At 37.9% G+C, this 116,720-nt stretch overlaps 1 protein-coding gene across 1 annotated transcript; it reads left to right on the top strand.

The window, feature by feature from the left end:
• The first annotated feature begins 25,199 nt into the window (after nt 1-25,199).
• Nucleotides 25,200-116,372, top strand: TMEM131 (transmembrane protein 131). Its single transcript, XM_086880553.1, has 41 exons — nt 25,200-25,490; nt 44,044-44,105; nt 53,084-53,124; nt 59,618-59,686; nt 69,532-69,655; nt 70,561-70,677; nt 71,551-71,673; nt 72,301-72,381; nt 74,988-75,138; nt 75,267-75,323; nt 76,253-76,314; nt 81,395-81,503; nt 83,284-83,392; nt 84,128-84,281; nt 84,383-84,553; nt 84,829-84,939; nt 85,025-85,159; nt 85,574-85,678; nt 87,032-87,118; nt 90,103-90,255; nt 90,408-90,483; nt 90,588-90,705; nt 92,213-92,351; nt 92,443-92,552; nt 92,939-93,005; nt 93,936-94,087; nt 95,396-95,538; nt 96,599-96,785; nt 97,816-98,001; nt 99,968-100,126; nt 100,710-101,308; nt 104,389-104,564; nt 105,785-105,912; nt 107,444-107,568; nt 107,716-107,874; nt 108,547-108,721; nt 109,047-109,168; nt 109,275-109,371; nt 110,488-110,585; nt 111,831-111,994; nt 115,359-116,372. Exons 1-41 carry the CDS (start codon nt 25,325-25,327, stop codon nt 115,653-115,655), a joined length of 5,664 nt encoding a protein of 1,887 aa, XP_086736679.1. The 5' UTR covers nt 25,200-25,324; the 3' UTR covers nt 115,656-116,372.
• Nucleotides 116,373-116,720: the final 348 nt, after the last annotated feature.

Here is a 116,720-nt window from a genome sequence, read left to right as displayed (position 1 = left end):
GTTTCTACATTGCTCACAGACTTAAAATCCGGAGCCACTCATATTGCTTATTAGTTGAGCAAAATAATTGGAAGTGTTAGTGTAACTATTGTTTTATAGGGCCCCGGGCCATGGCATTACATGCTGGAGATTCAGTGGAGCCTCTTGTCCCATCTGAGTGGCTCAGAGCTTCCAAGCCAGCCTTTGGCTGGGCCAGGAAGTACCTTTCTTCATGAGCAGTCCCACAGGCTGCGATGGAGCCACTCAGAAGGACATCCATGCCACGTGAGTCACGATGCCAGAATGTGCCCCTCAGGTGCTAATTAAAGTCCACTTCACACACAGGAATATACTTCCAATTATCATAGTAGCCATGGAATGCATTGTGGGATGTGGAAAAGAGCAGAAGCTATTGCAGAGAAGAAGTAATTGAAGCGTTTAAATGACAAGGCCCTCGTGATTAGTCTGTTTTGTATGAATTATCACACAGTACCTCAGTTCCTGGTTTTAAAACAGATGCTCATGTGAAGATTTTTCCAGGACTTCCGAGTCCTGGCTTCTCAACAATCCAAAAATCTGAGGAAATCAGTCTTTTTTTAGTTTCTTTCTCTTCAGCTTTCCACGTCACTGCATCGTAAAGAGACAAAACTATTAGCTCTTCAAAGAACTTGAGGGAAAATTTGTTTATTACTTGTAATATGTCATTCAGAATGTTGTCTGGGGAAAAAAAAAATCTACTTCCATGGACAACCTCAAGTTTATTTTTTTGTTTTGAAATGACTTCTTATTTTGGAATTTCACTTGGAATAGAGATTCAAAGAGTCTGCCAATTCAAGCCTCTGTTGTGATTCAGCTGTTACTCATCTGTAAAATTAATAACTTTATGTCCTGTTTCTTAATTCTTCGAAGTTTATCATCAATTTATCATTACTCTTCTTCATCGTTTCTCAAATACTATCCAAAGCATTATTTAGGAGGGGAATAAGGAGGCAGCCTATCTGAATGGCTATGCTAAAGCCCAGGATATTTATTTATGGAGTATTACTAGAGCTGCTTTTATTTTCCTTTTTTATTCTACTTAATACTGTAACAAGACCTTCCACCACTTTGCACCTCAAACACATGTATCCCATATAAAAAATCCACTTCAATAAGAAGATCTGTGCCATCAAGTGGTCCCCAGTGTGCCCAGGACACTTGCAAGCAATAATCATATCAGACTCCATTTCTTGCAGGTATTTCATTGTGTTTCAAATGGACTTAAACTCTGTTTGTCTTGAAGTGATCTTGCAATGAATATTTTTACAGATCTGTGATTGCACACTGTGTCCACACTTTGTGGTCTGTGTCAGCAAAATAAAGGGTCTCAATGCCAAGGAAGGCCATAAAAGTGAGCACAAATACACTCTAAGATGTAGGTAATGAGCAACAAGGGTGTTGGCCCTTACAGTTCATATTCTTTTTGTGAAATCATTTGCTTTGACAAGTATTTAAATAAACATATGGTGACAGGTACACCCAACTGTTGAGTATCTTTCTTTTTCTGGTATTGTCACAATGTCACAGTGATAAGCATAAAAAACGCTCTTGCCTCCAAAAGCAAACAAAGATCTCTTTAGTAAGCTGCTACAGAAAGTCCTGCTCTCCTTCTTTTATCTTCTTGGTAAAGTACTCTCTCAGAGACTCCATCAGCCTTCCCCTTTCAGGTCTTTCCAGAGCAGTCTCAAAGAAACAGAACAAATCTCACTGCAGTAACAGCCCCTGTTCCACCTTTGGACACAAACTGAATAAGCAGCACCAAAATGTTGCTCAAAAGTATCTGGTTCTGAAAAATATTATCAGCATCCTGGAAACCAGAATCCAGGATGAGCCAGTTTTAGTTTTGATTTAACATGTTGAACTGAGGGGTCATAACTGATGGGTTGAATGAGGATCCATGAGCAAGATAAAAACTTATTTCATCCCCTCTGTGCTTGGATGTAGCAAGAAAAATAGAATATATTTTTCAATGCTCCAACAAAATCTTCTCTTTCAATTTATCTTGTCCTGTGATTTCTATCACTCTAAAGAAATTCATACTTGGAACACACAACTGTATCATCAGAACTTTTGGGGAAAGGAAGAGATTGATAAAATTAGTAAGAGATAAAAGAAATGCTTAGATGTTCACATCTGAGAATGAAAAACTATTACAAAAACACAATATATATTATCTATTCCTGAAAATCTGCACAGTTGATGACTCTGCTGAAAGACATGAGAAAATATAAGCGTGAGTGACCATCAGCATCCCCATGACACAGAATGTCAGTGAGAGGTATGTAAGAGTCTGCTTTGAGGCCCGGCATTGTGTTTGGAAGATCATTCCTGGTTTAATTTTCAGAGGGGAAGCTGGGACTACAGCCCATTTCATTATATTGTGCTGAGCAATTGTCTTCTTTTTATTCTTTACAGTGTCCTCTACCACAGGAGTTTCATGAATGGAAGGCTTCAGGAATTGCATTCATTTTTGAAACTGACTACTGAGGGCAGTGATAATGAGGGCTGATAGGAACAGCTGGAGAAAATGGCTAAGATGTAGCAATTTAATAGATTTTATATAAAAAAAAACATGGCACTTTAGAGCTCCAGCTCTTGGCAATTAGTGAAAGTGCGAGGTGATTATAGCTCTGTTACAGCGAGGTCTTCCTCTCTCAGTAGTCCCAGGTTACCATTCAGTGCTTTCACACACCTGCAGTACTGTGCCAATTACCATCCTTTGCTGGGAAATCCTTTCATTTGCATTGAATTAGGCCATTGCCCTGCTGCTTTTCCGACAAGCACAGGAAAACGCACAGATGCTTAGAAAAAGAGAGGAAGGACACTTCCTATTTCCTAAAGAAGCAGGTGAGTAAAACATCTGAAAAATGACACTAAGTGTAAAACAATTCTGCCCTTCTACTTCTGTTTTCTTATTGCCATTGATCAGAGCTGCTGCTCAAAAGAAAATCCTGCTCAATATAACCACAGAATGGAAGACAACAAAAAAGATACAGCTGCATATTAACAATGACAGGCTGAGCAAATTAAGCTGTAATTTTAAAGCACGGCATAGCCTCACAAAGGTGGTTTCCTCAAAAGAGTGGCTATGGTGGAGGTTGTTTGCATCCTCTGCCATGGGCTTGCAGAAGATACGTCTGCCTTGTCTTGAAGCCCTGGCTATTGGGGTGGTGTAAGAAACAGGAGCACAGGGCTCACAAATAACACTTAGCTTCTAATCTTGCCAAAGTGCTTTACAAACATGAGGCTAATCTTGTGGCAGCATGAGGAGGCAGGTGTTATCTTCTGCCCAAAATCAAATGACTTGGGCAGCTGCACACATGGAGTCACCAGAGTAGTCAGGGAGAGAATACAGAAAGGTTTTTTAAATCTTTCTCTATTGAAACCATCCCTAACTCCAGAACTAATTTCCTTCCTCAAAAACTGAAAGGCAAAATTCATCATGAATTTTTCACCAACCAGAGCATTAAGTGCAGTCCCTTCACTGAGGAACACCTAGCATTTGAGGATTATTTTACTTCTAGTCAGGGCTTGTTGCCTACTATGGCTTCAACCAGGCTTTCCATCTCACTCTGTGAAACTGGATTTATATTACTATGAAACTGGCAGTGGCACAAAGTACTTTTACAAATCAAAGAAAAAAAACCTTTTCCAGCTATTTTTTGCCAAACAGGGAGGAAACAACAGCAGCAAAATGTCTGCCTGTGTAATCAGCCTCAGTTGACTGGAGCTGGGTGCTCATATAATTGGTTTAAAATATTTAATTAATGTTTATAAGAACCTCTCACAGTTCTTGGTGCTCTGTGTTGCACTTGAGTTGCCCCTGGTAGACCAGACTCTAAAAGAACAGCACCATAACTCTTTCGGAGTGGGGAAGAGAGACCAATGTCAAAAAACCCTCTGTATCGGTTTCTTATGCTTTTATTTCAGCTCCTGTTTTACAGCCACCTCACTCAAACTGTTAAACAGCACCTGTTCAACAGTTTCTTACAGGCACCACAGCAGAAAAAGACTTTTACAAGTAGATGAGATGGCCTTAGGGGGCTTCCTCCATGCAGAAGAGGATGGCATTCCTGAATGGAGGGAAAGGAGATAATAAGGTATCATCATAGGTCATCATCACACAAAAAAGGGCTGAGAGAAGTGTAGCCTATTGACATCAAATCTTAATCCTCCTGACAGATTGGTAAGATACGAAAATTTGTTGATTTTCAGTTCATTTTAGAGTTGATGAGGCCTTCTTAACACAAGCTGTTGCACTTGCTTGAATTGATGAATTTCCCAGACCAGTAGCAGTAGCTGAAGCAGAAAATATCTCTTGGAAAAGTCTTTCACTTGTATTTTGAGGTTACTTGTGAAGGCAAAGCAGCTTCTGGCAACTTGTCCAGGTGCTATTTTCCTTCCCAGAGTAAAAGATGTATCAGAATGACACTGGGAAGCTTGTGCTCTTTTTTAAACTTATAACACTGTGTCCTCCTTCTTGCTTTTTACTTTAATGGCATTTTCAAAAACATTGCATTTCTCTCTGCATATTCTCAACCTGTGAAGACCTGTACACAAACTACACAACTGTCATATAAGACAGGCGTGCAGCTGAAGTCAGCAGTGATAATGTCAGGCTCTGCATACAGAGTCACATTTTTAAATTTTTGTTCTGTTGAGAGGGGAGGGGGTTTCCTGTGAGTGTAATGAAGTGGTGGTTGGCTGCTTGTTACAAATAATTTCTTATGCAATTTTTACCTAAGTTTGTACTTACAGTTCTCTTTTAGCTCTGAATGGAGAAAATAAAGTTAGCCACACAGGGAGAATAGCTCATTATTAAAAACAAATTATTTTTAGGAGTGTGTTCGTATGTGTGTTTGTGTATCTGTAATATCACAGGAGTATTTGTGTGTGTCATCTTCATATTAGAAAGCATGAAATCACTTTTTCCAGAGAAACAGACATGTGAAAATAATGTACCAATTGGTACCATTTGGCTCTTACCCATTTAAGCCATAATCTGTAGGAATCTGAGGGAACCTCCCTGTATCTATCTGTGTGCACTGGGCCAGGCTGTGGTTTCTGAGCAGCAGCTGCCAAGAACCTCAACTCTAATCCTGCTTCCCAACCACAGAACAGCAAAGTTTTTGTCCTATAGTACAGCAAGGAAATGCTTATCCCAAGTCCTCACTATGCAACTCAAGAAACAGTGGAAAACAATACTCTAAAATAATGTTTAATTTCATCATTGAATCTTTCTGATAAATGCAATGATGATTCATTCATTATTTACTCCAAAAGTGGATTAAAATATGCCCAGCACTGAAACAAAAATAAAGCTTTTAAACTAATATCCCTAATAAGCAATCGAGTAGTTTCTTTCAGGTCTGAAAATATATGTGTTGCAGACAAAAAAAACTTACTATCATTGTTAATTAGCTCAGTATACTTAACTGATGAGTTCTGCAGCATCTTTAGAATTTAAATTCTGTAACTGAAAGTCATAAATTGAATAAGAAACATATTTTAATTCTTAATGCCATTATACGTGTACTGTATTTTAAGCATGAGGGAACTTGAAATTCACAGTAGATGTATAATGAATAATCAGATCTGGAAGATACAATTTGTCATAGCCACAGAATTAACTTGGTAAAAACCAAGCCTGACAAGTTAATCAAATAAGTCTGAATATATTGGATAGTATATTTGCCAGCATTTATGTTGGACTTTTTTGCTTTACACCTTAAAAAATAAAAACAAGAAACAAATAAGAAAGTCTACAGCTTATGAAACTAAAAATCTTGACCAAAAATACTCCTTAAATATTTAATATACGGTGGATGTAAGTCATCATGCTTTTTACACAAAATATCCTTCTCAGAAAACTCAGCTGATACTTAAAAGAGTCTTTTCATAAATGGTTTGACCTTACAACCCTTTAACCTGATGAGTCATTCCAGATCATGCTAAGGCTTACTCATGAGGAAGAATGTAATTTTTGGATCCTTAGCATATGACCTCACAAAGTATGATGCAAACTACTACCACGAGTGAGAAAATTACGTGCAGTATCAGGGTGCTGGAATCTCTTGCTGAAAGAGATTGAGCTTTTGTTCTCCCTCCTGGGTAGCTTCTGTTCTCTACTGACTACCACCTATATCCACGTGAAAAACAGCTTGAGTGGATCAAATGCTTGCAAGATCCAGTCATAAATCTTCTGACTCCTAAATGGCCTAGTCTGGCGACAGGTTGAGTCTTCTCCAAATTGGTTGTGTATCTGCAATCCTTCATTAATGGCTTTTGGTTTTTTTTCAGAGGGTTGGCATTGCCAGGAACTGCCTTGCCAAACATGAAATCCTTGCCTTCACAAAGATCATGAAATGTGTCTCTCCTACACTCCCTCCACACAGGCAGACAGATACACAAGGATGCACCCACACACACCATCTACACATACACCTGTGATGTATGGGTGTATATGTATATACACATTAAAGATGGGTTGGTTTGCTTTCTCATTTTTTAGGCTTCAGGAAACCTTTAGTTTCAAATTCTTCCATGATAGCTGCTGACATCAACCTCTGATAGGAGGGGAAGGACAAGAAGGAGGAATTTCATAAAATTATATGACAGCTGGGATTCGGGATAAAACCTTGTCACTCATAAAGAGCATGTAAACATGGATGGTAACAGAACCAAGTTGACAGCACAAGTTAACAATGCTTACGTGATTTCCCATTTTGAACTTTTCAGTCTTGAGGTATATTTTTGTTGCTACAAAAGAACAGGTAATAAGAAACTTGGTATTTATGTCACATTAAGAAACTGTTATCCTTTAAGTATTATTGATCTTTCTGAGCAGTTAGAGGTTTCACCCTTGATGGTGGTTTGTTGAAATACACTAAAAGATATATTTTGTAGGAGTTGTTCCAAATCAATCTCCTGACACCAGAAAGCCATGTCTAGTGAACCATGTGTCTATAAAACCTCCCTGCAGCTGTTGCCTTTGCAGTGGACCCTGTCCAGATCCTCCCTCCCAGCATGGATAATGTAAATAGAAGATATATTGCAGCTTGGGGCACTCCATTCTATAGCTATTTTTTCAGCTGATATTGCAGCTTGGGATGTTCTATTCTGTGGATGCTATTTTTTCAGCTGAGAGTGAGGTCCAATTCCTGTTCATGGTCTCTCCCTGACTGCAGATGAGAGCTTTTCCTACTGTTTCAGAGGAGAGGCTACTGTGATGACCCACACCACAATCAGAACTTGACAGAAAATCAAGTTCTCTGGGCTTCTACAACTACAGTGGCTAGGGAGATGCGTGGTACTTTCTCTACTCATACATATGCTCTCAAGGCATAGTTTATCCCCATTCTTCTGCCACATCACAGCTACAGGCTGGATTAGTAAATAAAGCAAGCGTGGAGCGTGGAATGAGAGGTTAAACATCACACTGGAAAGTCAGCAGTTTTAGTCATCGGGTAAAATCTCCCGTGACGGCATTCCTTTCTGAAACCTGATCCTGGAGAGAACAGTTTACAGAGCTGAAGGGACGCCAGGCAATGATCTACAGCCCTGGCCTTCCTGAAATGTATTCCTCCCAAGCATCTGTAAGCTGTCAAGTCATCTGCGTAGTCCTCACATATGTGTAATACATCCTTGAGCCATGACTTTTCTCTTGTGGTTCCAAGCTATGTTTTCATGTGGCTCTGGGCACTTTAACTATGTGCAATATTGGGATACAGGTCCAAACAAAATAATTTTATATCAGCTTCCCTATTTTTAGAGGACAGCTTATGTTCTGCTTGGCTGAGTGATTTCCAAACAAAAATGTTTGGGAATGTCCCCCAACAAACTTCTTGTAAGCTGGAAGTCTAAATGCTACAGCTAAATTCAGGCAATCACATATGTGTGCAATCAGGACCTTACATATGAAGGATGTCTTCAGACTTTTCCAGGAAGTTAGGATCAGTCAGAAGAATTGCAGAATTTTTAAAAATTGAGTAGTCTTTCTGTTCAGGCCTGTTATTACATACAGTAATACTGTTGCTAGCTAAACATGGTTGGACTCAATGATCTTAGAGGTCTTTCCTAACAATAATGATTCTATGGTTCTCTATACCTTTAATGATTTGGGGGCTTTTCTTCCAGATTCTGGAACCAGCCATGAGGGAAGGAGGAAGAGAGAGAACTTCTCCTTGGAAACTTGGATATTTGGAATTTTTTTCAGCATTAATCTGATTCCCAAAGAAACTGTAGTATACATCATAGATCAACTAAATTAAATAAAGTAATTTTCATAACACATTCCAGTACTGACATATTCAGTATGTGGAGAGTTTAAGATGAATGTATCATGTTTAGGACTTTTAGCCAACCTCTGGAATTCACATTGCAATCACAAGTTGCCCAGATATTAAAGCAGCACTCCAAGACAGAAGGCAGCTCTTCTTCTTCTGTCTGGGATCTGCCTGAATGTATATAGAAAAGGCATGACTGTCTCCTTATTTCCTGGATAAGATTGGACAAAAATGTAATTACTTTTGTGATTTTATAGAAAATTTCAAAAGGTCTCTAAGGTAGTAATGCTTATAACAGCATCCTGAAATGCCAGCTGAAGGCATTGCTGCTAACAAGGAGTATCTGCAGCTCATGGTTCCTTCTTTTACAAATTGGTTACCAAACTAAATACTGAATCTGCTGTGGTTTCCCACAGATGTTGATCCTAGGCTCTATTTGTAAAGTACTCCTTTAATTACTGATATAATTATTTCCACCAATGAATGGGTTATGTTGTAGAAACCCATAAACTACATTATTGCCCTAGAGGTCATTATCCATGTCATCATCCATGTATCATAGGCACAAAAACACGTGCTCTTTACTGAAGAAGTCTTTAATGTCATTTCTGTACACTTTTCTCCAGAAATTCTCCTGTAACTTTTATGTGATGACTTTTTGTTGTTTTCACATGGAACCACCAACTGTCTCATCTGAGAACCAGCCCTTACAACCAGCATACTTCCTGCTCCACATTAATTCTTCTGTCTTCATCAGGCATTAGAGATGGCTTGTCAGAGGTGGGATTATTCTGCATTGCAATGATAATTAAGGGACTCTTCAGCACACAATGATACTTGATTTTTTAACCTGCTAAAACAGACAGTGAGAGGCCACCTTCCATTCAGGGTTGCTCTACACCTTGGTAAATATGGCACTCTGAAAAAAAAATCAGCTAAAGCTGATGAAAGCTGCAGGCAGTTTTCTAATGAAGAGTATATTTTTGGTTCGATTGGCATGCTGGCCTCCCAGGACAGATAACATATACTACCTAGTATTTATTTTAGGATATTCCCTCTCTCCTTCTGAGATTACTGAAAACTTGACATGTCTACAACATTCTCTATAGTCTTTGAAAATCAGTTACAGATGACAGGAAGGGATCTGGTGGCCTCTCATATTTGTCTTGAGTCTTTTCCAATTAAAGAATTCAGGCAGTGGGAAAACTTCAGCTGTATCTGTTTAGTCAAAAGAAGCCCATGACAAAAAGCTGTTCAGCAGTCAAGCATAAAAAGTAGTGGGACAATTGAATTACGGAAAATCAACAAAGACCAGCAGGAGCATAACTTCATGAACACCCAGAAAAAGTCAATCTTTGTGTTGTAGCTGGTATCCTTTGCTCCACTTCAAATAGTTGTATTTAAGTGATTTCTTCTAGAATTTTAAAAATATAAATGATTTTGTTCACCATGCCTGGATTCAGAGGAAAGGAACAGATTGCAGACTGAAACATGTATATATATCAATTCTTAGCAACATACAGCATTTAATTGCTTGTTGGTTTTATATAGTCTTTGCAGGAGTGTCTAGTAGCTGGAAGAAGGAGTAAGAGGAACTATCTATGACTACTCTTTTGATCAACTTAGAAAATAAATAATTTTATAGATGATACGTTTTTTCCTTGTATAACTCCTTGTGCTTCTCTTTTATCAGAGCCTTTGCTGTTAATAAAAATTTACAGTATGCTAGGTAAGTAGAAGGATTACCAGGTGTGATGGGACCAGAGGCTTCCAAAGGTCCTTCTCCTTCCTCTGCAAAAGGAAAGCACTGAAGTCATACCACAGGGATAGGAGGTGCAGCATCATAATCTCAGAGATACTGCAGATGGTTGCCAGATCTCAGATAGCTTTGGCAATGGGGATTCAGTAACTCTCACTATCAGAATTATGGAAAAAAGCCTAAAAATTGCCTTCCTTTAGCAAGAAGGAGACAGGCACAGAGACAGGACATGCATCCAGTATTTCTATTTATGAGCCCAGAAGGCCCTGCTTACTAAGCAAATTCCCCGTTAGGAGAAGAAAAAAAGCAGAGCCTTGTGCAAAGGGCCTTTTGAGCCACACAGACTGTTTAGAGTCATCTGATACACTGGGAGAAGGATAAAGAATTTAAATATCTGAAACCATCACAGTGAGGACTGTAAAAGAGAACAACTAAGTTATCAGGTGATGGCATGTGCTATAATTGCTAGGTCATATGGAAATAACATTCAGCAGCTGTTATTTTACCAGCATTAATAACTCTAGTTCTCCCATAGACATAAAGGAATAAAAAGTCTGTCTGCTGCCTACAAAATCTTAGATCACAAGCCATGGGCCTCAGACAAAACTTTTGCCCCAAATGTCTGCATTTTATTTTAGAGGTAGATATACAACATAAATTAAATGAACTAAAATATTCATTTGCCTGTTAACTATAATTTTCCTACACATCATTGTGCACCACAAAGTCTGAATAAATGTGGACTTATGTTCAGTGAGTCACAGAAAAAATAAAATAATGCTGTTTACCTTTACACATGAGTTGTAGTGCTATATGGAAGTCATTCTACAATAAAGAGCTGAGAAAGTTAAATGAGATTTTACTGCCACAATAACAAATTATTCTAGGCCTTTCTTTCCTGTGAAGAAGTAAAAAAGGACAGCAAAACCACCATTAAGTACAATTCTAATGTTAATCTTCATATTTTACTTAATCTACTTAATCTACTCAATCTTCTATTTTACTTAAGACAAAGACTTAAGAAAATATTTTATTGCAGAGGTATTGGTAACCCACCTGGATCAGTGCCTCAGATCACCCTACGGATCTTTGACCACACAGCAAACAAATTGGCAGTGGTATGAGTCAATATTCTTCCACTCTAATAAAGAGGACAAGGCAGTTTGGCAAACTGCCTTGGTTACTGTTTGTCTACCGAGAAAAGTGTATTAGCAGCAAGCCTGGTCACCTAAAAGCAGGACTCTGCATGATACTCACAGTTCAAGGGCCAGATTCAGGTTTAGAAGAGTCTTTTATGTCTCCCATCATTGCCCTGACTTGACTTAAGCCTTCCTCTGCAAAAACCTGAGCATGTCTTTTACTCAGCCATTACCTTTCTAGCAACTCAGTTGCCTCCAGGTTGCAATACCCAGTGCCTGCTCTCTCCTAGACGGGTGAGGGAATAAGTAGTTTAAAAATATTAGGCCGAACAGCAGTTCCTCCAAAAGATGGTGCAGTATTTTATTAATAACCCACTATGCACCTTTATGTTGTAATTGCTGCCTCTGAGCCGGAGGCAGTAAAGAAGGGCACTGCTGCTCTCCATGCTGGGCCTTTCCCTGGTAGCCCTTGTGTAATTTGGACTTACGCAGTGGGGTCAAAATAGGAAAACACTTCTAAAGAGAAATTTGTTGTCCTCGAGTAGGAGGGCTTTCCAGTCACTGAGCTGAAAGGAAAGGGAAAGCAGGACTCCATCTTGACAGTGTGTCAAAGCCAAAAGTGTTTGTCAAAAATTTTTCATGTCTAGGCTGTGCATCTTGCAAAACAAAGTCTTATAAATCTTTTCTTGATGTGCAGGAAGGAAAAACACAGAAATATGTCTCCTTGGATATTGTGACTAAACAGCAAACCAAAAAGCAGCAGAAGGGAAGCCTCCACAGGATGGAGGAAGGTACTTGCATTGAGGAAGCTTTGCTGGGGGTTTCCCTTTTCTCGTCAGAAGATAGGTTTAACAAGGCAGAACTTTGTGTATTGAATTTAGAGTGAGTAATACACAGAGACTGTGTGCCCAGTGGGAGACTATTAGAGACTTTTGTGTTAACATTTGCTTTGAAAATTGTTTGCACAAAGGCAACTCATAGTTTGTTAGCTGCAGAAGATAGCTCCATGGACATGCTAGCAATGGACTATAAACACTGAGACAGAACTTAGGGTGTTTTTTTAAAGGTATCAGCTGTGAATTCCCAGCCTCAGGGTGAGTTATTTAGACCAGATGCAGCATTTCAAGGAAACATTTCTAGTGAAGTGACTAAAGAGTTGGAGGAGGCCCAACTGCAATGCATTCACAGGCATCCCATGGGTCAGGTGAAAAAAGCTGTTTTAGGGGCCTCCTGGGCCAGACAGTATTTGTAGATGGTGCAGAGACAAAAACCCAAAGGAGGTGGAGTTGTCCATATAGAGGGAGGCCTCATCCAGGAAAATAGGAGCTGCAGAGATGTCAGCACCCAGCAACCAGAGCAACATGTGTGAAGAGCTGTCCAGACACCTGCTGCTCCAAGCAGAAATCAACAGCTGAAAATAATTGTGATTTGGTAGAAGTATGATCCATGGAAAATACATACAAGTCTGAATGGGAAGGAAATGTACTGCCTTAATAACACTGGGAGCTACTAATGACTGTCTGATCCAGAGTTCAAAAGAAATTAATCTCCCATCCACTTTGTGTTGGGTATGTAAACTCAGTGGATTATGTTTTGTGATCAGTATTTCTATTGCTCTTGTACTGAGAGCTGCCTTCATCTAGGGGCCCTGAAGGTGTTCTGAGATACTGAAGCAAATAATTGTGCTCTGGAGCAGAACCGAACCCCTCCACAGAAAGCTGGCAGGAAGAGATGTGGCTCCAGGGAGTTCTTTGGGCTTCAGGTGCTTCTAGAATGAGTATGGAGTGACAAAGATTAATTGCTCCTCGTGACAGCTCTAAACTAGGTCATTGTGTAACAGTATGCCTAAATGAGCCTGTTGGAGTATTTGAAACTACAGCTGTGCCATCAGGTTTTCTTCTTGTCAGGATGCTGCCTCATGTGGCATCAAAAGTTGAGCTCCAAATAAGAACAAAAATCTGGTTGACATTACCAGATTCTAAGGACAACAGCCAAACACTTCACAGCATGTCATGGCAAAAAATTGTGAAACACCCCACTTTGTCTAAGTATTAGGGAAATATTCACAGAGGACAAAGAATAGAAGCCATTGCTCTAATACAACCAACCCATTTACCTTAAATTTGCAATGATTTGAGTATGCAACTGGGTGTAGTAGCAAATGTTATACCACAATGTGCCTTTGGTTTGGCTTTTTTTTTTTCCTTATTATAGTGGCTACCTATGAGGTATTGGGTGGTGGAAAATGACCTGACCACATCCACATCATCTTGACCTTCCTATATTGGAACTATTAAAAAAAAACCCTACTCCGCCACTTGACTAACAATAGAGTCAAAGCTTTGCAATAACTATAAGAAATGTAATTCAAAATAGCAGCAAACTTTCCTGCAGTCAAGAGCCGAATTGGTTTTGACTGTGAGTCTGCATCATCTAGTTACACTGACATTGACAAATTAAGACAGAGCACAAACTACTGCGAGGTCTGCAGAGTACCTTTCATATTCATGCATATGCCACAGACATTTCAGAGGTTAAGAAATTATCTAATATAAGAGATGAAAACTGAACACATTCAGGAAAACCCACAGGAGGAAGATCCAGACCAAGCCAAAATGTCTCTCAAGCTGTTTTAGAAGATTAGAAGTTAAGAAGGCTTAACTCTCGAGGGATGCCATTGGTTTCTGCACTGAGACCTTGAAGAGACAAATTTCATAGGATGGATGGGCCTGGCTGATAGAACAAACACTTTGTCTCACCTATAATCTAGAATCAAGAATTAAGGGTATCCCCCCCAACTTGAGCAGGCATTCTCACACTAGAAGCCTGTGAGGACTGGTGAGCTTCCTTCAACCACGGAAATCACAACAGTGATCAAACTGATAATGCTTTCAAATTCTTGCTGAAAAAAATAGGGAAAGGTTGCAGAGAGCACCTGGCTGTGGTGCTGTATGGCTGTCTCTGTGGGAAATTACTATGTTTATATTATATCACACTTCTTATATTTGATGGGTGAGGAGAGGAAAATGGAAGTTGTGCTAGAGCTTTTACTCATAGTGCTTCTCTAAGTCTTAAACTTGTATGTGTGAATGATAAAATAACCTGGAAGAAGAAAACTTTACATAGATAAAACCATGCCTATAATGAGGTATTTGTCCTAAGATATTTGCTTTATTTCACATTTGATCCCAGCTCAGTGAGAGCACCAATAGAAATTTCACAGAACCCCACCCAGACTTTCTTCAAGAAAATCAGTTCCATAAACTATAGGACCTGTGTCTGCAGGGATTATACTTTTTGATCATATAACTGCACAGATCGAAAAGAAAAAAATTAAGTTCAGACTAAAAATTGACATTGCTGTATAAATAAAAAACAGCCATCACTTGTTCAGTGGGAGTAAGCAGAACATCTGGCTTCCAGTTTTGTAGCTGCCTGGCTGAACATTTTGGGAACACTGAGGAGCTACTGCTGCCTAGGAGGAAGGGAGTGCCCAGGATTAGTCACCAGAAGCCAGGTCTGAATCATTACATGGAGTCCTGATTCAGCAAGTTAAACATTGGTGTAAAACAGGAGATGGGTCCTCAGCATTCCTCACTGAAGCAGACAACCTGCTGGGAAAAGCAGGGGGACACCAGTGACATGACTGGAGATCCAGGAGAACCTAGGACTGAGATAGACCACCTGGCTCTTCAAGGGCTTGAAATCAGGCGTGAGATATTGGTGTGCTGGGGAGAGGATATCCTGTCTCTGGCGAGGTCAGCAACAACAAGAGGTGTATGGGGTGGCCCTGGGAGCCCACAGCCATGTTCAGAGTTTGCCTTCCTGTATTTATTTTTGCTCTCCCTGAGCAGACAATATGAAGGCTCACACTTAGCCCTCCTGCACCCGAGAGCAACTGCCCACAATTACGCAAAGCAAATGTGTGTTTGGAGAGTGCCACATCAGCAGTCCTCCTAGGGTGTGCGGAGGATTTGAGGCAGCTCTGTATGATGTTTACATAAGAGGATTTGATCTAGGCTTCCTAGTGTGATTCACAGGGCTCTGCCCTGCTGGAGTAGCTAAAAGTTAATTCCTCTTGCTTCTGTACTTGGCCCTGGTACTCTGCTTTTTACGGCAACTGCATTGGTAACAGCAATATTGCAGCAGTCATTATAGTCCAATTTTAACACAGATATTTTTAATAGGCTTTTTTTTCCTCCACATATTTTCCCAACTGTAGCTTTTGTGCTTACAAACTTGTATTTCAACAGAAAATCCTGCTTCCTTTATTTAGATGAAAACCAGAACACTAACATTTAGAAATACAAAGTTGCCAATGTTTAAACATCCTTCTTTAAATATGTAGGTTTGCAAAAATGAAACTGGTGCCTCTGTATTTTGAAGAGCTAAAAATGACACTGGTTTCAAAGATATGAAGCATGAAAAGAAATGAAAGGTTAAACTATAAATAACTCAGTTTTCACTTGTCCTCCAGAAACACAGCTTCCTACACATGTTGCCACTAAGGTACTAACTCATTTATCAATGCCCAGGTGTTTTCCTGTTTAAACAGAAGGCCAAGTAATTATTGACAGTTGTATCTGTAAAAGTGAATAAAACAGTACAGAGGTGATTCTGACACTAATGGAACCAGCCTTAATCTGCTACATGCAGACACAGAGATTTTTCATCAGGGTACTGTGTCTTCATTATCTTTGAGCAAAAGTTTACAGCCTGCTCAGTCATTAGCTCAATATGGTGAAATGTATGATCAAATAAGTGAAATGTAGTAAAAGGTGTGAGAATTTCATAGAACATCACAGTAGCACTAGGTCTTGTTGGTTTTTTATTAGAGATAATAGTTTCAAAAATACGCTTCCTCATACCTTTTCTTATGAATTTTTATGTTTTCTATTCAAAGCCTTGGTGTTCTCTCTTCCTGCTTTTCGATCAGTGTAACCATTCTGTATCTCAGTTTTCTGACTTTAAAAAGATCACAAGAACTCACAAACCACACAAGAATCTAACAAAGCTTCACCAACCAAAATTCTTAAGTGTTTTGCTTTCCCCATACTTTAGAAGCAATGTGCAGGTAAACTAGAAGGCATTAGAAATAACTATGTTTTGAGCAGAATTGAGAGTTTAATACCTGGAACTTCAGGACATGATCAGCTCTTATTGGGCTCAGGCTTGATTATGATACTGAATGATCTCTGTTTTCTACCTGTCAGGACTTCTGCTGTGCAACTTTTCCATGGAGGGTTATGGGTAAAATATAGGTTATCACAGCTAATTTATCTTGGTTTGCTCTTCTTCTTCTTGCAGACTCGTTTGTTTCATTTTTAAGCGTGGCGTGTCTTTCTGGATACTTCCAACACCAGCAGATGTTGCTTAAGCAAGAAGTTTGACTACCCAGATCCATCTGTCGTTGTTTGCCCAAACGGTTCTCTGGGGATGCTCCTCTTACGAGTATTTCCAGGAAAGCAGGCTGATGGCTGACTCCACAGTCCCCAGCCAGGAGGACCCCTTGGCTGCTTTTCATCTAGTTCCTTTCTTCTGACACATCCAGTTTTGGTGGGCTGCAAGGAAACAGGCCTCCTCTGGAAGAGCTACGGACTTTACTTGATACAGTCATGCAATCACACTGTGTCAAAGTACAATGAGAAGCAAAGGACTGTTAGCAAAAGAATATAATGTATGAGCTATGATTAAGACATTAACAGAACCATTATTTATTGCTCAATTTTCTATCATAGTAACCAAGATCAAAGGTTTGTCTTTTATTCCCCTAGGAAAATCTTATCTGGATCAAGTTGAGTCATACTATTCAGTTTTAGTGTGGAACTCTCTCTTACGTGGGTTTTTCATGAACTTGCAAATGTACTTTGTTCAGCTAAACCCTCCATGACAGTTTCCTCCCCATTTGCCACCTAAATAATTTACACACAAGTCTGGATTTTATTGCTTACTGTTTCTTTTGGAGCCACAAGAAACTCATTTGTCTTGAAAAGCTTAATTTCATTTCTAAGTAATTTTAAATATGTCAGTTTAGCACGGTTCTGGTTTTAATTTGTTTTTCCTTTGGTTTCAAAATATTGTCATTTTCACGTTTTACTTGAACGATCCAAAAGGACTATGTACTATGAAAGATGAAATTATATACTAAGAGTGTTGTCACAGGAAGAGTTTTTTTCTACTGCAGTGACTAGCAATTCACTCCATGTCTGTGTACAACTACTGCAGTAGCCATTGTGGGAACTGACTACTGCAACCGAGCAGAAGTGCCATGCAAGGTGGTGCATGCAGTTGCTTATACTCTGAGCCAGCTGGATGTTATCCAGTCTGGTCTGGGTATCAGGTAGCTGCACTAACCAAGAGCTCAGAGCTGTGTTGATAAGTCCTGCAGAGAGAACAGTTATGGTAAATGCACACACAGTGTCACGCTGTCACGGTTTCAGTTTTCATATCAGAGCTGGCCTGCAGCCTGGCAGCTCAAAGTATGAGAGCAGGCAAGCAGCTCTCCACACCCATCGGTACAGATATAATCCCTGAGGTATGCATAAGGTATTTTAATATTCCAGAGAGAACGTCAGTTCCAAAATGCTCTGTTTTCTCTGGGTTCTCAGTTCTCTCTGTGAGATGAAATTCCACCTCCACCCTGATGCATGCCCAGACGTCTATGCCTCAGTTTGGACAGGCAAGGCTGACAGCTCTTGTGTTGCTCGATGGGAAAGCAGCACCTGGAAGAAGAGCAGCAGGTTCTTATTAAAAACAAATTTCTTCCAAAAAAATAACTAGTTATGCAGGAGCCTCAAATTAGGCTTCCTTGGCACTCCAACCAACCGCAACTCCTCACTCAAGGCAGCCCTTAGTCTTTTGAATCTTTTTGTACTCTGTTGTATAACAAAAGACTGGGATGTATCACACTCAGCCATATTTCAGCTTATGCAGACTGGGATTTGATAGATGCTACATAAAATCTTGCAGGAAACTAAAACATGCTAGCCCTGTTAGGATGAGGTGGCACTGGGAACTTCAGCAAATTCCTGAAGTACTGGCTATATCCCATTTGCTCAGCTCCATACTGTTACTTAAGTGTCTTGCAGAAGCACTGTTAGTCCTGTCCTGCTCAGCTGGTGCCACTTCTCTCTTTTTCTGCCTTTCTTTTTTCTGTCCTGCTTGGTGTCTCCTCTGAAGGGTGAAAGGGAGACAACACCTATGAACTCTACACCTCATCTCCTCAGATCTCACTCCTTCCCCTGGAGCCTTATAGCACAAAAAGGACTGCACAGCACATTTTAAAAGAAAGTGAAGAGATCACAAACAAACATGGAGGCTGAGGGAATAGAGCCTTGAATGTTCATACTGGTACAGTCTGTACTGGAGCTAACCCTCACTCATAAGTATCTTTGTAGTGCTTCTTGGAAGCCTTTATTTCCCTGTGTGAGAGATGAGATAAGCATGAGAGACATGTTAAAGTGATGTCGACCAGTTCACATCAACAGAATATCATGGAAAATCTTTCCAAACAGACAAGGCTGTACCATGAGAGTTTACCCTAGCATTTGGTCTCATCTTTTTTGTTTTTTTTTTTTCTATTATAACATGCAGAAGTGAAAGAGATGCTTACCCACAGCAGCAGAGGGGAAGTCAAACAAGAGTGAAGGGCCATCATTTATACAATCCAACCCAGAAACAGAAATGAAAGAGACAACAGCAGAGCAAAAGAGAAGTGCCTATCTGAGAGCCTGTGTACAGATTGCCAGTACTAATGATAACCTAGGCTACCTGAAAGGACAGGAAAGTCCAGACATCCCCTTACTTATACTTCATATCATAGAGCATATGACTCAGTTAAGATGGAGAAAGTATTTGGTGTTGTCTAGAGGGCAATGAGAATGAGGTAATCATCAAACTCCTCAAGCTTCACAAGTGAGACTTTAAAAACACAGAGCAGAAGACACAACACATGAACAGAAAGCAGTAAAAGCCAGATTGAACCATTTTCAATTTTTAAGGCATTTAATCAAATTCTTCCATCAGAATTTCATCCTGCCTTATCCTGCAAGGTAATCTTTATGAGCAGACGTCTCTGACTTTGGTCTCCTTTGAGGATGAGGGGCCCAGGCAGCAATCGAAATCCACAGCATTTGATGTGTGCCCTCTTTGCACACTTCATCTATTGTTCTGTTCAGCTTGTAAATTGAAATCAACAGTACCTCATAAAAAATACCCTTCTATGATATAGGTTCCACAAGCATTGGCAGTTAATCTGGGACTGATAAACTCTGGCCAGGAATTTCAGTTGTAGGTGTCTGTGGCTGAGCTTCTGAATCTGCATGGAGACAACAGGAAAAATGATTGTGTTGGTGATTTCAAACTCTCCATGAAAATGAGTTTCACTTCAGTCTGAATATAAGCCAACATCTTTTCACCCAAGCACAGAAACCCTTTGGCACTGGCCCATCATTGCAATGCTGTTGGATGTCCTCATCAGAAAATATAGCACATAGCTGAGTGTATCACTATTTTAGTAGAATCCAGTTTTTCTGAAAGAACAGGTTTCCAGTGAAGTTTCAACACTCAGAAAAGCTTTAGGAATTTAAGGATGCAGTCCTGTGTATCTTTGGGCTGAACAAGATATTTGGTTTATCAGCATTCTGTTTAGGTCCATTTATTTTCTATTTCTTTCTCTGCTTTTCTATTGCATCAGTGGAATACTTCTGCAGTCACAGATGTTTTAGCACAAGATGTCTGCTGTTATGGAAGAAAGTTCAATACAAAGGATTTACCATAAAATTAGCATCTATCTAGCATGATTCTGTGGGTACATACCACACTATGGTACCATGTCAGCAGTCTTGGATTTCTACCAGACTATGATAGAGATGAGGACTGTATTAGAAAGTTCCAGATCTGCTGAATCAGTGTGGAGTATGGGTGGAATAAATATCACACATCTTGCTGTCACACCAAAACACCTATCCACTCCACCTGAAATTGTGCCAGGCTGCCAAACATTGGGAGAGGCAATAATACTGTGCTGACAGCAAATGGGGCTGTATTGCTGCACCCTTGGGGAATGAATCTGGAATATCTGGCTCATACTAGCAAGGCATCTAACAAACACACAGCCAAACAGGAGCAATCTCTTCACTGACAGTGCTTGTATGCACAAGGCTAACCTGGCGTTTAAGTCTTCTGCTATGTCAGGCATTGAGGCGGGATAGTGCCCTTTGTGCTCTATCTCCCAAATTCACTAGGATCCAGTGCACAGCACCGCGTGGGATAGGGCATGAGGACACTGCAAATGCATTAGGTCAAGTAACAGCTACTGTACTACAGCCACACAACATCCATTTCTAGACAGCCTCCTCCATTCCTTCACCTTTTTATGTATCAAACCTACATGCCAGACACAACTAATTAGGTCATCCCAGCCCACTCTGCCTGGTGCTAGGATCACTGCAGGAGAGAGGGACAATGACAGGGCATTTCAAAGACACTGACGTACCAGTAGGGAAACCTGAACTGGTGGTCAAATAAATGAGGCTAATGCTTATTTCATGCATCTTTCCAGGTGTGTATCCACAGCAACAGTTAACAACAGGGATACTACAGCTAGCACTATTGCCAGCAAAACACTGCATCTTTTATTTACTGTTCTTTTATTAGAGAGATGTGGCAAACTAAAATCAGAGTCACGTGTGCATCAGATTATGAGCCCAGTCAAAAGGTCATCATCTCTTTCTCCATGAAAGTAACTTCTGGATCATTACATTTAATGCTTGAAATGTAAAATTTTTAAAGAAAGTTTAAAGAAAGTGGATTTTAATTTAGGTGCATGATCATATGAGTGATTAAGCAAACAGAAAATTGAAGTAGAACAAGTACCACTCCCCCCAGTTTACCACTGTTTATCTAGAAAATAAAATCATTGAGTAAAAAGTAACAAGGGTTCACTGAAAATAAATCTTGTACAAAATCCTGACTATTAAAATCCCAATATATCATATGTCCTCAAGTCATGCACAAGTTTCACAATGCCACCAATGTTGGAAACAAAGTGTTGGAAACAAAGCCCTTCAATGACTTGAAGCTGGCACAGAAGATGAAGCAGTGGGGGAGTCCCGAGCCACTGCTCCTCAGTGCAGGGCTGCCTTCAGCACACAGGTCCAATACTGGCAAGTAAAAGACACACTGCAGATCCACTGGCTAGTAAACTCTGCTTTAGGGTGCTCAAAAACACAGCCAAGTGATGGAGAGCACTGAATTGATGCAAAGTCATTTTGGCAGCTCAAAAACATTTCCAGAAGGACAACTTTTCCCTAGCAGACTCAGTGGTGCTATGTGCATTGTTTCTCTGTCATCCATCATAACACTGAGGCAAATGAAGCAATTTGAGGAACAGCAACAAGCATTATCTGGAAGAGTGGTTTTATAGAGAAAGGTTAAAAGAGCTTAATGCATCCAGTTTTGTTAAAGCAGAGGTAGATGGAGGCATGTCTCCAGCCAGTAAATGCTTAAGTAATGCAAACCTTAAGAATGGAAAGGAAATACTTGGGCATATACATATGGGAACAAGTAGGAATAAATTAAAAGAGGCAGGGAAAGACTGACTATCAGAAAATCTTGTTGGCAATGAAGAGCAGAGCCTGTGCAAAATTTTCAGGGGAATTTTTAAAGTTATTTAAAAATAACTTGAAAAATACTAATAAACAAACTACTAGGAGTTGATTGGATTACACAAATTACACAACAGCCTCCTCTATCTCCATTTCTTCCTTTGCTTGGTTTATCTTTTACAGATTAACAATGTACAAGATTTGGTAAAAGCAAAAAGAAAGTAACCTAAGGCACATTCATGACAGAAATCTCAATGCTAACTTAAGAGAGTTCATGTGCTCCCAGATCCTGAGAAACTGATCCCACAAAAATTTATCATTTATTTGAGTGCAATATCACTTGGATTTGATCCATGTCCCACAGAAGAGGTAATTCCCTGCAGAAGAGACAAGGTGGTTCAAACAATGAATTACTGCTTTTGTAGTCTGTCAGACAGATAATCTCTAGTGAGTACCAGCAGTTGAACAGGTTACAGCTTCTAAGTAAGCAGACTGATATTCTCCCAGAAATTTCCGCTTCCATATCAAGGTGGCAGAAATCACACATCTGTATTTTAGCAAGTCTGGTTCCTTGACCAGGGGAAAAAAGAAAAAGAAAAAAGGCTATAGACTATAAACAAAGGTATCTTTCATGATAATTGAATGCCGGCACTTTGCTGTGCTTAGAAGTAACTGTTTAAGCTACCACAGCTCAGTAAATGTAGCAGTCTTCAGGTACACCAATTTTTCACTGAGGATGGACTGACCACCACACTCCTGGTGTTAACTTTGCTCTAGCAGTCATGCTAGCAAAGCTGGCAATGACTGCAGGAATCAGAGTACAGCTCTCTATTTCAAAGTCTTTCTAATGTGTTCTCCTCTAGAACAGGGCATTCCTACATCTGATGAGTCAGCTGTTGAACTTTAATGTCTAAGTATTTATGTAATTTCTGTTTATGAACACAAATACACTTCCATAAGAACTATATTCTATGTCTTGTCATAGTTTATTATAAGAAGCTTTTTCTCTGGTATAGAAATTGTTTTTTAAACTGTTCAACATGCTCAAGCAACACTGCAGTATCCAAATGTTGATAATTATATGCACTGCATGTATAAATGAAACAACTTGAAGAGTCTCAAATATGTATGAAATAATATAACCCAGATTAAAGCAGAAATAAATTAATGGAATGCTTTTCTGCTTTATCATTTACAGACATTGGGCCATATTGTATTGGTTTTTCCTGCACAGAAAACAGTGGGAGTTCTGGACAAAGATGAAAGGGAGAATATGTACTGTGAGCTGTTTGTTTTCTACTCATAATATCTTTTTCAAAAGACATTCTGTATTTAGAACAAATAAAAACTGCCCATCTTTTAATGCTGAAAGGTTGAAGATTCATAGATACTATTACAGTAGGACTCATGGTTCTTTACTCATTTATATCATGGCCTTTTTTTTTTTTTAATAGCACAGTTGGCATTTCCATTTTTACTCCAAGGCAGATTTTGCCATGCTTACATCTTAGTTTCATTAGAGTTCCCATTCATTTTAGTGGGTAGGATGCTCTACAGCATGAATTACGAGAAAGTCTGGCTGCTTGGTTGTGCAATACTGAATTCGAAATACGAGAAATAAAAAATAGCTGACTTTTTTTTCCCAGAAGAGTAATGTGTCTACAGCAGAAGCCCAGTTAGGAAGGTAAAATCAAAATCCTACAGGGTCCACTGTAATAAGAAAGCATCACTAACTGCTGTTTATCTTTCTGAGTTCTTAGGTTTGATTGTGCTCTTTGATGTACATACCTAACCCCCACAGAAGTCAACATGTGGGCTTCTGCTGACAGCAGCGATCAAGCTTTATATTTACAGTGGTTTGGGTGGTTCTGAGAAATATGAACAGAGACTCATGCTCATAAATCACTGATTTGTATATACCCATTTTCAATGCAGTAGTCAAAAGACTATGCAACTTTGAAAGATTAGTAATTACACAGAAGTCTTTGGTTCCTCCTCACATGTCTTCTGGAAACGATCATTATTGCTGGGAAAAGTTTCTAACATTCCATTTCTGCCTTGAAAATAAACCTAGCTGATGCTGTGGCCATCATTCAACAAAACGACCACATCCAGAGTTTCAAGGTGTCTTTAGGGAGTTCTAACAACGAACAGTGCATGTTACGACTGTGTAAGAGCCATAACAAACACTATTTTTAGTTAGGCTGTTAGTCCCTTAGAGACTCTGGCTCTATTACACTACCAAGATCTGTTATCCTGTTGTGACAGATGAAACTCAATGATGTGTTCAACCACTTCAAACCCAGTGTGACATGTTGATCAGGTGGTGAAATGAGCAGTAGAGACCAGCACGTGGATGCATACATGTTTTTATTCTAAAAAAGCTAAAGTAGTTCTTCAGTGAATAGACTGTACTACAGACTTTTGCTTTCAACACTTTATTCAAGATGACTTTGAGACTATCAGTCCTGAACAGTCGATAACCAGTTCACATCTCTTACTGGGAGCATTTCCACGTGGCACACCTGGTATCACAGTTTCTGTCAGCACTGGTTCCACGGACCCATTTCCCAGTGTAACCTCCACTTGACAGACACCAACCTCATATATTTAACAATGCGCCTTCTCCCCCCCTGCAAATTCATTCCAGGCGTTCCCAAAGGCCTTACGGCCACGCGTGTCACCCAAACAGGGGTAGGTAGGTACACGTCTTCCCTCAAGAGTGGCAGGCGCATGGTGTCACACCCCAGCTCCAGCACTGGGTCTCACCGCGACTAAGGCACGCAAAACCTCCCAGCGCTCCGCTTCTGCTGTGCCGACAGGACCGGCCCGGCGCAGCAGCTGAGGTAGAAGGGATTCCTTCAGGGTGAAGCTATCGATACCCCTGCCGCACAACACTCCGGGCCTCCAGCTGGGAAGACACGGGAAAAGGACAGGAACGCCGGAGAGAAACGCCCCCGTCTCTCCAGCGAGGCCGCGGGGCACCGCGCACAGGAGGAGCTGCCCGCCCGTCGCCATCTTGGACGTGCCTGGGAAAAGCCCCGACGGCAGGGAAACAACAGCGTCCCCCGGCCCGCCTGGAGACCGGGAGAAAAGAGCGCTAAAGACGCGGAATGACCCCACCGCGAACAGCCAGCGCTTACAGGAGGTCTAAAATCACGTTTAAAAAAAAAGAGATAAAAGAATTGAAAATAATAATAATTTAAAAAACAAAAAAAAAAACCAAAACAAACCAAAGCGACCTAGTGGGCACCCCTATGGCCAGAGCAGGCGGGCTGAGGAAAGGGGCGCCCTGCCCGCACTTAAAATGGCACCTGCTCTCCGCCCTCGCCCGGTGGGGGCGTGGCCTCGCCAGGGGGCGTGGCGGGCCCGTGACACGCGCGTCAGGAGCCGCAGCGCGCGCTCGCGGGGGTGTCCGCCCCGCCCCGCCCCGAGCTCCTCCGCGCGCGCGCCGCGGCCCGGCCGGAGGCAGACGCGGACACTCGGCGGACCCGCGGCGGCGGTGGCGGCAGCGCGATGACGGCGGCGCCCGGCTGCCCCCGCTGCTCCCCCCGCTGCCTCCGCTGCTCCCCCGGTAGCTGCCCCTTCACCCGCGCCGGCGGCTGGGTGGCCGCCTGGCGGGGCGCGGCGCTGCGCTTCGCGCTGGCGCTGCTCCTCCACACGGCCCGGGCCGAGAAGGAAGGTGAGACCCAGATTTCCCTTTCCTTCCTTGTCCTCCTTCCCCCCTCTCCTCCTATTCTTCCTCCGGCGGCGGTGGGGCCGTTGGCGGCCGCGGCCCGCGCCCGCTCCCCGGCGGCGGGGTGGGGGGGGCGGCTGGGCAGGCGCCCCGGGGTCGTCGCCGTCCCTTGTCCCGCATCCCGGCGGCTGTGCTGTCCCGGCGGCTGTGCTGTCCCGCCGGCTGTGCTGTCCCGCCGGCTCCCGCATCCCGCCGGCTGCCGCTGCCCGGGGCGTGCGGGAAGTCGCGGCGCTGCTTCCCCCGCCCCGCCACCGCGGCCGCCGGAGTGCGGGTGTGTGTGTGTCTGTGTCCCTGTGTGTCTGAGTGTGTGTCGCTGACGTTTCGCGGGGATTTCTCCTCCCTGACAGCTACGGGGATGGAGCTGGAGCTGCCCTTTAAATAGGGGAAAGGGAAATAAATAAATAAAGTACGAGCCTTTCTCGCGCTGAGCTGGTTTCCCTGCGGCAGGCTTCCAGCAGGAGACGAAGCCAAGCCAAACAGACTGGCGAAGCTGCATGAGAAAGGGCAGAAATGCACGCTTTTGTATGGATTAGATTTTACTCCTTCACCAAGTGACAGTGGGACACCCCTTTTCGTTCCCGAACTTTTGTCAGGTATTCGGAGCCTTTGCAGGGTCGATGGCGTTTTCTCCAAACTTTATAAAGTCACTGTCTGACTTTCCCTAACTTGTAGTGTCTGTGATCTTGGCATGAAGTCTTTTCATTGTGGTTTAGCAAGGAAAAAAAGCCCCGAGCGAAACACCTAAGCATAATCTGTAGCATTGCTGAGAACAGCTTTCAAGCATTTCCAAGGTGCAGACTCCTAGTCTACTTGAAAGCATGGCTGTGTGGCAGCATGAAAAAGCAGCAGGTAAATGTAATGTATTACTAAAGCAGGTGAAACAGATATACTTTGGCTGGGCAGGAGAATTTGCTTTTCAGGCAAGTTGGTGCACCGGAGGAGGGAGGAGATTGAGGTCTGGCAGGAAGAAACAGAGTAAGAATAAAAAAGAGTAAGAATAAAAAGAGTATGGAATAGGAGCTTAGGAAGGAGGGGCTAGTCGTATGCCTAGAGGTGCCATGAGAAGTTTCTATTTTTAACTCTGATTGTGATTGCATTCCTTCACAGGTAGTAAGGTATATGTGTTTATAAGCTTTGTCAGTGATGTCATATACTGGTGTGATGGAATTGATTCATACCCTAAAAGTTGTGACAGCTGAGGCCATGGTCTGGTTCAGTTAATTTTTGAAGAAGATGCTGGTTTTTTTCTATGTGGACTTTCTTGGCATTCCTAAATAAACAAAGGCAGTTTTAGGTTCATGGAGTTTGAACAGATACAATTGAAGCCCTTCAAGAAAATTTAATGGTTTGTAGTGATAATGTTTACTTCTGTTTATACGGTCTGTTACTTAAAACATCCCAGCAGCACATCAGTCATTTTCAAAAGGTAAATTTGTTTCTCTAATAGAACATGGATTTCTTTTAGTCTTCAGATTTCTAACATGTGCTTTCCTTGCCAAGTGTTCTGCTGCTTAGGGTAGTCTGTGAGTGGTACATCTAAGGTCGCCAATAAGTGTTTCTTTGGTGTTTGTTTGGTTTTTTTCCTCAGTTATTTAGCTTTTATGGACTCCTGAGCAGAATTCACTGGCAATCTGCATTTGTGAATCCCATGTTGGAAAGTGTTGTCTTGCAGTCTTCTGTTCGCTGAGTGCAATGACTGTTTAAACCCTGGATTTAAAAAAAGCAAAACAAAACATAAGCTAAACAATAATTTTAAAGCAAGACAAAAATTAAAGAGACTTGTGAGATCTAGTCCCACTGGTCTTATGTTACAGTATAAGTACAATCAGTGTGCAAGAGGTAGTGACTGAGCACAGGAGAGGAAAGACCACTTTAGACACTGGGCCTTTAGACCAAGTTGGGAGCTCAGAATGAAACAGTAGTTGAGAAGAAAGGAAGGGTTTTCAGGCTCTGTCCTTACGTGCCTTAGGTTTTACCAGGTTGTGTCAAGTTAAACGTAGTAAGGCACAGTTTAAAAATAATAGTCAGGAAGCAGGGAAGTAGCTAGGAATATCCTTTCCATCTTCCAAATGTGGGCATACATTTTTCACTACAGCTGCAGGAAGGAAGCTGTGGATAGGGATTAGGGCTGAGGTTGTGCATTGTTGCTCCTGAGCACTACTGAGTTGAAGGTGTCTGTGGTAAGACACAGTCCAGTACATACTCCAGTGGAATTGGTAGAGAAAAAAACTTGATAGAATCAAGTGCCAGGTGAATAGTGTGCGAAGAATAGATCAGAATATGACAAAAGAAAGTGAAAAACAAATGTGGAGGACACTCTTTTCTTCTTCCCTTGAATATATGTGAGGAGAAACTGGGGGAATGCTGGAGCTGATGGAGAAAAGATTATGCTGGCTGTATGTGGAGAAGGACCAGCAAGCAGTTCTTTATGGATGGAGCTGTCACAAGTAGAAAGAAGATTGATGCTGGAGTATTCTTGATAGACATGACTGTTTCTAGTACCCAATCTTAGTTAAGGAGTTTGAGGGGGGAAAAATGTAACATAAGGATCTTAGCCTAAAAGAAAGAAGTAAAACTGAAATGGTTTGCATGTTCTAGCTGTAAATCAAAGTCTTGAGGAACTGTGGCATTGCTGTACACACTCTCTGTGCTAGAGAGAGAAATAGAACTTGTGGAAATTATCTGGTGTCTGAAAAGATATCAGAGTAGAGAAAACTGTGGATGAACCAGCCAGAGAGCCTTAAACAACAATTTCAGACTAAACACTGATACGTGAGTTTTCTTCTTTTGTGCCTAGCTGGGTCCTCATGGGTGCCCATGTATTGCTGAGGAATGAGTAAGACTGAGAAGGTTGTAAAATTTTATGTTTGTTTTTTTTCACTTAGGAAATCTGTGAACCATTGCAAAAGAATGACATGGCAGGAAAAAATTTCAGTCTCAAAGAGCCTCTTGCTATTTAGGAGGGGCAAAAAATAACTTTAGAGTTTCTTTAGCAAATACGTATGATTTTCAGGATTTTTGTAAGGCTTATCCTTTCCTAGCGTAACTGGCACATTCTGTATTGCCACATAGATTGAGGACAGTTTATCAGTTTATATTGGTGTGCTTTTCGTTTGGTGTTTTGCGGTTTGTTTTGTTTTGGGTTTTTCTTTTTAGGGGGAGGAAAGGACAGACAACATACATAGAATAGCCTTCTCTGTTTTAGGTTGCTGGAAGCCATAATAATGTCATAACCCCATGATAAGTTAAGTGTTTTGAAGATAAATGTCTGACATGAGGATGCTTTTTACCTGAACTCTTTTGTGTTTGGTCCCTTATTTATATACATTTATATATTTTTAGAAAATCTTTACTTTATAGTCTTCACTTTAAACTCATTTTTTAAAAATCAAAATAAAATCAAATAAAAATCTTTTATTTGGCCAGCTGACTGAAAGCCTGTTGAGACTACTTTGATAGTTCTCTTGCCTACCCATCTGTTCACAAGAGAGGTGCAGGTAGAGCAAGGTTGATATTTAGGCTATGTTCAATTGCTGACTGTAATTTTTGAAGTTACATCTTAGTGCTGGATCTGGGAAAAAAAATCTGTTTAAACATCTACATTACGATACCAGATAGACCAGTGAAAATAGCACCTTTTTTTCCTAGTGCTTGATGTATTCTCTTCGAACTTCCTAGAAACTGAGTTCGTTACTGAGTGTAAGTGGGATATTGTCATCAGAGCAGTGCGCTGATATGTTGGAACTCTGATTTCATTTTTGTCATTATTTCTAATCTCAAACAAATAACTTTTCCTTTTTGTTTTTTACTGATATCTAGAACAGCAAACCAGGATGCTTCACAAGATTATCAAAAATAGATTAATATTGGATGATTGAAAGAAAGCTTATATGTTTATTATTATAAAAAGTCTCTTCTCATATACTGCCAGTTTGTCATATCCTGCTGTCAGAGCTAATCTACAGCATGCCAGCATTAAGTTTTATGTGGTGTTTTGACCCTGACTTAAATCAAAGTGTGATTCAGAAAGAAGGACCTCAATCAAACTGAAAACACTCCAGCAGTTGAAGTAGCACATCAGAATCATGAAGAGTGTGAGGAAAACACAGTGGATAAAAATTGACCATGCTATCTCACTGTGGTTTTGAAACTGAAGTGTGGGACAGCTGTTTAGGTTTGCTCTGTGTCTTTGCACTTGTGAATGAAAAATATTGACCACGTGTTGGATTGAATCGTTTCTTCCTTGTTTGTGAAATCTTTGGACTAAGAGGAAAAATTTTACTGCAGTGGACAGGAATTTGAGACCCCATGTTTTCCATGACTGTCAATGTGATCTCAGAGTGGGTGCTATTCTCTCCCTGCACCTCTTTCTCCCTCACTGGTGTTCAGTTATATAGCACATGGGAAGCAGACTGGGGTCCCCTCACCTGCAGAGGTTATTGAAGGACTGTGCACTCAGTTCAGGGCCTTGGATTGTCATCCCTTGAAGGAACTTGCTATGGATTTCTGGAGTGCCTAATATGATGAAATTCCACAGTGTATCAACGGAAGTTGATAGGCTTTGCATTATTTAAAGCTTTCAGTTGTGATTTTTTTGTGAATGATTGCAGTATGGATTGCTCTGAGTCATTTGGATGTATTTGTGCATGTTAAAATTTTCAGCTGTTTGCTTGGATGTTTGCTGTGAGTCACTTTATTTCAAAGCCTACCCCATTTTACACTGCTTAAAGTGATACACGTTATGCTTACACAGGGTGATTTACTGAGTCTGTAAGTTCAAAGAATCTTTTCAAGCAGTAAACTTGGTTGGGAGTTTGACAGTGAGTGGTGGATGCTGTGGTTCATGCATAACGAGCAGTAAAAGTTATGTGACTGAAGCACAGACTAGAACCAGTTTGGTTTGTTCCTGTGTTTGTGTGTTCAGCAAGAACAGAAGTCTGTAATGATCTCATTTATTTCTCTTGTTCATACCTTCTGTCCAGTGTAGCGCCCCTGACTTTGTCAGTCTACAGCATGAACTTAACTTGGATATAACAGGAGCTCAAGAAAGTGACTTTGTTTCTTTATTTATTCATTTATTTCCTCTAAAGGACAGCAGTTGAATTAAATTTCCACTCTTCATAGTAATAAGTGGAGGTACCTGGAACTGGATGGAGTAATACCCTGAGCAACGTCCTCTAACTAGATCTTCTCTGATCAGGTCGTGGGGTGGTGCCTCTGGGGGCACTTTAAGGCTGCATTATCCTGTGGTTCCAAAAGTTGTGCACAATTGGTCCTTACAATGAAAGCAACTGATCTGATCTGTTCACACTGTGGAAGTTAGCAAACTTGAGTTTGAACTCAAGTTTATAGTTATTTTAAAAATAATTCTTGTTTTTCAAAAAATTTGTGTTAGTATTTTAGCATTTTTGATTATTTATACCAAGACAGAGGATGCAGAATTGCTTCTTGCATAGGGAGAAACCAAAGGAACCAGTGACCATTAGGGCTAAATACTTCCAGTTTATCTTTCCAGTCATAAATACAAGCAAAGAATAAACTTGTATCAGATACAGATTTGATTGAGGCAGCTGTTAAAATTTTAATGGTATGCAGGACTGTTCTGTATTTCTGTTTTCTCAACTGTCCTTATGGAATTATTAGTGATTTACTGACTGCAGCAAAGATGTGATGCAGCATTTGCATTTAGCATTTTTGAAATATGGTTTTAACATTTTTTCATAAGCAGTGTTGGATAACTTTTGCTCTGGAATATTAAAGGGACTAAACCAGGATCATATCCCTCTCTTTTTGCAAACCTTGGATGTAATGGGGAAATAGCAAAGAGTTGAAGGATTGCCATGTAATTCCAATCTCTGAAAAGGAGGAAAAAAATGAGGTGTTTCACTAGTTTGAGATTTTCCTGGTACAATTACCAGATTAATCTTCTCACTAAGACTATTATAGATGCATTTTTAATACCTCTCCTCCTACTACCTGGCATAGCTAGCAGCCGAGAACCATCTGAGAACAGGAGTTTTGCTGTCCTTATCAAACTAGTTTTAGAGATGTCTGAGTGAAATTTAGTGGAAGGAACTGTACAAGAAATGAAACTACACACGTAACAGCTCCTTCTGTCTGTGTACTCTATGAAGCTACAAAATGTTATGTAATAGAACTGTTTGGCTGACTCTAATGAAATGTGCTTATTTTTTTTTAAGTTATTTTATAAATGAATCATCACCTGTTCTTCATAAAGCAGTTTGTTGTTCAGTTGAACACCTAGATCTATGTTGGACTGTATGGATTTGATATAATAGGACGTGCGTGGACTTTTTAAAGTTACTTAAACGAGAAAAATTCCAGACAACCCTTGGTTATAGGGTTAGTATTTTAAAGTTAAGTGAGGAAGCACAATTAGTATGATGTTAAACAGATTAAATCACCATTTGAGGGAGTGATGATAGGAGACAAACTTGTACACAAGCATGGTACTGATTTAAGTAGTTTGCAGCATTTCCTGGTAAGTGTCATAATATGTTAAATGAATTTAAAGACTTGTTGTTCTGAAGCTTGTAAATAAATATTAAAACATCTAGAAACACAGAAGAAGTCTAAGTGAATCAGTGAGTTACACCAAAGTACTGAACAAATATTTGCAAGTTGAATTTGTAGATAATGATAAAAACTATCCAGGCAACTAGATAAACTACAAGGTGTATGGTTTTAGTTTATTCCCTGCAGTGGTTCATGTTCTACCTCAGAGACTGACTACGAGGAGCTCTTCCTGACTCTATTCTGGGATCTGTCCTGCTTTGTATCTTTGTCACTGATCTGGAGTTGGAATGTATCTGTGCTCAAGGGCAAGTCTGCATTTTGGAGAGATCTAAGCAGGACAAGACAATGAACTGACAGGACCTTCATGAAATCCAAAAAGGACAAGTGGAAAGCCCTTTAGATAGGACAGAATAACCACCTGCAGGGAATACAACCTGGAAATGCTATACATGAGTCAGCAGTGTACCCTGGCAACATACAGGAGTGTAGCCACTGGGCTGAGCAAAGTGATTGTTCCTGTTTACTCAGCATTTAATAGACCACACCTAAAACCCTGTGTCCAGTTTTGTTCTCTGCCATCCCACAGGAAGTCTGCAAGGATGGTCAATATGTGCATGACTTAGGAATGGAGGCTGAGGGATCTTGTGACAGCATGCCAATATCAAAGTAGTTTATGGAGGAAAATGGAGCCAAACTCCTCACAGAGATGCATAGCTGGAGCCTATGACAGTAGTCATAAAGTGAAATGGAAAGTTTGTTTAGTGCCAGGAGATGTTGCTCTGTAATGATCTGAATAAGAGAGGCACTTGGACACTATAAAATAGCATTGAAAATTCTGTTTATTGAAGCTGCTAACCATATAAAGAGATAATAGTATAGATAATCTTGGATCTCTTTTGATGCTGGGAACCCTGAATTGTACAGCACCAAACACACCTTTGAAGAGTCCATGTGCAACACACTGTGCAGACCCCATCCACAGAAAGGTTACCCCCATGTTGCTCTGTTGCTGGATTTCCTTGCAAGAAGACAACTCTATTCATAATTTTTGCTGTCAGGCAGAAAGGATGCTCACATGGGAGCTTCCATCTGCACTTTCAGATAAAGCAAGGCCACTCTGGTGGCATAATCACTGGTGGTGCTGGCTGCAGCTTCTCTGTTTCAGAGGGCTGGCTGGGCTCCCCCTGCAGCCACGAAGTACGTGCAGCACGGGCCTGCTGGCCAGTCCAGACATGCAGCCCAGCACAGGTGTGGGTCTGCTCAGCTCCTGCATGGATCACTGACTCCCCCATCTGTCATGGGCTCCTGGTCAGGATGGCTATGATCTTCTGCCTTGACATAATGAGTATTTCACCGTGTGGATGGCCAGGAATTGAAACATACAGAGAGCTTGTGGAATCTCTGACTTTGGGGGTTTTCAAGGCCCAGCTAAACAGCAACATCATCCAAATTCAGCATTCACTGTACTTTGCAGAAGGTTGAGCTGGATGACAGTCTTAAGGTCCATTCCACCCTCAGTTTCCCTGTCTCAATATTTTTTATTTCCCCAGTGATCTTAAAACTTAGTTGGAGCTTGCAATAGTTTAGTTGCAGGTGATGGGAATATCTGTAAGACTGAAGTCTTTCAATGTAACTCTGTGGTGAAGTCACTGCTGTGGTAATAGTAATTTAGATATAATTTTGGTAGAAGCAGAGTTGTAGTTGTACCAGGAAGCTTCATGGGTTGCTGCATCACTAAAAGAGTGTGATCACAGATAAAAACAAGACCTTGTCAACCATTCCTTATTTCTGTAATTGTGGATCACATAGGCTTTGTCCCCGTGTTTTTGTTCTTTCTCTTGAAAAATTTGTTTCAAAAGGCATATTTGTGTCCCATCTTTCATGTGAAGCATGAAAGTTATTAGTTTTTGTCTTTGCCAGTTGCTGGCAATATAACAATACATTCAGTTGAGGTTTACATGTTAATATACAAGATGTATTAAAGTAATGCTTAACAATCTGTGCAGCTATTATGTCTGAGGAAATACTGAGAGATTTTGATAGTTAATGTTGCCAAGTTTTTGACAATTCCATTCTTGCGATGGAGGACATGGAGTACTTGGTCCTTACTAGAAACCATTTCCTCGTGTGTTTGCTTTGGTATTCTGAACCTGTGTGTAACTTCAATCTCTGGAGCCAGCAACAGGCAGTTTAGAGGTACCAGAAATTACCGTTATTTAGTGTGTACTAGGAAGTACTGGGGCTACTCTTGCCCTTTAAGTTGAGTCTCCTAAGTATAAGACGGTAAGGAAGGGGTGTGTGTGTGTAACTTTTATATTATGATACAGCTACTTTTATATCATCATATATCTTGTCAGTTGCCTTGTAGTATAGCTAAATGGCTGACCTGTATCTTCCAAAATACTGAAAAGATTAATAAATTCCTTGTTTTGGGAGAAACCTGATTGCATTTGATGCTGAAGGAGAGATGGTTGTCATTGACAGAGTCTGAATCTTCACAGGTGAAGTCACTCTGCCCATCAGAAGTACTACTGAAATATTATCTGATGGAGAAAAGACTGAAATGAACTTCCAGTTCATCAGGGAAAATTTGATCAGAGTTTCAGTGAGCGCTGGGACTTCTTCCTTTGATTAAATGAAATTTCTCTAGGGAAAAAGACTAGACTAAGGATCTCAGAGATTGAATAAAACATTTATTTATTTAGCATTATTTAATTAATTGTGCTTTAAAAATAGCTGTTTTTTGAAAAAAGCGCCTCTAATGTTGAATTTAGTAAAGGTGTGCCTGTTTGGGTTGAGACTGAGTACTAACCATATCAACGTAGACATGGGAGGTATTTTTGAGTGAAGGCTTGTCTTAGGGGGCAACTAAGTGATGAGTGATTGTTGCAATCTTCCAAGTAGAATTAGATGTCTCTCCACAACATATTCTGTCAGTAAGCCTAAGGGTTGGAATTACTGGGTGAACTCATGATCTATGTTGTACCAGTTGTCAACTTGGATCATCACAGCTGCTTGTAAAAGAGTCTGACCAGAAGAGATTGTTTATTTACTTCTGAGGGGTAACTGCTTCCAAGGTGTCATAGGTAGCTAAATTGCATTTCTGCAAGCCTTTCATTTCCCTATGCCTACTTGCACCTTTAAATTTTATTAAGGTTTTTGGAGTGTTCCCCCCAAACTGAAATTTGCCTGTTTTGTTTCTTTTTTTTTTTTCTCTGTATTATCTTCTTTCAAAACTTTCAGCTGTTCATCTCCACCCTTTTCTCCTCTGGTTTTATCAGACCTTGCAGCCAGCTTTTTCCTGCTGGTCTGTGTTCCCTCATGGCAAGTCAACAGACTGCTATGCTCAGCAATCAATAAGTAGTGTTACTGCCACATCATTAACACTATGGCTTTAACATTAAGCCTTTTCTACCTTTTCCTGGCCTTCAATTGTTGTATTTATAAGCTTTATATGGTAGCTGAACAAGCATTATCTTGTCACTCTTTTTTACTTGTCTTCAGGCTTAATAGCTGTTTCCAGTGGACACTTGAGTTAGCCAAGTGAGCATAGGAGGGGCAGAGATACTGTGCTCCTCCCTCCCAATGATACATCTCTCCAGTAACTTGGTATAAACCAAGTCGCAACTGTTGCACAGCAAAATCTAAATAATTGTGTTGTCCATGTATCCTTGTTCTAAAAATTCAGACGGTTCTACCCTACATGATAACCGATCAAGACAAAAAGGGAGGGAGGAGAGCAGAACTCTCACTTAGTAGACTACTGTTTCTGTGCCATAAGATGAGTGATAGAAAACATCCTCTGTAGTAGATAGCAAGGTAGGAGTGAGGATGTGAAACTGAGCAGTGTTTGCAGCTGTAGCTCTTAGCTGATTGCATTCACATTGCCAGGAAGACATCTAGATGTCAGGAGGTATCTGCCTGCCTCTGTCACCGTCCTGTTCTGTGGAGGGCTTTTTGGAAACTCTGAAAATTGCGCCTTCCTTCCTCTTTTCTATGGTGTGGAGAACAATGCTTGATCTCTGTTGGTGTTTATTAATGTCATTAATCATCCTGGATGTACCTTTTAGGTAGGTCTTTCCACTGTGTCAATGCAATCCATTTTTTTTATGTAAGTGGGGGTCTGTTCAGTGGTTCATTTCATAAGAGTATAAGTTTGGAAGAGTGATTTTAATGGTAATAAATGAAATGATTGTCATTTAATGCATTGTTCTCCTGAGGCTCCAGAAGCAATGAACCGACTGTTGTTTCTGGTGAGCTCCATACTGAATATTTCTATATGCTAAAAAGATTAGAATTCCATTAAGTGTATGTTATCTTTTCACACATCAGTTTTCAGTGCTACACAAGTAGTAAAGCTACCACAATGAAAAGTTTCTGTTCTAAAACTTGAGAAATTGAGGTAAATCCTTAAGAGTAGTTTGAAGGGACTCTTGTTTTTCGCCTCTCATTGCAGGAAAACTTGTTTCTGAGGGTAGTTCCAAATAATTTTGTCTGTACATGTTTAATAACTATACATGTATGGGAGTGTAATTTAATTTAACATATTGAAATTTTAAAATTGCTGTCATTTGAAAGAATAGAAAGCCACATTTTGTATGGCCCAAAGCAGAAAAAAATGGATACTATTGGCAGATGTTTGTTTTCTCTTTAGCTTCCTTTTAAATTTTTTACTTTCTTTAAAAGATTTCTGAGAAGTTTCCATGAGTGTAAGGAGTATTGTTCTCTTTGGCTTAAAAATAGCATGCATGAAAGTTTTTTCTTCTGATGAGAGAATTACTTCTCCTTTTTATTTAATTTTTTAAAAAATATATTTTAAAGTTTTCTCATTCATACCCCCCTATGAATGGAATTGAGTATTACTTCCTGAGAAGCATTTTGGAGTCAGGAAATAAATATCTTTGGAGGAACAAATGAAAATTTTGGAAAGTTAAAAACACCAACTTAAAGCATCTGGAAGCTTTCAAAGTAGTATTTTGGCAGTTTTTTCCAAGTGAAATTTTATAGCCTTTATTCCTACCACCTGAAATCCACCATTTTGGCCAATAGCAGATGATTTTTTAAACTCATTACAAAAAAAAACCCCAGAAAACTAGATGAAAATAATAATTTCTTTAGTTGAAGTGGATGGAAATGTACATTTCTGTAAGGCGGAAATACAGGCTGAATACAGAATAAGCATCTGAGAATAATGGTATATAAATAAAATACAGGGGTTTGCATGTGTCGATCTGAAATCACCTAATGTCATTTTGTTAGGAAAATAAATAAAAGCAGATTGTTAGGTGTGGCACTTGTTACTTTCAGTGAGCTTGTCTGTTTCTATGTAGGTTTGTTTAATTTTTTTGCAAGGATATATCTATTACAGAACACATCAGTGTTAAAAGAAACCTTTAAGCAGTTGCACCATCTTCTGAAGTGTGAAACAAATGTTGTGGGCCAGATGCACGAGCAGGGGCTTCAGGGTTTTGATGAAGATTCTGTCTTTTTGTTATTTAGCTTAATGTATTGCTTTTTCATTTCACATGATGATTAAAGTGCATTATCTAGGAATGGTTCTATTTCAAATTTAATATATAAACAGAAAATACAAATTCAGCTAGTTGGTTTTTTGAGGGATGGTCATTAGAGGTTTTAATAATGAAGAAAGAATAAATATGTTTCTGCATAAAAAGACTTTGAAGTGTGGCATTTGCACATGTGATCTTTACACATGTATTTTCTTTGTTGTGATGGCCCTTTCTGAGGTCTGTTGGAAAAAATTATTAGTTTCCTCTTTTTATGGACTACTGGAAAATAAACAAGCAAATTGCCTAAGTAGGTGCAAGAGGATTTAGCTGGAAAGCAAGCCTGCTGGCTGGTGAGTCTCACTTGCCTGACATTCACTGTCTCATATGAGAGTGACCTTTTACATTTCCAGTGAACAGTCACCTGTTGGGATGTAGGCAGAAGTCCAGGCTGATGGCTACACTGACTCGTGTGTCTTGGAGACCACAGACCTTTTTTAAACAGATTTGTGTTGAACACTGAACTGGGACATGTTTCTTGAGGCTCACCAGACTTCTGTAGTTCTGAAGACAATTGTAGTTCTGTAGATTGCTCACATTACAGTGTAATAATACTGTTTTCCCTTACCTGTATGGTATTTTGTTTTTCACAATGTAATTTTCCACCCATAATAATTTTATTTTTTCATTCTGTATCCACTTGCCTGTATTCCCTATGCTGCTCAGTTTTCCACTGTTGAGGATGATTGAAATTGTGTGATTCTGCATGAGCAGTTAATTTGTAGTCAAAGCTTTAAAAATAACTTTTCCAGGTTTAGTTCAGCACTTCAACCAGTAGTGATTCAAATGTTAACAATTACAATTGCATAGACAGAAGTGAGTGGCATTTAGCACATTGTAATTGGCTCATGTGGTTATAGTTACCTTGAAGTGAACTTAGTCATTAAGACAAAGGATTAGAAACTGGACTTGAAAAAAAAAACCCTTAATGTAAATTAGGGATTATTTAAATAATTTATCTTTCCCTGTTTTGGTAAGATAGGACACCATTCTTAGAATTGAAAGAAAATTTGTAGACTAGATGATACAGGTTAGTATAAATCCAGTTTAAAACTGGTTTAGACAAGACTTAGGAAAGAAAACAGTTCTTGAAAGCATGTAACGATCATGAACATAAAAATCAGTGCACTATTGACTTAGCTGTTCCAGAGCGAAATTATATTTCAGGATAGTTTTTGTAAGTATATATGCCAGAATATACTTTCCTATTAAAATGAAGAAATCAACAGTGGCTAAAGAAAAGTGTGCAAAGCCACCTTAAAAAACAGATCTCAGTCAGAGTAGGCCTCATAACCTGTGAGCCATGGAGATTATTTTCGTTATTGTGTACCAAGAGCTTTGGCATATTCCCTGCTCTGGCATTGCATGCAAATTTATTCTGTTTTGTGTAATTCAGTTGCAGCTAAAGACTGGTGTTGGCTAAAGTGATTTTGATATTAAGTTCCTGTTTGCTTTGGAGATGTGTAGGATTTTAAAACTTTCTTGTTATTTGATGGTTTATAGGTCTGTAGTTTTCTTGTTTCAGCCCCAAATGTGAAAGGCTTGGAGAAGAGACAATCAAAATAGGGGTGTGTTTGAGCAAGGTTTGTCTATTAGGTGTATAAACTTGTGAAAAGATGCTGCCTAAGCTTTGAGGAATTTGAGTTCAGCTACTGTTGACTTAATTTTTGTCATGTTAGGTGTTTACCATCAAGCATGGTGATGTTGTTGGAAAGGGCAGGGGAAAACATTTAGAAATCTACTGGTAATAATGACTTGATAGTGCTTTCACTCTTCCAGAAAGCTGTGATTTGGAAACTGGGGGCTGTGGTTGTGGTAGTGGTGGGTTTTTTGCCATTTTTAAAAGAGTTTGGAAAGCTCAGAAAGTGCTGTCAGTAGAACAAGCTGTTCTGGACCAAGTGGAAAGACTAGCTTCATGGTCTTTTTCTGCTATCTTTTATGGGTTTGTCATAGTAAAGTTGACTTAATCAAAGAAGTTGCATTTTAAAGGTTATAGATTGAAAACAAACAGAAAATGAAACTCAGGATATTTTTAGTGTTGGCTTCTATATATTCTATTGGTAGTGGCCTACTGTCTGAGAAGAGGAAACCAAGAATACGCAAGCTAGAAGCTGAAAAAATTTGACCCTGAAATCATATAATGTCCTAGTAGCGAGAGTGACTGAAGTTGTTACAGATTAATCTGTTACATTTTCTTTCTGCTGAAGCTTGAAAGGACAGAGGTTTTATGTTCAGAGGAGTCTGTGTATACCTCTCAGAAGAAAGTATTCTGTTCAGCATAGATGAAGAGGAAAGGAGACTGATTCTGCTGGCCTTGAAATTTGCGGATATGCATATGTATCCTTTTCCTTCTTTGGTCCATGAACATTTAGAGTTTGACTAATAGCTATGATACTTAGCCTTCAGGGCTTCAATTGTCCATAGGGTCAGGAAGAAATGATTTTCCTAATGTGTCATTTGGCTTCTTGGCTGCTGATTTGTGCAATGGCAGATCACGCTATGACAGCTGAATTGCTTCCTACCCCAAATATTATGTTGTGCCCCTTTTGTAGCAGTCGTCAGTCATGTGGCAGGGATGACTGAAATGGCACAGGCAGGAGTTGTTAATTTGCTGCATTTTACTATTCTAGAGTATTAAAGTATTGGATACAGTATTAGACTGGTAATGGACCGTGGTGGTATCAGCTTAAGTTTTGGGAAGAAGTTTTCTCAGGGGAAATTGTTAGAGACTTAGCAGAAAACAGTCATCTTCCTCTGTAGCATGGGGAATGGTTCACCTAATAAAGTATGCCCAAGTGATCTCATACTTAATTACTTACAGTGACTTTGCACGTTGGTAATAACCTATTGTCTATTGGTGAGTTACATATTTTGTGTTAAAAGACAGTAAAAACTGGTTTGGGGCTTGCATTGCAAAGTTTGTGAACTTGCTTAGGTCAGGTAGCACAAGTGCAAAAGATGAGCAACTGCTTCTAATTCTGGAACACAAATATCCACAAGAGCACTGTCAGCATTTCACTTTGAAGAAGACTTTGTCCTCTCTGTGGTCCATGTTGGACAGTTTGAGAGCTGCTCTTAGAAGGATTCGGTTGACTCTTTATGACTCGTCAGTGGAGGTTTTTAAAAATGTAATTAGTTTTGCCTCATTTGAATGAGGTGACTTGTTGCTTCATCCCGAGTTGAGAGTTTGAGAAGCCTGTTGCAAAAAAAAAAAAAAAAAAAGCTTTCATCTTATGAGGGTATGCGTATTTACTTGCCATTTCCTTGCTTTGATGTAGTAACCAATAAAGAGAAACACAGGCTTGAAAGTTAGTCTAAACCAAAATGAAAGGTATAACCACAGCAACTCCATCACCGTCTCAGTTGAGATGTGCCTGCTGTGAAATGGATATCAGCCAGGCCTTGCAGTGCATCTGACTTCACCTGGCACTGTCATCTGCTCTCTGAAAACGTTTCTTAAATGATATAATGATGAATAGCACTTCTTTTTAACAGAATATCTGCTCAAAATGTTCTGTAATATCTGTTGCTTTTGTTCATAAGTTGTTGCAAAGATGAAGTAACTAAAGAGTGGATGAAAAAGTGTTTGGGGTCTACAGAAGGTCTGTCCTAATTCAAGATGTTTGGGTAGAAAGCTTAGGCTAGTTTCTGGGGGCTTCAGTGTGTGTTATCTTTGTGGAAGAATTGTTACTGCTTTCTGCTGTTTGTACTGATGGTGTATCTTATTTAAATCAGGGGAAAAAAGCCTTAAAAATACTAGGAATTTGTGATCAGATGAAATAGCCTTTTATGCTTTGCTGGTTGTTAATAGATTATTTATATAAAAAGTTGTTTCGTAATGACTTTTTTTGTTTGTGCCTGATGTCACAGTCAAGTGCTGTATATTCTTTGTTTCCAAACCAGAGATCTGAAAAGCAGTAGAATGCCAAAAAGTCCAACTTCAGAGGTGCAGTTCCTTCTGACTAATAGGGAGGTTTGCTTGTATCTAGAATTTTTTTAATTGTGATTGCTGAACTTACAATAAATCCAGTACATGAGAAAATATAACTTCATTCTATATTTCTTCTCAAGTTAAAAATTGAGAATTTTCCCTCTCTGCTAGTTAATCTGTAATTTGGGGTTCTTGTGCAGAGGATAAGCCTTGACGCTTCTGTGAAATCATGATTAACTGTCTTACTCTGCGTTTTAACCTAACCTGTCAAAGCTTCATTTTCTAATGTCTTGCAGTACAAGACAACTCTAGTTTTTTTCAGTGATTTTAAAACCAAATTTAAACCATTAAATGAATGTTTTGCATCATATGTATTGCCAGTTAAATTGAGAAGAATTCACTTGTTCTTTATTCTGGCATTAAACTTTAAACTGGCAGACCTATTCCAGTAATTTAAGTTTTAAAAGCTCAAAATTTCATGAACTGTAGGGCTTGATTTTGTAACAGCTTTTTAAATGCTGTTTTGGTTTGGGGTTTTTTTTTGTTGTTTCTTTTTAATCTCTTGCCGTATGTTCTGTATAGCTCTTCAGTATAAATGATTGACCAAACTCCTGATTCTTGGATCAAGGATGGATTTTGTTTGTTTTGAGTAACATTAAGGTAATAACAATAAACACACATGCAAAAAATACTAACTTATTGCTGGCACAACTGACTAGGACTTTTCATGCCACTGTAAATATTGCAGTGTCAGTGTAAATATTGCAGGATATGCATGTTGTTTTTAGTTTGAACTCCCCCTTTCTCCTCTCTGGGGATTTTCACACTCTACCTAAGCTGGGCTGCTTTCTCAGCCTGTAACACATTAGACTTGTGTGGTATGGTAGTTTGAAAAAATAATTGTATAAAACTTTGTTGTTTGGGGTTCTTTTAATTTTTTTTTTTTTTTTTGAGTTTTTTTGCATAATAAAAGCAACTTTTGGAGATGATAGCAGCAATCTTTGTCTTATATTAACTTTTATTTTGGGCCGTATGGAAGGAAGGTTGTGGAGCTTGTGCCTTCAAGGAGAAGATTACAAAATGTGTGGGGAAGTCAGGGATGCAAAATGGGATTTGCAAATAGTGATATGTTAAGTAGTGTAGTGAATTTTGGGTACTGAGTGAGGAGACAGCAAAGCACTCAGTGAGGAAATGTTTGGGGAAAATAGATGTCAAAGCTAATGATTCTCTATGTGGTAGGTGCCTTTACTCCTGTCTACCAAGAGTGCTTTTTGTTTCCTGAAAGTACTGAAATTTTTTGTTTAAAGCATCATAGAGTGGCATTGTTGGTGACATTGTAATAATGGGTTTTGTTAGAACACTGAACTTGAAAGTGGGAGATAAAGGTCTAAGCCTCCTTTTTCAGACTGGGATTCAAAATCCATCTTCCAGAAGCACACACTGTGCTTCTATGTACTGGGAAATATTTAATTTCTTCCTGTTGAAGTTCCTCTTTTTGGAAAGAGAGGATTGTTACCACTCACTCAACTTCATCTAGCATAAATGGTAAATTATAAAGACAGTCATGGAAAAAGGACTTAGGGTAGAGGAGGAATTACTTACAGGACTTTTTTTAAAAAAATACAGTTTTCTCATTTGAGATTGCTACTGCATTTTGTTCTAAAGACCTCCTTTGTGTGTGTGAGTGAGTAGATTTTTGGGAAGTAAAATGCAGAACTCTTTGAACCTTTATTTTCTCTTTAAATAATACTCAGTCTTGTACAGATTATTGTATTTTACAGGAAGGGCAATGCCCTTATTTCTTTGTCTTTAGAAGAAAGTTTAATTCCCTACATTTCAAGAAGAATTGAAAAATAATTGCCTGACCAAACATGTAGAGGAAATGAGTGGAGTGTTTTGAGAATCCTATATTTGACTGGGGCATGGACTTTTTGTGGAGTCTAGTCTTATGGTGCAAACACTTCTAAACTGTTTCAAATTTTAATATGTTCCCATCAAGATGGAGTGGATTGTTGCCATGCCAAGGATTAGGCTGAAGTGTGAAGGAGGCTGTCCAGATGTACAGTTAAGATTATTGGTGTGTAAATGAAACAGAAATTCTGTTTGTATCTGAACTCTCTGTGGGCTTAGATGTATTAAACTCAGTTGTTCAGGTACCCAGCCTGTGATATTCATTGAAGTATAGAGTTAGCTTGGTACAATCACTCTTTTTTGGGACCCTAGAAGAAGTTGTTCCCTTTGGAGTTAAACATTTTTAAGGTAAAAGACTAATTAGCCAAGTGTGGTACTTCTTGAGCAAACTTAGTGTCACAGACTTGTGTTTGTTATTTTGCATTATTATTTTGGTTTGTCATAGCTCTGTCTTCAAAATGCAATACAACAGATTTTAGATGTTTAAATTTTTCTTTCAATTTAATAACAAAATGGGTTTTTGTTAAATTAGTTTTTTTGTTTTTCTTTGCAGCTTTCATCCAGTCGGATGGCATAATAGAAATGCTACGTTTTGATGAAGGAGATTTATTGCAGGTATGTAGTCTGAGTAAATCATCTGAACTAGCAGTATTTCATCTTTTTGATAGCTGCTTTTTGTACTCATGGGTTAGTGGAGTTCTGAAAATAAGTAAGCATTAAGCTCAAGTCCACAGAACCTTTGGACTTTCTAAAATTACTTTCAACAGACTGCTTCGCTGTGGGCAGAGGTTCTGATTCCTTGATGTTTTGTGTTGGGAAAACTCATGGGTTTTACCACAGGTTCTCTCTGGCCTGTTTCTCTTTCCAGTTTTCTTTTTTTCTCAGAAAAATTGGGGAATACTTTGTGTTTAAGGCTCATCTTGATCTGGAGTTGGAATGCAATTAGCTATCTCATATGTAGGAACTGCAAGTGTTGCAAGATTCCCAAATCTAAAGGCAGTTCTTGGAACCAAGTTACCACTGGATTTAAACAAATTATAATTACTGCAATGAAGTAATTACTGCTGCAAATAGTTGTTTTTCATGTATGATGTTTCCATTCCTGACAGTTTTCTTTAGGTCTGAGTCAAAAGAGGAAAAAATTAATTTTAAGGAATATATGCTGAAATTTTGAGATGGTGGTAGTAGTTAGGATGACATAACTGACATAACAAGGTTATGAAACTCATTTTAGCACTCTATTAACTACTAGTTCTTAGACCAGAAAGTAATGGTACTGCTGTGAGCCATTCAATAAGCCATATAAAGATGGGAAAGTAAAAGGATTGTTAATTATACCGTCTATTGCAAGATGTAGCAATATTATGGTGGGACAAAGTCAAGCAATCCTGCATGCTGCACCATAAAATTTGCAGTACTTTAGATGTCATTGGGCTGCCACTTCCCTTAATATATTGTTGAATGTTTGATTTAAAACAAAACAAGAGAGACAAAATTTCTGATAAGTGGTTTGTATGTTTTTGTATGGTTGTGGCTCTTAAGCCAAACAGACCTAGGTAAGTAAGACCACTTCCTTTATATCAGAATGATAACGTACATTGTATTCTTCAACTTACAAATTATTTGGATTTTTTCATGTAGATATTAATATGGTGACCTCTTGTGACTGGTTACTGCAATTAAAAAAAAAGCAATTAGACTGTTGTAAAACCAGACTTACATCTTGTGAACAGCAGTTACTAAAGTTTTAAATCTACTGTGATGTCACCCACTCTTTTTCTTTTGGGCTTTCCATAAGCTTTCACAAATGTCTGTTGTTAATTACAAATACCATAATGTAGTAGTAAATTGATATTGTCTAATGTTATGTTACCTTCAGGTTGTTTGCTTTTTTTTAATAGAAAAAATAACCAATTCAGTACATAAAGTGATTAATAATCATTGAGGTATCAAAGCTGTCTCCAGTCTTGGTTTATCTCCACTTCCCCAAGAATCTGATATTTTTAGAGTGGAAGCAAGCTTTTTCTTGTTTGAAAGAGTTGCTTTACAAGTAAGGTAAATGCCAAGCCTTGAATAATTTTATTTTTAGGGATTCCTGCCAATTCCTTCCGGTTAGTGTCAACCCTCTTGATACTGGCTCTTTGTACTAATTTCTTGTACATAATGTTGGTAAAATACTCCTTATGTCTTTCAATACATTTTAGAAATTTTGTTGTAAAACATAAATGGAATGTGTTGAAAAGTTTGGTTTGACTAGTCTGACTGAAAACAGCTATTTATTAAAAGAGAATAGATCTTTAAATATTTAAGTAGAAAAACATTTAATTGGTAAAAATAAACTGACAATGGAAATTTCATGAGCTCATGTTACTGGATAACTAGCAAAAGTAGAGACTGTGCTCTTATATATATATCTGTGGACTTATAGTGTGGTTTAAAAAGTGCTGTACCACATAGTTCAACCTTCTGTCTTGCCAGAGCGAAAATGAGAATTCTACTCTATAGCATATTTGTTCAGATTAAAGGTTTCTGTTTAAATAAATTTATGCTACTTCTGCCTGTGGATTAAATTGAAATAACCAGGGAATTTCTTCATTCTGTCTATTCACATCAATTGGGCCCTTTAAGAAGACAACTTTTTGAACTTTTCAAAAAATTTAAGAATTATTAAATTAATTCAAATAATCATTTAGATCCTGAACATAGGGTAAGAATAGTATTAATGTAAATGCAATGCAGGGTTTGGGTTTTTTCTTCAATAGTAGGTGGTTTGCAGATGTCTGAATCGTTGTTGGGCACTTCAGAGTCATAGACTTGGTTGATTGCAATGGACCTTGGGAGATTATGTATACATTTTTCAGGTGGTGGTGTGTGTAGGTAGGCTGTGCCTGGCAGGTGAATCTTCTGTTCTTAAAACTTGTAAAGAGGGATGTAAGTTTCATGCCTAAGCTGGTTTTGCTGCTGCTTTTTTCTCAAAGGTACCTGTACTTGGTTTTTTTTTCCTTAGGTTGTTTTGCCTCTTGATCATGGTAATTTTTTGCTAAAATCTACCTTCAGCTTCTTCATGCAAGTTTTTTACAACACTCTTTAAATTTACTGGGTTTTTATTTGTCACTAGTTAAAGTGTAAAAGTTATTTGAGACATTGTGCTCAGAGAGAGGACAGAGTAGTTCCTTCCCTGTCTGGTAACACTTGCTTTAGTAATTCCAAAATTAGTTGTATGTTTTTGAGAGCATTTTGTTTGCTAATATAGTTTGTATTTCACTGTGCTTTCCAGGCACTTTGTTTTCTTTAGTTTGCTATCAGTTATTCCCTTCCCAGTTTTACATTTAAGCTCTCCTTAAAGTTCCTTCTGAACTTTTCTATGTCAGTGTCAGGCCATCTCCTACATGTGTCCTGATTATTTGAATCCTTGTCCAGACCTGGCAGATGCTTCATGTCTCTGACAATGATGTCATCTGCAACTATTAGGAGGGCTGAAATAAACTACAACTGTTACTTTTAATAATTTGTCCTTTCATGTTAAGCCAACATACTGGCTCACTTTTTGAGGACTTTACTTTGAAAAATGAATGGTGAAGTAAAATTTATTTTTCAGAGCAAATTTTTCTTTTTTTTTTTTTTTTTTCTTAGTTAATAAAGAACTGTGTCCCAGGTCCTTCTATTTGTTGTTTGAGCTTTTGCCTTGGATATCTAATATTCTTCTGCACAGTGCAATTGGGATTACTATTTTCTAGAGTGAATGATTTCTATTTTTTTAATTCAGACTGTTTGGAAAGAACTTCTGCTTATGCAGTAGCATTTTTAAAGTAGTGTATTGCTAAAATTAAAAAGGAAAAGGTAAGACTTTTCAGTCAAATTATCTTAGCATGAATCTGCTGCAATAATCATAAGTATATGAAACCACTTTTGCAGTCAAACTTCTTGAAAATATTTTACTGATAATTACTGGTTTGCAGAATAGCTAAAACAGGGAGGGAAAAGAAAACCTCTGTGCATATATATACTTCATACATATTTGCTGTCTTTGTTCATAAGTTGCTGTAAACTGCTTGTTACAAAGACTGGTAGTGAGAATTACAATGTTCCTATATGACAAAGAGACAGGACCTTAATATGATGTGCAGTGGCTTTGTAACACAGAAGACATGGAACCAAATCACCTTTGTGGGACTCAGCTGTGTTGATCTCTTACTGGTGGAAGTTTAGTATTTTCTGCATGATCTGTACTTCATTCTCAGTGGCACAGCAAGGAATTCTCTTAACAGAAGTGGCAAACATTCAGTTCCAGTGTATCAGCAATAGAGTTTTTGGGGAGTAAAGTCTTAGGGTGTTTTTTAATTTACTCAAATTTTTATCTTGTATATTGCCTTTTTAAAGGGATTTGATGTGATCTCTATTGATATCTGTCTAGCCAAAGTGCTAAGAGTACAGGCTGGTAGGTGGGCACTAAAGTGGCTGGACCATTGACCTTGGTGGGTTTATTCTGCAGGACAGAGTTCAGCTGGCAGTTGGTTACCTGTGGTAGAGCCCGAAACTGAGGGCAGCATTGCTTAATGGTGTCTTTAGCAGCCTGCTTGGTAGTATGGAGGGTACTCTCAGTGAGTTTGGAGATGATACCAAATTGGCAAAAGTAGCTGTTACACTGGAAGGCAAGGCTGCTTTTGAGAGGGCTTTCAGCAGGCTAACAGGAATCTTGTGACTTTCAGCTCAGACAAATGCAAGGCTTGCACCTGAGAGGAACAACCTGGTGCTACAGGATAGGCTGGGCCATGACAGCAGAAAAGACATGAGGAGTTGAACATAAGTTGTCCATGTGCTGTTGTAGAAAAGACAACTGCCAGCCTACAGAATTGTGAACAAATGTGGACCCAGAAGATAAAGAGTGTGATTTTTTCCCCCCACCTGTGGGGCTGCAGCTGAACGTTGTGTCCAGTCTGGGCTACCCAGTGTGAGGAAGACACTGACATACTGGAGTAGGCTCAGCAGAGTAGTACAGGATGATCAGGGGCTGGAACGCTTCTCATGTTCGGATGTATTTTTTTCAACTACTAAGAAAAGACCAAGAGGAAAAGTGATTGCAGTGGCCAGTGTGGAATTAACAAGAACCAGATTTTTTGTGTACGGTGGAAGGATAAGATGTTTTGGACACAGATTCCCAAACCCATGCAAGAAAAAAAAACTTTTCAACTTGAGGATGTTCAAACACTGGACCAGGTTATTAAAAGAAGTTGCAGAATTTCTATCTTTCCAAAACATGATAGCCAAAGGCTGTGAGCAACCTGCACTAATAAGATCTCCGTTGAGCAACAGCTGACTTGATGGCCCCTGGAGCTTTCTTTCCCATGTGTGTGATTTTACAAAGGAGTAAGACCCATCTTAGTTCATTGCCATTGCTTATGAGCAGCTGAAGTTCTTCTACTCCTTGTACTGGAAGAATTGCCATCCCCAGGCTTTAGATTAAAAGTAATTGGTGCCCAGGAGTGACTGTTGCAAAGCCAGTGCAAATAGCACATCTTGCATGAGCTACAGTCAACTGATGATGTTTTTGTTTCCTTATGTGAGTTTGGATCATGAAAGACTAGGGCAAGAATGACTTCAGTCCACTTTCAGCTACCTTTCAGGTTACAGCATTCATTTTTTATTACCTTAAGCAAGTTATTCCTCGTTAATTACATTTATTTTAATTATGCTAGTTAATAGCATAGAGCTCATGAGTGCAATAATGAAGACTTCAGCTGCCATTTTTGTTTTGATTTTGTAGCTATCTCTCAACATTTAGTTGCAAGCAGCAGGTACCTCTTCTACAAGAAGGAACCAGCCTTAGTATGAAATAGCAAGATGCAAATGTTCTGAATCTTTCAGTCTGCAACAGTCTTTTAAATTGGTGTGGATACTCTCTTGTGTAGGAATATAGAAAACTTTGGTTGTTGAGAATTTTGTTAACATTTTAATGTTAACATGTTGGAAACCCCAGGTCTTGATTAAGAGGGTCTGCCTCCTTGCATTGCCCCAACTGTCCTTGTTGAAGACTTTTGAGCTTCTAGTTCAGTTGCTTAAACATAGGTAACCAGTGCTATTTGAGATGCCCTGGGCACCTACGTGGACCTGGCAGATATGGCACAGGGTGTAGGAGAAATGGTGTTCTGGGTGTCAGTCTGAGACCAGGCAGGCTGCCCTAGGACATTTATCTCAAGTGGCAGCAGATGTCTATGTTTAGATGACTGAATGTAGTGCTAGGTAATATGAACTCTTACCAAGAAGTGAAGAATAGCTATTATAACAAATTGATGAGACATCAAAATTAACTTGGTAGTTGTGATTGTTTGGTGGGATTTTTTGTTTTCAGGTTCTGGATGAAGTAAACAACCTGGGTATTTCTTTAGAGACAGCCTTCAGGCTGTAAGGTATAAATTTTGGTTCTCTGTGTATGCACGATTGTCTGGTGTCTTCCCCAGTTATACTGGTTCTTTAAAGTGTACTTCGAGGTACAGATTCTCTGTGAAATCTGTCTTGAGAATATAAGCCTGTGGAGAGAAACTATTCTTATGTCTTGAAACTGTGGTGTTGGCTGACTGCCTTCAAATATTCTAGCTCACTGTGTGCAAGTTTTCTCAAGATCTTTATACTGAAATCCTCTTGGTTTATAGTTTAATCCTTCTAGGGTTATATAAGAGATTAAATTAAGGCATGATACTGTTAGGAGCAACAGCCTAAATGTTATATGCTGTCTTGAAATTAAAAAGTTATAAAAGAATCACCTGTCTTCAAGGCTTAAACACAGCCTTTTGGGCACAAGGATCATAAATGTCCAGTACTGGTAAAAAGGGGTGATTTTTCCCTCTCTTGCTTTTTTTTCCTCACTCAGTTGTGTATTTCTACTGTTTCTTTTGTGCTGACCTTAGGTTTTGTTGTTAGGGATTTGGATTGGGAAATTAATCCAATTGAAGGGTTTTTTCCTGTAACTTATCTCATTATATATCTTGAAATATTAATAGTGTGCACGTGCATCATACTTCCTGATCTGTACATTAACATACATATTTTGTTATTTGTAATGCTTCTCCAATACAGATAAGATTTAATAAATGTTCCGTATAAATCACATGTTGCTAATTCTGCTCTTTTACAATGTATTCTTTATGGAAGAAAAGACAAAGCTATATTTTTTAAAGAGCATAATTTTATTTCTCTTTACCTGATAAATCAGCAGTGGATTGATCAGGTACATGGCTTTAGTTCCTGGAAGCTTTGTGTAGTCGCATAGGAAAAATAGCAGGCCAGACTGTAGTACAATAGATCCACAATTATACCTGGAGATCAAATTTTAAAAAGTATTTAGGACTTGTAACTGAACACAGTTGTATGTTTTTGTTTACTGCATGACTTGAAAGATTGACATGTAATAAAAATGAGCGGTAATTATAGAAACTGCCACATGAGATTTATTTTTGGTTTAGTTCCATGATGCTATAGTTGCAGAAGTTGGTATGCTGTTTCTTTGCTCTTGATTGACCCTGATCCAAAACACAAACTAAAAAAACCCAGTAAAATCCACACAACAAAATACCCACAAAAACAAATAAAGGAAAAAGTAAACAGCTCCTGCTCAAAAAACAGAAAGTGTAATTAAAAGGAATTTATAATACTACTTGTGTTTAATGGACATCTGAAAGCAAAAACCAGGCTTTTCCTTGTAAGCGTGAATCTTTGATGGATTTTTGCTCTTAAATATATCTCAGAAATACAAAGTCCAAAGTCTCTACTAACTAGAAATACAGAATCTGCTGGTCTCTTTAGAGTCTAAAGACTCCAAAGTCTTAGCAGAGTGATTTATGATTTTAAACCTGATCTACAAATATTTCACTTAATATTTTCTTAGCAAATCAGTAATTTCAGAACATAGAGAAAAACCTTGCGTGTGCAGTCAGATAATTCAACTCGCAACAATTAACTACAGCTGTGGCAATGTAGTAGCTGCACTTTTGTCAATTATGTGTATTTCCATTTGTTTCTGCTTTTTTTGGGAGTGAAATTTGATTTCCACTGCCCTCTGTCTAAAAGTTGGCCTGGGTGGGATTTCAGACTGAGTCTAATATTAGTGGTATTGACAGCCAATTATGATGCTTAAGAGTACATGTAACAACATTCTGTATAAAATTATTTAAAACTTAATAGAATGTGCTGTCTTGTTAGAGCCAGAATTGGTCTGTCAAGGATGGGACAGTGCTGATAGATGGCTGTTTTAGTTGCCGTCATAGGATCTCAACCTGTTAACTCCATCATCAACTTCAAAACTGCAAATAAATCCTCAAGTTACAAACAGATTAGCTTTGTTTTACGATGTAGTACACTTCCAGCTTTCTTTAGTTTGATGTAAATTGGTGGGTGACTAAGACAAATAACTTTATTTTAAATCTGGAACACTACTTAGATGTACAATCCAGAATCAATCCTTGACATCAATCAAGCATTAATGTTTGTAGACTCAGGTATTTAATAGGAGTAATTATAAAATTTCTAAAAAGTGTTTCCAAATAGCAAAATCAAAATTCCTGTAATAAAAGAATCTATATTTTAAGTAAAGATATTTTTTAAGAAACAAGTTTAAAAATTCTTTTAGCTTAGAAAAAGCAAAGCAAGAAAGGAAGTATAATTTTTAGCTGAAATAGGAATCAGTGAAGGGTCCAGAAAAAAGGAACTTGAATTTTACTTCTGAAATGAGATACAAGTTTGCATTCCCCTTGCAAACAAGTGACATCCTTGTACTAGAGGTGAACTGGTCAAGGTGTACTATAGACTTTGTCAGACCTGTTAGCTTTCTTCCCACTCTCAGGAGATAAGTATTTAGCTTGGCCATGAAATGTCTTTAAGAGGATGACTAAAATCCTCAGTTTGATCCCCAAATCCTCTGGGAAGACAGAAGTTTTCCAAGTCTGGTATGTTTTAACATTAGCTGTATCAGAAGGACACTGCATATGTAGGCTTCTAAAGCAGTTGGTATTTCTTAGGCAAGAGTAAACAATTGGAAATCCCTAGACACCTAACCTCCTTGTTTTCAGGTAATTAACTGAAATGTCCAGCAGAGTGGAAGGAAGGGTATGAATAATAGAGGCTAGAAGATCATTAGCAGAGGAGGAGATGCTGTTTCCTAGTCAAATGGAGATTATAGCTTTCTTTGTTTTCTAGGTGTTAAATTACATCAATGAGATAATTGGTGGACTGTTTCTTGGTTTATATGCTTTTCTTTGTAGTTTGTTTCTCATATCTAATCTATGCTAGGTTTTTCTTTTGTTCCATATTGTGTTATAATTTCCTGGACCTTTTCTTTGTCTCAGTTTTTAGGTTAAGTTGCTGCTTGTTTTGTAGTTTGTGGACATACTACCACAGTTCTTGTTCAAGGCCAAAGTTAATTTCTTTAATTGGAAAAAGCCAATTTACATTTTCTGCTTTAGTTCAGAACTTCTCCTTTTTTCTTTCAAGCTCTGAATTGTTAACTTGTTGCAGTTGCCATGTTGTTAGGCTGGGGTTTTTCCCTCACTGGGGTATAATGCTGTCGGTCTCTTAAATTTAATTTTTATTTTCTTTTACAGACTGAGACAACTTTAGGCCTCAGTTCATATCAACAGAAAAGGTAAGAATCTTTGTAAAAGTTTAATGCAGATTTCAATCATAGGATTTGTGATACTTTTCATAGGAATAATAAAGGTTTAGTGTAAAAAAGATCAGATACAAACCATGGGATTTTTAAAATTATTTTTCTCATATAGAAGAAATGAAACTAAAATGTGAGATAGTTTTCAATATTGAACAGCCCAATCATAGAATGATTTGGGTTGGAAGGGACCTTGAAGATAAGCTATTTCCATCCCTGTGCCATAGGCTGAGTTCCTGTCCCTCACTACCTTATCAATAAAGAATTCCTTCCTAATATCTCATCTAAACCTTCCCACTTTCAGTTTAAAGCCCTTTCTTCCTTGTCTTAGCACTAAGTGCCCTTGTGGAAAGTCCCTCCACTTCTCTTGTAGCCCATTTTGGGTACTGGAAGATGCTGTAAGGTCACCTCAGAGCCTTTTCTTCAAGCTGAGCAGCCCCAATTCTCCCAGCGTGTCTTTGCAGGACAGGTGGTTTGTCCTTCTGATCATATTTGTGGCGATTCATGAGGAAGAAACTTCACATGTGGAATAAAAAACTGAATAATTGTTTAATCCACTTTGTAATGTATACCACAGAGTAGTTCTGTGCAATAAAACTAAGACTTTGCTTGTAGATTTTTTTTAAAATCATTTTTCTGTCATTTCTTTTATTGAGGAGAAGGTTTGCCTGCTTCAAAAGCTCTTGATCTACTCTTTGAAGAAAAACTTGATGGTTTCTTCAATAGATGCTTCCCCGTGTTCCTTTGTCCCATTATAGAATCATTAAGGTTGGAGAAGACCTCCAAGATCACCAAATCCTGCCTTCAGCCATGTGACACCAAGCCCACTAAGCCATATCACAGAGTTGTACATCTCATATTGTGATGGTGATGTCACCTCTTCTCTAGGGAGGCTGTTCTAGTACTTAACCACATGATAGCCAGCCTGAATCTCGCCAGGCGCAGCTTGAGGCCATTTCCTCCTGTTCTGTTGCTGGTTGCCTGGGAGGAGTCTGACCCGTACATGGCTGCATGGCTTTCAGGTGGTTGTAGAGAGCAGTGAGGTCATCTCTGAGCCTCCTTTTCTCCAGACTAGACAACCCATGACCCTGTCTTATCCTCTTCTGTCTTGAAGACATAATCTGTTACTGAAGAGTTTGCCATGTATAATATCTGAGAAGGAAAACCAGTGGCCTCTTTTTTTCCCTGGTCCCTAATTTTTCTCTGAAGAATCATCAGATATTCTTGTTTATTTAATGCGTGCATTGAACAGTAATAATGAAACTTGTTTCTTTTACAGTAGCATTCAGCAAACTGTCATAGAGCATTTTCAGTAAATACAGTTACATTTTATCCATGACCTGTTTTCTGTTCCTTTTCAGGAAATCTAGTAAAAGAATTTTCCATTTCAGATGAGTTCCTGTTTTACTGTGTGCATAGTTGCTTAATTGTGGGCTTAAGATCCTTCTTTTTGCAAGTTTTGAAAAACCTATGGAATCTCCAGCTGTGGACAGGAATACAAAAAGCTATAGTTATGTGCTGCAGTATGTTAGTCCGATTGCAAGTATGAGAACATGAATTTACAGCAATGACAGCTGAACGAAAGATAACAATGATTAGCGTATTTCTGTGTCTTGGATACAGCCAGACTTTATGGAGATTCTTGAAATGGCATAGTATCTTGTTTAATCTCAGTGGCAGAAAGAAAATACCTATATTGACATCCTCAGGTTAGGTGCAATATTGCTTCCCAGAAAACAATGAATTTGGTGGTCCTTGAGATTAAAGCCATGAACTAGATTGCTTACAGGATTTTTTTAATTTCTCAGCTAAGAAGATTGCTTGGAAACTTGTATTGCGTGGGAAACTTCAGTGTTCTAGAGTGTGTTCTGTTAAAACACTGGTTTAGATATCTGAAAACAAATAGTCTGTTCCACTTAAGAGTGCTGGCTTATATGAAGTTCAGGCACAATGTGATGAAAATCTGCATCACAAGTTCTCTGATAACATGTTACATGGTAAATACCAAATTTGCTTTCTATTTTTCTCTCTCACTGCTGTTACTGATTTTGCATGAATCTTTCCTTTAAGTCTTTTTCTAGGTGATTTTTTTCAATGGCATTGCTAAAAACAATACTTCTCTAGATGATTTTTCTTTCCTTGTCCTTATTAGAGATTACTTCTTCATCTTGGTATAGCTTGCCAATATTTTTTCCCTATTTAAACAGTTTATTCAGTTCTTTGATCTACTTTTTAGCACTAATTGGAAGGATGGAAATGAACTAGCAGTTTAATTTGTTTTGTTCGTGCCCATAGTCAGGTTACAGTGCATCTATTCAAGCTTCTCCCTGTTCTTTCCCCAGACACTCCCCCTTGGGAATTGTTAGCTTTGAACTTTGTCTGGTATGAGTGTGTTTTCCTGATACAAGGTTAATATTGATATATCTGAGGCAGCTACTATCTGGGTAGTTTATGGAAAAAAGTTGTTGCTAGTCTTTTTATTCATCTGCATTTTTATCAGTAGCTTCTGTCAGATACTGAAGCGGTCAGTTGTTTTGTGGGAGTTCACTTTCTCACTGAACCTATGATTAATACCCATATTTCTAAAAAAAACCCTCTTGTTTTAAAAAGTAAATAAAATGTTTTCTGATATATGCAGCTGAGCCTCATTTTTAAATATGAATAAGTTGTGGATGCACTCAGGTTACTTACTTTTTAGTTCAAAAAGTATGCAGTGGCTCTTTTGAGGATTCTGGCACAAAAACTACCAACTGGAAAGTATTTGTCAATTTGTCATTTTAAAGGTTCACATAGTTATTTTTAGATATGCTTTTATTTGATTTTCTGGTAATGGAAAAAAAGTAGTAGCTTTCTAAGAAGAGTTCTTGTTGCTAAATAAAATCATGAGAATTAAGCTGTTCACAGCTTAATTCTACTGTCTTTTTTTCTTTACAATTTGTGGCACAAGAGAGGAAAGAAAAACCCTTTAAACAACTGCTGAAGTAATGTGGGAAAAAATACATGTGGGGTATGGTTAGATTTGAATTTTTTACAGTAGCAATTAAAGATCTTACAGATAAGATTCCACAGAGCACATAACTCCTACAGAAATCCCAGAACAGCTAGAAAGGTAAAGTGAGGATACAGAGACACAGTTGCTGCCCAACTTTGCAGAAATCTTTAAATACTGTATGTGACAAGCCTTTTCTTCATCTCCAAATGCAAAGATATGCATTGATTATCTAAAATTGAGCGCCTAGTACTCTGATAAACAGCAAAGCATTATGGAAGTGCTGAAGAATGTCCTTAAGACAGAAGAATATTGTTGCTTGGCACAGATGGGCACCTATATCAGCTACAGTGTTTGCAGGCATTGCTATTTTCAACATGTTTATGACAGCATCTGTGACAAACATCATTGAGACATGAAGTTGCGCTTCAGTGAATTGCATCTGGGTAGCATCAGTATCTTAGTAGTGGAGGTAAATGCCCACTCAGATCCAGCATGGATGGAACAGGAAGGATAATGATCTTGCTGGGGACTATGTGTATCTCACTCTCAAGTATCATTTTTAAAATCAAAATTCTTGCAGAAAGAAAAAGATGTTGAGAACATTTCAATTATGGGTTCAGATGTCTCCTGGCCAGTTCTTGGTCTGCTTGTTGGCAGATATCAGCAGTCCTCTCTTCCAGATGCATCTTTTATTTTTTTCATGCTGTTCTTCTTGTCTTGAAAAGTTAGAAAACTTGGAGTGGAAGGGAAGGAGAAATGTTTAAATTGTGATATAAGACTGGCAGCCATATTTCTACATGCATATGATAGTAATTAACTTCATGTCATTATGCTGTAAAGTTGCCCTACCCATGGGTGTATCCAGCCTTTGGTGAGCAAGTGCCCAGTGGAGCAGACAGTATAATCATTTTCTAGTCTGCTGCAAGTTGACTCATGTTAGGTTCTTTAGTAGGCATAGTTTGTGAATCCTAATATTGCTTGCTCCTGTTTGAATCTTATTACAGTCATTACTTTTATTATAATAGTTTGCATTCATTATGATGTTGCCTTTACCAAGCTTTAACCAAATGTAACAAATTTTAAAAGTCTGTTGTCCAGCTGGGTTTCCAGGATAATATAGCTCAGTGGCCTAAGAAAATGTTGTCTAACCTTTACAGGTATGTGAGTACATGACATGTGAGTATGTCATGACTGTTCAAGTTAGGCCAAGTTACTCTTGACAGTGTTTTCAATGCATTTGAAATAAAGATATTAATTATCATTTTTGTAAATATTGTAAATAGTTTTCATATTTTTCCATAAAAAGAATTACTGTGTCGTTCTACCAGTAATTACCAATACAAAAGAGGTGCTAACCATCCAAAGTTTTAATTTAGGAAGAAATGGACAGAGTTCTTTTTAAGATCACTTTAAGATGAGTGGTTTCAGTTTAGTGTTACCTTGACAATGGGGGTACAGGAGCTTTTTGGCCTTTTTCATTTAGAAAAGCACTCTAAATGGTTTTTAAAATTAGACTGTAAACTCTGAAGACATACTAGTCACTTGATTTATCCCTTTAAAACCCAACTGCTTATATAGTTTTCCAGTTGTATTCTCTTAGGTCCAATGTCTCTGTAAACTTGAATTTGTTGAGCATTTGTTCTACAATTTCAGGTTTGACTTTAGCCTGAGAAGGTGTACCCAAGCACTCTCTTATTTGACAGCTGTAATGTGTCACAGCTGCACTTAATAGTAGCAAGATTTTAATTTTTTTTGTAGATCTGAATACAGTTTTTCCTATTGGTGTCTTCTTGTATTTTCACTTCTGTTGTACTGTGATCTGCACACACAAGGCATTTGTACACACACACACATTGAATACTAAGGCTGACTGGATGTACTAAGCACACTCCTGTCCTGATAGTGTTTTATTACTTTTATGTGGACCAAGCTATTTGTAGTGACTGGGCTCTGTAGCATTGAAGATGCTTTGACATCCAAACATAGAGTGCTGGAAATTGATTAGCATGCTGTGTCTTATACTTGGAGTGTGAAGATTCAGTAGCAGAGTTTTAGAGTGAGTCATTGAGACATTGTAATATTATTTAAAAAGCTTTTGATTTGATTTTGATTAAAGGATATGATTAAGATTTCCTAGCCTATTCTTAAACTCTTACTCCTGTAAACAGCTTCCTTGTTGAAGTGGTTCTGGAGTATGGAAAGACATCTGAATTTGATCAATAATTAGTTTTCTTGGAATTGTACCAGATGGAATTGGATTGATCTTTGCTCAAGGCCTCAGCTTTCATAAGGAAAGCCACATGTGCGTGTCCCACTTCCTGGCTGCCCCTCCTTGTTGAGGCAGAAGTGTATAGTTCTGGGTAAACCTGTGTTTATGGAGTAGCTTTCCTTACTCAGGGCAAGTGCCTGCAGCTCTGTCTGGACATCTAGGATAGATACAGAGTCAGAAAACAAGGATCTAAAACAATAATGTTGGTTTAATATCAGAAAAGAAAACATTTGAAGAAAAAAAAAAGCAGCTGTTGGTCTTGCCATTCAGGAGCCATTGATGTTCTATTCCTTAGTCTTCCCCATCAATCTTCTTCTATTCTTTAGTCTTCCCCACTGATGTTTTTTTTTGTGTTGTCTTGCTGTTTTGGTTTTTGTATGAATAGGATTTTTACTCAGCTCAATTAAAGTGTTACAGTTACAAAAATGCTAATCTGTGGTCACATTCACATCATTCTGAATAATAAAAAATGTTTCCATCAATTAAACTGCTTTGTATTTTTTATTTATAATTTTTGTGGGTTAACTATTGTGCTCTATATAACTGTACTGATAAGATAGGCAGTAGTAGAGAATGCTTCCAGGTACTTCATTGACTTCACTGCTGGATTGTTTGAGTGCTACTTAAGTTTTGGTCTTCATCTACCAGACTTCTCCTAAAGAGTTTCTGGGGAGAGAAGCTAAGGGATGTTTCCAGAGCAGAGTGATTGTCTTCTGGATATTGCAAGTTTTGAACAATATTGGGTGTTTTCTCACATGTGGCCTCAATGCCTTCAAATCATCCAAGATTGTTTATGTACTAGTACAGAAGTAGCTGGAGAAACTCAGGATGTGCATGTAAATTACTGTTACACATTGAACAATATCCAAAACATCTTTCATAGCAATGCTTGGACATTGCTGTAAGAGATGATGTAAACCTATTTAGTGTGTTGTTTCACTCAGCCATCATTATATAAAGGAGAGGTTCACACTTCAATTATGTCCATTTTCAAGATATGTGGTCTTGCATAATCTTTCTTGGAGACACCACATAATCATGTTGTAAAATTATGGTATTCTGACTGGACAAGTTTGTTTTGTTTGTTTATTCTTTTTAATTAGTTGCTTTATTAGTATTAACATTTTGTTAAGAAGGGGCTATTTGAGATGGGAAGGGAGCAAAAATGTCATTTAGTAGTATCTTTTACAGCATTTCTATTTTTCTTGCAGTGTATCCCTGTATCGGGGAAATTGCCGACCTCTCCGGTTTGAGCCACCAATGCTGGACTTCCATGAACAGTAAGTTGAAAAGTCTTTTGATCTGCTTAGTTATGCAAATTAAAACAGAACAAAAAACCAACCAAACAAAAAATCCCCAAAGCAAACCAGACAAAGCAACAAAAAAAAAAACCCATCTGCCATAAAAACCAAACAGCAAACAAAAACCCAGAAAATGAATAGGAGAAGCATTTAAAGCTGATAGAGAAGGTTGTATACATAGATTGCATTAATAGATTGTAAGTGTAATTGACCTGCAGAGGGCTGCTATACTCTGTCTTAAGCATCATGTAGCTACCTGGCAGCTGCTGTGGTTTTGATGATGTAGGTACTTGTACTTTTTAGGTACTTGTACAGCTGCTCTGTGAAGTGGATGGTTTTAAGTCTAGAACGTAATGTTCTGAGGGCAAATTACCCTTCTGCTTTACTATAATCTGTGTCAGGGAGCATGTACCCCCGCATATCAGTTTTACTATTGCTTTGGTGGCAAAAAAACTGACTGTGGATCTGCAGTTATTAGAACAGTAATGAGTTGTGAAAATACAGCCACAAGGAGAACAAATAGCCTCCAAGAAATTAGCTCCATGTTCTCTACCTTGCAACTGGTTGCTGTTTCCATTAAACAAAAGGGAGAAGGAAGGAAATTAAGCATTGCATTAATGTATCTATTAGTTCCTCTGAGAACTACTGTAGTCTTAACTTGTCTTATCATGAACTGTACTATGTATAAGGAGCTCCAATCCCTCTTTTTCTCAACAGTGGAAAGTGGTTCTGGAATAAGTTTCATGGAGCCTCTGTGCATGATTGATACTTAGACCAATGTAAACTGCACTGAAGGCGTTTCAAACACTTTGTTACCAGTTCAGCGTTGAAGAATGAAATTAGCCCAGGTGTGCCTTAGCACAGCATTTCTTCCCCCATCCTCAGCCAGTACTAGTGCTGGATGAAAGGCTTTTTCATTTACAGATAAGCCACAGATTATTAACAAAAATATAGCTTTTTCTGTTGGGAAGACTGGTGTGCAGTGTGGTGATTACAAAGTTGTGCGAGGAAGCTCCTGTGTATTGACATGGTGTATACTTGCGCCTTTCTGAAAGAAGAGAAGCTGTAACTGTGTGTTGTTTGCACCAAGTAGCTTTCCAGAAATCACCTCTATACAAAAAAAAACCAATGTAAATGTCACTAAATAACAAAGCTGTATGAAAATGCCTTATTTTTCTGAACTTATTTGTACTCAGTCTAACAAAATTGTTAGACTTTGCTTTATTCTATTATCATTTATTATTGCTTTACTTCTGATTAAAGACAGAGTAAGTCACTCTGCCTCCTCTTTTTCCTTCAAGTTATGTGATTTTGTGGTTTTTCTTCCTAATGTCAGTAATCTGGTAGGTCCTAGGTCAGAGGATATTGAGTTTCTAAACTGAATAGCACAATATCTAGTGGTAAACTCTACTGCATCTCTGCTACGAGAAAATTCGATTATAGTTAATGAATTATTTTGGTGAGTGCAGTTTGAATTCAAACTTGTAGAGCAATGTGCTTTTTGTTAGAGCTGTGGTAAACTTACCTTTTGATTTAAGTTATATTCTTTTAAAAACTGTAAAAGTGTTCAGTTCATAGTAGTTCCAGACTTTGATTTTGGCAATGTATTTTATGCATCTTTTTCTACTATAAATAAATGTGATGTTCTCTGAGATATCTTTTAAAGGTTACCCAGAGTTAGCATGCTTATGCTCTGAAGAAAGTTACGTATGCTTTTTTGTTTTGCGGATTTCCAAGGATGATTTTTTTTTTTCCCCTTGCTACAAGTAGATCCAAGACAGTTCCATAAATACTTTGTCGTTCTTCATTATACTTCAGCTTTTAATGTAAGCTGTTCTTGTCAAAGCTAAACGCACTGAAGAAATAGTATAGATCTAATATAGTGTTAAAAGTAGCACAGATCTCTTACTTGGGAATGGCTCTGTACCATACATGCAAACTGTACTGGGGGATTGCTGCCTTTTGTTCCTTATTAATGTAAGGAACCTAAAATAAGGTGTGTTAGATCTTGATTCTTTATGTGTTCCTTCTTTGATTTTGGTGAGGTTTTTTGGTAGCTGTATATCATTAATTTATCTGTTGTCATTTAGATTATAGTCTCAGGCAGAAATCATCTTCTGATTTATTGAAACTTAAGTAAATTGCCAAAAACAGTTTTAGAAAAGGTTTAGATTTGGAGGCCCAAAGTTTCGTTTAAAATCTGTGAACCAACTCTGAGAAATGCTGAGTAACTCAGCCTTATGGTGGGAACAAGCTGCAGGTGCCAAGCACCTTGGAAGTCAGATAATGCAGATTTAAGTTTTTGGGGTTTTTGCCTTTTAAAACAGACAGGGTTTTCACATTCAAATTCTGGATTTTCTGTCTTTGTTATTAATGGGTTTTAGAAAAGGCATAAAATGCATGTTTAGTTTCTGATTAAGTACTATACCCAAAGGGTGTTTTGTTAATAAGTAGCATGTAGCATTTAGGAAAGCAAACTTGTTCCAAGTTCATGTTTATGCTGAGCTATCAACAGGTATCATAACTAGGCTAAAGAAAAATCTAATATTTATTTTCAGTTGTAAGTCAAGCCATTCTTCCTGTGACATTTTTGGTCTGCTAAGAGTGTGTGTGTTTAATCAGATATTTCAAAAACATGCCAACTTAAGCAGGAATAATACTTAATAAAAGTTACTTATCTAAGGATCTCAGAAAATCAAAACCTGTATTAAGTTGATAAATATGTGCTCTAGACACACTTCCTGTATTCCACCTGGAGATGAGATTACAGTGGCCTTCTGGTTTATACCAGTTGGAGGGTTTTTAATGCTGTTTTAATATAAAGTAAACACTACCATATTATACTACTTTGAAGGTAGTCCAGGTAATCTCACATTTATCAAAATAAATGCATGCTGTATATTAGGATATGCAAAAGGATATGCAAATCTTCAGCTCACTTGAAGAGATCCCAGATGTTCTCTGCATGCATTAAGCCTCTGGGAATGGGATAGAACTGAGGCAGGTTCTCCCATATCACTGTGCCAGGGGACTACTTGGACTAAGTGTAGAATACTCAGCTTGTTATTTAATGTGTAAGCCTCTTTCTTGTGTTTCTGGAGCAACACCAGTACTTTTCTGGAACAAATTCTGCAACATCTTGAGTATCAGAGATTCAGGGCTTTAAAGAGAAGAAGAAAACCTTCCTCTTAAAGCCAGCTCCACTACTGCCAACTAGCTGACTTCTTTTTTACCAGCATTCTGTTCTTGTATTCTCTCTACTAAACTGTTACTTTGTCCTGTTGTTAAATGGAAATAACTGAGGTGCTCTAACCTACAAACAGTAATTGTTATGTTATTCTCTGTAGCTTTGGGAGTTGTTTGCTCAGATGCTACTTTGGCATAACAGTCATTATCTATATGACTTTCTGTGCTTAAGACATGTCTTCATATTAGAGGGTCTTACAGATGGCCACCTGGGGTGAAGGCTAAAAAAACACTTTTACAGGGCAGTTTCTATTTAGTCCTTGCAATTACTTTATGGGAGAATGTGGGGCTTCACAGATCTCAGTACATTGCCTTCACCTTTGTTAATTCAGTTCTGACAGTATCAAAAGTTAAATTTATGTTCTTCAACTAAATTTTTTGATAGAGGTACCTTTTGATGATGGACCACTCGTGTATTGAGTATTTTAGGATCTAAAATATAATACAATCTAGAACTGCTTATCAAATTTTTTTTTTAAATGTGGAGTTATTTTAAATGAAATTTAAATCCTACCCCTGTTTCATAGAAATTGTTGGTAATGTATGAAATTATACTTTTGGTTACGGTAATATTTTAATCCTTGATCAACATATTCTTCTATGGTGAATGGAGATTCTTGATTCGCTCAATTTGAGCAAGGTCCCATTCTCAGACAAAATTTTCTCATGGTAGGGCAGTATTCTGAAGTTTTTTATTTCAGTTTTATATTGATAATCTCATTTTGAATTTCCTTTGAAGTGTTTTGATTAGGGGATTTTTGTAATGTTATCATGTTTCTTGTTTGTAAGCTCTAGTATTTGGCAGAATAATCTATGAAAGCTTAAGCTGGGCTTGAAAGCAATTGCTTGGCAATGTTCAAATATTGAGACCCTCTTGCAGGCGTGGAGATCTTCTGTTACTCTAATGTAAGGGACATGCTTTACTTTAGGGACAGGATAGTGTCAGAGTGGGTAAAAATCTGTAGAGTACAACCTATCTTAAACCTTTCTTAATATACCTCCCTTGGAATCTAGACTGCATTACCTACAGTTGTACTTCTAATTACATGAACTAAGAACAAGGCAAATGAAAAGGGGGCATTTAGAAAGTCAAGGCATATCATGAATGTGCTGTACTGCAGTGTAAACTGATTTACACTCTTGTAAAGCTTGACTTGTGTAAAACTTAAGGGAGGACTAGCATGGTAAGAAAACGGAGAAATGATATTGTTAACAATTCAGCTACTGGAAATTTTCTTAAGCTGTAGATGAAATGTTTGCATCTACTATATATACAGTAGATACAAATACCCTTAAAGCCTTCAAGTAATATGAGGTTGGTAAAAGTTTATCAACATGGTGTGTTTTCTTCAAGAACTCTTGTATAATAAAAAACAATGAAGAATTTTAGCAACTAGAGTATTTATTTAGATTTAATAATTTAGATTGCTATTTTTCCTACATTTTAAGTACATTTACTTAAAATGTACATCCAAATGTTTACACAGTACATATGATACACTTCTAAAGTTTGAGAGTTTGAGACTGTTGGAATTTTAAAGAAATATTGCTAAAGGAAACTTTGTTTCCCTTGGAGTTTGTTGAATGTGAGAAATTGTTGACAGTAAATTTACATTTCATCCAGATCTGCCTCAGGTTTTGTTCACATATCATGCTAGACTGCACAATGCTGCTGAAAGTTCATTATACTCCTAAATTCATTCCAATCACACTTGGTGACATGGTTGGATAAACTCTACTACTTGTATATGTGGTTTTGATAACTGTTTGGAAAAGGCATGATTTTGTTGTGTGGAGTCTAAGTAAGATTCCTAACTTAAAACGGAGCACTTGCTCTGTTTAGTATGTTACATTGGCACCAACTTTTTGTCTAGTGTCAAAGAACTTTCTCTGTTAAAAGTCAGTGAAATCTGGAAGCTAAGAAACAACCGACTTATAGGTTAGTACATACACAAAACCAAAACCCTTCTGTTTTCTTTTGCTTTTCTGAATTGGAGATGTGTTTGAGAATGAAGATGTACATGCTTCAGCTACTCCTAACTTCAGGTAAAGAAACCACTTGAGTGCCTGTGTCACTCAACCGGTTTTGTGTGAAGCAGGAAGAATGCTCTACTCACTAATTCTCTAATTTTGTACATGATGCAGGCTTCCTTTGTCTAAGGAGACTAGCATTTTCTTCAGAATGGGACACAAATTCTTTTCCAGTCTCTAGAGGTAACCTTGTAAGACCAGCTTGTTTTGTGTATGTTACAAGCCAACACCCAAGTTCTTATTGTTGGAGGTTGCTCAGTCTGATCTTCTGGCTGGGGAACTGTCTTCATTGGTTCAGGAAGTTCCTGAGCCTAGGACAGTGTCCAGGGCACCTGACTTTTTATGCTTTCCACATTATGCTTTTGCCTTTAGGCATCTGTTATTCACCCCTGTCTGATAGGATACTGTATGACAGGACACTGATTTAACCCTTGTGACACTTCTGATATGTTGTGTGACAACTCATTTTATTTACAATTGTTTCCACAGTCGCCAAAGATGCTAAATGAAAAAAAATACATGGGGGGGAAAAAAGTCAAATTCCAGAATGCATGAAAAATTTACCAGAATTTAATACTGAGTAAATTTACTGAGTAAATTTATATTTATTATATTTCTAATATTTAGTGTATTATATTTATATATTCCCAGCATTTCAAAATGTACCTAGGAAGTTTTTGATTGACTTCATATCTCTTTCCAGTCTCATTAGAAGGAATAAGAGATGGAAGAGGAAGAATGTATCTGCTGAATTCATATCTTTTGCTTTTCAGTAATAGATTTGTATCAGTTTTCATAAATCAAGTGAGCATTTTACAGAGATGCTTAAACTATATGCAGTAAGAAAAAAAAGTTAATGTCTTTTTCAAAAGAGCATTTTCTCAATTTGTGTTTGCTTCACAATGAATAGCTATATATTTTTTCAAGTCAGTTTTGGGCCAGTAAGTCAAGAACTCATCTCTCCAAAATTTACAAGAGCTGATTTCCATTGTTAAAATAATCTACCTCTTGATCACTGGAACAGCCATGAATTCCATTACAAGGACATGCTTACAAAACACTGTAGGTACTAACTCAGACTTTGGAAAGAGTTGAGTTGCAGCAGTAAAGATCATTAACACAGGCTTCTTCACCCATTTGACCAGGCACCTCACCCTTATTAATTAGCATCTTCTCGTCTAGATTATGGTATCAGGGTTTTTTATCAGTGTAGATTCACCTAGCATTATGCAAAGACAAAGAATCAGAAGCAAAATCTTACATGCTTTGATAGTTCATGTGTGCCTGAAGGTCTGTGTCTATACCATCTTCTCACAACGAAAAGTGCTAGCTGTGACTGCTCTGGGAAATTCTGCTCTAAAATTTGGCATCACCTACAACCATACTTGTGCAGATCATTGTGGTTTGATAATCTGCAGTTTGGAGAGCATCCCATATGAGATTATTGCTTGGAATGCAGGTTCATTAGAGGTGTCTGCTGCACATTTCCCTACCTGGATTTTACCATGTCTGATGGCAGGAAAAACAGATGAGGTTTATGAGGTCCTATTTCTGTATATTTGGGTAACATCACACTTAAAGAATACAAGGAGAGCTGTATCTCAGCCAAATGTAATACGAGACTTGCTGTTTCAAATTCAGAATGATCAGCAAAAGAGTAAAATAAAAAAACCAAAATCCTGACATCAGAATTCCTTTTTAGTGTCTTCTGCCTTTATTACCTATAATTATCCTGTGGCACTTAAGTCTGGAATATTAAATTAGTGAGATGTGGTGTTGGTTATGGCTGCTTCCCTACCATTTTATTTTTATAGACTTGAGCTTCTCAAACAGAAGTATAGTCCCTTCTTTTCAGAACTGGAAAAGCATGAAGGTCTTAAAGATTGTTAATATTTGAAATATTTCCTGGCTAAAGAGTATTATTTGCAAACTACCTTTCTGATGTGAGCAGACTGGTGCTTCAGTATTGCCAGTTCATTCAAGATCTTTTTCTTGGCTTTGTAATCTTTCACACATGATGCATGTTCACAAGTGTCAGTGAAGTCAACTCTGATCTTCAGTTTTCAGTACATAGCTGTTTCTCTTTAGAGGCCAGAGATGATACGCTAGTCATGCCATTTGCTTACATGTAATACAGTGATTAAAATCTACTCAACTCTCTCTTTTTGCTGTTGTGGTTGGAAGGAACTGTTCAGTTTGATTCTAGTTTTTGCTGTTAAGTCCTCATATGAAGAGTGATTGGAGTGCTTTGTTATAGAGTAGGAGAATGACTTCCTCTTCTTGATGAGCTGCTGAACATGCTGTGGGGAAGAGAAGTACCCAAAACCTGTACTGTGGCAAGCAGAGGAGTTGCACTAAGGCACTGGGAGCATGTCTTCCACTAAGGAGAGTGAAAAATTGTAGTAAGAACTAGGGAGCAGACAGCTGATCCTCAGACTGCAAGAGCTTTCTTCAGTGTTGGAGGAGATTGACTGTTTTATTTCTTCCCTTTTTAAAAAAATTGTGGTGTTGGTAGAATCAGTGTACTGCTTTAAGGCTTGACCACTTTCTCTAAACAAGGAATTTGCTGCCAAAATACTGAGTGGTGTAGAAGCTTCTGCTTTTCATAGTTACCAAGCAGCTAAAATACTCAAGGCCACCTGTAGTGATGTCAGTGAAAGAGTGTTTAAAGCAGTGGGTTCATAATTCAGGGGGTGCTGGGTAACTCCCTATCAGCAGACACTTTTCTTGGTTGTGGATTTGCATGTTTGTTTTTATGTTGGGATTTTTGGTGGGGGTGGGGGCAGAGATGAGGAAATTTTGAGGGCTGGCTCTCACTTGCATTCCTCTGGTCTGGTAAGCTTTTTCCTAGCAAAAGAAAAACAGGTGCATAGGTTTAGTGTTTAATTCCATTGATCAACAGTGTAGCAGTTACAGTAGTTAACGCAAAATGTCACAGCTGATAAACCATTTCCTTTTCTGACATCCCCACATATGCTAGCAAGAGATGAAAATATTTTCTGTTAGGGTTTAACCCAGATGTTTCGTTTTGTACAGGTTTTGGAAGGTGATAGACATTTTGGTCTTTGTCACTGGTGAAGTTAGAGGAGTCAAAATGAGATTTTTTGACGGTGAAAGAAGGATCAAAAACAGGTGTTTGCTGATGGAGTCATGAAATTAGGTGAACTCAGCAAGCAAAGTGAAGAGTTTTACAGTGGGAGACTGCACATATATTTTTGTTAATGATGATGTCACTTATTGATGGTTAATAATTGTGTCTTCGAATTGATAACATCATCTTTAGTATCTGCTTCTTTAGCCCATGTCTCACGTGTAGGAGGTTCTGTAACCACAATCACTTTGTGAATTGTGGCATAGTTTCTTTATTGTCACTAAATTCTCCATTCACTGGAACCTTTAATTTACAACAAAAGTTATGTTGCTTCATCTTTTGAGATGTATTCCACACCCACCTCTAAGATGAAAAACTGACTGCAATAGCATGTATTAATTTGGCCTGCTAAGGTTAATTGAGGATGGTGGAACAGCTTCCTGTTTCTGGTCATCATTGCTGCAGGTACTACAGGTAGTACTTCTTATCAGTAGTTTTGGTGTCCTTGCAGTGTCTGGAGCAAGTGATATGGGAGAGAGTGCTACATGGACTACATGTGGCCTGAAAGTTAAGAATTAACAATTTTGAATTCCAGAATTCAAAACACAGCAATTTTTAATCTGTAAACTGCATGCTTTATTAGTGCTTTGGTGCTGATACTTAACATGTAAGAGTTAAAAGGCATGAAAAAAATCTGAAGAGACAGTAAAGTTTGAAAAATAATTGCTGCAACTGAAACATTTTTGGTCACCTCAGCTGTTGTTAGCAGAAAGAAACTGGCCAAAAGCTTGTGTCAAATAAATTTGTTAGCATATCTCGTTTGTGAAAAATTGTACAATTGTTTGACAGTGTGACTTCCATGTTTTAGGGTTCCTAAATGCTAGAATTTATCTCAAGCCTTTATTTTTTTACATAAGGTATGAATTCAAATACAATATAGAAATTAAATAGTTGTTGCTGCACATGTCTGCATACTTAATTCTGTAGAGCACATTATAAAATGTAATACCAGAAAAATTCTGGGTAAGACTGCTTATAATCTATCGTGGAAAAAAATTTGCATTTCGACTTTTGTCTCGGTTTGGTTCTGTTTATTTTCAGTTCCTGTGTACATCCTGTCTGAAGATAATTATTTAGAGGTTCTGGCATAGGAGTAGAAAACTTTGCTTCTTTTTATTCTGAAGTAAAAACTTGACATTAGAATTTTATGAGCGTGATGCAACATTAGGTAAAACTTCAGGAGAAGTAAGCAATAAAATAATGGAAAATATGTTAACTAAGTAATTCTCACAGGTCCAGGATACATATGTTACTTGAAAAAATAATTAAATGCAAAGCTCTGTTGTCAGTGTTCATCACTTTTCTGCTCCTATCTGGTGTAATGGGAAAAAAGTCCAATGCTTTATTTTCTAGATTTCTGACACTTCGTAAATTTTTTCTCTCTGTCTTTTGATAGGCCAGTTGGAATGCCAAAAATGGAAAAAGTTTACCTACATAACCCTAGCTCAGAAGAAACAATTACATTAGTATCAATATCTGCTACAACATCACATTTTCATGCATCATTTTTCCAAAATAGGGTAAGTTTTTTTTTACTTTCTTAAAATTAGCTTTTCTTCCTCCTCTTGAATCTGAACGGAAGCTTCTCTAAAAGAGTGACTTATTGCAATAATTACATACCTAGAAGTATTAAGATACTGCAGTTCATCTCATATCAGGGCAAATTTGAGCTGAGCACAGGAACACAAGGAGTCCTGACTACATTGAAAATGTATATTATAGCTGACGGTTTAACAGCAGATCTCTTTTGTTGCTGAAGTGAGCACATTTCCTCAGGTCACTTAAAGAAACAGGCTGTTGCTATGAATTTTCCTAATGTTCTGTCACGTGAAGTAGTGTTGGTGTGCAGTAGTCACTCCAGTGTACTTACAGCTGTAAGTAATTGTTTTACAGGAACTTGCATATTCAAAAGCATGGTGTCAGCAGGGTTAACCCCTAACCACATTGCTGTCAGATACTCCTCTAGTTTCAGTTTTGTCTGCAGGGCCTGTGGCTTAGCAAGAGCCATGTAAGCATGAAAAAATTCAGAAAACCTGTCTATAATAAGCAACCTGTTGCATTTATAGAAGTCTTGTAGCAGTTGCATTTCTCCAGTGACTTTTGAACTGTCAGTCTAAAATATTTTTGTTGTAAGCTGAATTCTAAATTCAGAATTCAGTGCAAAAATTCAATTAAATGTGATTCTGCACTAGATAATAGTTTTAAATTATTTTTACTATTGCCTTTTACACATTTATGTACATGTTACAGATTTCATTTGTTTGCAAATTCTACTTTTTTCTTTCCAAATCTGCAGTTGTTGTATTCCACAAAGAACAGGTGAGGATCTTCTGCAGCACAAAAACTATTGTTCATCTGCATGATACTATTTATTCATTAAACAGTTTTCCTTGTCCATCTGCTTATTTGCTTTTATTTTTTCCAGAAAATTCTTCCAGGAGGGAATACATCCTTCGATGTAGTTTTCCTCGCAAGAGTAGTGGGAAATGTAGAGAACACTTTATTTATTAACACTTCTAATCATGGGGTATTTACTTATCAGGTAAGAGAATCACATGCTTTGCAGAAAAGTGAAGGGTGAATCAGGCAAAGCAGTGCCTATTGTGGGATGCTTAACCACCCAAGGATACTTGCACAGTAGTGGTGGGTTGTTGGTTTGGGGTTTTTTCCCCATAAACCCAGTTGAAGAAGTTTCCATCCCTGTTGTTTGTTGTAACACAGATACAGCGTTGTAAAGATGGGTAGAGCAGTACTCTAAGCCAGATTAATGAAATTACACAGGATTTAAAGTCCTCCCAATACCTTTTTTACATGTGTTATTTTGGTGGGTCGTTGTAGGGAGCTAGCTCATCTTTTAGCTCTTTACTTATCTGGTCCAGTGGCAAGACGATGTTATTCATTAAGCTGGAAAAAACTCCCTGGAGAGTCGGAAAGATAATTCAGACAGATGAGAGAGACTGAAAAGTGAAAAATGAGAGAAATCCCCTTGTTGAAAAAATATAACTCTTACCATAACAATGTTTTGCAAACAACAAAAGTGCTTCCTAATATGGGTAGTTTTGTAATGATATGATTAAAGAAATATTTCATTAACCTTTAGCTGGTATCTATATCTGACTCTCTATTCCAGAGTGTCAGAAAAAAGGTGGTTTTTTTGTTTGCCTGTTTTTCAGTATACATGTAAGTAAATAGTAGAAATGAGGAATAGCCTTTGGCTGCAAACTAAATTAAGATAAATGGAACCAGTTTCTTTATTTCAGAGCTTTGGTGTGATACTGGTTTTAAAGGTTCAGTTAAAAGTATACTATAAAACTAATCAAAGAGTTATTGGTGGATTGCTAAAATGTGTGTGCATGTTAGGCTCTGCAACAATTACATACAGCTACTTAAGTTTGTGTTTCTTTTTCTGGACCAGGTGTTTGGCATTGGAGTTCCGAACCCCTATCGATTGCGCCCATTTATTGGAGCACGAGTTCCTGTAAATAGCAGTTTCTCTCCTATAATAAATATCCATAACCCTCACAGTGAACCTTTGCAGGTGAGCATAAGAGAAAAATCATTAAATGCTTGTTTATGGTATTATACTGAAATTTTGTGTAATTTGGTACTTCTTAAAAAATTCTGATTGAACTCTAGAGCTATTCGAGGTCATGTCTTTCATATTTTAAGACTTTTTTTTTTCTGCTCAAATGCAGATCAGTTCTAGACATTGTAGATTATAGTCACAGATCTCTTAATTTCCTAAACTGAGGTTTTCCAGTGAAATTTCAGTTATTAAAATGGTTGTAATTTCTGAAAAATAAAGACTTAAACTTCACTGGTAATTAGAAAGAATACTGAAGCAAACTAACAGATCTTTTGTGGTTTGTGCAGCATAAGGTGTTGTCTCAATATACCCCAGTATGTAATCTTGGAAAACATTCTTATGTTCAGGCAGGATTGATGTCTTTACCTAACCAAATTCTGATTCACAAACGGTAAAATTCTCAAGAAAGCGCATAAAGTGTAGCACTAACAAATGGCTATATCAGCATTAAAGTGAATTTGTAGGGTATTCCACTGGTCAAATAGTCACTAACCTATGCCATCGCACATGATACTACCTGATAAGTAAACAGGATCCCTTTAAGGTTGAGTGCTAACATTTTCCTGTTATCCACCTCAGGTGGTAGAAGTGTATTCCAGTGGAGGTGATCTCCATTTAGAGCTTCCAACAGGTCAGCAGGGAGGTACAAGAAAGCTATGGGTGAGTAGTCATGTCTTGCAGCACTTACTGTACTTGTTTGGGAGGTTATAGTTTGGTAAGAGTTTAGGCTTTGGGGTTTTTTTACTAACTTTTTGTCTTGTCATGTAGTCATTTAATATAACCCATAAAAATGGAAACAATGACAGGGTCTGTAAATGTTATGGTAGTAGGAGTTGAATGAAAGGTTTAATTAAGATAAGCCATATGTATTGAGCTGTGCTGTTTTGAAATATGAAGCATAAAATGATTCCCATTAGAATGAATTACACCTACCTGAGCTTTCAGTCCTGGAGTCCTGTGAGCTGGAACTAACCCACAGTAAAAGTGTACATTTTTTCCCATTTGGTTTGTTGGTTAGGGTTTTTTTATTTTTCTTGGCTTTTTTGGTGGTGCTGGGGTTTTTTAACTTAGGAAGTCCTTCCTGCAAATTACTATGGATGCACACATGGGTTAAAAATTAATCTGAACAAACTTAGGGAAGAAAAATCTATTACAGACTACTAAATAAAGCATCAGTGTGTGTAAATGAAGTAAATCCCTAGATGATGAGCTGAGAGTGTTCTATAAACTGTTCTGGAACACATTCCTACATGTATGCCCTGCAGCTACTTGCTACTCATCATGCCTGCTGCTAGAGACAAGGTAGTGGATTGGATGGACTTGTGGTCTGGCTCATTGAATCTAGTTTGAAGTAACACATACTGATACCTTTAAGTGAAATAAAATTTATAAGTGTTGCAAAGGTACAGTTCTTGGCACCATGCTGTATGTCACACTATTGATAATGTCCAGCAAGATACAAAACATGTTTTCCTTTTCAGTTAGAAATATTTGGTTCTTTGATGACTGGTTTTTGGTCTGGGAGAGACTTCAGAGCCATTGGGCTCCTAAGTTTGTCTCTTGCTCAAGTGTATCATTACAGTAATGTGACAGTTATATTTGTTTTAAAAAGGTATTTCCAAGTGAGTTATAAGGGAAAGTCACAATACTTAATTCTTGTCTTTTCTGGAGAAAGTCCATTAGAATGGCAGTACTTTAGTTTTAGGTACAAAAGTTGCAAGGAAATAAGTATTAACACAGATCACGATATTTTAAAAAATGCAGTGGAAACAGATGCTGAGGGTTAGATGTCCACATGAAAATGGATTTTAAAACATTAATGTCCTAGTGTTTTGACATTGCTTTAGTCAAATTGCATTGCTCCTAGAGATAGCCCCTTCCTAGTTGTCAGGAGAAGTTAAGGGGGATGTGTTTCAGAGCATGAAGCTTTTCAGCTTCTCTTGGCCAGGTTGCCAGTTAAAGCAATGATGACTCACATGTGAAAGCTTCCAGTGTCTGGCAAAGACTAATCCTCTTGTTTCCTCTATCCATCCGTTTTCATACCATTGGTATGCATTTTCATATAACCATTGGTATTTCAAAACAATTAGGCAGCTTGAAGAAATCAAACCAGTAGGAGGAAACACACAGATACATCATTGTATTGGTTATGTCAAGAGCTGCACTGCAGTTAGAAAAAGCTTCAAAGTAACAGAAATTATTTGAGATATGGTGATGATACTTTGACATATGGATATACATAATTGTACAAAATTGTTCTGATGCCAAACACTTGAATGATTGGATGGAGCAGTCCGCATATGGAGGAGTATTTTTTGATCTGACCAACTTTGGATCCCTAGTTACACATATGGAAGAGTCAGATCACATTCTTTGATACATTTAATGAATGGCTGCATTATGTTGGGTATGAAAACAGAACTTGAAATCTTCTTACTAAGATATGCAACAGTTTTCAAAGAATACATCTGCAGTCATTGTGCCTTAGAAAGTTTCAGTCAAGGTTTTCATCTTCTATTTAAAAACAAAAACCAAGCAACCAACCAAAAACCCAATCCTTAGACCTTCTGTGATGTGATGAGGAAGACAATCCAATATTAGTATTTCAGCTGTAGTGCTGAAGTTAATCATGTGCTGCAGCTGTGTCCAGAAAATACAGAAAGAAAGAGATGTCTTTCAAACCCTGGATGCAGATCAGAACTGACAGAATAGGCATGGTACAGAAACTAAAATTAATTTTAATGTTTTCTTGTAAATTACATGGTGACTAATCAATGTGGAGCTCTACAAGGTTCTGGCTGCACAGAGATGATATGCACCGTTTTAGTTTGTATTTAGCACTGAAACTGTATGGCTTGTCTGCTTTGGAGAAAAAACACTTAGAATATGCAAAGTTAATATTTGATATTACTGTCAACATTTTTTCTGAATATCTTCCATTTATTTCCAGACTATGCTAAGTTAGTCTACTGTCTTTTTACCACAAATTGAATACATAAAACTTAGAATCATAGTATTGTTAACTTAATCAAAGGAGACATGAAAGTTCTCTTGCATCTTACCTAGTTTTAGTCAGTGTCATATTAGATGATTACAACTATCCTTTATAAATTTAATGGTAATTTTAGTTATATGAAGCCTATCTTTTCCTGCTATTGTAGCTTTTTCTCTTAAGTTATACTCAATGTTTCTACTGTAATTATTTGGTGTGACAGCTTTTTTTATAATTACTGTGCTCTCATAGATGTGCTTTGATTATTAACCAGGAAATACCTCCCTATGAAACAAAAGGAGTGATGAGAGCCAGCTTTTCTTCAAGAGAAGCAGATAATCATACAGCCTTCATTAGAATAAAAACAAATGCCTCAGACAACACAGAAGTTATTATTTTGCCTGTTGAAGTAGAAGTTACAACAGGTTTGTGAAAGAGTGGTTGGGGTTTTGTTGATTTTTGGGTCTGTTTTGTGTTTTGGCTGGGTTTTTTTCAGTTATTCAAATAATTAACTCTTAGCATAATAAGAGACTTTTATCTTTTTTTTTTAAAGCACCAGGAATCTATTCATCAACAGAAATGCTAGATTTTGGTACACTACGAACACAAGGTAAACCATTCTTCAGTTCTCAAAGTATTTAACAGGAATAGGGTGGGGAGGGGTATGAACTATAAAGCCCAGATACCTTTGTACTGGTCAGGGTTGCTTGTGGAATGATGCTTTTAAGAAGACAGATAACAGCAGAAGGTTACAACAGTGCACAGGTGCATGAGTACTTGAGGTGTGTACAAGCAAGCAGTAGTTAGCACACCAGGTTGTAAGTCCAGTAGTAAAGTTAATGTTACACAGTTACATGTGGTTTAGTCTGAAAAGCATTTTGGTTCAATTATTCTGTGAACTTATGAAAATTGCTTCACTTCTGGGTAAATTTCAATAATTTTCAGACACAGGGAAAACTGAAAGTATGCAAACTTGATCAAGTGTTTTATGATGGGATCTTTTTAATTTGCCTCTAACACATTTGGGCTTAAAATTTTACACTTAAATTAATATTGTTTAGTGATAAAATATTTTATATCAGATAGTAGAAAAACCAGATTTTTTTGAAACTGTAAAGAGGGATTTATTGCTGACAAAAAACAGTATATCTATTTTGTTCAACTAAAAAAAGATAGCTTCTGAAGAACTTTTCCATACTACTTACTTAACATGTAAAGATTTTCAAGTAAGAATAATTTCTTCTGAACATGGTGCATCTGACAGAGTCATTGATTGTTGTATTTTTAGCCTGTTCACTTCCTAATGTGTTAGAAATATGAGTGGTAAGCTGAAGCATGGAATACCTACTAATACACAAAAATGCAGTTTGTGTCAGATTCTTGGGACTAGCTGTTTTGACTGGCTATTCTGTCATGTTAGTATAAATTTTAACACTGAACACTGAGGTATATAAAAAACCAGTTAGTATAAATGACTTTGTATAAAATTCATATGTTAAAATAGCCTAATAGACAGGTGTGTTTTTTGTTCTTTAACAGATCTGCCAAAAATTTTAAATCTGCATTTATTAAATTCAGGAACAAAAGATGTGCCAATTACAGTAAGTTTAATTTCTTTCAATTTGAATCTTTCTGCTTGGATTTACTTTTTCTTATAAAAATTGATCATTCACAGGTTCACCATGTAGTGTTCAGAATTAGAAGCTCGGTGATGTGTGACTGAAAATGTATCTTAATAGCCGAACAAATAATTTTTCTTCATGGTAAAATTAATTTGTGCCATGGCCCCCTTTGAATGCTCTGAGCAGCATTTTTAGGCTGTACCTGCAATATCTGAACCTTTGGAAACTTTTATACTTGAGAACAGTAATTCATGTTCAGTGAGTGGGAGATTAATATGAGTCTGTAAGATTCTTTGTGCACATCATTTACACATCAGTGTATAAAGTGTTTCCCTAGCATAATTTTTTAAGATAAGCACAGAGTAGCTTTCAAGAGCTGCCTGTAAAATTACCCTTTTTTCCTTGAGCTTATCTGCTTTGTTGCTTGAAATAACAAAAGAACCCAAACACTTTAGGTCATTAAGACCAGTGGAGATGAACATGAAGTGCAGCCAGCTTCAGAATTCTAGCACTTGGATTTTCTACTTTCTGTTTTTATTTCAGAATTTTGGCACTAGTCTGGTAGTCCACCTTTGCTCATTCATACTTTTTTTCCTGTGTGATTTTTCTCATTGCCCACTATTTTTCTCACTTCTTCCTTCTCCCCTTCCTGTCTTCCTTCTTTTCCAGATTTAGTTGTGTAGCTAGCTATACCTTGTCCCAGGGCACTTCAAAAAGTGTTGAAGTGTTGAAAAGAAACCAGAGGAGCCAGAAGAATGACTGAAGGATTGGCAAAGGTTCCTTACTGAGATCTTGGAGAGCATTTCTGTGTTTATAAAGCTTGAAGCTGTAACTATGAGGAAGTGTTTTAATAGTAGAGATCTAGCAAAATCTTAGGATACTGGAAACTGAGGCTAGATGAATTTAAAATAGAAATAGGAAAAATTTTTAGTGATTAAGATAAGTTTTCACAGTGACAATGGACTATTGTATTGCTTGCTAATGAGTTACTAACAGTTTTCAAGACTAGAGGAATTTACAGTATAGTGCGAAAAGGTTTTAATTAATTGAGGTCTTGATGCCTACTGCATTAATGAGGTCAGATGATCCTATAGGAATCATAGCTTTGTAAGTTATAGCACAACTTCCATAGAGGACTTTAAAAACCAAAAAGACTGGTATATGATTTTTGCATTGAGAGGGTTAGTAAATTCAGTAAATTACTTTTCCAGCTATATTTGCATGTTTGTCATCTTAGATTTGACAGCTTGCTTGTTGTCTTTTTTGTTTTTTCAAGTGTATAATATACTTGCTGAGTACAATGCAAATAACCATATTTTCAGACCATCAGTATCACTTCTAATACCTGGTAGTGTAGTGCCTAATTCATACTCCTCTATTTAAAAAAAGACACAAGCATATCCATTTTATTTTTTTGAAAGAAATCTGTGGTCTTCAGACTATGGGCTATAAACCATAAATACTGATCAAATTGAAGGCTGCCACTTGAAAACCATTATACATGTCATGACAAAACTTTCCCAAATAAATTATTTTTTTACTGTGTATCAAAACACAGTAATCTTGTTGATCTGGTGTTTTTAAAGCCTCTGGGACTCACTTTTGCAGGGAAAAAGCTAACACACAGGTCCAGACATGATGTGTTTTTCAGTGTATCGCACGGCACATCAAGTCAATTGTTCTTTTCATTAAGGGACAGCTTTGTTGGGAAGTTTGTAACCTTTCTCACTTTTGAATTACTGTGTGACTTTCTGCTGCTGTGCCAATTGGTGAATTTTAAAGTGGAAAGCAAGAGTAAAGAATTTTTGGAAGGAGCTTGGTGAATAGCTTACTTCTAGGAAAGCTTGACAAATAGACTTCTGACCCTTTAGAGCTAGGGTTTAAAAGTAGTGAGACAGAGCTGTGTTACAAATTTCATCTTAATGTCAGAAGAAAAGGCCAAGGCTATATTTAGCATATGTTTAAGCTGGGTGCTGGAGGAACTAAATATCTTCAGGTCATCAGTGTGTGAGAGACCGCTAATATTGTTGCCAGACTTGTAGCTGTTCTGCCTTCAAGTACTTAGTCATGCTGTGGTCCAACAAACTGGTTGAGGAAAATAAGAGCAAGTCATTTTCTTTTTTGAGTTCTAAAACTCCTTATAATATCTCCCTCATTTTGTAGGGTTTGTTTCATTGAGGAGAATAATGCTTATTTCATGACTGGATAAACCAGTCATGCTGCAAGAATTAAGCCATTCTGTCAAAAATCTGGCAAATGTTAATTCTTGAACGCTTTTTCTTATCCCTTCTCTGTAATGAAAATTTTGTGTTTCCTTAAGGCACTTTAAGCCTGTTTGACTGCTAAAAGCAAAGGGACTCTTCAAAACTTGAGGTCCTGATCATGTTTGATGCATGAAGAACCAGGAACTTCAGGATAGCCTTAGTGATGCTGAATTATATCAGTTTGAAAAGTGTTTGTATAAGGAAGTATTAAGTTCTGTCCCAGTTTTAGAATAGAGGTTAATTTCTCTAAGCAATCTGCAAGAAGTAGTTTGCTTCTCTGTTGCGTTTTTATCTCCACGTTTGGGTACATGCATCTCAAAATTATCAAGGATTACAGTTTAGTAGTAGTTTGTTCTATGTTCTGGATGGTTCTTTATGGAGAAAGTGAACTTTAATTATGTGTTTCTCTGTTTAAACACAAGGCCAGGAAATTTCTGACAGTTTTGTCTGTAAAAGAGAATAAAACAGTTCAGAGGTGGTTCTGACACCAATGGAACCAGCCTTAATCTGCTACCTGTAGCCACAGGGCTTTTTCATCTGTTCTAGGTGGTCAAGACAAAACTGGGTTCAGCTTCTGACTGGTAAACAGTATAGATGAACATGTGTCAGTCTTCCAACCCATATTCTTTAATTTATTAGAATACATATAGCCCAAGAATCCTTAAACCTTCAAAGTCTTTCTCAAGAACTACAGAAGCACAAAGCTTTAGCCCATCTCTGTGTCCTTTAGAACATCTAAAGTCTTAATTTTCTGCAGTTATGCTAAATATTGGATGTGTCTTCACAGAGCAGGGTCAGGAATCTTGCGTGGGTCATTCTGTGGGAGAGCCATGTGTTACTGAAGCATTTAAAATTATTCTTCCTTACAAAAGTTGTTGTTAGGAAATTTTCTGAGAAAATCGGTATATTATGTTCTTGACGGAACTTGTTTTGTATATATTTTCAGGACCTGTCTATATTTGATGATTTTTAATGCATATTTCAGGACAAGTTTACTTGAGCTTTATTTTGAAATAGGTTGAAATTTGAGGAAAGTGATGTTGAAAGGATTCTTAAGGATGTTTGTTTTTTTCCTTAGTTGTCTTAATTCTGTATTTTCCTTTATAGCATGTAATCAAGCAACAAGTGGGAAATGTGCATTATGTAGTTCAGAAAATTTCAACAAAACAGTGTAAATTCCTTCCTTAACTAAATTTACAGCTATAGACATTTTGAATAAATACATGTAGGTTTCTACACATGTGGTATAAGAGATGCACCTCTGAAACCTGCCATTTTTCTGGTAACAGGTTGTCCTTATGAATATTTCCAATTTTATTTACTAAATGAAATCAGCATTATTTCAAACCAGTAATTAAAGCATTTTGCATGAAAAGAGCTTCTAAATATGTTTATCATCTGTCATCCGGAAGTTGTGAGCTTTATCACAGCTTTGATTTCATCTGCTTTAAGAGGGTTTTTTTTAAAAAGATGTGTTAAGATTTCACTTTAAAAAGATGTGTCAAGTGGATCTCATTAGAAGAAAATTGAGATAGTTATTAATTGACTTATGAAGAGAAATACCAAATATCTGCACCCCATGTATGCAGATATGGTGGTGGACAAAGGTCAGTGCTATAAATCTAAAATATGAAACTTCTGGTTAACAGAGATTTTTCATTAGCTGCGGTAGTTGTGCTGCTTGTTTCCAGTAAGGATCATATGGTCTGCAGAACTTAGTTATTTATGCACACTTTTATGGCTTTAATTTACAATCAAGGACAGCTTGGCTTGGCAGAACTGTAATTGGTTTGTACCACTAGCTGTCTGCCTTCCTCCTCCCTAACCAAGAAAGGCTCAGCTGCTTATTAAGAAGGTGCTAAACCTCTGCAGCCCAGCAGAAGGTAAGGCAGCACTCATTTCAGTTTCCTTAATTCAGCATCCTGTAATTTGGTGTGGCTTAACAGCTGGTACGTGAGCAGCTGAGCTGTTCTTAAAGCAGGAAAAGTCAGCTGAGGAGGAAGAATCATGGCAGCCATCCTAATTTTAAGCAAAACAAGAATAAGAGCATTTAAATGCTTCATCCCAGTTTCTCCATGGAATCTAGTTCAAGGGTTTGCTAACAATCTTTATAGTCTTCAGATGACGTGGAATCCCTTATCCTGCTGCATAGCAATGAGTACCTCTACAAATCAGCTCTGGCTAATACACACAAATGGACAATAATGACACAATAGCTCTTCCAGTAATGCTTATTTACCTTTTCCCTTTAGTTAAAACAGATGTAAAGGGTGACCTTGTAAAGTGTTAGTGTGGAATGAATGTCATCACAGGTCTACAAAACGTTTGCTATGCTGTTAGTTGTTTTTTTCTCTAAGACTTAGCATGGGATTAGAAACAAGGGAGATGTCTGTATTCTCTCTGGTAGTTGCACAAGTCAGTTAAGAGTTTTGTTAGTGAGTGTACCAGAAACAAATAGCCTAGCTATTGTAGCCCTGCAGCATTAAGAATGAAAATTAAACCTTAATTTAAATAAGGTCTGTTTTCTTTCATTAGTATGTTTCTGGCCATAATGCCACTTAATTCAGTGTCCCCGAGGAGAACTCACAGTTACCCACTTTCCTGTCTATTGACTGAGTAGGACCTGAAAAAAAATTCTAAAATAACTTGTAATGCTGCTTTGTTATAGGAAAGACAGACCTGTAAGAGCTTGACCAAAACTAGTTTCAATTTTATCACTTGAAAGACATATGAAGGTTTCACAGCCTGTTAGCAATGATAAATTTACAGATACTTCATATTTTGATTGTTTGCAGAGTGTTAGACCTACACCACAGAATGAAGCTATAACAGTACATTTCAAGCCCGTTACGTTAAAAGCCTCTGAAAGTAAATATACCAAAGTTGCAAGCATTAGCTTTGATGGTAAGTACTGCTCCTCTCTTCTTAGAACTTGTCAAGTGCTTCTGAAAACTTAGTGAAGTTTCCTTGATTATTTTCACTCTCAATAAAACACTGTTTATAATTTTGAGAAGAAAAACAGATTTTCCTACCAGGAAAAGGCTTCTGAACTTCAGTTATTTCTGAAAGGGTTGTCTTTGTTCATGATCAACAAGTGTCTTAGACTGGTAAATACACATGAGAAGGTATTCTTAATTTTTCTAATAAACATAGCTGTATTCTTATATTAAGGCACTGATAATTTAAATGTATTTTCATTTTAAACAGACATTTGTTTTTGAGAAATCCTAATGAATGAAGTAACATGTACAAGTTATTCCTGGGGAAGTTTCAGTTAGATACAAGAAGAAAATTTTTCACAATGAAAACAATCAGCCACTGAAATAGACTTCCCTAGAAGGGGTGGATTAAGTGCTGGGCACTTAAGATCAATCTGGCCAGGGTGCTGAGATATCTTGTTTAAACTGTACTTCTGCCAGGAAAGGTTGGACTGAGTGGTCCTTGAGGTCTCCTTCCAACCTTGGTATTCAATGATTTTTCTCCTACCTAGTGTGACTTTAAATAATATGCTGACATTTTGTAGAAAGGTACCTCTGTTTTTATAGAGATTTTAATGAACTGTTAGAGCAGTGGTGACTGTTACTGCTTTATGATACTAGTTGGTGCTGTAAGTCTTTCTGCCTGAATTGCTTAAAAAGCGAATCTTTCACCTGCAGTAGTTGTGGTAGACATAATTTTAGAAGTTGCGTGGATAAAGATAAGAGGATTGATTTTTTATTATCATTTATGGATTAGCACTTTAGAAATTTAATATCTCATGGTTTCTAAAACAAGTGAAATATGTTTTAGCTTATTAATTCTGAAAGAGAGGAATTCTGTCAACTTGAGGTAATAATTCATTCAGATTTTGAAGCTGGTGGGAATTGTTTATGAGGACCTCCTGGCTAACATATGGTACGTCTTAGAAGGAATGGTGGTTCCTGGGAAAAATACTCAGTTAAGCTGCTTAATGTATTTCAGGAATTGACTTGATGAATTCTTCTAAGTGAAGCAGCCATCCCTAAATATTTGCAATTTCAGCTGTCCTAATTACATGCAGGGGCTTTAGGGGCTCAGTGGCTTCTCTTAATTGGTATTTGAATACCTTTTTTTTTTTTTTTTTTTGGCACTATTACTACCAGACTAACATTGCTTGTTCTGTGTAGTTTGGGTTCTTACATGGATTCTGTTTCTCTTTTTTGCAACCTTTAGCTTGTCTTTCATTTCTTCATTATTAAGAAGTTATTACATTTCTGGCCCAAAGTTCCTCTCAACTGCTAGTTCTAAGTGAGGGTCCCAGCAATCTCAGACTTCTGTTCTGTTAGGGAAGGGATAGTTTTATTCCATATTCTCAGTGGAGAGTTTAGTTCTGGGATCCAAATTATCCTCTGGACATGTTCAAGTTATTTATATGACAGCAACAATCAGGCTTCCCTATTGTAGAAAAGCTTACTAAATCCGTCAGGTCATCTTACTGGTGCTAAATGGAAAGAATTCAGAGCAGGGATCTCTTGCTTCATAGACTTTACACCATGTCAGTTTGCTTATTGAAATTTCCTTAAGCTCCACTTTTTTTCCTTCCATGGAAATGGATAATTAATTTTTGGGCTAGCTCTGTGATTTTATTCTTCTGCTCATTCTAGTCTAACTTAATGGATCAGTTTTTGTCAGCTTTAACAAACTTCTTATATTCTTGTGTGTACAGCATCAAAAGCAAAAAGAGCATCACAGTCTTCTGGGAAAATAACTGTTAAAGCAAAAGAGAAGAGCTATTCCAAACTTGAAATACCATATCAAGCAGAAGTGTTGGATGGGTAAGCTTCCAGTAACCAAACATAGTTCACAAACTAGATGCTCTAAATTAGAAGGGAATATTCCTGCCTTTCAGGAAACAAATGGATGAGGTAGTTTTAGCCATTCATAAGTTGGTTTCAAGGCTTCAGTTAAAATTTACCTTAGTGAGTTGTTTTTCAGAGCAGCTGAAAACTGCAGATGAGAAAACTGAAATTTTAAAAATGCAGTATGGAAGTATTTCTGCTTTCGCATTCTCTGTTCTATTGCTGTATGAATTTAGGGCAGAGAAAATACTTCTGGTTTTAAGCAAAATTTTGGAAGAACTCTCAGTGTTTCCTTGGGTTTTGCTACTTATTTACAAAGTATGACTAAGTTGACTTTAAAAACATTTTGAATGAGGTGCTATTTTATCAGCAGAACTGGCAGAGTATTTTAAAGGCAAACAAACTAAACCTTACCTATGAGAATTTTTGTGCTGCAGAGACATCATTTGGCTAATAAGAAATACACGATTTGCAAGTTATCTTAATGCTTAAACATTTTCTTTTAGTCTTTCTATTATTCTGAATTACATGTTTTTTCTTATTTTAATTACTTTGTTAATAACACCCCTGTAATGCTGGTAATATAGTTTCAGCATGCAATGGTGGGGTATGTACCTTTTCTGCTGTTTGAAGTAATGAATTTTAGTCTTTGTGTAAGGAAAGCACTTTGAGGAAAATCTTTATTTTCTTTACACTCTTTTCTTTTAATAGTTACTTAGGGTTTGATCATGCTGCCACACTCTTTCACATCCGTGACAGTGCTGCTGATTCTGTGGAAAGGCTGATCTACCTAACAAACACGTTCAGTTTTGCGGTCCTTATACATGACGTTGTGTTACCAGAAGAAGCAAAACCAATGTTTAAAGTAAGTCCTGTTTCAGTGAATGCTTTTACCTGTTAGTAAATGCTTAAATGTGATGCACTTGGTTCAGTTGTAACCTTGGTCTTCATTGTTCACTGGTCTAGGTCCAGAACTTCAGTAAACCAGTCTTAATTCCACCCAATGAATCCAGATACATTTTTACACTTCATTTTATGCCTTCCACATCATCTGTTCACGTAGATAACAATATTCTACTTATCACCAATGCTTCTAAATTTCACCTACCTGTCCGAGCGTACACAGGATTTCTAGATGTAAGTATTTTCCTTTTTTTTTTTGCAACTTCTGTCTAATTAGAGGCAGACTTCATAGGACTTTTTAATTCTTTATTCTACTTTGGTGTCTGCTGAAAAATTCTTTTTTGTTCCCTTTAAATCTTTAGTTTTACATAGGAAATTTAATAATGTAGAATTTTGAGATTGTCATGGTAGTGTTGTATTAAAGTTATTAATGCATTTTTTAATGAGCTTAGAGTTTGAGTACACTTCACATTTCACTTATGCTAAAATACTTTTATCAATATTTCTAGTACTTTGTACTGTCTCCAAAAACTGAGGAGCGATTTATAGATTTTGGCATATTGAGTGCAACAGAAGCTACCAGCATTTTATTTGTAGTCATCAACAGCAATCCGATAGAGGTGAGGATGCATTTATTTTTAGTTTATCTTTTAAAAAATTTACATCAGTATTGTTACTGAAAACAGTACCTTTGTTCTTTTTAAGCTGGCCATAAAAAGTTGGCATATTATAGGGGATGGTTTGGCTGTAGAACTTCTAACAACTGAAAAGGGAAACAGAACAACAATAATTGCAAACCACCACGAACTACAAAATGCTACTGCATCTGATCAGTCTTCAGTAAGTAAACCTTTGAATCCCCATTGCTTAAAGCTAGATATAGGAGGGAAGAAAAGAGAAAAACCTCTGCGACTTCTTTCAGTTTCATTTTAGCAGAGGAGTGATAAGAATTCTTAATTTTTGTCTGAACTTGAGTATGATAAAGCATGCAGGCTTCCTAAATTTATTTTAAGGAGCAGAATTGTAATCAAATTGCTGTTTCTGAAATTTACCCTTTCCAAATCCAACCAATCTCAGTACCCTCAGATGATGCTCGTCCTTAATCTGGGATGAGTAGAAATTTATCACCACAAGGAAATGATCATTTTTGTGTTAGTCACTTATGTGTTTATCACTGACAATGATTTTTAAATAGATTTTGAGTCTGGTTTTAGTGAAATGGAATACATTGGTGACTTGTTCTACCATTTACAGGTGATCCTCGCATCAGGCTATTATGCGGTGTTCCGAGTTAATCTAATAGCAAAGGAACTTGAAGGAATTCATGATGGAGCTGTACAAATCACGACAGATTATGAGGTATATTTATTGTATAATAAATAGGTGTTGCCCAAAAGATCTGTTTAGTCTTTTAATGTTGTATTAGTGGACAGACTGTAGCATGAGGGAGAAGTTAAGGCTGGAGGTGAACTCGAGAGGTCAGGTTATCTTTGCAAGTTAACCCTGCATCACTCAATGGGAATGCTACTTACGCTTTTATTATGATTTTTGTCCAGCTTTCAGAAATATCCATTTAAATCTGACCTAATGCTTTGCAGTTTGGGTTTTTCAGTGACGTGACATATCCTCAAAGCATCAATGCGTGCATCTTGTGGCGTATCATGCTTCTCCGTACATTATCAGCTACTGAAACTGAGCTGCAATATCAGCCTTTTTTTGTCAAAATGCAATGTGAAAGCTGTTTTGGAAAGCCATAGAATCATAAAGGTTGGACAAGAGTGGATGCCACCATGCCCACTAAACCATACTACAGTTCACCACAGTTTGCTGGCAGTTGATGAAACAGAATCCTTGCTCTGATTGTTATGGGAGAGAACAACTGGTTGCCTCAACGTCATATACCTTGCTTTTGCAGGAGACAGTCTAATGAACAGTGCAATCTCTATTTAATATCTTTGTGTGATATATGGAAAAAAACACAAACGTGACCCTATGCTTATGAAGTCAGGAAATTATACCACTGATTGTGTGGTTCTGATGGTGCTACAGAAAATGGGAAATTCCCAATTTCTGCCAGTTATCAGAGATTTTAAGCCTTTTTTTAGTATATCCACACATGTATGTGCCCTTTCAGTTACAGATTCTGAAGCATTTTATTTTCTTGCTTGTCACAAATTACTCTACTTGTATTTGTACTTGAATCTCATTGCTATCCCTTCCAGGCTACTTTTTCTATGTGTGTTTCAAGGTATTACAGTAACATGATGTTTCGAAAAGTTGGGTGTATCTTCTGCCCTCATTAACTTTAAAGATGTTACCCTCTGTTTTCCAAAAGAGTAAGCTTCATTCAAATGAGACCTATATAATACCCCATTTTTCTCTTCCACGTAGAAGAGATATGAGGATGACTGAGTAAAGGAGTGGTTCCTGACAGTATGGAATGATTGTTCAGAATATGATGATGGCTTGAAATCTTAATTCATGTCTCCATGTTTTAAATGTCTATATAATCCTAGACTGCATTAATTGTAGAATTTCAGGGTTTTGTTATTCCATTTATAGAATAGAATATATAGAATAGGATATATGTATAGAATATATAGAATATAGAATTTAAAAGTGGAAGAGGTATTTAAAGGCTAAAAATATAAGGGTTTTTTTTCCTAAATTTTTCTTTTTTTTCTTTTTCTTTTTTTTTTTTTTTTTGTCCAGATTTTAACTATACCAGTGAAGGCTGTGATTGCTGTAGGCTCATTGACCTGCTCCCCAAAACATGTTTTCCTTCCACCCTCTTTTCCGGTAAGAGAGTTGGGGAGGATTAAATGTTTACTTGCTGTGTTTTTTCTTTATATGTCCTTTTCCAAGGGACACCACTGTCCTGAATTCTATGTCAAATTGCTGGAGAGATTGTGCTATTGAACTATTATGATCAGTTTGTCATTATTTTGGGGGTTGCTTGGGATTTTTGCACCACATGTTCCAAGTGTGAGTTGTCCCTACATCTCCTCAACAGCTCACTTGGATGGGATCTTGGAATACTCATGTAATGGGATAGATCTCATCAGAGGGAAGATGGGTCAGTCAGCAGGACTTCAGTGAATGTTTGCTACAATTGCAACATATTCCATCTTCTTTCTGGTCTCCTGTGTCAAAAATTAGTCTTTTGCTACTCTTGAGGTCAAACAGTCATGCCCTACAGTGTTTTTTTATCTTTAAGATCTGTATATATTTATTTTTTTTACTATATAGCCTCATCATTATACGGATACTTATTACACTAGGTGGCACATTGAGAACTTTATTCTATTATTTATTTATGAACTGCTTCATAACTTTTGATAAGTTAAAATAGCTTAAAGATCCACTGCCCTTTCATTCACTGGAGATAAAGCAGTTTCTGTATTCTGTCTTTGAATCTACTAGAATTATTAGAAATCTTTATTATTATTATTATTATTATGATGATGATGATGATGATGATGATGATGATGATGAAGAATGCCTGTGAATGCCTGTCCCTTTTGAGTGCCACTTTAAATATTTTGTTCCTCATTGGACCATGAAGAAGTAATATTTTTTTAATCGCCTTTGAGTTTGTTCTGGCTGAAATGACTAAAAAAGTTCCCAGTATTTCACAGTAATAAGCCCAGAGTCTTATCAGCTTTATTTTCAGGGGGAGGTTCTATTTTGTTTGTTTTTTGTTTGTGATGTTTTGGTTTTGGAATTTGGCGGGGGGGGGGGTTGTTTTGATTCAGGAGGTTTTGTTTTATTTATTTCCTTTTGCATTGTTTTGTTTTGGCAGACGCTACTTCTTATAGCACCTGTTTCTCAGGCATAGCTTTCTTGCTGTCATTATTTTTTCTCTTCCCTAGATTACTGTGATTTTTATTGTCTTCATGCTTTTTCTAGTAATGTTTTCAAACAATTATTCATTCAGGGGATCTCTGGCCTTCTGCATTTTGTTTGGGACGATATAGATTCAGATGTAATTACCACCTTTGACACGATTATAGACTATTTACTGAGTTCAAGCCCCAAGCTTTTCAGAGCAGTCAGCTTTGCTTACTACTTCCATTAGTTTAGCACTTAGCTCTTTTTATATTTGAGAACATTAACAAGAGACTTTCTTTCACTTTTTCTTGGATTAATTTCAAACTAAACTTACACTCACTAAATTCAGGCTAGTCTTGCATTTATTTCTTCTGTAATGCCTCTATTACTTATGAAAATAACCCTAAAATAGCGTCAGTTCTTTTTGTTTCAGTGTTTAGTAGAGAAACTTGACAGCTACACCATCCAGGAATAGCTAGGTGCTACTATTTTAGTAACACATGCTTTTCAGTTTATACTTAGGATGTAATTCTCCTGCAGCTGCCTGGTTCCCAGAGCTGTCTGTCTGTTTATAATTTTAGTGTATTTGTACCTAAGTGTGGTTTCTGGTATTCTGTTGAAGGTTGTCAGCAATACACTGACAGTGTATACAGACCTTGTAAAGGTCAGTGTCTTGATTTAAACAAATGTTAGCTGATTGACTTCTGCTTCATAGTGTCATCTTTACCTCACAGTGTCAGACCTGTATCTTTTCAGCCTGTATCTTGTCCCATAATAATGGCAGTTTATTACTCATTGGAATCCACAGATGGAACTCAGACACAGCTCTTAATTCAGTTTAACAGGACTGTACCATTAAGGATTTATTCTTGTAGTTTCTTTCCCTCTGCAATTACTACTATTGAGACTTGCAATGTGACTGTTTCCTGAGGCCACAGTCAAATTTTGAACCAGCAAGAGACCTCTCCCATGTCTCCACTTAAACTTAAAGAAGTCTTTTAAAAATCTAAACTACTTATTTAAGGGAAACAAGAAAAATGTGTTCATTAAAAGATAGTCTTGGATATTTATATTTGCTCATGCTGATTTTTTTTTTTCTTTACATAAATCTGAAGTCTCCCCATCAGTCCTGAGTTGGACTTTTCTTCTGCTTTTGTTTCTATTATTCGTTTCCTCTATACATGTCAGGGCTGGGTGTTGAGGTGAGGTGTAAAATATGACCACAGAATCACTTATTTACAACTGAGGCAGGGGTAGAGATTGAGCGTTGTAAGGATTTTGATCATGACAATTAAACTGCATTTTCTGTGCTTAAAAGGTAAAATAATGTTTGACTCAGAAAAGGAGGAAGGCTGTAAAGGTGTGGGGAAAAAGCTTCCTGTTTTCTTCTTAAATGTCTTCTTAAATGTTTTGATATGTGCTGTCTTAATTGCATTTGGGAGCAGGAAGGAGGGTTTTAAAAGCCCCCTGTCACCTGTAGTTTTTGTAATTATAGCTTCCCTTTACTCTTCCTTTCAGATTATTTCTAATTAATAGCAATTAATTACTATTTCTAATTGCTAGCAGTGATCTTTTATAGAAAGACTGTTTCCCTTTAGTAGTAGGAGGCTCATCTAACTGAGGTTTTTTCTTGCCTTTCTTCTTCTGATACTTTCTTTTATCATGATTTGATTAAGGAGAGCTGTTGTCCTAGCTCTTCCAAGATACTTCAGGTGTTCTTAATTTTCGAAGAAGGATGAACTGTGTTTGGAAGCAGATGGAGGGAAAAAATACAACTTCACAGAAACTTACTATCTTGAAGTGTTGCAAATGGCATTTCTTTAAGATAGCGTAGTTAAAATCTCAATTTAACATTTCAGCAGTGCTGTGGTCTTTGCCAGCCTGCATAAATAGATACATATGCTAGGAAAAAATGCATATCCTGCAGACTTTTTTTCTTTTATTTTCTTTAGGGAAAAGTAGTTCACCAGAGCCTGAACATTATGAACTCCTTTTCTCAGAAAGTGAAAATACAACACATACAGTCCCTGTCAGAAGATGCAAGGTTTTATTATAAGAGGCTAAGAGGTAATAAAGAAGATTTAGAGCCAGGAAAAAAATCAAAGGTTTGTTTATGTCTTATTTCTAAGCATTTGTAAGTTCTCTTTTCTCTGTAGCATATGTTAAGTTTCTGTGTTCAACAGAAATATTCCTTTTTTTTCTTTGGTCATTAGATTAACTGTGCTGTTTAGTTGATCAGCTCTTACATGTTTTGCAGATTGCAAATATTTATTTTGATCCTGGTTTGCAGTGTGGAGATCATTGTTATGTAGGATTGCCTTTTCTATCTAAATGTAAGTAAAGTTCAACTTGATAATGAAAATCCTTTAAAATAAGTTTTCTTTTCTCCTTAAGTAATGGTTTTACTTGAAGATTTCTAAAAACACATTTCTTACAGCGGAATCTAAACTTCAGCACAGTATAGCAATGCAAGAAGATGCATGGGATTCTGACTGGGATTTGCATGAGAATTTATTCAGAGAATGGACAGAAATAAAACAGAACTCAAGCCATAGGTAAGTATTTTATTCCTGTTTTTTTGCTCAGGCCTTATGTCAGTAAAAATTCTGTGATATGTGTGCTCTTATAGAATACAAGGCTTCTTAATATTGCTGTGCTCTTTGAGAGAGGGCCAAGAAGGTATTGCTTGGCCTTCTCTGCAAAGCCTTCAAAGAGAGCATTTTAAAAGTTAAAAAACAGTAATAATTTCCTCAAAATAAAGAAAACTTTCAAAGTTATTATTCACTGAGTTGCTGGAGTTCTTGAAAAGATTGTAGCAGCAAGGCAGTCTCTACTCTGCAAAAAATTCCAAAACCAGATTATACCGGTTGTTCGGTATCCCTGCTTAAACTGTTTTAAGATAGTATCCTCAATATCCCTTTTAAGATTGCATAAAATATTCTGTCATTACTATACCAGGATTTTTGCATTTCAGTGAATTACAAAATTTTCTTGTATTACACCTTGAGATTAAATGGTTGCCTCTTAATATTTAGAAAAGTTTAATTCTATAGACTGCTGCATACCTTTTAAACATCTGCCTTCTCATGCATAAAGTTGATTTAATCTCCAAGACACTAGTTAACATAAACAGCAAGTGTGTGTGTCTTTTGTGTTGATAGCATCCAGATTACCCTTTCAAGAAAAGGTATGTGAAGAAACAAAATGTCTGTATGCAACTAAAAAGAATAACAAAAGCATTCCCCCTTTATCTCTTCTGTGTTATAATGGTGATATATTATTAACTCCTGAGAAAATTTGACCTAGATAGGATCCTCTATTTAGTCACAACAGTAACTTTCAAGAATGTTCTATCCCCTACAGTAAGAGAACAGTAAAGGAGAATGCTACTAAAGATTAGTTCTGAATAAGCAGTAGTTCTAGCTTGAATATAATATGCTTTAATATTATTTATTATAATGTATTTTAAAGTATTGGATACTTTTAAAGAGAGCTAAGATTACCCAACTCTTCAAAGGATCATTCAGGGAAAGGAGAGACAGCTTCTGAAAACAGAGGGGTTGTGACTTGGACATTTGGAGTTTCTCCAAAATATTTCTCTGGGTTTGAAGCCTAGTGTTTTGTCTGTTCTGCTGACTGGAGAACTCAGTACTTTTATGTTAGTTTCAGTGTATGCTGGAGAGCTTGTATGAGAAGAGGACCCAAGTCTGTTGTGGAGGTTGTTTAATAGCAAAGAACTTCATTGACTGATGGAAATAGTGGATAGCACCTAGTATGACTTGTTCAGCTTTGCTTTAGGTTTATTAGACAGGTATGCAGGCACACAGTCTGTGTATTCATTGCATTTAGAGCTGATGTACTGATTTACTGTCTATATGCAGGCAAAATATATTTTCAGAATTTTGGTTGCTTTATTGGAATTTTTTTCCTTTCTACTGTTTGTTCCTTTGCAAATCATCAAATACATTTTGGGTTATTTTTCTAACTGATCTGAATCTCAGTTATATTCTCAAAATTTGTTTCTGCAAAATGTAAAAGTGAGTTTTATATCTGTTTATCCAGACTGAATGCTGTATTTGAAGTAGACACAGATCTTCAGAAGGATGTTCGGTTGAAAATCACAGCGGAAATGTCCTGGCCTTCCATCCTTAGTTCACCACGCCATCTAAACTTCCCTCTTACCAACACAAACAGCTCATCAGTAAGTTATTTTAGTGATAGGATCATTTTAAAAAGTGTTTGTAATTGCATTAATGGTAATGTAAATTTATAAAAAAATTCTTTCTCAATAGGAAGAAGAAATTTTTCTAGAAAATCCAGCTGATGCTCCTGTGTATATTCAGTTTCTTCCAGTAGCTCTGTATTCTAACCCATCCATTTTTGTTGATAAGCTGTTAGAACGGTAAGTGTTGTTGTGGAATCCTTGGGGTGTTCTCACTTGGCAGAAAAAATGCATTGTACAAGGAATGATTGTGTCATATGGCAGTTGTGTTGGTAATTAGTGTTGGCCAAATAGAATTTGAATCATTAGGCCAGTTGAGAATTGAATCTATTGCCATTGAACACACATCTGTATTTTTCACTGAGCTAAAATGTGTTTACATTTCTTCCTTAACTTGATATACAATGGGGGGGGGAGGGGGGTGTGGAAATAAGAAATAATAAAATCAAGTGATGTGTTCAGCTGCATATACCATAGATACTTGATTTGTGCTAAAATGCATAAATGCAAGTATGTCATTATCTTCCCTGATGTCTGAGAAAATAAAAATTGCAATTTCATTTCAGGTTTAATTTGAGTAAACCAACTAATTTCAATCAGAGGACTCTAGAGTTCCAGGTCTTCAGAAATTGTGTAAGTATTTCAATACATTCCTGGTAATTTTAAATTTAGGTATTTTAATGTTTTAATAAGACTTCAGTCATACATGTCTTCAGGTTTTAATGTGGAAAATGTAATATAAATGTAGTATCTGTTGGCTGTCAGGAAATTTGGAAGAGAAATATTTCTTCAAATGTAAAAAATAAAGTGTCACTTTTTCTATATGCTTACATTATAATACAACTGTGAAAGTTACAGGAAAACTGCATTTTCTCATTTTCCTAGTGACAGGATTATTTTCTTCAGTGTAGTGGTTACTAGTTCTAAAATTAGCAAAGAATTGATTATTCCATTTCTTTGTTGGTTCTTTTAAGTGATTTGAGTGTTGTGAACTACCGTTAAGTGTGTGCTTTTTCATATAGAGCATGCCACGTCTCAAGTACTTCTTTCTTTATCTGACTTTCCTCCTCCATTTTCAGTTTGTTTTAGATTACCATTCAGTGCTTATTCAGTGTCTCAAGACAAATGACAAACTTAGCTAAATAAGTTAAATAACTACTTTTTTGAGTAGTTCTATTTTGTTTGCTTAATCATAAAGAATTCTGAGGAGAAGTATTCCATAATGGCTTGATTTAGATTTTAATTTAGAGTTCAAAATACATATGTAAGAACTTTTGGTCTCTTTCTTCCACTAGAAATTTATGGATCTATATGGGTGAGGTTTAGCTCAGTTCTGTTTTGTTGTGTTGTTTTGCTTCTCCAGTAACACAAGCAGTTTACTAATAAGTAGGGAAATCCCTGTGCTATCGGAGTTTCTGGTTAAAAATCCAAAATATATCATTGAGTAATATCCTTTTTTATTACAAGACCGATTTTCTAGCTAAAACAATACCATTTCTATCAAATAAATGTAAGAATGTCCCATTTTTTAAAGCATTGCTTTGTTTTCTCCACCTTCCTAAGGTCCAACCACTACAGACCACTATGGGACTTAAAAAGGGCCTGGCTCGTCATTCCATTTTAAGTCTAATATTAAAACCTGGTGAGAGAAAGTCAGTTAAAGTAAAGTTCACTCCAGTTCTTAATAAAACTGTTTCATCATTGATTGTTATCAGGTAAGAGAAATTTCTGAAATAAGTGTTTTTGTCTGTTTTTCTATTTATATATAGGATCATATTTGTGATCAGCTATAAAGAAACTTGCTTTTACAAGAATAATTGTAGAATCCTATGTGTCTGCAGAAAGATTAAATGTAAATGTAATTCTGACATGTCTTTTAACAATATTCTAACTGCATTTTAACTGTATTCAGTCCATATTAAGCAATATAAATATATAAGCCACTGTTACCACGGAATCACTGAAGGGCTTGGTTTGGAAGGGGCTTTTGAAAGTCATTAATCCAACCCCCCTACAATGAACAGGGACATCTTCAAGTTTCTCAAAGCCCTGTCAAACCTAATCTTGAATGTTTCCAGGGATGTGGCATCTGCCACCTCTCTGGGCAGATCTGTTCCAGTGCTTCAGTACCGTCATTGTAAAATTTTTTTTCTTCCTGTATCTACTCTGAATCTACCCCATTTTAGTTTTAAAACCATCACCCCTTTTCCTGTCACTACAGGGCCTATTGAAAACTTTGTCCCCATATTTCATAAGGGCTCCCTTTAAGTACTGGAGCTCCTGTATGGTCACCAGGAAACTTTCTCTTCTCCAGGCTGAATAATCCAAATTCACTCAGCCTCTCTTCATAGCAGAGGTGCTCCATCCCTCTGATCACCTTGGTGCCTCTCATCTGGACTTGTTCCAACAGGCCTGTGTCCTTCCTGTGCTGGTGACCCCAGCGGTGATGCAGCAGTCCTGGTGGAGTCTCACCAGAGCCGAGTAGAGGGACAGAATCCCCTCCCTTACCCTGCTGGCCACACTGCTTTTGATGCAGCCCAGGGTATGATTGTCTTTCTGGGTTGTGAGTGTGCATTGCTGGGTCATGTCCAGCCTCTCACCCACCAATACATGGAGACTAGGTTTCTGAAATACATCCTACACTGTCTTGAAAGAAGTGTCTCTGGTTAGAGATGCCCTTCGCAAGATCAAGCTTGATCAAAGCTTTGAACAATGCAAGTTCAGTCTTTCCAGTGAAGAGCATTGAGTTTGCTTTTGTATCAGGTGTGATGCCTTAGTAAGAGATACAGCTTTTAACTAGTGTTTCACTGGGGTTTGTATGTGTATGTTATGTTGTGATTTCTTAGAGTTTTGTCTTGTAAACATCATGTTTGAGACTCCTGCTGTTTAATTCTGTAATATGGGGAATTAGCTGTGGAACAGAACATAAATTTATTCTACAGATTTGGGATATAAGCTCATAGTCTATAGAGAAGCTTTTATGAATGTTTCCCCTCACACTTTTTTTTTTTTTTTTCCCACAGAAATAATTTGACTGTAGTAGATGCCATAATGGTAGAAGGACAAGGAACAACTGAGAGCTTGAAGGTTGCAGGCAAACCTCCTGGTCCAGGAAGTTCTTTACGCTTTAAAATCACAGAAGCATTATTAAAAGACTGTTCAGAAAGTGAGTACTTCTTGAGCTAATACACTGAACAGAAATCATACTTTATGTATAAAACTTGAAATGTGTAGAAATACTTTTCCCCTCTTCTAGTAAACCAGAAATTTAACTCCTTTAAATACATTAAAATTGGTACTTTATTTAGGCAGAATACAAAATATATTATGTTTTTTGTTTTAATGTGAGAACTAGGAAATAAAACAGAAGCTCTTTGTCCACTTAAATTCAAGACAGAAGAGGTAAAGATCTTGGCATATTTACTATCAAAGTCTCTAGTTCCTAAATTTAATATAAATTGGATCATGGGTGTAACTTCCTGTGTACTTCTTTTCTTCACACTTTCATAATCTTTAAGCTCATAGCCAATGGGGAAAAAACATTGGGCATGTTCCTTGATGAAAATGAAATCTCAGCCAGATTCTACTCTGAGATCAGAGAGGTTTTCTGCTTTATGGCCTCAGGCTTGCTTCTGAGATGAGAGCTAAGAGTACCTATATTACCTAGGAAACCGGTAAAAGAGTTTTAGTTATCTGGTATTAAAATCTGCTTTGCTAGTTCACATTTTTCCAGACATTTCTAAGTGCCATGTTAATTATTCTGCTTTTTGTGAGGGGTCAGTAAGAAAATTTGAAGTAAAGCTTAGTCATTGCCTTTTACCCACTGTGGTTAGGGATATTTTGCTAATAAGATATATGTAGTTAAGCCATGTATTTTTATTTTTAAGTCACACCAAAAAAAAAAGAAACAAAAAAAACCCTGTTTTAATTCTTCTCTTCGTGGGACTGTTCACAAAATACCACAACATTGGGCAGTACATTAAAGCACTTTGCAGCTTAGGTGATTTCTTTGTGGGGCAGTAGTGCGTTCAGAGGTAAGGGAGTTCTGGAAGTGTACAAGTGCCCTACCTTGACAGTGATTGGAATCTGCCTACAAGTTAATTTCAGTGGACCTTGCTAGTCTCCCTCATGCTGTAATACTGACAGAACTCTCTTCTGCTGCAAAATATTAATTTAGTGAAGAATATCTGCTTAGCATAACGCTAACCACTGCTGTTTGTTTCTAGAAATGAAATACAAAGAACCGAATTTCACACTGAGGAGAATGTTCAAAGTGGAAAATACAGGGCAGCTGCAGATTAATGTGAAAACGATGGAAATCAGTGGCTACACATGTGAAGGATATGGATTTAAAGTAGTTAACTGTCAGGAATTTGCACTAAGTGCCAATGCCTCTAAAGACATTGTCATATTGTAAGTATTTTTTCTTACACCTAAATGGAGTATTATATTTGGAATTTCAATTTTGTTTCAGATATCTCGTGGTTAAATTCTAAGGGCTTTTTACTGAAGTTCTGTGTATATAGGGGTTTTTTACATTATTATGAAATTGTCAACAAAATTACATTTTTCTCTCTTCTTGCAAATTCTGTTTGATTTTTCATTATACCGTGTTTTTGTGACTGACCATACTATTACTTCTGTTACTATCTATCAAGTATAACTTGCTGTGTTGGAATAATCTTACTATATGGGGTTATATAAATTTCCCTCATTTAACTTGTGAATCCACATGGGACCTAGACCTACATATGCTTTTGGTGCATTGCAGTATGAAGAAGACAGCCTTTGGTCCAAGGATTTTTATTGTAATGCACAGTATTTTAGTCTTGAATATTTTGTTTATTGCCTTAATGACAGTGATTGTGTAGTTCTATCATTTTTTATTGTAAAAAATCTCTGTACCAAACACTGATGTTTTAACAGTGCTTTGTTGTAAAGTTAACTATTCAGAAAATGGTATCTAAAAAGTTCAGAAGTTGCTTCTGTTCTGCAGGTGGATGTAGGAAATATTGCTGCAGTGAAATAGTATTTCTGCACAGTTAGTTTGAGATGAGACTGTGACATAGAGGTGATGTTTTTGAACAGTCAGTTTTGTGACTCAAAGGTGAAGTGTTGGTTCCATTACTTACTTAGACCTGCTGCTGCATTTTTGCTGCATTCATAGCTTTCATTAACAGGTGTGGCAAAACCTTATTTTCAGGTATTATAACTTCATGTGGTACTGCAGGAGTAATCTAGAATCATTAAGTGTTAATGAACATAATCAAACACATCTCAAGGTATTTGAAAGATACACAAGTATTTTTAGGCTGTGTTGTAATTGATGGGGTTGAATTACAGGGGTTTTTTTAAAAATTTGTAATTTATGAATTATAAAAATTGCCTAAAACCTTTGTGCTGTTTATATGAAAAGTTCTAATGTGCTTTATGTTGTTTCCAGGTTTACACCAGATTTCACTGCTTCCAGAGTTATACGTGAATTAAAATTCATCACTGCAGGAGGCTCTGAATTTGTATTTATCTTGAATGCATCGCTTCCATATCACATGTTGGCAACGTGTGCAGAAGCACTGCCCAGGCCCAACTGGGAACTGGCACTGTACATAATCATCTCAGGAATAATGAGGTTGTGTGTGTGTTTGTTCTTACTGCTGTACGGGCACAAACTGCCACTGCTCAAATATGGGTTACAGAGAAGCACATGGGTATTCAGCACATGCTCTAATTGTTGTAAAATAAAATAGGCTAAAAGGACATCAAATTGATAAAGACTCCTATAGATTGTGAGCTGTTTAAGGCAAAGGAGTGCTGACTTTCTGCTCAAACCAGGGACAAAATAATATACTTCTTGCTCGAACCTATTTCTTTAACTGAGGTGCATACTCCTGTTAGCTCTGATAATCTTTAGGGATTTTGATAAATAAGCCAAACTTGAAACATATTAGGTATTAAAGCACTGATGGCAGTGAATTCCTGTAGAACTGCAAGCATCCTTCTGGAGTACTGTGCTTTAGAGATAGAAGGCAGTGATTGTAATGAGCTTAGCAGATGCCTTGGATGAATTTAACTTTGCTGCTGCTTGTTATGTGACAGACAACTGGTGATACTAATAATGGGATTTCTGAGAACCTGAAGGACATTGTTTGTAACACTGCACACTCACAGGTTACGTAGTAGGATATTAATGCACATTTTTCCTCAGCAAACAGACATATTAATTATACCTTGTTGAATAATGCATTGAAAGTGCCACCTCTAAGTCTAACCTCACAGTCTAACCTCTACCTTCTTTATTTGAAATCAAGAGTTTTAAACCCTATGTCCTGCTCACCTCTTGGATGTGAGACACTTTACCCCACTGCTTTTGTGCAGAGAAAACCCTAGCATGGAAACTTATCAGTATGAGTTTTTACTTATCAATAGCAACAAATGCTGCTTTTCTTTTCATTAGTGTTAAGCTTATATCTTAGTGCGAAATGTTTTGGTGCTGTAGATGCCTCTGAAGAAAAAGTGGTCTTTCTGTGTTCTGCAAATCCAAAACATTATCACATAAATGTCATGTTCCTTTTTTTTTCCCCACAGTAAGTTACTGGCTCTTCATTTTGCAACTGTTCACTTAGGTTGTCTTTCCTTGTAGGGACTAACAAGAGAAAAAGAGAAGATGAAGTTACAGCCCACTTCATTTTCTTTTTTGACTCTTCAGCACTTTCCTAAGTAATGCAGTGTTTAGTGAGGAAACTGCATTTTCCAAAGTAAGAAGAAAATTTCTGTTACTTAGGAAATTTTGTGTCATCACTAACACTGCATTACTTAAAGTGCTGAGTGAGTACTTATGTGGTTTTCTTCTATATATGTGCTAGAAAGGTATAGGCTGAGTTTGGTTTTAATTCTGACAGAGTAAGTAATGTTTCTCAGCTCATGGGTTTAGTTTGCTTTCATAATTTTATATGTGCTGTATTTGTTAATTAGACTTTATAAAGAATAGAGAATACTAATCCATTCCCTTACTGTGTCTTTTTCCTAAAGATACAAAAATCCTTCTTAGCAGCAAACTAGAGAAGAGTCCTAATATATTTTATAATATTCCAAGATTCCTGTGCATAAACTGCCTCTAACTTTTGGGTTGCCATCATATATGTGTTTGCTAGTTGCCCCTAAAATAACTCCTTTATATCACTGCAAAGTTATCCTTAATTTCTAGGTATGAACACTAGGAGTTTGTATAGTCCAATTTTTTTAAATTTGATAAAGTGGTGTTTATTTTTGCCTTCCCTAAATCATCTCTGTTGCTTTGAATAGTTATGTGCTTGTGGCTCCAGGTTTTGAAGTCCAATTTTTTTTCTTTTAGATTAATACACTTGGCAGCTGCATGTCAGGCTTGCATCTAGCTCCCATTCTCAGTGCTTGTGATTTGCAAATCATGCCAGTCTTGTGTATGTTATGTTTCTGTCAGACAAAATTGTGGTTTGGATGCAATTTTTAGTATTTTTAATACAGGATACAAACTTTTTGTCCTGTGTGATTAGTAATTAATTTTTAAATGCTCAAAACTAAGAAATAAATCCTTAGATGACTACCTTTCTTCTCTACAGTGTACTCTTTCTCTTGGTAATTGGAACAGCCTATCTAGAAGCTCAAGGAATTTGGGAGCCATTTAGAAGACGCTTGTCCTTTGAGGCCTCAAACCCTCCCTTTGATATGGGAAGGCCACTTGATCTCAGGAGAATAGTTGGAATTTCATCTGATGGAAAGTAAGTAAATGTTTGGGCTTCTTGAGGTACTTTTACCATTTATTTATTTAGTTATCAGGCCAGTAAGAAATTAATACTGCTGTATAGAACAGGTGAATGAATAAAGATATCCCCAGAGTTGCTTGTAAAAATATGGCTTGGATGAAAAGATGAATTTTTTGATTGTCAGGAATATTCTTCTTTTGGAAAAAAAAACAGGAAAAAAAGATATTCACCAAAAAACCAAACCCTGCCAAGTTTCCTGTTAATATTCTCAAAAATGGACTGTACAGGACTGCAAAAAAAAAATTGCAGGCCAGAAGTTCCTATCGTAGGTGTCTTAAGTTAACATCATCTTCTTTCAGTGGTCCGTCCATCATATGTATCAACAGTCATTTTACTGTGTTCTTGTTCCTATGTACAGCAGGCGAGTGAACAGGAAATGGTAAAGGCTACTGACTTGCCAAAACAATTTTAGGCATTTTTGCTGGTTGTATGCCAAGAATAGTATAGTTCATGGCTTCTTTTGACTATAGTGATTCTCTTTTCATGGTGAAGAGTGGAAACATCATGGAGTACGTTTAAACATGTGTTATTCTTGCAGCTTGAATACACTTGGATCGGATTCTAATCACAGTTCGTCCAGAGGAATTTATGGAGCAGGCAGTTCGTCTTCACGATCCGGTGCAGGGAATCATAAGCAATGCAATGCAACAGCACACCTTCACAGCAATAGAAATGCACCTGATGTTGAGAACATCAAATCCAAAACCAATTCAAGTATAACTAACAGGACTTCAGCACAAGCAGCTTCCATGCAGTCAGTAAACAGAACGGGGCCCTTTACCTTGGATTCAGGTGCCACACCTCAGACTCATGCCGCAGGCAAAAGAGCCAAGGGGACAAGGCAGAACCAGCAGCTAATGCAGCAGCAGCAGGCACCAGCTTTGGCAGAGCAGCCCCACCAGCAACCCCCAGCATCCGGGCCCCAGCAGCAAGAGCAACAGACTGAAAGTGCTTTGCCACAGCTCCCGCTTCTCAGCCCGCCTCACGGCGAATGTGCCAGCAGCAGGAGGCACAGCTCAGAGGATTCAGATCTCACTGGGCTCATAGAAACTATGGAAAAAGACTTTGACCACCCAGAATCCCCTTCCCCTGATGTGTTTACAGAACAGCCCCCATCTCCACTAGCAAAAAACAAAGGTAATACAATTCTGCTTTAATGGGATGATTCCCTATGTAAAACAGGACAAAATTTAATTGACTGTAAAGGTCACATTTTCATAGTGTGGAAAAGGAGTGTTTCTTTGTGGTCCCTGCCTGTGCTGTGTGCCTGTCTTGAACACTTGTGTTACCTTATGGTAGGGAAGTGCACTGTGCAGAGCTAGCTTGTCATTCTTCCTGCAAAAACAGTGGCATGTTTTGATGATAGCAGGTGTGAATATCTAGACACCTGATTTCTCTGAAGAAGAAAAATGCTATTTGTTGTTACTCCTTTACCTTTGAGTTGGCATCTGTCCCTCCCACATCCATCATTTGGGCTTAGGGCTCAGGGAAGGGAAAAGGAAGTTGTTTTAGTGTGTTGTGAAAAGTGAGGCAGGGAGAAAGGGAGGAGGGAAAGAGAGAGAGATGGGCAAATAGCCCCTGTGTTATTGTTTAGGAATGGAATTCTTCATGCCCAGACTTGTAGTTGTGGAAAATCCTTAATGTCAGGTGGTCAGCAAATTAATATAAGGCACCTGTGTCTATACATTGCATTCATTTTTGTATGAGGCTAGAGTTGAGTTGGATTTGCTCATTCATCTTTGCAGTTGTGTAGTGCTTAAAATAATTAATTGAATTTCTTACATTAGATATGTTTAGACTTTTGAAATTGTCAGTTATTGTCTTCTTTTGAACACTTCTTGAAGTAGGATTTCTAATTATGATTTTTGTATCAGCAATTTCAATTGCATCCCAGAGTTATATGATTATTTAGTGTTAATATGTTTATTTCTAAACATTTTTACACTTTTTGCTACCAACACTTGTACAGAAATGGCACTGATACTGTGTTACTTATTAAAGTTAAGAAAATGAATCATGGGAAGGCACATAAACACTGCACCATCTGTAAGATTGTGCCTCACCAGAGAACTAACTTCACTCTGTTAGGTGGTAATGAGTAGAAAGTTCTTAATTAGTTCAGAGTGGATGTTAGGATGTGTTTGGACTTTCAAAGTGAAGACTCTGAAGTGATGTGAGGTTTTGGTGTCTTGCTGAAATACACTACTCTGGTTTTGGGCTGCTTTTAGTTTTCACAGTGGGAGGTGGTTGGAGGAATTAAGAGAATTGACATCAGTTTGTCAGGTATTCATTCCATAAAGGCTAAATAGGACAACAGAAGGTGATGTGATGGTAGGGAGGTTTCGTGGATGGTGTCCATAATGGTAAACAGTGCAGTGTTGGAGCTCTGGAAAGCAAAGTGTTTGGTATTAAGAATGCAACATTCTCATGGGTCACATATGAGCATACATGGGTGTGCAGTGGACTGATCCAGTCCATGTACTGAATGCCTGAAAGCACTTTGGAGCACATCTTCCATTTCTAGCTCCTCCTAAGAAGGAAGCAGTTCTTGCACTTGAGAGTGTTTTGTAATGCAGCTGCATACAATATGTGGAGAGCACCAAGTTTGATTTCAAAAGCATATTCCCACTCCAGATAATGTAGTGTGTCTATTTCCATTTGTCCTCTTTAAAATGTAAAAATGTAAAACTATAGGGGAAGTTTGATAATCTGTCTGCACCTATATGCACACATAGGTATTTGTTTTTAGATAAGTATTCAGAGCTAATCACAAACTTTTGCAGAAGCAGCAGCTTCTGGACAAAAACTGTTTGTCATAACACACTGTGCAGAATTGCTGACTTATACAGTCTTCTGTTTCAGCTTCCCAATACCTGGGTCCTAGCAGAGTGCAGTGGAGGCTGCATTAGATTTTTGTTAAACAGCTGCTTTATGCTTTGTTATAATGTCATGGTAACATTTTACATAGATATTCTAATTATGAACATTAAACTGTTTGGCAGTCCTGAATGTGGATTACATTTCAAGCAAATTTTGGAATGAGGCCTTCTGAGGCCCAGCCAAAATGCCCTTAATATGCTGGAAGCCAACCTTGAAAAAGGTGTTCATAGGAAGATCTGCTTATATTTACATATCTATTTGCATTCAAAAAGAATATTTTTATCTCTAATATTTTTGTTGTCCTAGATACTGATACTTATGTCTTAAAAACCAAAGTCTGTAGGCACTGATATGTCTCTGGTATTTGCCAAAATACTGAAGGCAAATTTCTGGTTGGGTACAAACTTTACCATTTTGCCAAATAAAATATAACAGCTGTCATGGTGCTTTTAGTCTCAATTCCAGCTCAAGCTAGCACAAATTCTAGAAGAAGCAGAATCCAGTTATTCAGCACAGGTTACTTGAGCCTTTGAGTGAACAATTAAATCCATCCTTGAGGTTGTATGAAGGTACTGTGTAGCTTATAAATGAGAATGCTTATTTTGAAGAGCAGTATCTTAAGAAGGATCCTATGAGTAAAGACACATACTACAGCTAGTAAAACAAGACTGTTGTGAAGGCTCACATTCAGCAGCAGGTAATGGTAAGGTCATGAAGACTCCACACACAAGCATGCACAGCTGCTTTGTACTGAGAATAGTCTACTCTAAAGGAATAAAATATGTCAGGAGGAAAAATTATACTTGGGTGTGCGATTTTCAGGATTTGGTCATCTGGGTGTTTTACCTCTTTGCTAGATAAATACTATTACTGATTTTGCTCATCCACACTAGTCTTATTTCAAGTTGTTTTGTGTTTTGTTGGGTTTTTTTTCAACTGACAAGCATGCTGGTCATTTCTGTTCTTCATTTGTTTGGATGATAGAGCTTTTGCCATCCTCAGAAATTTAAATCTAATGTTATGTGGTTAAACTGTCAGACTGGATTCTGTGGTGTTTAAAAGGAATGTCAGGAACAGAGCAGAGAGGAATTACAGGCAGCCAGGTGCCTACATCCACAGAGAGGCAATGGGGACACTGCTCAGGAACATAAATGCAGTGGTGGAGATCAGGGTCCTTCTTTTGCTCAGACTTGGTGCAAAGGGGCAAAAGTGGTTGGTGTGTCATAACAGGCAACAAACTTCAGAGGCTTAATCACATGGGGTAGCCTCTGAAATGAAGGGAGCTGGCCCATCTCTGGCACTGCTGCTGAGAATCTGAAGCATCCTTATCTTTCTAGGAAAAGGGAAAACAGTTCAGCGCAAGGCTAAGCCACAGAAGAAACGGGAAGAAAAGGACAGAAGAGGGAAAGGAAAGCAACAGGAGGATGAGCTGAAGGATTCCTTGGCAGATGATGACAGTTCTTCAACCACAACAGAAACCTCCAACCCAGACACAGAACCACTTCTCAAAGAGGTACGGCGCCACTGAGAAAAGGAGGCCCTTGTATAGCCATGTGTCACCTGTTGGAGTAGGAACACAGTCTCTCTCCCCCACACCATTCTCAGGTTTCATGTAATACCTAATAAAGGAAGAATGTTAATTAAAAAGCACCTTTCCCAGTTCTTGCCTTCACTGTATCAAATCTCCACCTCTGAGTGTGAACATGCTTAAGTTCTGTAGTCTCAGGACTGAAAATGCCCAGGTGACTGTGGCTTGAATTAGCAAGCAGCTGTCAGCAGCATTATGGTAATTGTCTCCTGGCCAGTTCTATTTGCAGAATAAAACACCAAAGTATGGGTGCTAATTTCATTCAATAATTAAGGTGCATGCTAAATCATGCCTTTTGTCAATTAAAAAGGCTCAGATCAATGGTGGTAACTTGTCAGCATGTAGTTAACTTAATTACCTTATACAGTACCCCTGCCTTTACTTAACTTATTCAGCTCACATGCTCCAAGGTAATTAAATAATGTCTATAATTTGTGTAGTGGTTGGATTGTCACAAATATTTTGTCCTAAAGAAAACTCTGACAAAGAAAGGAGAGGTAATGCCAAAGGGGAGAAAACCAATCCTAAATTTTGATTTCTTAAATTTGAACTTTGTAAAAGACAGGGATTATACCTGTGGGAAAAAAGAAATCTGTAGGATATATTTTAAAGGTTACAGTTTAGTAAGTTGTCACTTGAAAGTTGCTGTTGATTTTTTCAGGATGGCTATTTGAGAATATATTTTATTTAGAAAGTCTTAGAAGTTTATTTAGACACTTAGAAGTGTTTTAAAGAAAATAATAAATTGAATTGTGAAGTTGCTCATATTATTTGCTTTCTTGAAAAGTCTGTTTCAGGTGGCCTGGACTGCATGCAACAGATGCAGTAAAGGTCTCAGTACAGAGCTAGTATCTTATTAAGTAGACTCAGAGGCCGTGACCAGGGGAGCTGTGTATTTGCAAACATCCGGTTTGCCTAAAGCTCATTAATTTGCTATTTCCATTTCTGTTTCTCCAAATAAAAAAAAATAGAAACCATATTTCATAGGCAAACTCATTAAGTCATGAAAAAAAGACCTTCAAAACTGCAAAAATGCTCATGCTTACCAACAGCATTCTTTCCTCAGCCCTATTTGTTACATGTGTTCTGATGCAAGAGGGACTTTGCTTTTTGTGATTATTAATGTGTCGTTATGTCTTTTATAGGAACCTGAGAAACAAAAGGGAAAAGTTATAGCAGAAAAACCTGAAAATGAAATAGTCCCAGTAAAACAGAAAACCAAAAAAGTGCTTACAAGTATCAAGAAAGAAATCCCTGTAGATGTGAAAACCAGGTAAGCATAATGAAGCTGTCTAGTAGGGAATGTGTCATGTTTACTGGGAAGATGGATTGATAAAAATATCTGCATTTGACTATTTTAGCTGCCAGTTTGGCAAATGCCAACAACAGGTACCTTTTAAGCAACTTCCTCTTTCTTCCTGATGTCAAGGAATATCTGAAGCTTGCAAATAATAAATTACTTAATGGAAACAGCACATAAGTGAAAGCTAAATCCAGCAATGAAAGTCAGGCAAAGCGATGTTAAGGTTTTTATAACAGGTATTGCATACAAAAAGTGGGGTTAATGTTTCTATGGGCAGCACATTGAGCCAGCATTGATGTGAATGCCTTTAGCTGTCCTTGGGAAACTGCAGCCTCAGTTTCCTTTTTTGTATCATAGAGTAGGGTCAGGCTTGGGTACTTTATTAAAGGAGGCTGCTGCCATTGCCAGTCCCTGTCCCTTACTGGCATGTGATTGATTGCAGAGCATAGACGGGGAGAAACATGAAGAATCTTAGTCATACCATACCTAGTGCATTCCAAAATAGCATTGTGAAATCAGATTGGTATCCAAGTGCCACAAAAGTAAACTTCACCAAACTGAGGTATGGTATATCAGCTGTGTTTTTCTTGTCGTAATTAATAGTAGGCTGAGTTTGTAGTTAGAATAAATAAATGTTCTTCAAAATACTTCTGAAAACATTGCCTGGCAAAGTCTCTTCCTTATTTATTCTTACAATTATGTACTTTGCTTTATCTTATAAATCACAAGTTCATTACATGTGACAGTTTTCAAAGGCCACAATGAGAGCTGGCTTGGAATTCTTCTGCAAGACATGGGGAAAACAGTTCCTCCCCTAGGAAGTTTGAGACAGAATCAAATACCTGGAGAAAAAAGTAATATACAGCCAATTAAATTTGGTGGTGCATTTTAGTAGTTTTATATTATTGATTAAAAAATAATCCTGTACATTTGAGGCAATAGCATACTAGGACCATGGGATCTAACAGGGGTGTGTAGGGGCAGAGTAGAAAAAGGGCAGCTGCCATTTCTTGTTGCCTCTGTATAATCAAATGGGTTTTGTGATCCTGGAGCTCCAGGGTGAAAGCTGCTTCTGGAATATGAGTGAACCTAAAATGTGTGGAGCAATGTGGGTCATATATACATCTCCCTCTCTCTCCCTCTCTCTCCCTCTCTCTCCCTCTCTCTCCCTCTCTCTCCCTCTCTCTCCCTCTCTCTCCCTCTCTCTCCCTCTCTCTCCCTCTCTCTCCCTCTCTCTCCCTCTCTCTCCCTCTCTCTCCCTCTCTCTCCCTCTCTCTCCCTCTCTCTCCCTCTCTCTCCCTCTCTCTCCCTCTCTCTCCCTCTCTCTCCCTCTCTCTCCCTCTCTCTCCCTCTCTCTCCCTCTCTCTCCCTCTCTCTCCCTCTCTCTCCCTCTCTCTCCCTCTCTCTCCCTCTCTCTCCCTCTCCATATATATATATAAAGATAAAAGTGCTTTTCAGTACTTCAGAGCTTTAAAATAAAAGCATTTCTGTTGTCTTCTAGTCCCTTGGAATTGTCTTATACTCCCCCACTGGAAAACAAGCAGCGAAAAACCTTTCCATCCAAGATCTCTACACCACACCTTCTGTCAAGTGGCTCTAAATCAAGAAACCTCCCCAAAACAAGAGGTAGTGTGAGGGTGGTTTTTGTAAATGCCTCAAGAGTTTTATATCATTGTCTGTAACCCCTCTTGAGTGCTGAATTCTAAGTCTGGTGTGAGAAGACAGCTATTCAGTTTGTTACCCACGCACTTGCTTTTTCTTTTGTTTTAATAGGTCCAAGCAGTAAGTTAATGGAGAACAGACCATCAGTATTAGCAAAATTTCTCCCCAGTGGTTCTGCACAGGAGCTAGGAAACACCAGCAGCTCAGAAGGGGAAAAGGATTCTCCACCACCAGAGTGGGACTCTGTGCCTCTCCACAAGGCTGGCAGCTGTAAGTAATCACTAGACAATGGCAGAATGAGTGTTCTGCAATTAATATTTGTAGATAGGCTTGATCTGCTTATAGATCTTCCTGTCTCCTTTTCAGCTCATAGCTGAACTCCATTTTTCTGCTGTGGGCCCCATATTGATATTGATATAGCATCTGATATGATTTGGGAGGTTTGAAAATGTGGGCAGAGCATGGGTCACTCTACAGCTCTCCAGTGATTAACAGGATTCAGAAGCTTCTGGGGAAAATTGAGAAAATGAGAATTACTGCTCAAAAAATATGTATTTTCTACAGTAGATGGGGTTTTGCTTGGTCTGCTCCAGCCGAATTTGGAACTAATTAGATTATTTTTCCTTGAGAGGGAACACTGAAAACACCTTAATGCAGTCGTTAGCTTAGGACACTGTTGCAGTTTTTTGGTTGCATTGTAAACCCCTTGTGTGGGAACCAATTCACCTCCTCCTGGTTGTTTCGTTGCAAATCAGTCTCTCTGAAAACAAACAGCAGACCTGAATAACCACAGCTGAGCATAGAGGAGCTGTTCCTTCCATCACTGGGAGCAAACAGCCTTTTCTTAATTCCCCCATTTGAACAGAAGGGATAGCAGAAGTTCAAGAAGCCTTTTCTGTAATGTAAATCCTACAGGAAGATGTTTTGTGTTTCTCTTTATAGCCACAGACAACCTGTATAAGCTCTCTCTGCAAACCCTGAATGCAGATGCTTTCCTGAAGCAGCGCCAGCCCTCTCCAACACCCGCCTCTCCATCTCCCCCTCCTCCTCCCACATCCTTCACTTTTGGGCCACGAGGAGGCACTTACAGCAGCATCGTCAACAGCAGCTGCAGCAAGTGAGTCCAGATCCTACTTCCTACTGATTTCCCAGGCACTGAGCACCTATGGAACTATGCTTCACTGGGGGCATCTCCCGATTTTCATACCCGTTTCCTCTTTCCACAGAAACTGCTTTTCTGTAGATACACCACTGTGCATATCTTGCTTTGCTGTACAGCTTGGTAGATTGGCAAAATGTGCAATTACATAAACTCTTGAGCTGTTTTAAACGTTTTCTTGAATGCTAGCTTAAATTGCTGCTTTTTAAATCAAACTGCTGAAGTCCAAAACCTTACTCTTTTTTTTCCCTCTTTTTTTTTTTTTGTTTCTTTCTCATTTTAGTGAAACAAAACCCAAGCAGCCTAATGGTACCAAACATAAGCTGGCAAAGGCAGCTTCTCTTCCAGGCAGGAATGGAAACCCCACTTTTGCTGCTGTAGCTGCAGGTTATGACAAAAGTCCAGGTACTAGAACCTGTTTGGAGTTATTAGTAATTCCAAATATTTCCTGAATATTATGATATTTTGCTGGGGTTTATTGTACCAATTTTTTACATACATATTCTTGCAGGTGGCAGTGGTTTACCAAAGGTTTCTCCAAGCAAGACAGATGTATCCAGCAATATCAGCATTTCTCACACAGTTGTTGACAGTGATGGCTCTGACAGGTAATTTTTATATTCTTTAGGCAAATACCTGGACCCCTAGAAAATAAGATCATGCTATTAATGCCATTTTGAAAGGAGTGACAGAATTCATTTTCGTTAGGTTTTTTTTAAACTATTTTTTAAAGTCTAGGCACAGCACCTCTCACCTTGCAGGAAAGTTTAGGAGTTGCAAGTGACTCAGAAATAGAGAGAAGGATGTTCTGGATGTGATGGGAGCTTTTTTTCTTCTCATTCCAAGTAACTGAACAACCTTGTGTTCCTGGGCATCCACACAATGAGAAATCAGCTTGGCTCTGTCAGTACTGAGGAGTGTGTACCAAGGTCACTTGGAGGTTCACAGGCAAAGCACCTTGCTGTACAGCAACACCTTTCACTCCTGTTTTAACACCAGGACCAGAGCTGTCAGTGAGCTTTGTGCTTTCTGTAGGCACAGGATAGAGCTGCACTCAGTCACATTCCCTAAGGACATGTCTTTTATGACATTTTGGCACTGAGCCCCTCAGTTGTAAAAAGCAGTAACCTTTCTGGAGTGGGAAAGAGACTTGAATTCAAGTTTCCATATGCAAAGGAGCTGCTTTGTGAGTGAGGTTTGTGCGTTGGAGTTTTCTTTGTTTTGGTGGATGTTTAACACTGGTTCCATTTAACTCATTTGTTACTTTTAAGAAGCTTGTCCATGAGTGTATTTTTATCCCTTCCAAGTGACTGTGAGTTTTATCTGCTTGAGAAAAAAAACTCTTAATATGGCTTGAACTCCATGAGTTTTCTGTAAAACTAGTCAAAAGAGCTACTCTCTTGTTTGTTTGATGCTCATTCTGCAGATTAAAGAGTACTGTGTCTCTATTACTGTGTTACTCCAAGGTGGGTGTTAACACAGGAAAATGTCTGTCACCAAAATCTATCGTTAAAACAAAACCAAACTGATTTCTTAACTCTTGATCACCATTAAATATTTATTTAGTATATCTTTAACTAGATATTTTTATATGGATATATATAAATATATATAACTGAACATATATACACACATACATTTGCATAGAGATCATAGGTTAATATTGTCAGTAGTACTGTGTTAATAAGTTGTACATTGCCTTCCTGTTCCTCCATAAAATGTAGTTCGGGTTTGTGGAGTCCTATCAGCAATCCGAGCAGTCCTGATTTCACACCCCTCAACTCCTTCTCTGCATTTGGACACTCTTTTAATTTAACTGGAGGTGAGTTTTTCTGTTCAAATATTTTTCCATATTCAAATGCAGGTAGAGAAATGTGGTGCCTTCATTCCACTGGTCTAAGTACAGACAGTGTTTCCATCCTCACTTTGGAAAGGGAAGACTCTGTAGGGACATTTGTTAAAAATTTGGTGATACATTCTGTGTTTCACTCCAGAGAAAGTTAGTGAAACATCATAGTGTTCAATGGGCTGAGAATGCTTGAGTTTAGAGTTTCTCTGTTGCAGTAAAATTTCTGGATTTCAGGGGTTATTTTCTTAGTTTTCTTCCTCTCCATCCCTCCCCCAAAACTTTACTGTAGGTTCCACAAATGTGCCAGTAGACCTGTGGTTTCCTAGCATAAACACCTGCCTAAAAACATGGCTCTGTTAAGTGAGGCAGTGGCCCAACCCTTGTGTTGCTTTCCTCTTGTGTTTTCCCGCAGTATTTGTATAGCTGCGCAATGAACTGATGCATACTAAACCCAGCAATTAATTAATGTATTTAAATATTTGGGTAAATTTCCATAAATGTAATAGAGATGGCCAGGCATTGAGATTGCAGGGTGTGGATGCTCTTTGTGCTTAAGAAGATTTGTGTACTTGGGCACATGTGGTATGTTTTGAGGTGGCTGAAAAGATGATAAGCAAAGTAAACTTTTGGATGTGGCATTGGTGTCTACTGAAAAAAATGCTATTTACTGCAACAGTTTGATGTCTGCTGGAAATCCAAACAATGGCAGCTTCTGCTGTGGGGTTCTCTCCTCTTCATCAGCAACACCTGGCACCCATGGCTCTGAGAGCACCAGTAAAATGCCTGGGATCAGTTCTGTGTGTGAGAAGCAGGCGAGCCATGACTGCTGGTGCTTCCTTTTCCTTCTCTTAGCAGAGATGGGATCAGAGCTGGGGCACTCCCTGTGCTGCCTCCTACCCGGAGTCACCTGGGAAGGGAGTGCTGCAAGGCAAATGAGTGCTGCTGTCACAGAGAACTGCCAGGACTCAGTACTGCTGTGCTTAGGCTGGACTGAATTACCCACAGCAAGTGTTCAACTCTCTTTCCCCACTATAACCATGACAAGTTTGTGGCCCTGTCTGATGTTGTTCACATGAGATGAGATTTGTATTATTATGTGACCTCTTCTAATATCACTGCAGCAGGACCTGCTAGAAAAATACGGGAAATAACTGTGAAAGGTATTGTTCTTGGAAAAAGAAGAGTAATTTACTCATTTTTATTTCATTTTATTTTTAGAGGTTTTTAGCAAGCTTGGTTCAGCTCGATCTGCTTATGGGCAGGATGTTCAGAGAAACTGGAATGAATTCAATAATGTTCCATCATCCATCTGGGATCCTTCAGCTACAGATTCTGTACCCTCCTGGCCAACAAGCTCAAGTTCCCCAACTCATACAACTGCAGTAAGTATTCAGTCCATCCAAATACAGTGGTTTATTACTGTTACCAACCTGTTTTGTATGTGCCATCCAATTTAATACAGAGAAATTTGGGATGGAAAGGAATCAACTGAAGAATAAAGGAAGAGGGAACTTAGACACATTCATCTTGGTGCATTTAAGTTGACATGGCTGTTGGACAATAGTCTTCTCACTTGGGGATGATGAATTCATGTACACTGCTTCCCATAAAAATATTTCTCACAAGAGTGCCTTGCAGCACTTACAAAAGTGTGTTCTGCTCCCACAAATCCTTCAGGTTTGCTCCTGTGCCATGGCTGGACACTGCATATGTTACTTCCAGTTTCACAGACAGTTGGAAAATAGGCAATATGATAACTTTCACACTTTGATTCTGCTTTCTGAATCCAGTATTATACCTGTTTGTAAATTAACACAAAGTCCAAAAAAGCTATCTAAAAGAACTTGAATATATTCTTTTCAGTTTAGGAAAAAACACTAAAGGACAACACAGGGTGAAGGCTTTAAACTGATTACTTATTTTGATGAAGATTTTGAGTATAGCAAAAGAAGGAGAAAAACCCCAACTTTACAGATTGCATTGCTGCACTGTCATCCTTGTGTCAGACTAGAACTTATGCTGCAACAGCTGTCTTCACTGCCAGCTGAAATCCTTCTTCATGTTGACTTCTGAAAATGTTTTTGTAGTGAGTAAGAGGCAGTGTTTACTTCACCTGGGAGCAGTTCAGATGGAGTGGGGGAAGGCAGGGACAGGGGAAGCCAAAGAAGGTCACACAGCTTCTTATAGACACAGGCTTGCAGATCCCGTCCTTGTCATGTGGTTACAACCAGAGCTGGAACCTCACTGAAGCTATGTAAGGAAAGGTGCTTGGATTTTGGTCACATGGAGGGCAAGTTTCTCAGTATTTGATAGAGGGAGGGCTTGAGGACAACCAGAACAAGCTCTCTAGCTCTTAACACGTATTTCCCAGCTGCTTCTGAAAAATATTTAGAAGTGTGCTTCGAGAAGCATCAAGATGGAAGCCAGACAGATGGTATAGAAGTAGTGTCAGGTACTCCATTTAAGTACTTTGGTTTGAGAGGGGATATTTTAGGAGCTTTCTCAAGGAGAAGATCACATAATAAACAAGAAGAAAGCAGCAAACTGACTGAAATACTCAAAGCTGTTATAAATGATGGTGGTATTTTCAAGTGCTTATGGCAAGCCAGCACAGGAAAGCCTGGCTTTTCTCCTTGCTCTAGGTGCCTGATAAGAGAGCAGGTACCAGGCCAGGGCCTGCCCTTTCCTCTGTTCTGGGACAAGAGCCAAGCAAGCTATTATTGCAAACAGCACTTAGGCAGTGGTTTCTGTGTTACCTTTTTTTCTAGGAAGGTTTCTGGAGAGTTGATTTTGGTTGTTCTTCCTTATTCCTTTTGCTTTTTCCTTGTATGAACAACTCTCTGCTTCTGTGCTAAGTACCATTTGCCTTCTGGATCCTGTCTTCCCTTAGCCTTGCTGCCTTGCTGGTACTTCTCCCCAGGTTCCTTTCTAACCACGTTTTCCAACTCCCCCTTCTTCTGTTTCTTTGTGTGTACTTCTGCCCACCAGCCACTTTGTACCTCCTTCCACCAGCCTTGAAAGGGCATAGCAGGTGCTCTTCTCTGCTGCTCCTTTCCTGGTTGCTTCTGATTTCTGAGCCAGTGCCTTTCTATCACAGTCTCCCAAACACTTTTGGGACAAGTAGGAGCAAATAGTTCCTGCCTCTTGCCTGCAGCAGGAAATAGGGTGGATTTTTAGTATGTTAGATAGGTTCCCAAGCAGCATAGTGAGTGTTTCCTACTGTAGGTTTAGTAGTCTAATGCTGGTATAGCTTAAATACAACCATTTATTTATGTGACAATAATACACTGTGACCCTGATCTGGCTCAGTTTCTCAATGACATTGGAGAGTCCTGATGTCATTGGCCTGGTCAATCCCCCAAGTAATGCTCAGAACTCCTCTCCAGCCCTTGGCAGCAAATTTTGTGGTGTGTTAGCATCAAGCCAATTTCAGGTATCATTAGACTGAGCCTGTCTTCTTCATTCCAGAGCAAAGAACAAAAACCTAAAGGAAAGAAATTTTCAGATTCTACCTTGTTTTCTTTCCTAAAGGAATTTTTATTTAGATCTTCAGATGCAGGGTACACTGATACTGGTTAACCTCTAGTGTGTGTTATCTAAGGGCAGAGATCTTGGGAAGGGATGCCCTATCCCCAGCCACTAAATCCAAACATAAAGATGTTTGTACCTAACAGCACTTAACAAGTCTGCTGCCTGTTGGGTGTATCAAGTTTCCAATATATTTACAAATCGAATTTACAGGATATGTACATTAAATCTGTTTGCACTGGGTTGTGTAGTGCCAGAAGCCTTACATGTAGCAGGTTCTGTGCTAATATTAGCAGAAAGTTATGCTAACCTTTCTTATTTCCATCTTTGGCTACTTCCGGGTATCACTTTCCACCACACCACGGGTCAGGTTCCTCTGCTTTCTGTCTGCTACTGTTTGGGCTTTAGTAAAATACAGTTGACAGAACCTGGACCTTGTGTTACTGCATGTATTCTCTAGGCTTGCCATACCTGTCCTGTATATTCCAAATGCATTTGTGGTGTTCTGGAACTCACCTGCAGCTGCACCATGACCATTTGTCAGAGACTTCCAAGTGTCTTGAGCCAGGACAGACTTTATGGAATTCAGTGATTAAATGGCCAGCTCTCCTATCCCCTCTCGCTTCATCTGGAGAAATTCTGGATGGGGAAAAAGTATATACGGGGAATATGGAATAGGTACAGTGGGACTGAACACAAGTAGATTCATCCAAAAGAGACAAGGTCTGACTACAGGGAGATAAATTTGCAACAGCAAAAAGATGAAAAAAGGACTTTGCTGTTATCTTCCACTGCTATCTTCCAATTTTTATTTTATTTTTTGTTTTTTGAGACTTAAACCATATTTATTTACCTCATTCTAACTAGTTTGTTTGAGCTTAAGTGTTCCAGCCCTCGTGTGTTGAATACTCATAGTGCTTAAATTAGCACTGGTATGGGACACCTCAGCTGAAATGAAAACAGCTCAAAGGCAGTAACATGACTGCACCCTGCAGCCCGCGCAGCTCCGGAGCATTCAGCTGCAGGAGCAGTGTGGTTCATCTGGGCAAGCTCTTGTACAGAGAGGCCAGAGCTCTGTGTTGCAGTGACAATGGAAGGGGTTCCAGAGCAGGCTTCTTGTTGCTGCTGCTTGGATACTTTTCTTTTGGGGGGCTGTAAACAAGGTGGAAATTGAGGTGTACCAGCCTGCCACTTACCTTGCTCTGTCTTTTACTGCAGTCAATCCTGGGAAACCCCAGTGGCCTGTGGTCTACCACTCCATTCAGCAGTTCCATTTGGTCAAGTAATCTCAACAGTGGCCTTCCCTTCACCACTCCAGCAAACGCGTTGTCAGGCATTGATCTCATGGGTAGTGAAAACTCCGCCGCTGCTCCGCCGCCGCCCGCTGCTACCACCGTTGCCAATCCTGCTGAAGACATGGGACAGACCTACAATCCTTGGAGAATTTGGAGCCCAACAATTGGAAGAAGAAGTTCAGATCCTTGGTCAAATTCACACTATCCTCATGAAAACTAAAGTAAAAAGAAAGAACTCTTATTCAGGTCATGATACAATTCTGAATGCAAATTTTTGAAACGTCGTTTTCAGGCCATTGCTTCCCCCTGCCCCACTCCCCCATCAGTCATGCTTTCATCACTCGCTCCTTTTTAAAGTCTGTCCTGCAATATGGTAGTGTGAGGTTGCAGATAAGCTTGGAAATGTCTGGGTGTGGTCACAAATCCCAACTATGGCTAAACCCTGTAAATATGAACAGTTTCACTGGTTTCATATTTTACCATCTGCCATCTTTATTTAGGAAACAATTTGAACTCTAAAATGGTCCTGGCATGCAATACTTTCATGAAAAGTTTGGGTTTTTAAATTTTTTCCAGTGTTATCCTCCAAGTTCTAATTTAAAATCAAAAGGCACTTTGTGCTAAAATGCAGAGTATTTTTTTAAAATAAGGCTGTCTTTGTTAACACAGGTTGTAAGAATGTAAAAAAGGAAAAAATCAACAAAAAATACCATCAAAACCAACACAAAACCTTAAGAGCAAAGTGGCTGAATGTAAGAGCATTCTGTTGAGACTGTAATACACTTTATGCTGTTTGTACATTTGTAAACCTGGATGCATTTTTAAGTTGAAGTGAAATGCACACAGCCAAGACTTGTGCAAGAAACAAGATACCATGTGCATTTCTTACAGATACAACTTTGGGTTGTACTTTAAAATAAATATGCTTTTTTCAAGATTTGTCTGTTCTAGTTGTGTTCCCCTTATATTTTCTGAACTTGTGTGTGCATGACTACACTTGGCACAGCCTTTGGGCCAAAATCTACTGCACACAGAGCCTGTGTTATCAGAAACTTCATTGCAGATGAAACCTGGCTTCTTGAAAGTGTGGGTTTCTATTGCAGCAGACAATAGAAACTGTTTTCAAGGTTATGCAGTGCCACCCACTTGAAAATTCACTGGATAGCAAAAAGCTGGAAAAATGTCTACATTCTTGAGTTTCCAGGTATCAAGCATAAGAGCAGCTGCTGTTTATGTTACGCCCATACCTTTGTACCACTGTTCTTGCATGGGTCTGAACAAGAAT

The sequence above is a fragment of the Cyanistes caeruleus genome, chromosome 3 (genome assembly GCF_971803275.1).
Source record: "Cyanistes caeruleus chromosome 3, bCyaCae1.hap1.1, whole genome shotgun sequence".
Lineage (NCBI taxonomy): Eukaryota > Metazoa > Chordata > Aves > Passeriformes > Paridae > Cyanistes > Cyanistes caeruleus.
Note: the sequence above shows the minus strand (reverse complement) of the source record. Positions and strands in the feature narration are given on the sequence as shown.

Excerpts from the sequence above, each read along its gene's own strand:
- TMEM131 (XM_086880553.1), top strand. The coding sequence starts at position 25,325 with ATGACGGCGGCGCCCGGCTGCCCCCGCTGCTCCCCCCGCTGCCTCCGC. Across the intron at positions 44,106-53,083 it reads ATGAAGGAGATTTATTGCAG|ACTGAGACAACTTTAGGCCT; the intron begins GTATGTAGTCTG and ends TTTCTTTTACAG. Across the intron at positions 76,315-81,394 it reads CAAAAGATGTGCCAATTACA|AGTGTTAGACCTACACCACA; the intron begins GTAAGTTTAATT and ends GATTGTTTGCAG.